At 43.1% G+C, this 121896-nt stretch overlaps 4 protein-coding genes and 1 long non-coding RNA gene across 9 annotated transcripts; 1 reads left to right on the top strand and 4 right to left on the bottom strand.

Moving 5' to 3' along the window:
• Window positions 1-2484: 2484 nt before the first annotated feature.
• LAYN (layilin) lies at window positions 2485-21603 on the bottom strand. Of its 4 annotated transcripts, XM_074400568.1 has the most exons (8): window positions 21367-21519; window positions 20716-20744; window positions 18156-18448; window positions 11901-12058; window positions 7087-7119; window positions 6305-6388; window positions 5415-5517; window positions 2485-2897 (listed from the first exon to the last, which is right to left on the bottom strand). In XM_074400568.1, exons 1-8 carry the CDS (start codon window positions 21449-21451, stop codon window positions 2534-2536), a joined length of 1149 nt encoding a protein of 382 aa, XP_074256669.1. In that variant the 5' UTR covers window positions 21452-21519; the 3' UTR covers window positions 2485-2533. The 4 variants fall into 4 exon arrangements, with proteins under 4 accessions (XP_074256669.1, XP_074256668.1, XP_010332887.1 ...); XM_074400567.1 differs by lacking the exon at window positions 21367-21519 and having other exon boundaries at window positions 20716-21289; XM_010334585.3 differs by lacking the exons at window positions 18156-18448; window positions 20716-20744 and having other exon boundaries at window positions 21367-21603.
• A 3957-nt stretch (window positions 21604-25560) lies between these two features.
• HOATZ (HOATZ cilia and flagella associated protein) lies at window positions 25561-50201 on the bottom strand. Its single transcript, XM_003923729.4, has 6 exons — window positions 49969-50201; window positions 49426-49467; window positions 48880-48950; window positions 28848-28907; window positions 28197-28249; window positions 25561-25826 (listed from the first exon to the last, which is right to left on the bottom strand). Exons 1-6 carry the CDS (start codon window positions 50192-50194, stop codon window positions 25769-25771), a joined length of 510 nt encoding a protein of 169 aa, XP_003923778.1. The 5' UTR covers window positions 50195-50201; the 3' UTR covers window positions 25561-25768.
• A 2359-nt stretch (window positions 50202-52560) lies between these two features.
• On the top strand, window positions 52561-79544 carry BTG4 (BTG anti-proliferation factor 4). Of its 2 annotated transcripts, XM_039470367.1 has the most exons (6): window positions 52561-52768; window positions 64441-64639; window positions 65126-65263; window positions 66081-66279; window positions 68169-68320; window positions 79389-79544. In XM_039470367.1, the coding sequence occupies exons 2-6, from the start codon at window positions 64467-64469 to the stop codon at window positions 79396-79398; spliced, it is 672 nt and encodes a 223-aa protein (XP_039326301.1). In that variant the 5' UTR covers window positions 52561-52768; window positions 64441-64466; the 3' UTR covers window positions 79399-79544. The 2 variants fall into 2 exon arrangements, with proteins under 2 accessions (XP_039326301.1, XP_039326300.1); XM_039470366.1 differs by lacking the exon at window positions 79389-79544 and having other exon boundaries at window positions 68169-68670.
• Window positions 65685-82623, bottom strand: LOC101037121 (uncharacterized). Its single transcript, XR_012518034.1, has 6 exons — window positions 82362-82623; window positions 80177-80328; window positions 79427-79513; window positions 77716-77862; window positions 68265-68402; window positions 65685-66247 (listed from the first exon to the last, which is right to left on the bottom strand). It is a non-coding gene; the product is annotated as an uncharacterized LOC101037121 (long non-coding RNA).
• A 231-nt stretch (window positions 82624-82854) lies between these two features.
• Window positions 82855-95586, bottom strand: LOC141579898 (uncharacterized). Its single transcript, XM_074401917.1, has 12 exons — window positions 95512-95586; window positions 94860-95039; window positions 93499-93673; window positions 92721-92842; window positions 91995-92120; window positions 91461-91798; window positions 91204-91325; window positions 87227-87397; window positions 86651-86808; window positions 84995-85135; window positions 83555-83735; window positions 82855-83332 (listed from the first exon to the last, which is right to left on the bottom strand). Exons 1-12 carry the CDS (start codon window positions 95584-95586, stop codon window positions 83319-83321), a joined length of 1803 nt encoding a protein of 600 aa, XP_074258018.1. The 3' UTR covers window positions 82855-83318.
• Window positions 95587-121896: the final 26310 nt, after the last annotated feature.

The raw sequence follows: 121896 nt of genomic DNA, 5'->3' as shown, positions 1-121896 counted from the left end.
GGCTCACTTCAACCTTGACCTCTGGGCTCAAGTGATCCTTCTACCTCAGCCTCCTGCATAGCTGGGACCATAGGCATGCACTACCATGCCCAGCTAATTTTCTTCTTCTTCTTCTTCTTATTATTTTTTTTTTATAGAGACAGGATCTCCCTAAGTTGCCTGGCTTGGTCTTGAACTCCTGGGCTCAAGCAATCCTCCTGCCTCAGCCTCCCAAAGTGCTAGGATTACAGGCATCAGCCATGCCTGGCCAACCTGAGTTTCGAAGGAGGCAAACATTCAAATCATAGCAATGTTGAAACAAGCCTACTAAATTTCCATGTGATACTAGCTCAATGAATAAGCTCAAGCTCAATGGGAACATGGCAAACCCTTAACATTTAGCAAATGTTTGTTACCTAAGAGAAGTGCAGTTATTAGAGATAGAAGTGGAGTTGGGTAAACTCAAGCTAGTAAACCAGAGGAGAAAAAAGAAAGTGAATAATTAAAATGTGGGGTAAGACTGGCTGTGTGCAAACACAGATGAGATCTGTGAGTCCCAGAAGAGACAATACATTAATGAAAAAGGGGAAGGGAAGATGCTGAGGATCTGCTCTGATGATAACCTTACTCCCTTTGCAGATTGACAGTGGGTCCTCAGTTCAAGCATGAGTGACATAATTAAAGTAAGTTGTTAGCACAATTCACCAGCATCTGTTTACTTGTTACGATGCTTCCTTCTTGGGAGGTGTTCCAATTGCAATGACTCAGTTACCTCCTCCACTCAGGGGGACTGTGAAAAACAAACTTTTAGATCGAAATACTCAAACTATTTGACATTAATCAGAAAAGATGCATTGTTCATCCTTTCAACAGACGTTGATTGCCTACCCTGCAAGGTGCTGCCATGGGTTGCAGGAAGTGCGATGCTGACAGGCAGGTAAGACTCCTACCCTCGTGGAGCTTGCAGCTTAATAAGGGCCAGAGTTTTCGGCACAGTGCAGGACACAGGGCAGATGACAGAGCCAGGCTGTCTGAAGCAAGAATGGGACCTTGGACATTTTAGAGCAGTGTGTCGGTCCTTCAGGACCATGTGCTCAGTTTTTGCTTGAAATGTAACCACAAAACACACTTCCCAAAGCAGGGAGACATGACGCTTTTTTTCTCATTATATTCACTTCCCCAGTAGGGCAGATAATTTGGCAGGGATTACAATCCATGACATTCGATACTGCTTTCACCCAGACTAGTTAACTCTCGGGGTTGGAGCCCCATATGTGAGGCAAAGTTGCTTAACTATTAAAAAATAAGATGTATAAGGAAAAGTTAAAATATGAGATTATAACGCTGATTGAAGGAAGTTACTGGTGAGTTAAATAATGGCTTTCAGATTTCCAACATGTATATGATTAATGTTGGGTCAAGAAGCTTTTTTCTGAATTTGAGACCAAACACAACTGAAGCAGCGAGGTCTGTAAACAAAAGGTAGAATTCTCATCATTATTAGTAATGTTACGTGGATGCTGCCGTAACGAACATGCAAACAGAACAACATGCAGTATAAAGGGATGGGAGTAAAAAGAATCCTAGAAGCTGAGACTTAAATTTCAATTTTAGTTTCTTTAAAAAATCTTTTTGTTTAGAGATAGGGTCTCATTCTGTTGCCCATGCTAGAGAGCAGTGGTATGATCTTAGCTCACTGCAGCCTCAGCCTCCTTGGCTCAAGCAGTCCCCTACCTTAGCCTCCTGAGTAGCTGGGACTACAGACACATACCACCATGTTCTGCTAATGTTAAATTTTTTTGTAGAGTCAGAGTCTTGCTATGTTGTCCAGGCAGGTCTTGAACTCCAGGACTCAAGCTATCCTCCAACCTTGGCCTCCCAAGGTGCTGGGATTATAGGCATCAGCCACCTTGCCTGGCCTCACTTTTAGTTTCGAAAGTAGTCAGATATTTCCAAGTTTGGATGTCAGGAGAAAGAAAAAAGTCCCCTGTGGCCACATGCAGAGGAAGGGCTGTAGACACAGACTAACACTCTGTTTCCTGCTCTTTATTTGATTTTATTCCTTGAAAAAAACAGATATGAGAATTGCTGATGTGCAGGCCAGCCTGTGCTACCTACCATACGTGGGCTTTGAAAAGATTCTGTGTTTTCTGTCTGTGTGATGATATGTGCTGCTGTATAAAGCAAGGAAAACAGAACTTATAGGTGGTTTTCCAAGCTCCACAGCCCATCTTTATCACTGCCAGGTAAAGCACTGTCTCTTAAAAGTTAGATACAACCAATCAAGTGACATTTATTGAGACTCTACTACGTGTCAGACCTGGGCAAGGTACCTTCTCATGAGGTCGAGCTGGATGACTGGCTGGGATAAAGGATACAGCAAAAATGTGGGGGTCCAACAGGAGGTCGTGGGGGCCACATGCTCAACCACAGGACCCAATCTAAGCTTGTCCATAGACTTTCTGCATATTTTCCTCATAGAAAATAAGAGAATTTTGCATATCATTTCTTTTCCATTCTTGTCAGTTTCGTTTTTTTTTTCTTTTAATGTGCCCTAATAACCATATATTTCATTATCCACCCATCCAGACTCCTTGCTCCTCCCCGTTTGGTCTGGGGAGAACTCATAAATGTCATTGGTCACAAATCCACTCTCCACGCTCACCAGAGTCACAAACCCACTTTCTGATGGGTTCACAGCCATGTTGTCATAGTCACAAGACACGGCATCAGGAGTAGCTTCTCCCGAACACACTCGGAATGAAATATTCTTCAGGTCTGGCCGGGTCTCAGCCAAGTCAGCTTCGCTTTGTTTTCTTATGACATTGTAGACCTCTAGATCCGGGCTATTCTCTTGGTGAGGAGAGGGCCAGATGGTGTGTTGCTTCTTTGTGCTGGAGTCTGGCTGCTCTCGTTTTCTAGGAAGAAAGAAACCAAAGGCTGAGTATTTCAGACCAGGTGATTGAGAATACCCCTGTGCTTCCTGTTCAGATTGGAGGCAGCAGCCCTGGGCAGTCACCTGCTGTGTATCTCACGTATGTAACTTACAGGCCAGGGGTTCAAGGTGGGAGGGAACCAACCAGGGAGACGTTATGTTCAAAGTGATTGTGTATCTGTCATTCACTGCTGCCCAAGAGTGGTCAGGGTTATTATCCTGGGATCCCTCGAGTCCCTGGAGGGTCCAGGGATAGAACTGAATAGGAAAAAAAATCACATTACAAAACAAACAAACAAAAACTCAGCTGGACGCCATGGTTCATGCCTGTAATCCTAACACCTGGGGAGGCTGAGGCAGGTGGATCACTTGAGCACAGGAGTTTGAGACCATCCTGGGCAACCTGGTAAAACTCTATCCCTACAAAAGATACAAAAATTAACCAGGCATGGTGGTGCACACCTGTAGTCTCAGCTACGTGGGAGGTAGAGGTGGGAGGATAACCTGGGAGGTCAAGGCTGCAGTGAGCCGTGATGGTACCATTGCACTCCAGCCTGGGAGGTCAAGGCTGCAGTGAGCCGTGATGGTACCATTGCACTCCAGCCTGGGAGGTCAAGGCTGCAGTGAGCCGTGATGGTACCATTGCACTCCAGCCTGGGAGGTCAAGGCTGCAGTGAGCCGTGATGGTACCATTGCACTCCAGTCTGGGAGGTCAAGGCTGCAGTGAGCCGTGATGGTACCATTGCACTCCAGCCTGAGTGACAGAACAATAAAAAACTGTCTGAAAAAAACCAAAGCAATAAAAAACTCAACTCATCCATAAGTGAAATTTAGCATGTCCTTCCATTATGAATGTAAGCAATAAAACAGAGCAGAATTAATAATATCTTTGACTTGATCACTACTAGAAATTATATTTTCGTATCACAGCTATAGATGTCTTGAAATATTTTACCCTTATATCTATTTCACAATGATAATAATTATACCCAGCACTAAATAAAGACAGGTTAATAAAGGAGTACATGTATTACTAGTCACTATTCATTTTTGGAAATATTTTGCTAAACTATGTAACAGTATGATTGCTCCCTTTGTAAACCAATGTATTGTATTTTATGCTTTTAAAATATTGTTCTGGGCCAGGAGTGGTGGCTCTCGCCTGTAATCTTAGCACTTAGTAGGGCTGAGGTGGGCAGATCACCTGAGGTCAGGCCAACATGGTGAAACCCATCTCTACTAAAAATAAAAAATTAGCCAGATGTGGTGGCATGTGCCTGTAATCCCAGCTACTCGAGAAGCTGAGGTACTAGTATCACTTGAACCCAGGAGGTGGAGGTTGCAGTGAGCAGAGATTGTGCCACTGCACTCCACTATATATATATATGTTAGTAAATAAAATAAAATGTTGTTCTGGAGGGAGTCCATAGGCTTCACCAGACTGCTGCAGGGGTCTGGGGCACAAAAACCCTTGGGATAGACAGACACCCCAGCTTTAGAGTCACAATTCCCAAATCCTGGTGAAGTGCAGAATAGATGGTCAGGAAGGGAAATCAAGAACTAATTGCAGAGTAAGCAGTTGGAAAATATACTTGTAATTTTTTGAACTAAATTCTACTTTTAGATTCAAAGGAAATAACTAATAAAATAATCCTAATAATAGCTATCATTTTTAAGTGCTTAGCATATGCCTATTCTGCAAGCATAAACTGCCTTAATCCTTACAATAATCCTATAAGGAAGTTACAGTTAACTGAAGTAGATTTTACATTGGAATCTTACTAATTCATCTCAAATCGGTCTTTAAAAGGAGTCAAATCTTAAATTGGGCCTTATCGAGTTGTAACATGAGAATACTAGACATCTTTGCCATATACCATGATGATGGAGAATAAAAAGGTAACTAAGAAGAGCTTTCACTACCAAAAAAAAAAAAAAAAAGTAGCACATGGTCCTGACCATATACAGATATTGTTGATGCCACCTAATGTAGCTATTTTATAGCACTCTATACTTGTGTACTGAATTAAAAGAAAAGTCAATTAAAAGGAATCCGGCTCTTTCATTTTGAATTAAGTGGTTTAATTTCAGATGTTTAGCAGAATGCTTTGCAACAGTCATTTTTCATGTGGCTCACTAGTCATTTCTTCACTCAGTCCACAAACATTTTCAGAGCAAGGGCATACATTCATGAGAGCATTTTTGCTGGGTGACATGTGGGTGCACAGGAGGTGAATAATGCAATTTTGCTCTTCAAGTAAGTTGCTTTAAAATCTTCCATATACACTCAGGGAAGCATGTAGGATCACTCTCTTAATCACAACTAAGCACAAATGCCCAGTACTTCTGAATGCCCTGGCTTGTTAGAGAATCTACTGTCAAATCTGCAGTGGTGACACTCTTGGTGCTACCATGGCTTTTAATGAAGTAAACAGGGCAATATCCACATCTCAAAGAGGGCAGAAGATGCAAAGGTTTACACAGTGAAGGTTTTACTTGCCTTCTTCTACAGATCCAAACCCAACACACAACTGTGGTGACCAGAAGGAGGAGGAGAAGGGGAATGCCGGGGATTAGGATGGAGGCGAGATTCCAGGCAGCTTCTGAAAAGAAGGAAAACACATGATCAGCACTGGGTGTTTTTCGTTTTGTTTTTCTGTGCTTCAAAACAGGCTTAAAAACCATAACACACAAAAACCACTTGTACTCCTAAATCTATTGAAATTAAAAAATAAAAAACAAAACAAAAAAGCCTAATCAAGAGAGTATTCCAAAGAGCTCGTTCCTAGGTGATTGAGACACATCTAAGCCAATTAGCAGAGTCTTCTGATTTCAACGAATGAGAATTTTCTACCCGTCCTATTACCTTAAGTGATAATGAAAATCAGTTTAAATTTGTGGGTCTCTTGCAAATATCAGAAGGGTACTTTTGTTAATTAAGCCTCTTTTTTTTTTTTTTTTTCAGAGAAAAAGGAGTCCCTCTTTTTTTGCCCTCCCTTAGTAAGGCAGGGGCCATTGAGGCAGTGTTGATAATATTCATCATGGATATTATGCACCACAGCTTGGGTCTTTCTGCTTTTATTTCTCTACATTTTCTCTCTCAGCCCTCACTTCACCTCACCCCGCCTGACCTCTGAGTGGTTCCCAAGTCTCGGTCTTCACGCAAATTTTTTACCTCCTGTCTGATCACCCCAGTCATCTTAGGATAGTTCTACTTGCATATTTCATTGACGAAACCTAGCATTTAGTACAGCTTTTGCAAAGTTACATATGCCCTGTCTATTCTATTAGGTAGCTGTGGGAAAGAACAAAGTAGGGAATTCAACCATGGGTAATTTGTGATCAAGGGAGTCTCATTATTCATCTTTCCCAGGAGAGTTTTGTACAGACCTCTACTTTCTTTAAATGTTTTTTTGGCATCTTCTTCCTGTGCTTCTCCTAGAAGCACAAGTGTTGTCAGCTCTGTTGCCTCACCTGGAGAGAGACACATGGACTTGTGAACTTGGAGAAAGGCATGCTAATTCAAGTATTCTTTGAGGTCCTACCATGCTCAAATTGGGATGCAAAAAGGCAGTAGTGATTTGACCAGCCCCATCGATAAACATAGAAAAGTAAAGGGTTGAATTTGTTGTCCTAGAGGTTTAATTTGTCTTTGTCTTTTTGGTGAGACCTTTGCTGTCAAGAATCTGGTACCAAAACAATCAACAGGCAGCTGACATCAAGGTACATAAAATACCAAAGTGTCAAGGGGAAGGGCCCATGACTCACTTCTAGGACACAAATGATCAGTTTGGCTGATTTTTTTTTGTCTCATTAGATTAAATTATTCCTTTCATATTGTCAATAATGACAAGTAACACCCCAAACAGAAATTGTAACTGTTGCTGAAAGGGAATTTGTAACTGTTGCTAAAACAGAACTTTTGTAACTGTTGCTGAAACGGAACATGTAACTGTTGCTTTTCAGCTGTGAGGGAAACAGACACCACTAGGAAGTGAGATGACTAAATTATCTGTCAAGGCTAGGTGTGCCTATACCTGTCCCAACCGCCTGGGTTAATACCAGCAGTTTTTCTGTTGAATAATCTGGTCCAAAGGACATATGGCTTTAAACCTGTGAAGAGGGGCTATTAAACAGCCCCAGTTAATTCAAATCTCAGATGACAGGCTTACCTTTAGGTTCTGTAGAAGGGACTATTGGTTTCTCTGCAGCAGAAAGAAACAAAAACAAAAATAATAAGTAATTTTTCGGGGCATCTGAATGAAATCAGCCGTAGCATGGTACTCATTTATTTGCTGATTCAGTCCTCCAATAAACTTTATTTGTTGTTATCAGATATCAGGAACTGGGCTAGTAAATCAAAAGAATTGCTTTTGCACAAAGACTAACCTTCCCCAGCTTTATTTCAGTGTCTTTTTTATTTTTCAAAAAGTATTTAGAAACCTTTAAATATGATAATTTCCGAATATACAAAAAAGTAGAGACTAGCGTAATGTACCCTGTGTACACAGCTTCAACTCCTATGGATACATAGCTAACCTAATTTCAACAACAGTCTACTTGAGCTCTCCCCTTGCGCTCCTGGCCTGGATTATTTTAAAGCAGTCTAAGATATTTTATCAGTTTATAGTAGGAATGTTTTAGAGGGCAATAAACAGTGCTCTCCAAGTAGTGGAAGTGGTTTAGGGGCTCAGTAGATGGCTGGCCGGCACCAAGATGGCAGCTGGTGATCTAGAGCTCTGAGTTACTCTAAATCAGTATTTCAAAGTGTCTTGAGAATATCAGCTTGAACAGACAACTGACATAAAATATTTTTGCTTTCGACTGGGAGTATGCCCACCTGTTGTATTGGCAATGAGTCTCTTATGCCAATCAGATGCTGTGGTGTTCCCAGGGACAGGGTCTTTGATGGAAAGACCTTAAAAATCACAATCTTAAGGCCAGGATGTCAAGCCCATTCTGAAGTTTCACTCAGAAAGGACACAGACTTTTAGTCATCTTCCCATAAGTGTGTGTGTATATGCAGGTGATGTAAACCCATTTTTTTAAAAAAAACCCACTTATATAATGCCCACTATGAGAGAAACTGTTCTAAATGTGTGTGTGTGTGTGTGTGTGTGTGTGTGTGTGTGTGTGTGTGTGTGTTTGAGATGGAGTCTTACTCTGTTGCCCAGGCTGGAGTGCAGTGGTATAATCTTGGCTCACTGCAACCACTGTTTGCTCGGTTCACACAATTCTCCTGCCTCAGCCTCCGAAGTAGCTGGAATTACAGGCATGTGCTACAACACCTGGCTAATTTTGCATTTTTTTAAAATAGAGATGGGGTTTCACCAAGTTGGTCAGGCTGGTCTCAAACTCCTGACCTCAAGTGATCCACCTGCCTCAGCTTCCCAAACTGCTGGGATTATAGGCGTGTGCCACTGTGCCTGGTCTCTTCTAAGTGTTTTACAAAAATGAACTCAATTAATCCAAATAACAGCCTTGGGAGGTGGCCTTATTATTATTCTGGTTTTGTACATGAGGAAACCAAGATTCAGGGAGATTAAGTAACCTGCCTAAATCTCACAGCTAATAAGTAGCTGTAAAGGGATTTCAACCAAATAAATTCAAATGAAAATTAAAATAGTAAGGTGACATAACTGTGCTAGGTAGCAGAGATAAAACAGCAAATGAGAAAGAATCTCAGCCCTCTAAGGAGCTTATATTCTACAGGATGGCAATAAAATCTGGAAATACAGGAGAAAATTAACATTGATTTTGTGACATTACACTGGCATATGTAATATGATCTATTCAATACACAATCTTTTCATACTATTGTCCCTCCATACTTCAATCCACAGTGCAAAATTAAACACAGCACATCAATGCAGCATTCCCATCAATCCCTGCATGTGCATCTGTGTTGACTCATGATTTGTTTCTGATTTTCACTGAAGATGCCTGTGCCTTTAGCATACCCCAGAAGTTAGCAAGTGATCAGATATTGCTAGCATGCCATCTACTCTACATGATTATACTCTTAAATCTAGTTTTATATATTATCATTCACCCAGTTTCTTGCATAATGGGATGGTGTGCCCTCCTGCTGGAGCCACAGAAGTGAGCTTCCCTAACCCACCAAGTGGTTAAATAGGTAAGTTTCCAGACTTCATGCCAATCATATAGTGGAGGGGATAGCCTTGGGCAGTTAAAGTACTGTGTGTGTGAGGTGCTATGATCCTTATAGGAGGAACACCAAATCTAGCTTTGAGGGGCCCTTGAAGGCTTTCCAAAGGAAGTTCCTTTTTTAATGTCTTATTCTGAAATATTTTCAGATTTATGAATATTTTCAAAATAGTACAAAGAATTATCCCGTGTCCTTCACCTTATCGTTTTATCACATTTCATTTACTTAATTATTCTCCCTCTCTGTTATCTCTCCTCTCCTTCACCAAAGACTCACAATTAGTCACTGCCCTGGATGCATCATCAAAGAGCTGGTCAACATGAGCCACCTCAGATTTTTTCCGTATTACCCATGTCTCTAACTCTGCTAGCTGTTTCTTGCGCTGCTATACACAATCCATCTTCTCCAGTTCCTCATCGATGAAATGCCGAAGTTCTTCCATAGAGATACCCAGTTCCTCGACCACTGCCTGCTGCAGCTCTTCGATCTCTTCAGACTCCACTGTAGCTGTTGCTGTATCCAAACCAATGCACCCAGGAAGGTAAGACATGCTTTTGTCCTGACTCAGGGGCTGACTCTCTGCCTGTCTTTGTCACATACACATATGTTTATGCATGGGTGTGCACACACACACTAAAGACTTTCATTCATATTTACAAAGGGAGAGGGGCCTTTACATATATAACCGCAGTACAATGATGAAAACCAAGAAATCAACATTAATATAATACTATTTTCTAATCTACGTACCTTATTCAGATTCTACCAATTTTCCTAATAATGCCATTTATATAAAATCATCACATCGTGGTCCAGGATCCAACCCAGGATCACCGGTTGCACTTAGGAGTTGTTAGGAGAGAAGGTGTTGTCTGATTTGAAGCCAAAAGGTGAGAATGAGTTGGCTGGGAAAGGGGTGTTTTAAGCACAGGAAACAGCAATTAAGAGCTCTTGGGGGATTCCATTTGGTACAACGGTGTTGGAAAAGTATGGGGAAGGAGTTACAGTGGTGAGAATTGAACTGGACAGGTTGGCAAGGGTCTGGTCATGCTGATCCTCTTCTGGTATGCTAAAGTGTGTGAACTGTTCTGGGCATGGGTGGTCACATACAGGCAGTGTGTTAGTTTTTCTCCATGTGCCCACCTCCCTCTGTTGGATCCATTCTTTGTTCTCCTCTGTGCCTTGGGAGGTTGAGCTCTATAAACTGTTTCAATGGGGTGTCCTTGTTCCCTTGTCCTTTGGTCTCTAATTGGACTTAGCCAATGAGAGACAAAGGCAGAAGATCAGAGGATAGGAGGAAAGAGAGGTCCCAGTGTTTATTCCCCATGCTCCCATCCCATGCCAGCATGGTTTGATAGTAGCTGCATTTTGTGGTAATGGCTCCTGTTAGGTGGGTCCTCCTTCATGACCCCAAGATTTTCCTGGGTTCTGCTAAAACCATTCCCTCCTTTCACTCCTTTAGGCCTGGGAGTAACAGTTTCCCACTGTAGCTAGTCCCTGGATATTTTGCCATCTCTGTTCTTCACCTACACCTCAGCAAATGTCCTTTTTATTACACTCTCTTCATTAAACCCCTTGTGTGTGCCATCTTTTTCCTGCCAGCACTCAGTGTAACTAATACAGGCAGTAGCAAAAGTAATGAAGAATATGATTTTTTTTTAAAAAAGGCCAAGTCCAAAAATAAAAGGATATTAAAGAAAATTTCAAAATCTCACATTTCAAAAACTGTTAAAGGAAGTGCAAAAATTTAAACCATGGAGCTATTAATAATAGAATATAATTAACAAAAGTGATGGAAAGCCAGTTTGTAATGAGTACTTTGCTTTCACCAGGTTATAAGGGTGACTTGCTAAGTCAGTCTAGGTCTTTGCAATCTCCCTGCCTGAGACAAAGCTGTATGGTGGGGAGGGCTAGGTCACTGGAGAGAATAATTCATCTGAGAGGATAAAAAGAGAGAAAAACATCTTTTAGCAGCAAAAAACTGCCACCAAACCACAGTCCAGTTCAAACAATTTTAAAATAACAGGATTACTTAGTCCTAAACTAGATAAAACTAACAAGTCACTCTACTCCTATCAAGAAAGAATGAAGAACTGGGGTTAAGCTGTTGGCATCAGGGAGGTGAGGAACTTCAGGGGCAGATTAAGAATCAGTTCAAGTTCAAATATGTCAGTTATGATGGAGAAGTCTCGGAAACCCCAGTATAGTGAAACTACAGGCTTGTAGCCAGTTTAAAACTCTAAAAGATCTGAAAGCAAATGTAAGTTGAATTTGCAAGGCATTATATACAGGGTGGTCTGGGAATTTAAATCTGCTCATCAAAGTACCTGCTATCTCTGTCCAATTGAAAGTGCAATTGGTGTACTTTATCATTTACCTGTGTATCCTGCTTCCTTAAAGCTCCAGAAAATAATCTCACAGGGCTGTTGGAAGACTTGTAGGAGCAATGGCCAGCTTATTCTAAGTCCCTACAGCCAACCTCACATGTGGAAAGAGTAATCATTTGTGGCTGCCCCCTTAGAGGGCTTTTTTTTATTTCTTGACATTCTTGTAAGACTTGCTTTATCCCACATAAATTAGATCTTTCCTTTTTCTCGTCCATTCTCTTAACATCTGATAACCTTGCCTTTGCTGGGATTACTCCTCAGTGAGGAATTGTCATTACATTGCCCTTTACAAGAACTCCTAAGGTTTTATGTTGCTGGTATTTGCAATAAGCTTTCTGAGAGACCACATGACAAATTCTTGGTATTAGCAGCTGCTCATGAAATGAGAGGTTGGGAATTCAGCTGCATAGCTTGGGAGAGGATGCGTTACCATCAGAATATTTGCAAATGAAATTGTTCTTCATGTTGCATCGGTCATCATTCCACTGGAACATGTAGGGGCCTCCGATGCCAGCAGGTGCCGATGGTTGATGGTACATGACCACGCAGACCTCGCTGCCACAGGACGGCTCATCCACATACCAGTTCCTGTAGGAAAGGGATCAGCAGTGGAGGCAACTGGAGGATGATCTCCTAAGACTTCAAAGCCTTTGTTTTCCCATCAAGTCCCACTGAGCCATAAACATAAGATTCTGCCTCAGAACACGATACAGAGAGAGGGAGGAATTGAAGTACTGCCAATAAGTAGAATCACACACATTCTCATATGGACATCACAATCAATCATCTGACATTTGCCACAACCTCTTTGCAGGGAGGAACATGTCACTATATATGTCTGCAAAGTAATTATGAGAAAAAGCAGCTAGCAGGGGGAGGCTGGACAACCTTATTTCTTTCTTGCTTTTTGCTAATTGGGTTTGTCTGTCTTTTTTTAGATCTCAGATGCACTAAGAAGAGACATGACTTACCACATCCAGAGCTTGCCCTGCTCTAATCTCTCCATGCTTTTCAATAGCCACCACACTCAGCCTTGGGAAGTAGATAAGAAATTCAAGCACATGAGCAAGACATTCCAAAACATAGAGGCTGTCAAAACAGGTGAAGGGGTGGGGACAAAAGCAAAAGGACCATTTGGTCTTTTTCAGTTTTTAAGTCATTTCCACTTGGTCACACAGATGAGCCCCTCAGCCTCCACCTCCAGCTGTCTTGTCTTTGTCTCCCTAGGCCCCCAGAGGGGCACATTAGCAACCTTACACTACTGTCCAGTGGCACTTGAAATTAAATGGTGCTGCCACCCAGTTGGATGTATGGATGCCAGGTTAAAGTCTTGCATCTTATGGAGAGTTTACACCTGTGAGTATTCACCCCATGTGTTGACTCAGGGCTGGACTTTGTAGTCTGCCTGGTTAGTCACCTGAGCTATTTTCTTTCTGGGGCTCAGATCTTTCCCTGATGCTCAGAGCAGGAGATGCTGCTCTGCCTAGCTCTTGTCAGAGCCCTCTGCAGGAAAGAGACAGCTGAGACAGCTTTCTCTGTCGCACCACAGTAAGACTCTGCTTGAGGCCTGTGTTACTGTCTACTAGAAGGAAGATCCTTTGCTGCACCCACTGGATCGAATTTCCTGGAAAATAGCTTAGCTTACAATAAACACTCCTTAAACACTATGCCTGGACAGCTGGGGGCACCTCATTAGTTATCTCCAGTCCAGATTTCAGCCCTGTTGGGCCTCCTACCCTGACTTGCCTTGTTCTCCCCACTGGCCTTATGGCTTTACATTAGTTTGTCTTATAGGTTGAATATTATGTCTGGCATATAATTTCTGTACTTGAGCCAATTTTCAGACCCAGAACTCACTGATAGAGATGCCAGGTTTCCAGTAAGAAGGACCCTGCAACACCATGGCATGTGCACATGGTAATAACTTCCCATTTTTCCCCTAAAGGGACCCCTGGCTATTTACTCAAGTAACCATACAACGGGGAAGAGGGACTATCCAAATATTACTAGGGCTGTTGGACACAGGGTGCAAGCTGACATTAATACTCAGACCTAAAGTGTCATCAAAGCTGCCTATTAGAGTGGGAGCATACTGGGGGGACAGGTATTAAACAGAGATCTGGCCCAGGACCAGCTCATAGTGGCCCCCAGCCAGTCATCATTCCCAAGTCCCCAAATATATGAATCGAATAGACATATTTGATAGTTGGTACAGTTCGGCATTGGTTACTTGGCCTATGATGGGCAGGTTGAGCTGCATCATCTCTTGGTCTACTTACCTGTGGGGCAAGAGCTATCACAGTGGAGAATGTCAAGTGGGGAAGCCTTTGAACCTGCATTCCTCCCCACCCCTGCCATGACAATAAATCAACAACAATATCTTATCCAGGGAAAGACGGCAGGAAGTAGTGTCATCCTTAAAGACCCAGAGAATGCAAGAGTGGTGTTTCCCGTTATATTTCTAGTTAATTCACTAGTCTCACTCCTGAAAATACCAGGAAGATCCTGAAGGTGATAATAGAGTAGCACAAACTCAGCCATGTGGAAGCCTGATTGTAGCTGCCTGTGCCATATATGGTGTCTTTGCTAGAGCAGGTTAAAATGCCCTTGGGTACCTAGTACACAGATCTGGTGAACACATTAGTTTCCTTCTGTATCAGAAAGATAATCTGAAACTGTTGGAATGGACAATAATATATACTATGGTCCTGACTCAAGGCTGTATTATTTTTTTCCCATCCTCTGTTATAATATGGTGTAAAGAGATCTGGATTTCCTAGACATCTTGCAGAAAATCATGCTGGCCTAATGTATTGCTGACATCATGCTAATTGGAACAGATGAGCGAGAGTGGTTAGTACACTGGATGTTTTAATAAAACTTATGTACTCCAGAGGATTGGAGATAAATCTTATGAAGATTCAGGAGCATACTATTTCAATAAAATGTGTGGGTCTCTAGTGATCTAGGGAATACCAGAACATCCCTTTCAAATTAAAGAACAAACTATTGCATCTTGCAGTAATTTGAAGCCTGAAGCATATAGCACTTGGTAGGTCTCCTTGGGCTCCAGAGGCAGCATATTTCACACCTTGGAATACTGCTCTGGCCCATAAATCAGGTGACATGAAAGATGGCCGTTTTTGAGCAGGATTCACAGCAGAAAAGAACTCTGAATTGGGTCTAGGCTGTGTGCAAGCAGATTTGCCACTTGGGCCGTATGACACAGCAGATCCTATTATTAGAGATGTCAGTGGTGGGAAAAATTTGGCCACATTGAGTTTGTGACAAGCCTCAATGACAGAATAATAATGCGGATGCTTAGGATTTTGAAGCAAGGTCATACCATCTGTAGCTGAAAATCAGTCACCTTTTGAGAAACAGTTCCTGACAAATAATGCCATATAGATAAAGTTTGCAACAAGTTTGAATGAGAGAATCACAATGCAGACCCCTAGGAGTCTGAAGCAAGGCCATACCATCTGTAGCTGAAAATTAGTCACCTTTTGAGAAACAATTCCTGGCTGGCTACTAGGCAAGGAGCACCAGAGACCACATAGTACAACCTGCCCATCATGAGCGAGGTACTGTCAGACACACCTAATTAGAGATTGGGCAAGCCCGGAATCAATCTGGGAGAGGTATATCCCAGACCAAACAGCACTGTATGAGCAGGTAAAGCAGACTTCCATGACATGTGCCATTGCTGGACCAGAGCCTCTTCCTTAGCTCACACCTGTGACTGCATGGAGGAATCCCTTATAACTAGCTGATACAGGCAGCCTGAGCCTGGTTCAAGGATAGGTCAGCTAAGTATGAGTGTAGAGAAATGGACAGCAGCTGCACTGCAGTCCCACTGAGGTGGCCTTGAAAGCAGTAAGGGAACATCCTCCTAGTGGCCAGAGCTTTAGTTGGTACATCTAATTAATTACTTTGTAAGGAAAGGGAAACTATTGGAGACTAGAATATATAAAAACTCAGGGATAAGGTAAACGGCATGCCCAGCTGATCAAGAGTCTAAATGGAAATAGACCAGAAGATTGGGGACTAGGAAGTTTTGGACAGAGGGATGTGAATATACATAGAGAAGTGAACATAAAGTATGCAACTCTTTCCATTAGATGCTAAAGACCACCAGGGAATATCTACTGTAGAAGAGGCACTGACAAAATAACTCGGCTAGGTAATGCCAGCCAGCCTGTTATCAGCCACCCCAGTGCTAGTACAACAGATACTAACAGGTGGTGGCAGAGATGAAAGCTATGCATGGGCTCAACAGATTGACCCTCCCTCATTAGGGCTAATCTAGTGATTGCTACTGCTGAAATGTTCAACTTTCAGCAACAGAAACCAATGCTAAGTCTCTGACACAGCACCAACACTTGAGGACACCAATGTGGCACTTGGTGGCAAGCTGACCACACTGGACTTCTGAAAGGGGCAATAATTCAAGTGCCCTTTGTACAGTCCTCTGTTCCCAAGAATAAGAATACATGGGCCTAGCCGGGCGCGGTGGCTCAAGCCTGTAATCCCAGCACTTTGGGAGGCCGAGGCGGGTGGATCACGAGGTCGAGAGCTCGAGACCATCCTGGTCGACATGGTGAAACCCCGTCTCTACTAAAAATGCAAAAAATCAGCTGGGCATGGTGGCGTGTGCCTGTAATCCCAGCTACTCAGGAGGCTGAGGCAGGAGAATTGCCTGAACCCAGGAGGCGGAGGTTGCGGTGAGCCGAGATCGCGCCATTGCACTCCAGCCTGGGTAACAAGAGCGAAACTCCGTCTCAAAAAAAAAAAAAAAAAAAAAAAAAAAAAAAAAAAAAAAAGAATACATGGGCCTGGGAGCCAAGGGGTGGAAGCAGGGGTAGCCTAGCTTTAGCATCACTGGCAGTGACCCACTTAGGACATTGTGCTTTCTGTCTCTGCCACACCGGCTTCTGGAAGTTTAGAGGTCTTGGTTCCCACAGGGGAAGACTTCTGCCAGAAGATATGAGAATCTTAGTAAATTATGAGCTATCATTGCCACTTGGACACTCCGGGATCCTTGTGTCCAGGGACTAGCAGGCAAAAAGTGATGCCATTGTTCTAGCAGGAGGTATGCGACCTTAACCATCAGGAAGAGATAGGTCTGCTGTCACATATTATGGACAAGGAGTTTTCTATTTGGATACCTCTTGGATTTCACTTGTCCAATTTTGCCAGTCAATGGAAAAGTTCATCAACTCCAGCATGATAAAGGCAAGGTGACTAGGGCCTCAGATTCTTCAAATACAAGGATGTGGATTATGCCCCAAGGTCAACTGTTGAGACCAGCAGAGGGTGAGGGAATATGGACTGGCTAGTAGCATAAGGAGGTCAGTAAGTACCATTTGTGGCCCTGGGACCAGCTGCAGTGATGGCAAGTGTAGTTCATCCTGCTAACCCTCCTTTGTAAAGTTTCTCCCAGGAAGGGAGGCTCATGAGAACCCTGGAGGAGCTACTCCTAGAACTTATATGAAGATGTGCACCTGCTCAGCATAATGGGTGCACTAAGATACATGCTGATGTGCTGCCTTAAATATAATAGGTAAATATATATATAATTTTTAAAATTTTGGGGGGTACATAATAGCTACATACTAAAAAATATATTTTAAAATCATCATTCTTTTGATGAGTTTAGACTGTTCCCCATATGATTGTTTAACATTAGATTTTCTATTTTTTTTTTTTTTTTTTTTTTTTTTGAGACGGAGTTTCGCTCTTGTTACCCAGGCTGGAGTGCAATGGCGCGATCTCGGCTCACCGCAACCTCCGCCTCCTGGGTTCAAGCAATTCTCCTGCCTCAGCTTTTGTATTTTTAGTAGAGACGGGGTTTCACCATGATGACCAGGATGGTCTCGATCTCTCGACCTCGTGATCCACCCGCCTCGGCCTCCCAAAGTGCTGGGATTACAGGCTTGAGCCACCGCGCCCGGCCAGATTTTCTATTTTATAAACTGTCTGCTCAGGTCTTTTGTCTCTTTATGTTTTGGGGTCTTAGTATTTTATCGACACATAAACCCTTTATCTTAGAAAGATGTTAACTCTTTGTTGGATTTGTTACACACATTCTCCCAGTCTCATGCCTGTCTCTTAATTTTGATATTTTTTAGTTGTTTGTCTATGTCACTGCATTTCTTAGAGAGAGAAGAGGGCAATGTCATGCTGCCAGGGTGGGGTATGAGTGAGTCTTGATGCTGTGCGTTTAGCAGGTCCCTACACACTACAGCCTTTCTGAGGTCCCACTCTTGGCCAATCCACAGAGTTACATCTTGGCTCTGATTTCTTGCCCATTATTACAATTCCCTGTGGAATGGAGTCTTACCCTGAGTCATAGCCCCATGGATCTTCGGTCTCTCAATGAGGTTCTGGTCCAAAAGGTCGGAGAGCCAGAACCACTGGCTTCAAGCATTGTATGCTGTTGAAACAAGGCCGCTGGGCTGTACTCCCTGAACAGAGCTCCTTGGACATCAGTTGGGCACAAATCAAGGCTGAGTTCACCACCTGCACTGACTGCTTTTGTCAGCAGTTATTCTGGTGCTACTGCATCTTCAGAGGCCTGCCTGATTGGTCTTCTCTTCCCCACTGATCTGGTACTGTGGATCCAGCCTGCCTCTTTTTTACTTTATGTCAAGTGAGTCAGCCACTATGGGTTCCACACACTTACCTAAATTGTGATGTGCTGCCATCAGTCCAAGCATAAAGGTCCTGGCAGGCTGTGCTATTGCTTTGTTTCTCCGCACGCCTCCTGAGCCCAATCCAGAAGTCACCATCAGATGCCATGAGGTTTTCAATGAACTTTTCTACCAGTTTCTGTTCATTTTCAGACTCGATGCTGACTAGCTGGCCTCCATCCCTCCTGCAGGCTTCTTTGGCTTCCTCAAAGTTCAGTCTTTGAGAAGTATCATGGAAGTAAATGACCTTATAACAAGGCCTCTGTGTCCCTCCCCGGCAGACTTGCTGCCGTAGAGAAAAAAGAAGCCAACCTACTTCAGTGTCTCAAAAACTGTACCGGGGCAAGGAGGCATGGAGGCATCTGAAGGAAGGATCCCTGGGTAGGAATTTTGTTTACTCATCAGTGGACTGTTCTCATGTCAGTTAGGGTTCTCAGAGCAAATTAATACTCCTTCCAGCACGGAGATGTAGTGATTTAAACTCTGATGTCTTTATTGTGTAGGGACATCATGTTTTGTTTGTTCCATTACAGAATCTTAAAAAGAGGATGTTTTATTTTGACTATCCTTTAGAAGGGAAGTAGATGAAGATTTATGGTTTCACAGAAAGGCATGCAAATAACACTTTCATTAGGGAGTCTCAGGGGATAATGTGGCTTAAAATGGGGTGTCTCCGGTGGTTCTTTAAGGTAAGAGAGGCTTTCTGAAGTCAGGAATGGGCTGCCTGTGCAGCAGAACTGAGAGTTTGCCCAGTCTCTGGTGTAAGCAGAAGCTAAAAGCATCAGATCTATGGGGTTTCTGCCACTAATAGTCAGCCCCCTGACCTAAAGACAACAGTTAAGGTTTACTGAACTCTTACTATGTGCACGAACTATGGTAAGGGCTTAACATTTACTTACATACTTTATCTCATGTAACCCTCATCATAGTCCCCTGATGTAGATACTGTTTATGGCTCATTTTACAAATGAGAAAACTGGGACTCAGAGAAGTTATGTAATTTGGCCAAGATCACACAGTGATCAGCAGCATCACTGGTGTTAAGCCCAGATCTAATTACAAAACCATGCTAGACCAGTGAACTACAGTGCTGGCTCCCCACTGCAGCCCAGGCTCACGTTTTACTGGGAGACAATGTAGTATGTCTTACTGGACTGTCCCCTGTCGGGCCGAAGATCATCTCAGACAAACAAATGGGATTTTACTGAGGAGCCAATAACAAATCGCTCACAGTACACACCGCTCTGGCTTGTGTCTGTGTGACTGAAGCCTTGCTGCAACAGAGACATTAGCCTCATCGCTCCTTTTATTCAATCACCATTTTTGAGTGTACACTCTGTGCCTCGCACTGTGCGGGGTGCTGGGAATACAGGGGCAGAAGCTGCTTCCTAGCCCACAGGAAGACACAGCAAATGTTTCTGGATTCAAAAAAGTGAAAACCACATATCAACACGGGGAGTAGTCGCCTGCAATGAGAAAGCCCAATTGTGGGCTGTGGGTGTGAAATGCTGCCACAGTGCCAGGGGTAAAAGATTTTGGTTTTGGAACCTCCTCCCAGAACTCCTGGAATGTTCCCATTTTCCCAACTTGTTTTTCAGCTGCGCGGGGAGCCAGGTAGCATTCATTATTCCCAACACTGGCCAGCATACAGGCCACAGAGAGATAACTACGTCATTAGGAGTAAATGAGAAAGAGCACATATAGGTTACCCAGAAAGCTCCAGTGAGTCTTCATTTTCTCTTTCTTCTCTCATCACTTTCATAAAGAAATTCTCAATGAGCAACGAGTTATAAGGGCTCCACATCTCCCTTTTCCTGTCATTCTTTGGCTATTACTGCTAATAGAGAAAGTCTAACTGGGCTGGCCCAACAGCTCATTAGGACGGCTCAAAAACCAGACCTGCTTACAAGAAGGGGTACAGAGGGGCTGAGGCCGGTTTGCCCATCCAGCTCCCAACTCCCCCGGGAAGGGGGCTGGACCAGGCACTCTTTTGCTATTCCTCAAAGCTGGCTCCAAGTTGGGTAGCAGAAGAAAGGCAAATGAGCCCCCAGAAACATATACGCTGGAGTAGAACTCCCTGACAATCCCCACTTCCACATTGGATTGTCAAGGGCAACAGAACACCTTAAGCGAGCTTCCCGTATGGTTCAGGCTGGCCATACATCCCAAGTCAGCGGGTGAGTGCCAGAGACAGTCAGAGCTGGAAGGAGGCCCGCGGGCCTGTCTGGTTCCCCTGCCTTCAGGAAGTGTCTTTCTCTTCTCATTTGCAGGAAGAGGAAGAGTTGGAGGGCCTTCTGTTCCCCGCGACCAAGGACTGAGCCCACGGAGCCCTAACCCAAGCAGCTCAATTCAGTTTCCCACTTCTTTGGCCGCCCAGCGCCCCTCCCCCATCCTGAAACCAACTTTACATTCTTTAAATTGGGAGGAGGTTCCCTGTCTTTTCTGTCCCATTTGGTCAACCTGTTGGCACCCAGAAAGGGGACTCGAGGAAAAGGCATGGATGTTCTCCCCTCGACATGCAGAACAACTGAAAGAGGCCAGGAGCCAGAGCACTGTACCTCCTCTGAGGTCCAGATCCGAGGCTGCAGTGACACAACAGGAGGAAGGAAGCAGAGAGTCATTCCCCGGAGTCAGGCGGGGCTCGTCCCACCCTAACTGGAGTTCTTTCCCGATCTCTAAGCGCTCTGATTCCAGGCGCTGGACCCAGCAATCCTCCCCACGAGCAGACACGAGGAGTAACGGATCCAGCATCCCTACCCCGCCGTCTCTGCCGTAGCCTCCCCCAGCCCGAGGTAGGCAGCAGCCAGCTGGCAAGCCTCCCCTGCAGGGATGGTCCCCGGGACTACCTCGATGCATGTAAAGAAGCGGGCCGAAGAGGCACCCACTGAGGCAGGTTTGCCCACTGCCCCACCTCTCCTACATCTTCCAACTTAACCCGGTAACTCTGGGCCGGGAACGGGCTTCGAGCGTTTCAGGACTCGCCGGGAACTGGGCGGCCCCGGGAACTGGCGCGGGTCTCCCACGCCGTGCGACTGCTCCCTGGAAGCCGGAGACTCCGGGGGGCTGCGTCTGGGAGTGCGGCATCGGACGTCTCCCTAGTTCCAAGCGTGGCGGCCCAGAAGAGGGTCAGCAACAACTGGTCGAGCCCGCCCAGGCACCAGCCCCCGCCCCGGCACGGACCCCTGCCCCAGTGCGCGCACTCACCGCTCAGCAGGCGACCCGTCGCGGCCCGCAGCCCCACCAGCAGCCCGGCCAGCACCAGGGCCTGCAACGCCGTTCCTGGACGCATGGCCCGACTCGGGTGCGCCCTCCGACACCCCGGCGCTACCGGGTTGGAGCGGGCTGGCGGGCGGCGGCGTGCGCGACAACTGCAACCGCGGCAGCAACATCTCCCGGGGACCCACGGACCGCACGGCAGGAGGGGGGAGCGCGCGGAGTCAGTTGGTCGCCCCTCCGCCCCGTGGGACGTCACTGCGGGGAGGGCAGCCCCATTGGCTGTCCCGCCCCGGACAGCCTTGTTCAGCGAGCTTGGCGCCAGCCCCAGACACTCTGCCAGCCGGAGGGGAGCGAGTCGCAGAAGGGCCAGCTCCCCGCCCCACTCCGAGCTTCCCTGGGAGATCGCGCGTTTGCCTGAGGCGGAGGAATCCTCCAGTCCGGCTCCTCTGCAATCTGTGGAAGAGTAAAGTGTGCCTAAAACTAGCGCCACATCTCACCTCCGGTCCCCGGACCTTAGCCAGGTTCACCAGCTGTGCGGGTGCAGGCCGGAGGGAGAGGCGAGGCGAGGCGTGGATTCCTACCTGGGGCTCAGCAGGCCGCAGTCCCGGCACGAAGGGCGACACCTCAGCAAGGAATGGTCGATTTTAGAGAGCAAATACTCGCGCAGGCAGTGTGTCCACTGGCCAGGAAAGTTGTGGGACACCGCGCGGTTGGCGTCCAAAGAACGCGGCTGAGTTGGAGCCCTCCCGGCTGAACGGAGAGCGGCTTCCACCAGACGCCAAAAGGTGTCCCAGATTCCAGGAAGGAAATGATTCTGGCTTTTGCAAGAAATATGTTGGGAGGTGGGGGTCATAGTTACAGAGTTCAGCCTTGCCGACCCCCGAGGAAAGAATGAAACTATTATCTCAGGAAAAGCTTTCCTAACCCTCAATGTGTGCTTCCTCTTGTAAACTCACAAAGTAGGTGTGTTTCACTTTCGTTTCATAAACAAAATGCTTTTAAGTATAGTCAAGTAATAGAGTGAGCCACCTGTCCAAAGATTAAGGTACTAAGTAGCAGAGGTGGATCTTTCTGCCTTTTCTGCCACACGGTGCTGCTTTGAAGCATACCAGAAGCCTCACCTGGGCCACGACCTCTGGATTTTGGTTCCAGCTTGCTGCTTCTTACCTACTCTTTCTGCTTTTCAAAACAGCCAAGAAAGCAGTGATGCTTCTAAGGCCTCGAGCCACTGCAGTTCTAGACACACAGCCTGAATACAGGCTGGGGGTGAGAGTGGAGTGGGATGTATTTCATTATCAGCTGACAATATGCGGGAGCTCTGCTGTGGCAGGTAATAGCGTCTGTGGCAGGCCAGAGTGGCCTCAACAGGATGAGGCCTGACCTTTATGGCAAGTTCATTTATAGCCCTTCCCTATGTCTCAGAATACGTCAATGTTACGTACAACACATACTCTTTTTCGAAATTCTTGATTATCAAAACAACCACAGAACTGTTATGGTGAAGCTCCTGAGTTGGCATTTGAGGTTCTGTTTCAGATCCTGCTCTTCTTTATTTAATGTCTGTGTGGCCTTTAGCAAGTCCTTTTGCCTAAGTTTCACTTAACTGTTGGTAACATTAACAGTTGCCTTAAGAGTTTTGTGTTTGATAAGGCAAATGTATATATAAATGTTCAGATAGCTAGGCACTTAATGTCAATTGAAAAGGATTCGTTTATAGTATTATAACATCTACAACTTTATTTATTTTATTTGAGATGGCATTTCGCTCTTGTTGCAATGGTGCGATCTTGGCTCACCGCAACCTCTGCCTCTCAGGTTCAAGGGATTCTCCTGCCTCAGCCTCCTGAGTAGCTGGGACTACAGGCGTGTGCCATCATGCCCGGTTAATTTTTTGTATTTTTAGTCGAGAGGAGGTTTCACCATGTTAGCCAGGGTGGTCTCGATCTCCTGACCTCATGATCCGCCAGCCTTGGCCTCTCAAAGTGCTGGGGTTACTGATATGAACACCTGTGCCCGGCCAACTCTTTCAACTTTAAAAAGCTGTTACTTGGGTCCACATAATTAAATCATGTCCCGACTTCTCACTTTGGTACCCTGAACCTTGGTTCAGATGGACTTTGTTAGGGAATATAGTCAACCAAACATGGTGGATTACAATAATGACCCCGATTCTCCACATCTCCCTGTACCTACATCCTTTACAGTATGACTTTGCAGTTTCTCTTACTAAAGAGGCAGAGTATATTTCCCTACCTCTTGTCTTTGTGTTTGAGCATTTGACTGACTTGTTTGGCTAACAGAATGACCTAGTTCTGAACCTAGACCAGAAAAGCCTTCATATTTCTTTTGCTTCTCTGCCACTCTCTGGGACAAACATAACTTAAATATCCTACTAGTCCATGTGTATCCCTAAGAGGATGATAAATGGAGCAGAGCTACCTCAGGCAATTGACAAACTTGTAGTAAGAGGCAGAGCTGCTCTAGGTGCTGTAGCTTGAATCACAGTTGTCTGGCCAAGCCTAGATCAGCCAAACTCCTAGCTGACCTGAAGAGGTGTGAGCAATAATAAATGATGTTGTCAACCCCTTTGTTAGGCAGCATTAGCTAACCATTACACTTGGCAGTGTAGGGGAGGTATCACCAGGGGAAGGCTGGTTGCCAAGAAAGCTCACCAAGGTAGAATTTTTCTTGGGGAAATTACCTTGGTCCGGGGTCCAATTCCTAGTTTAACAAGCTCAAACCCAATCTAAGTGACTAATACATTTACACATTGAGAAATATAATTTTCAGGTAAACTAATGCTTGCATTGGCCTGTGGAACACATACTCTCTCTCTGGGCAAAACAGATTTATCAGCATAGAATTGGAATGAAAGGAATTATTTATATGATTTAAAAGCTTAGGATTTGATAGCCTGCTGTGTCCATCTTCACACAAAGGCGTACCTATTAGACAAGTATATCAACCAGACAGGGTGCCTTTTATTCTTACTGGTGCTGGGATGGGGCTTCCAATTTATAACTTAAAAAATTTTCATTTCCTAGGCCTGACTACCTTCCTTTTGTTCCAAACATTTTTCTTTTCTTCCAAACATTTGTTGTTTGTTCCAAACAAACAAAGTTGTGCCAGAACTTTGTAGTTTTCCCCTAATATCCATTCTTCATTTCTTTTGGTGATAGAATCCCTGAATTTTAACTAGACAGATGACCCCTACCCATTATCTAAAGACCATTTCCAGCCTCCCTCACAGACTGATGTGTCCTTGTGATTAAGTACTGACCAATGGGTCACCCAGTCTTCTGCTGGCACAGTGGATGGGGACTGCATCTTATGGAGTCTGTGTCCAAGAGTTCCAGGTGGAGGCCAGTAGTGAAGGGAATGGGTGTCCTAAATAGAGCTGCAAACACTGGGTATCCCTCTTGCCCTAAGTATATGTTGCTTACCCAAGAGTCAGACTCCTGAGATTTCATCATTGGGAGCTGATTTCCTTGGATTACCCATTGTTCCTTTTATTCAGCTTTCTTTTAAAATGCAAATATTCCTGGGGTGGATAATAAACATGTTGCTACTAAAACTTTACTATGAACACACTTTGTAGTTCTTTCTTTCTAACAGAGGGAGGCCTGGATTATGCTAAGATCTCTTAAAGGAGGGATGGGGAAGAGCATCTAACCCTCAGCAGGACTGCCATTTGGACAACGCAGAAGGGACAAATCCTTAATCTTTTCTTTTCTATTATATAGAAAATAGAATGAAAGTGAGGGAGGTTGGCACTGGGATTATGTACATGCGTAAAACATAGGCATGTGAAGCCAGTTATTCACAGAGGTAGAAGCAACGAATTTTCTGACTTCAGACATGTTCCAGAAATGGAACAAACCAAATTTTGCTAAAAGGTTTTCTTATTAAAGCAAGTAGACTTTCAAAACTGCCTTTTCCTTCCTATTTTCTTAATGTTTTTACTAGTGGTCTGCAAGACACATAAAAACCCCTGTTTCTTGCTTATCTGATATTCATAATATAGATCTAACATAGACATTTTGGAAATACCTTTGAAATGAAAATAAGATAAATAAGAGTTTGAGAATGTGGTAAGATGAAAGAGATGATTATGGTGTGGTGTCAAAGAGTAGTACCCGATAAGTAAAACAAACACAAATATTCAGTAGCTGGCAAAATTCGTAGAAGTCTGCATATTTAACTTTTATTTCTTAGTTTATTTTAACACAAGTATTCAATAACTGGTAAAATTCCTAGAAATCTACATATTTAACTTGTATTTCTTTGTCTTCTATAATGTGGCCAGTGATCTTAATGATCCTGACCTAAGAGAAGGTTATTTCCAAAGTGAAGATGTGAGTGAGCCATCCTCTGCCATGTATCAAGCAAATTAGTCCAAGGCTTTGACTTCTTCTTGGTCCTTTTTATCTGACTCTGATACCACTTTCCTGTTGGTAGTAATATCAGTCAGTTCCAATACACAGAATTCTGTCATTGTGGATATGATGTAGCATGAAAACAACTTTTGAAAATTTCCCCAGTAAAAATTCACTGTTGTAGATTCTGACTGTGTTTTGAGTTTTGCAACCAAGTATAAACTTGCATGTGGGAGAAGTGGTTATGATACTGTGAAGTGTGGATTGGAGGTCCAGGAGCCCTCCTATCCTAAATATATTTTGTTTATTCAAGAGTCAGACTCCTGAGATTTCATCATTGGTAATGATTTCTTTGGATTATCCATTGTTTTATTTATTCAGACTTCTTTTAAAATGCAAACATTCTGGGATGGATAATAAACATATTGCTACTAAAACCTTACCATAAACACACTTTCCAGTTCTTTCTAACAGAAGGTCACCTGGATTATACTAATATCTATTGAAGGAGGAATGGTAAGGGGGCATCTGTGTATGTAGGGGAGTTTTGTGCAGAGAGGAAAGGACAAAAGCATGAAAAAGAAGGCAAAGTTAAAAGTATTTTACAATTGTGTCTACAATATTTAGAATATTTTGTAAAGTTTATAAATTAATGTATAATATGAAAACATCACTTTCTAAATTGGCTAATACTGAATTACATGATATTTTTAAACTAAACTTTTTGTTATAAATATTTTCTGAATGTAATATGTAAACAATCTGCTGGCACTTTGGGTGACCCAATTCCTCATGGAACTAACAATATAGTTACAGACAATACAAAAAATACAGAAAAACTTAAGTAATGCAAGGAATAATATGAGTTAAATAATTATAAAATATGGGCACAGAGTAGTGCATGATTACTTGCCCAAAGAATGTACAAAGAATAACTAGAAGCTGGGCACAGTGCCTCATGTCTGTAATCCCAGCACTTTGGGAGGCGGAGGCAGGTGGATCATGAGGTCAGGAGTTCAAGACCAGCCTGATCAAGATGGTAAAACCCCATCTCTACTAAAACTACAAAAATTAGCTGGGGGCAGTGGCGGGCACCTGTAATCCCAGTTACTTGGGAGACTGAGGCAGGAGAATTACTTGAACCCAGGTGGCAGAGGTTGAAGTGAGCCGAGATTGCACCACTGCACTCCAGCCTGTGTGACAGAGTGAGACTCTGTCTCAAAAAAAAAAAAAAAAAAAAAAGAGTAACTAGAAGAAGTTCATAGTAAGAAGATATCACAGCAAAACAGAATGAAATTCAAGGCTTCAGGATGCAGGACAAAGTTAATTTACAAAAGGAATTAAGCAAGCATTTAAATTATTAAGAGAATTATCTGTCCAAGCTGTAAAATAATGTTTTGTTATTAGGTGGGTCAACATGGGTAGTAGTAGGAATGTTCTGTAAAAATACACGCAGAAATCTAAGGCACCCAGACATATTTTTGATGCTATTTAAGCAGCAGTCTTCATCCACTATTTGTATCAGGTAAGTTACTCTTGATTGGGCTAGTTTTGCTTCATCTTTAGAAGCCAAATCAAATTGTCTGGCTAAAAAGCAAGAGATTTAGTTGCTGAGATTAAGTTGCTAAGTGTAGATGATATAGCTAGGTGATTAAATGATTTTTTTAGATGTTTTAAAAATTAGTGTAGGCATATTCTTTCTTAAGTGTATTACTTTGATAACATTAAAGGGAGTTAATGTTATCAAAGCAATGAGAGAAGAATCAAAATTCTAGCACTTTCTGTTTCTCCCTGAATGTAGTATGAAAATAAATATTTGTCAAATTAATGTTGAGTTAGCCACATTGGTTTTTAGTCATAAAAAAAAACGGAGCAATTTCTTATTAAGGATGCATTAGTTATTAACTGGTGGTAGCTTATTTCCTTTAAACTCTTCTAGACTATTAAACTGTTCCTAGTCCTGTTCTAACATTATTCCAGAGATAAGGCTATTCACTCATCACTGAGAATTTGCTACATGAACATGAGTTTTAGCAATCTTAGCCCAGTCAGAGCTGGTGAGCTGCAAACACCTGCTGATTCACTAAAGAAGCAGGCCAGGTTTGAGTGGATAGGGGATAGTGGAGCCAGGAGGGCATAATGGCAGGTGACTATATAGCCCAGGATGAGAAGGGAGGGACAGAGAATGTGCACAGAGCTTCAAGGCTGAGCTGCTTTCCAGTTTGCACTCACTTATGCTTGCATATTCCACAGACAGAGAAGTGGGTACAGAGGCTTTAATATCTAAGTGGAGGAGAAAGTTTATTCAAGGCAAGAAATCTGTAATACAGTGGGGTGGGTTTCTAGAAAATTTAAGGGTAAGCCGCAAAGTAAGAAAAAAGAAGTGCTTTGCTACACAGTAAGTTGAAAGCTGAGAGAATATTTTTGACGAAGTAAACTTACTTTGCTTTGTGTTCTTTGGCTTTTGGTTTATAAGGAAGGGAAATCAGTTCTTTCTGAAACAAAACAAAATAAAAATCAAAAAGGTAAAATTTTACTTCTTTCACTGACTGCAATTTACTCACTTGAAAAAAAATCTGAGGTAAAATCATCACCAAGTTTACATAAAGACTAGCTTCTTAAATCTGGAAACTAGGGGGTCAGAAATGTTGCACATTAGGTAGTTTTGGGTTTATTCAGGAGTATGTGTTTTGTACATCCACAAGTTTACATGACACTTATTTTTATCAGGTTTGTTTCTCTTCATTTAACATTTATTTTTGTATGATCTAGGCAAGATCAACCACTGTAAACAAATATTAGCACTGAAACAGTTCATATTACTATCTTACAGCTTTATAATATGGGAACAATTAACTCCATGGAGAATAATACGTAATTTCTTATGCCAGGAGGTCTGCAAACTCTGGAGATAGCTTTGATTTATCAAGGATTGCCAAATTGTCTGATGTCTGTACATTGCCCCTCTCTGGTATATAGATGGCACTGGACTATAGCTATCTGGATCTAAGGGTTCAATCTAAAACCTATGCAAATTTGCCACAATTCATCCCTTCAGATAGATTAATCCAAATCCCTCACTATTGGTCTCACCGAGAGCCTTTCTTCTCTTTGTTTTCTTAAGAGTTGGAGAATCTCTTCTCTTGTTTTAGCCTGTTTAAAGAAAGAAAAAAGTGGGTATCTTGACTCAATAATGAAGACTTATGCCTATGGAAGGTAAAATTCTTCCATTTTTGTCTTGTCTTGGCAGAATTTAAAAATATTTTTTCCCAAGATATAGTTATACATTTTTGCTTGTGCCAAAATCCTGTTTTTATTGAAGAAAATGCTGCTTTACAAAATACTTTTGCAAAATATTAAAATGCTGTGAAATTTTATTGTTGCAAAATAATAAAATGCTGCTTTACATAACTGATCCTAAATGGAGGGTTTTTTTCCCACCTCGTAATAACTAACTTTTAAAAAATAACTAATATTTATTAAGACCTTACCAGATGAGATATGCTAAGAGTTTTATAGACATATCATTATTTTCTTATAACAATTCAGAAGTTTGACGCTACTGTTACTCCATTGCACAGGTGAGGAAACTGAAGCTTGGTAAAGTTAAATAACTTACCCTGGCTATTAAGTGGCAGAACTGGATTTGATCCCAGTTCCATTTGGCAACAAAGTTCAAGCTATTGACCATCACATTAAATTGCCACTAATGGTGTCAAGAAGCAGGATTAGCAAGCTCAAACAGCATGCCACCAAGTCCATGGCAAGGAGGGTCTTCTTAGTTGCATGCACAGGGTAACAAAGCCTTATTCTCTCATCTCTCCTATTTCTAGCTTAGCTATTGAGATGTACACATTCTCAGGAAAGTTTTCCTAAGTGCAAGACACTAACTTAGTGCAGGCATGAAGATTTATCAATATATAAACTATAAAATAGGCAAATATAGGTTCAATTTTTTTTCATAGAATTCATCTATATTAAGTTTTGTAGATAGCCAGGCAGACAGTCACATCTGGTGTATTTGAGAACAAAAGAAAAGGCTGAGAATCTAGAATCTAACAAACAAAACTTGTAACTTTGAATGGCCAGATAAAAATCAAAGAAATTCTGTTTAGATCAAGGCTGCAAGAAAGAAATAAGAAGTGAGAATAGACACAGGTTTGTCATAGCCAGGTGTAGATTCTGTCATCTATCTGTGTAAATTTATTGAGTATTTTCCCAGCGCTGCTGTGACAAAGTACCGCACACTGCATGGCTTAAAACAATATTGATCTAGTTCTGGAAACTAGAAGACTGAACTCAAGGTATTGGTAGGGTCCTGCTCCTTCTGAAACCTATAGGGTTTCTTTGCTTCTTTGTAGTGTCTGGTGGTTTGCTGGCAAGCTGTAGCATTCCTCGGCTTGCATAACCCCAATCTCTGCCTTTGTTGTTACAGGGCATTTTCTCTGTGTCTCTGTCTTCACGTGGCAATCGTCTTATGAGGACTCCAATCAGACTGGATTAGGTGCACAGCCTACTCTACTATGGCCTCATCTTAACTAATTTCATCTGCAAAGATATTGTTTCCAAATAAGGTCACATTCTGAGGTACTGCAGGTTAGAACATCAGTGTAATTTTTGCATATGGGGGGGCATGTTTCAATCCATAATAAGCACCTATGATGTAACATTGCTGTGCTAGTGGCTGAACATAACACAGTTCCTGCCTTCCAGGTGACTGCAGACTTAAGTACAAAAGACAAGTAAATAGTTTTGAGTGTGCTATGTGGGGTTAGTACAGGGTACAATGAAAGAACTGAAGATCAAGGACACAGTTAATTAAGACAAAGGTGTGTGTGGAGTAGGGGTGGGGACTCAGAAGATGTGCCAGAAGAGGTGATGTCCACGCTTAGACCTGAAAGTGATAGTCGCTAGATAATGATAGAGACAAGATGGGGAAGAAAGCTTTTAAGGCAGAGGAAACAGCATGTGCAAAACCCCAGAAGCTGCTGCGTGGCTAAGCAGTTCTTCAGCGTGGTTCCTCAGGCCTGATGGCTCAGCTGCAAAAGAAGCTAGAAATCTCAGGTGTGATCCACCAAGACGCATAGAGAAGGAGTCCACACTGGGCAGCTGTAATCAGTGTCTGGGCTGGTGAACTGGGTGCCTTGGCTTTGCATCATTCTGTTTAAGTCGTATGAAGCTTGCTTTTTATAAGACTACAAAGTTTTAATTTTATTTATTTTGAAATAGGTTTTCTACTTTTTACTTGAGTTTTAGGCATCATATATGACAGTTACGGACAGAAAAAAATTCAGAGTATGTTTAAAAACTGTTTCACAATATCTGTCAACTTGCATAGACTGAGCAAAATAATGTCTGTAGATAAAGTCCTGGGATATTTTTAATGCAGGTATTCAATGTTAGTTTCTTTTCCAACTTTTCCATTACACGTGTATTCAATTGGTATTAACTGCTCTCACACTGTGATTACATAGCACTTTATACCTTTATTATGGTATTGATCTTACTTTTCCTGCTTTATCTTTTAGTTGCTACCATGTCTCTTTCAGAATCTTACTCTTTATCCTTCCTTAGTGCTTTGTATGTGAATACTCAATGAATTTTCATTGAATTGAATTGATTGTCATGATCTATGAATGCAATCATTGTACTGTGTAATCCACAATTATTGGCCTAAGCAAAAAACAAAAAATTTTGGAAAGTAAAATTAAACAGTGAGTAAATTTAGTTTTTTAAATCCCCATGAACAAAATTACATGATTATTTTCTGTGTAACTACTGGGAAACCATGGACAAGTTATATTGTCCTGTGCTTCTAATATAAAAAGACAAATATTTAGTTACAAGATTAAAAAATAATAGAATAACAAATAATATTCATTTTTTCCCTTGATTTCAAGTTCTTTTTTAATATAAAGGATTCTGATACCTAATTGGTGTCGAAATGTCACATAATGCACTAGAAACAAATATTTTAAATATGATTTGATTTGTGCCTCCTGGACATGTTTCCTGGAAATAAATAACAAAACTACTGTAAATGTGTCATCTAAATGAAAATATTGAGGAATATTCTAGGAAATCTCTGTCAGTAAAGCTACATACAATTCAGTGGCAAGAGAATATAACTTATTACTAAGGAAGCATAATTTACTTCTTAATTTCATATTGACAAAAATTTTCATTTCTAATTATAATGTTTTGGTTGGGCTTGTTAAAGGAATTTTATATTTATAAGACTTTTTTTTTGAGATGGAGTCTTGCTCTGTTCCCCAAACTGAAGTGCAGTGGCACGATCTCGGCTCACTGAAGCCTCCGCCTCCCAGGTTCAAACGCTTCTCCTATCTCAGACTCCCAAGCAGCTGGGACTACAGGTAAGCATCACTATGCCCAGATAATTTTGTGTTTTTAATAGAGATGGGGTTTCACCATGTTAGCCAGGCTGGTCTGGAACTCCTGACCTTGTGATCCACCTGCCTCAGCCTCCTAAAGTGCTGGGATTACAGGCATGAGCCACCATGCTCAGCAAGACTTTTTAATTGTTTAATTGTTAATACAAGGGGGTCAGAATTTATATTTATAATATTTTACCACTGAATATTAACATGTTGATATATTTTATTTTTTATATTGATACTATTCCTGAAAAAAATAGTGAAATAAAATTGATTCCAGAAAATTAGGATGTGATATAACATATACATTTAATGTCTCATAGGTGGTTAATGAATTTTAGTGTCACTTCAAGAATTAAATTGGTTCTCTCTTTTTGGCTTTTCAGAGCCAAGTGACCTGAGTGGCAAGTACGTATTCGTGGAGTCAAGATACATTCGGTTTGAATCCCAGTTCCGGTGTGTGTTGACTAGCAAGTGCTAGCTTAACTCTCCTGCTTGGTTCCTTCTTTCCTCCCTGCAACTATGCAGCAATCACTGACCTGTAGGTTAGAGGTCTGTGATCTTGGGTAACCAAAGAACCACTCCTCCACTTTGTGGATGTCTAATCTGTGAGGAAGGTTGTTGTGAAAATTGGAGATAAAACAAAAAATTGCTTAATGAAATGCATGATATACATGTGATAAATGGTAGCTATTATAACATTATTATTATTAGAAGAGAAAATTTCTCTTTCAGTGCTTTTAAAATCTTGAAAAGAGTGGCTGGGTACAGTGGCTCACACCTATAATCCCAGCACTTTTGGGAGGCTGAGGCAGGCAGATCATGAGGTCAGATCGAGACCATCCTGGCCAACATGGTAAAATCCCTTTCTACTGAAAATACAAAAATTAGCTGGACCTGGTGGCACATGCCTGTAGTCCCAGCTACTTGGAAGGCTGGGGCAGGAGAATTACTTGAACCTGGGAAGTGGAGGTTGCAGTGAGCCGAGAATGCGCCCTTGCACTCCAGCCTGGCAACAGATCAAGACTCTTGTAGGATTAAGAAAAAAAGAGGATAGATTGTCTGCTTTTTGAGTACAGGCATGAAGGAATTCTTATGATTCAGCCCCTGACCTATGGGTCAGTTAGTGAATACAGTTTGAGGGAGAAAAGGGGAAACAAGGAGAGATAAAAGATATGATTTGTTTTTAAACATGCAGCGCAGATTCCTCTGACCATGAATTTTCTGATGTGTTATCGACTTTCTTTTCAGTTAATCTTTAATTATAAAAAAAAGCTCTTAATAAACACTAGATTTGAGAAGAAAGGCCCTTTCTTCTCAAGGCCTGGTTCCCACATAAAAACTGCCTTTCTTTCTTGGATTATGATTGAAATGTTTAGACTCAAGCATTCATCAAAAATAACATGAGGTAGTATTTATTTCTCTGATTATCTGTCTACTTAGCCAGAAGAAACGTTCTCTTGACTATCATAGTATGAAAGCTGAATTACTGAATATAATTTTTAAAATGTCTTAGAAGAATATTGAATTGATTCTGGAATCAGTTATTTGCTTAGATACTTGGCAATCATCTCAACACATAGAGAATCAAAGAAGACTTGAAATCAGTATTGGGTAGTAGTTAAGCCCCTTGGCTCCACTATCAGGTGGACCTGGGTTCAAACCCTCACACTATAGTTTAGATGTGTGACCTTGAAAAAGTCACATTCCAGCTTCAGTTTCCTCATCTGTAAAATGGGGGCAATCATAGTGCTTTCAACAGTTATTCTCAGGACTAAATAAGAAAGTAAGCCGGGCGCGGTGGCTCAAGCCTGTAATCCCAGCACTTTGGGAGGCCGAGGCGGGTGGATCACGAGGTCGAGAGATCGAGACCATCCTGGTCAACATGGTGAAACCCCGTCTCTACTAAAAATACAAAAAATTAGCTGGGCATGGTGGCACGTGCCTGTAATCCCAGCTACTCAGGAGGCTGAGGCAGGAGAATTGCCTGAACCCAGGAGGCGGAGGTTGCGGTGAGCCGAGATCGTGCCATTGCACTCCAGCCTGGGTAACAAGAGCGAAACTCCGTCTCAAAAAAAACAAAACAAAACAAAACAAAAAAAAAAAAAACGCTTAAAGATCTTAAATGAACTTAAAGATGCTTAAAGATAAGCCTTGCTTGATTGAAGCAAGATGTGTGCTTTGAGGATTAGAGATATGAAGGGTAGGATAGGTAGGATAGGTGAATGGGATATTGAGAAACTTGACATAAAGATACTTCTGTTTAAACTTGATTTAGCAGAAGATAGGCAGTATGTTCTTTTACCTCAATATAATTAAGTTAGAAATAAAAGCAGTTAACATAAAAAGACCTCATACACTGGAAATTAAAAAGTATACTTCTAAATAATTTATAGAACAAATTAGAAATCCAAATAGAAATGTAAAAAACTTAAAATGGAATAATAATGAAAAACTTTATAGCTTATGAGATGTAGCTAAAATAGAACTTTGAGGTATATTTATAGCTTTACATTTGCATATGTGGAAAGTTAAGAAACAAAGTGAAAAGAGAAGGAAGTTAGAAGGAAAATAACCCAAAGTTGAAGGAAGAAGTAATAAAAATCAACTATGGATAACTAGAAAATAAAAACAGAGGACAATAAAGCCAAATGTTGGTTTTTTGAAAAGACTATAAAATAGATAATATTTTGGCATAATTGTCTATGAAAAAAGACACATGATTAGAAATGAAAAGAGGTAATAACTAGAGCTAAGGCAGAGATTAAAAAGATGTTAAAAACACTACGAGTCTTTTGCACCAGTAAATTTTAACATGCAGATGAAATGAACAATTTCCTAGAGTAAAAAAACTTACCAAAAGAATTCAAGAAATAACAAGTAGGCCCATTTATCCACCAAACACAAAAGCAAAGTAAACAAGCAAACCAGACTTATAGGTTTATGTAGAGTAGGACCGTCTTTATCACCTCAACTAATTTCAGTTACCATTTGGTGATCAGTTGGGTCCATCTGGGGTACTGGGTATAGTCACTGTATTATTCCCCAGTATCCAATAGTGCCTTAGGTTCTGTGATTCAGCCTTTTCATAGGCTTCCAACAACTGTTGCAAAGCAAGTATATAGTTGAAAATTCCTTTCCCAGTTTATTTTCGATGGGGTTCTAGTTGAGGCCACTTCCAGACTTTCAGAATCATTATGACGTTCCTCTCTTAATCTACACTTGTAGAGGGAGGCATTATGATAAATTTAATTACTTTTTATCTACCTGCAAAACATTAATTAATTTTGCCCAGACATTTCTGCTCTGTTTGAAATTTCAAACTATAACTTCAGTGGTAATTTTTCTTTTTGCAGGAAATAACTAAATATATGATTAAGAGAAAATAGTATAAGTCTCATTTTAACAGTATGAGCAAGCCAATTTGATTGTATCTTTTAATTAGGATGTGGATACTTGAGTGACCATGGTTTTAGTAATCTATTCATCATCTTTTGAGAGTTACCCTTTTAGTCAAAGCATTTCCATTTAATACTAATGCTTATTTTGAACCTGCTAAAATTTTATTTTTCAATCATGGGTTTTTTTTTTTTTAAAAAAAGAGGAGGAAATAGAGAAGGTAAGAACAAACTTTCATGGAGTAACTACTAAATGTCGGGCCTTGTGTGAGTTTCTTACAGGTTATCTCATTTAATCTTTATAGCATAGTCAGGTGGGCATGATTATTACCTCTTTACAGGTAGAAGAAACTCAACCACATAAAAATGAACAGCTGTTATCAGGGTCACTTAACTAAGTAGTAACTAGCAGAGCCAAGGATTCAAGCTGACAGACTTCAAACACACACACACACACGCGTACATGGAGACAGAATGGTTTCTTCATTCAATCTTTACTCTAAAAATGAGGAGTTAATTAGGAGTAACCATGGTGAAGAAGAAAACTATAGTCTCTGTTGTCACAGAAAATTCTTATTCTCGTAAAAAGATGCATGCTCTCAGAATACAGCAGGTGGAGCCAATCCAGCTTGAGCTCAGCCTTGATCACAGTTAATTTACTTATTTGAAGGTGTCATGTAGCCCTTTGCAAAATGTGGCTAAAGGGTAAAGATAGTTGAATTATAGTGGTATTTATAAACTGAGGAACTTTCTAAGATCTTATTTAGTGTGAATAAAATATTCATGTAAGGATTTTTACATTATAAATTAATTGTAAAATGGGAATTACATTCCAAATTCAGAATATTACCTAAGCAGAGCCAAAGTTCTATGGTTTAACAGAAATTGAGAACATTGTCTGATTTTTATTTTCCTGAGTCCCCAGAATTTATTTATTTATTTATTTTGGAGACAGAGTCTTGCTCTGCCACTCGGGTAGAAATGCAGTGGCATGATCAGGGCTCACTGCCACCTCCACCTCCTACCTCCTGGGCTCAAGCAATCCTTCTACCTCAGCCTCCCGAGTAGCTGGGACTGCAGGCACATGCCACCACACTTACTTAATTAAAAAAAGATTTTTTTTGTTTTTGTTTTTGTAGAGACAAGGTCTTCCTGTGTTGCCTAGGCTGGTCTTGAACCCCTGGGCTCAAGCCATTCTCCCACTTTGGTCAGCCTCCTGAAGTGCTGGGATTACAGGCATGAGCCCCATACCTGGCCTTAATTTTTAATTCTATCCCGATAATTGAAAGTTCATTGTCTGTAGGGGTACTAGGGAATTTCAGTTTGTATTCTGCAAGAATCTCCCTCCTCAGTAAGTTCCATTTCTTTTTTCTTTTCTTTCTTTTTTTTTTTTTTTTTGAGACGATGTCTTGCCCCGTCACCCAGGCTGGAATGCAATAGCACAATCTCGGCTCACTGCAACCTCCACCTCCTGAGTTCGAACAAATCTCCTGCCTTAGCCTTCTGAGTAGCTGGGACTACAGACGCCCACCACCACACCCAGCTTTTTTTTTTTTTTTTTTTTTTTTTTTTGTATTTTTAGTGGAGATGGGATTTCACTTTGTTGGCTAGGCTGGTCTCGAACTCCTGACCTTTTGATCCATGCACCTCAGCCTAATTAAAAAAATAATTTAAAAAACCCCCAGCACTTAACTAATACTTAGTTAAGTGACGGGATTACAGGCGTGAGCCACTGTGCCCCCTCCCCCTTTCATCTTTATGTTACAAATGCAATCATGAGGAAGGTGAGAATTATGATTGACTTAAGGTTTTTATCCCTTTATCATTTAAAAAAAACTCATGTTTGGGCCTGGTTTCAAAAAGCAATAGGCACCTTGGCTTACTGATTTTGATAACAAAATGCTTCAACTATGAATTTACTCTATGAATTTGCTACCATTCCCTGTACCTATTAACTGAAATCTGCTATGTTGATTCTACAACTGCCATAAAAGAAATTTATATCTACTATAATAATAAGATAAAGAACGGTTGGACCTCAAATTATCTACTATGTACTTTAAAAAACAGGCTGAATAATCAGTGAGAAAGCTTTCCCAAGTACTAATCTGATTTTAAAAGTTAGATCTAACTATAGTAATCTATGGGAGTGGATGGAAGATGTTACAGGATTATTAATCAGAGAAAGGAAGAATGCTGACTTGCGGGAAAAAGATGCAGATCTAAGCATCTTTCTACACCTCCTGGAAATTGCCTGATCCTGGCTCAATTCCTAGGTCTGATATATATAATTTTCATTTGAAAAATAACATCTTACTAAAATGAGAAAAAATATCAGTCATTACATAAGAGGGAGTCAATACAATTTTTCTTAAATGCAGATTTCAATCAAGTCTGAATTTACTTATTGTGAGGTAGAAGAAAGTGTGTATTTTCTTGTTTTTATTACATATATTTTCTTAGTTCTGTTACATATATTTTAATGGAAAAACCAATAATAATCGCCTGAAGGACATAGATTTTAAAGCATTCATGCACACACAAAATGCATGCAGAGCAGAAGTGATTTTAAAACTCCTTTAGTACTGCTTTAAAAGGTACTTATTTTTTAAAAAGGGCAATAAGTGGATTTGCATTTTAATGTTGAGAAAATGTGAGCATAAAATGAGCACTGCATTTTAAAGTTGAACCAAGTATATATATATTGATGTTAACTCTACAGGATTGAATTATGTGCTGTTGATGATTGAGTTTACAATAATTATCAAAGCTTTTCCTTAGCAAAGACTACTGAGTCTTGAAGGTTTTCATTGTTGCTGGTTATACAGATATGATGAGTGGGTGAATGAGACTGACTTCATCTTTTGGTTATGTCTTTCCTTTCATGCCCATAAGTACTTAAGAAGGAGAGGTTAGGGATTTCCCACACAGATGACCTCAAACTTCATCTCTGGCTCATACTTCTTTGAGTTTCTAGCCCATATATTCACAGGCCTATCTGACAGCTAACCTGCTTATCTCAAAGGCATCTCAAACTAGGTAAGTCTAAACTAAACTTGTAGCCCCTCTCCCACAAACCCTCAAAACCTGTTCTTCATCTAATGTTCCTTGTTTCAGAATGACATGATTCGTCCTGTTACGCAAGCCAGAAAACTGAGTTATCTTGGATACTTTGCTGCCTCACCTCCCATATCCAGTATATAACCCTAAATACTAGTTATTTTACTTCCTAACTATCCCTTCAGTCTATCTCATCTTTCTCATCTACCTGTGTGATCCTAATTCACATCGAATCACCTCCCACTTGATGTTTTTCCCACTTCTGCACTGCCCACTTTCTATACATCCTCCATATTACAGTCTGCTGATCTTCCTTAAGCAAATCTGATATTCTCATCCCCTAATTTAAACCCTTCAGTAGCTTCTTAACTGTTCTTACTGGCACCTAACCTTCCTCCCATGTGACCACATTAGCCATTCAGCTTTTGATTTGCATGGTGCCTGTTCCCAGCACAGGGTCTTTGCATATGCTGTTTTTGCTGCCTGGAATGATCTTCCAATGTTCCCTTCACCCCCTCCTTCTGACCTGGTTAATGCCCACTCTTCCTTCAAATCTCAGTCTGGTTAATCCGTGTAGAAATCCTCCTCGATTCCTTTGATTAGATCAATACCACCCTATAAATTCTTCTAACATTCTTCTAACATCTCCTATCAATGCAATTCTTTCAGAAATATTTCTCTCCCTGATTAGACTCCAAATTTCAGACAAGGGCAGAGTTTGTATCTTTAACCCATTTCCTATTTGCCCCAAGAACACTGCTGGCAGCGAGCTGCACTTTTTTTTTCTAAATGGGAAATGGGTTAAAACATGTTTTTTTTTTTTTTTTTTTTTTTTTTTTTGGTTGTTGTTCATTTTTGTACTCCAGTGCCTAGCACAGTGCCAGGCACATAGACGTGCTCAATAAATATTTGCTGAATGAATCTTGCACAATTCTTCCAAATAAAATTCTCCCATCTTTTGGGTCCATGATTCATTTTACTGTTTATGGCTTTGCTTGGCCTTTCCTGCTTGAACTTGACATTGGCTTTTCAGCGTTGACCTCTAACTTGCCTAGATTTCTTTTGAAGCCTACAGAGTTTTCAGTTGCTTCTGGCCAACATTCTATAAAGTTCAGTTTGGCTCCATGATTTCAGTGCAGGGCGCCCGCATGTCTGGAGTGAAACTTAATGTCCAATCCAACCTCACACATACAGACTAATATCTATACTTATACTACCATCTATCTTATCTATTGGTAGCATATAAGACCAGAAACTCCAGAGAATGCAAAGAAATATATAAAATGTAACCACAGTTAAGAACTATCTTTTTCTATTTTTAGTTATTCAGTGCTCTAAAAATATGTCTTTTATAATAAAAGTTTCAAAGTTTAGATACCCTATCTTAAATAACTTTCAGTTTTTTTAAAACAAAGTACTAAATTATTGTTACAATGAAAATATCTACATTTTCCTGCCCCATGTGGTGGGTCATGCCTATAATCCCAGCACTTTGAGAGGCAAGGTGGGCGAATAGCTTGAGCTCAGGAGTTCAAGACCAGCCTGGCCAACATGGCAAAATCCTGCCTCTACATAAAATACAAAAAGTTTAGCTGGGTGTGGTGGTATGCACCTGCAGTCCCAGAAACTTGGGAGGCTGGGGTGAGAGATTCACCTAAACCTGGGAAAGTCGAGGCGGCAGTGAGCCATGATGGTGCCACTGTACTCCACTCTGGGTGAAAGAATGAGACCCTGTCTCCAAAAAAAAAGGACATTTTCTTTAAAAAGCTATTTATCAAAGCTTATATCAATAATAGAATCAACTGTTTGTAAATTGATTTTTGAATTTTTTTTTGACTTGGCCAAGAAAGTCAAAATAATCATAGGTCAATTTGTCTCCTATATTGAGGGTTTAAAACTTTCTGGGTTTTCTGGGTATGGCAGTAAGGAATGGCACAAACATTTAGCAATATGATTGGAGTTGGGGGAAGGGTATATGCTTCTAGGACTTTGCTTTCTCTCCCCCACTTTTTTTTGACAGGCCTCTGTTTTGCACCAGAGTTCTGGTACATGGAATATTGTCTTGTGCCCTGTGTCCAACTCCTAGTCTCAATTTCTTGTCTAGCATTTCAGATTCTCAGGGACAGGGGGTTCTGCCCTATTTTCCACTCCCGGCTCTACATTTCAATTCCCATGGCAGGGTTTCTCTTACATGCTGTTAAACCTTGGCATATGTTTTTAAACTTCTATTAATTTTTTTTTGAATCACTTCCTTTGGAGAACGTGCAATGCTCTACTCATCTACTGTGACTTTCTTCTGTGACCTACAGAGAACAATGTACTTCCACTCTTGTCTATTGCTCCCACATCCTTTTGCTCAACTGACTACATGTCTGTTCAGTATCCATGAGTCTGTGAGGCCTCTGGGTCTTGGCTAATATGATTCTTGCCTGTTTTCCTATTAAATGAATACTTCATATGACATCTAACTCAAGGAATTGGGGTATCATACAGAATCCTAGTCCAGACAAGTTATATTATCCATTTATTCATTCATAACATTTATTTGGTAGGTCAGGAGATCACCTATTTGTAAGCCCCTGTGATTATAATGTCAAAAAAGCCATGATCCATCACCTTAAGGAACTTGGAACCTACAGGAGAAACAGATCAACTATACCACAGTACTATATAACGAGGATGATGACAGGCAATGCCCAGGGTCCTAGAGAATTAAAGGAAGAGGCATTTATATCAGACTAAAGAAAGAGGCATTATATCAATAGGTGAGGGTGAGAAAAGGCTTGACTATGACCACTGAACTATTTACAGTTCAATACAAGTAGGTATTAGATAAGTGGGAAGAAATGGGAGAAAGGCATTTTCAGGCAGAAGAAACTGTAGGTTTAATGTCACAGAATACCTTGGTGAGTTCTTGGAAGTACAAGTAGTTCAAAATAGCTTAATATGAATTGCACTTAAGGGAAATGGTGGGTAGATGAGGCTGGGAGGTATGGCAGGAGGCAGATGGTGAAAGTCTTGGTATTTTAAACTATGATTCAACCAGTTTTAGGAGTACAGTTGATTCTCATTGTTTGTCATAGTTATATTCCAGAATGTCACCACAAACACTGAATCAGAGAATACTAAACCCATTGCTCCTAGGGTCCTGCCAGCCGCTGGTCATATCGTTTCATCAATGGAACAATACATAACCTTCTTTCATGTGTCTTTATGTTTAAAGAAATCTTAAAATATACTGTTGATTTATCAATATTGAACTCATGGTAATAGCACTCTAACTCATGCCTGAACAAAGCTTATCTAATGCATATATTTTATCCATAAGGCACATCATAACCTTCTTGCACTTAGGAACTTCAAGCTATTTTAAACAGCAAAGTCACCAAAAAAGAGCAAAAAAAAAAAAGAAAAAAAGTGAAGACTTAGCACTGAATAGCAAAAAGACTCTTGTTTGGAGTTATGGGAGTGAAACACAAAGGCAAAGCCCCACCTTGTTCAGCCTCAGCTGCAAATGTGTGTGCTGAGCAATTCCATTTTTTTAAAAAACCACTTTCCACATGTCTGCAAATGACCATGAAAGTGCCATGAGTATTGATTTTGGGGTTGTAAATAAACTGTAGCTAGTAGGCAAATTTGCAAATAAGGAATCCATGAATAATGAAGATCTATATTGGCAATACAGTGACTTGGGAACTGTTCAATTTCAAGAGTCAACTAGACAAATGACTGTATCATCTCGAGCTGTGAGGCTTTCTTGACCACACTTTATGTGACTAGAATACATTATCACAGAAAATGATAAAGTGAAGTAAATATAGATACATCAATCATTTATTATCTGGCTCTCTTATAATTGTCTAAGAACGTTTTCATCTTGCCTTAGATAGAGGCAAAGTACAATGGTTGATAGTGGCTTTAATTTCAGGTGTGCCATGCTTATTTTCTGAGTTACCCGATCCACAGAATCATTCCAGTTCTTCAATAAACTCACGATTTGATTTGCCCTGCTGCTTATAAAGTGTTTACTAATTTGAACAATAAGGATTCATGTAACTGGAACCAAATTGATAGTTCTGCATTAATTTAAAAAAGGAAAAAGGTACATGATCCTTTTTTGTTTCATTTTGCATTTAGTAGTTTCATTTAATTACCCTTTATAAGCAGATAATGAATGTGGATCATTGCCCAATATTATCTCAGCATTTAAAGTGTTTTCATTTTGTTCTTAAGGTGAAAGACATAGAAGATATAATACACAGATCTCTGGAAAAAGAGGAAGAGATGCATTTGGGACATGTCCCTGTGGAACTCTGAGGGTAGGTCTATATGAGGCAAATTAATTCAGTAATATTTTTTTTACTACTTCTTGCAGAGCAGGGCTACCCCAGAGGCAATGTGCCCAGAGTAGCTGAATTCAGCTATTTGATCCCAAATCACATTCCTCTCCCAATTATGATTTTACACGCTGTAGATGTTACTAAAGAAGATTTAGAGGGGAACCTTATGTGTCAACTGAAAATGTTCCCCAGCATTGAATAACTTTTGAAAACAAAGTGGTACTTATGGATGATATAAAAGCATAAAACATTTGTATATTACTACAATCTTTTAATTATCATTTGCTATCAAAATATTTGCTTGTTACTGTATTGCACAGTCTGTTTTTATGACTCTGCTACTTGAGTGCTTTGCCAAATTAGGAAGAGAACAAGAATTTAAACGACTAAACATCTTTTATTGGTGAAGGGGAAATCCACCACTTCCTATTGGTATTCCTTTTATGGAGGAAAAGGAATTTTTATAAATATTATATTAGGGTGAGAAAGAAAAACTAAAAGCCAGGTAATACTGGGAAATTTTAGGTTTGTCTAAGAAGCCAATCCCTATCATTTTGACACAAAAGAGGATTTTCTTTTATCTGAGCATCTTGGCAATGATGCTGAGGAAATTCCCTACATTTTTGCTTTGGTTCTCTGAAGTTGACTCACAATGATTCAAAGTATCATCTTCACTACTTTGAAAGTGATAATCCAACAGTTGATCATGTTAAAAAGTTTTCCACTTTCATGATCAGTGTCTAAAAATACAACCTTTTGAAGTTCTAAGGTTTTTTTTCTTCTGAGAATACAGATTACAGTGCAATTCAAGTAGGTATTAGCTAAATGGGAAGGAATGGGAGAAAGCCGTTTTGAGGCAGAAGAAACTATAGATTCAATGTTATAGAAGAATGAAACACCTTGGCGGCGGGGGTGGGGGGGCGGTTCTTGGAACTACAAGTGGTTCAAAATGGCTATAGTATGAATTTCATTTAAGGGGCAATGGTGATAGATGAAGTTCCAAGACCCTCAGTGGTTGCCTGCAACTGCGGAGAGTATCGAATCCTATATATACTATGCTTTCCCTTATATATACTACCTATGATAAAGTTTAATTTATACGTTAGATACAGTAAGACTAATAATAAATAGAGCACATAACAATATACTCTAATAAAAGTTATGTGAATGTGATTTCTCTCTCTTGGCTACTAAGTCACTAGCAGGCATGTAGTGTCCACAGCATGGATCCACTGGACAAAAGTATGATTCATATCCCGAGCAGGTTGGTACAAGATTTCACCACACTACTCAGAATGGCGAGCAATTTAAAATTTATGAATTGTTTATTTCAGGAATTTTTCATTTAATATTTTTGAATCATGGTTGACTGCAGGTAACTGAAACTGAGGAAAGTAAAATCATAGGAAGGAGGACTACTGTAATGTTCTCATCATAGCATGACTTGCTTCTGGTTCGAGGAAGTGTCATATAACAAACTTTTGAGGAAGACTTGCACTATGGACATTACTGGTTATATAGAATGTATAATAGAAAAGATTAAAACCCCATTCCCAAATAAGGAACATACCTGGGATGTTGTTCTGCAGATTGCATATTTCCCTGTAAAAACCTTTGGTTTATATTCTTTCATGTTAAAGCTTTGATTACAGATCATTTCCAAATCTGTCATCTACATATATGCCTTCAAATAATGCTCTGACCTCTCCTTCCTTCTCCCAGCAAATGAATTATTTATAATTCTTTTCATAAAGGGATAATCAGCTAAAGAGCTTTCTTAAAGGTGGCGAAACTAAAAAGCAAATTAGTTTTATGATTTCAAAGAATTAGCTGACTGTCCACTTATTATAATGTTTCCAGACTACTTTAGAACTCTCAGAGGAAGAATAATGGCCCAGTATAGTGCTGTGAGTTTTCCTTTATGGACATAGTAAGCCATTTAATCTTGACAGACTCAATTGTTTTTGATTTCCTGCCATGGATATCCATCACAGAAATAATAGTTGTCATTAATAGCATTTTGACCACTAACCAAAAGCATTTGTTATAACGTGTACCTGGAAAATATTTCAAAATGGAGAATAATATTAAAGTGTAAAAAACTAACAACTGAAAAATCAGTTTCTGTTGGGGAGAGAGGGTTATAAAGGCGCTTTCAGGAGAGATGACAATTAACTTCTATATTTTCATTAATTTTAAGGAGAAAGTGGAAGAAACCTTAAAGAGAATTTATGGGTGATGTTTTTCCCAATTTAAGATGAAAGTTATACGTGGAATTTACTTATCAACATGTTAAAAACATATATATTTAACATGTATATGTTCAAAACATGTAGAAGATTCCCTTAAATAAATCATTGTAAATGTTTTCTTAGTTTAGAAGATACCCTCCCCCCATCTATTTTCTAATATCAAGCTTAAAATTCTAGAACGGTGGTGGCAATGTCAGTGGCGGCGGCAATGCAGAGACAGTATTATGGACTTAGAAAAAAAGTGGTATCCAAAACCAATTCTGCTTCAATAATTACAGGAAGTTACGTTTCCTCCCATTATATCCATAACCCATGAGATAAAGCAAAACTAAGAAGAGAGGTGATGTGCTAACAGATTAGATTTTGGGAGTATTCTTGCAAAGATTATCAGCCCAGAAAAATTTGCCAGATGAGTCTATGTGAAAAAGGCTAAACAAAATTGAAATATCGATACATAGGGGATTCATTTGCTCTTTAATTCATTTAATTATGCATTCATTTATTCAATTAACAAAGATTTGTTGAGTTTTATAACCAAAAAGGCACTAGGTTAAGCAAATAAGACATGACCCCTGACCTTATAGAGGTCGTTTGTTGTTGGTAAACTGTGGCCAGGAGCTTCGTATACCTTACTTACATCAACTCTATGAGGTGGATATTTTTTAAAATATCATTTCACCTTTTATACGTGAGGAAGCTGAGCATCCCAGGAGTTAAATCAATTGCTCAAAGTGACACAAATAGTAAGAGGCAGAGTTAGGCTTCCAAACCTATCTTGTGGTCTCCAAAATCTACTACGCTATGGTGCCTATAATCTAGCAGGAAAGAGAGAAACATACACAATTATCTACAATACAGATCAGAAACCACAAATACTATGAAAGAGGATATGTGACTTGCCATGGGAGCACAGAGAAGAGATCTATTCATTCTGCTAGGCTCTGGGTAACCCCTGAGAAGGCTTCACAGAAGCTGGCCTTGAAGGTAAATAGGGAAGAGCATTTCAGGTAGATACATGAAAGTGCACTGCAGAATGAAGAACCAGCTTATAGTTCCAGGGCTGGAAACAGTGTTTCTCACATTTGTATTCATACCATAGCTTTGTGTTTTAGAATATTTGGCAGCATACCTGAACCATGCCATCGTCAGCAATCATTATAATACAATGAGTCTATTATGGGATGAATTTCATGGACTTTGGAGTTAAGATTCCAGGCTTTGAATCTTCTCTGCCACTTACCAGTTGTGGGGACATTGGAAAATCATTTAGGCCTTGTTTGGCCACATGGTGATAATCATAATGGACTATTTTGAGGAGCATATGCATTGATGTATGTCAGTTGCTTAGTTTAGTGTATAGTACCTAATATACATTTAATAATTAGTTGTTATGAATATCACATTATATTATCTCAGGATATCTATGAGAGCATTCGTTATTGCAGGATTCTCTTGGTTGCCCTTTTGTACTTTGGCATTTTTAGAATTGAACTGTATTAGATAGTACTGACAAAATTTCCCTATATACTACGAAGGCACAGTTTCAGTAACTTTCTTCCCCAATGCCTTACAGTTTTGTTAGGCCTCTTTTGTCTTCTACTCTCAACAAATGGAATCATCTTCTATATTGCAATTCATGGCCATTAGGCTTAAGGTACAACCTGGCAGATACTGTGCAAGTTTAGGTGTAACAAAAATATACTTTTCCTGTTCATCACTTTGCAAGCATATATGTAAAGGAGTAAAGAGTGTTCCTTGGGCTACATGCTTGAGATCCAACCATACAGAGTTGGGCTGAGAGCATAGGCAGAAGTGGGGAGAGTCGTGGGAGAGGACAGGTTAGGGTTGTATTGGAAAGGAATTTAAACATGCTAAGGAGTTTGGCCTTGATCTTGTAATAGGAAATGGGCAGCCATGCGGCAAAAAAAGGTAGGAGGGCTAGCATAATCATATTTGTATTTTAGGAAGACAATTAATATGCTGTGAGGGCTTGCTGTGCACATTCTTCAAATCCTTCAAAACCCAGCACCTTTCAGAAAGTTTCTTTATTTGTTACACTTGATTTTGATGTCCCTGAATGTGTCTCATAATATTATATGCATACATCTATGATGATGTTATAATATGCCATAATTATTGACTTTAATTGGGTGTTTCCTCCACTGGATTGTAAACTCCTTGAGATCAGGGACCACATTTTATCTTTAAATCCCCAGCAGCTAGTACAGTACTTGCAGGTTCTCAATAAATATTTGTGGAATTGAGTAATTAATGTAAGTTCACAGAAGGAGCCAAGGCAAGGAAACCAGTTCTAGGATTATTAGCCTAGTATCCATTAGCATAGCCTCTCCACTGCTAATTCACATCATATTGTCTTATTTTTTGACAAAAGCTGATAAAAATGGATAATAGTTTGTCTTTAACCTTTTATTTCTAATCCTTTCCTAAAATGAAATAAAATGAAAATTAAACTCCAAAAGTACTGAAGTTGACTTTTAATGATTTTTAATTCACTGAAAATTAGGCCTTTCCCCTCCCTATAAAGTCTGGATATAAATATACAGTACATAATATTCTAAAGAGAGAAGAAAATGCTGACTGTTTCTAATTACCTAATTTGTTTGAGGGAATCATCAGTATTCCACAAAGTGAATTAATGTGATCAACAAACTCAAATGCATTGTTCTGCAATTTATGTAGAATTCCTGATAACTCAGAGTTTGCCAATATGTCCAATGATTAAAGATATTAGGCCCAAAAGAATTCTCTATCTTTGCTTTTACAGTATAAGAAAAGTTAACAGGAATATAATTTATCCATTAATCAAATAAAATGTTTCTATAAATCACTGTATTAATTGCTGAGTTAAAGGCTATGCTTGTATCATGAAAAGCAAACAAAGGATGTTGCCAAAAAGAGATGTGTGCTCAGCTGATTTGACACACCAATGTGTTTAATTTCGGCCTTTAGTCAAAACAGGTCTAGATGACAGACTCATTCTTCTGATCATTTAATTTTGACCTATTAAGACCATCGATTCTATTTTATTTTTCCTGTTCTTTTTATTTATTTATTTATTTTTAACAGTGTTTCACTCTGCTGCCCAGGCTAGAGTGCAGTGGTGAGATCATAGCTCACTGCAGCTTCAAATTTCTGGACCCAAACGATCTTTCTTCCTCAGTCTCCCAAGTAGCTTCGACTACAGGTATGTACCAGCAGGGCTGGAAAATTAAAAAATTTTTTTGTAGAGATAGAGGTTTTACTATGTAGACCAGGCTCGTCTTGAATTCCTGGCCTCAAAGGGATCCTCCTGCCTTGGCTTCCCAAAGCACTGGAATTGTAGGTGTGAGCCACTGCACCTAGCCTCTTATGCCATTTCTGTTCTTAGAATGCTGTATAAAGTTGGGCATCTTACTGGATGGAAAGTATGTGACTCTACCTATTTCCATTTCTCTCTGGTTCTGTTGTTCCTGTATATTCCTGGACTTTTGCTGAGATTGACACTAGCCAAAGTTGAACAGAACTTCTTAATTTTCAATTAAAATTCTAATTAAGGTTTTCCTTAATTTGCTCAAGCTAATGCATTAGAAGTAGCAGATTTTTTTATATACATGTGTTTAAAAAATCAAGGTTATTTAGAAACAATGACAATCAGATGACCTTCTGAAATATTGGCATACCTTTTGGAGATACTTTACTTTCTCCTCAGATTCCTGAAGCTTTAGGGCTTCGGCAAAGATGTCTCTATTTTCTAGGGAATAAAGTAAAATTCAATCTGAAATGATTTAATCATGAATTTACATTAAAATTGACATAAAATTGGATATGGGTTGAAAGGGAATACATAGAGTAGGAAGGCAAACAAAAATACATGTGGTGTCTTGAAACTTTGTAAATGAGATTTGCAAATAGTTGGAGACTGAATTAGCTATGGCTGCAGGGACATCTAATCCTTTCGATGATGAGTAAGCTCAAGTCCAAAGACAAGAAAAGATCTTGAGAACATATCTGCAGGATCAGAGATTCCAATTTCTACATTCCTGTTCATACTGTTAAAGGAATTTAGGCATTGTTGTCTGGATAAACAGAGTGGTCCCTGAGCAGGGACTTAAGTGTGCCATTCAGAAAGTTATGCCACAGTGTAAAGTAGTACCCTTGTACTTATTGTCTATTTTCTGATGAACCAAGGAGTCAGAATGTTGAAAGGCATAAAACTTGATACTTACTGTTATTCGCAAGGTGAAAAGATTGTGAGGAGTGACTTTTCTCTAAAAAAAAAAAAAGAAAGAAAGTAAAGAAATCATTGGAAAAGACCACAACATTAAAGATTTTTGAATTTTTTATACCTGTGATGATTGCATAACAGTTTCCATAGCCTAGGCCTCACTAAGGGCTCACACGTCCAGAAAGTTTGTTGATAATGTTGACTCCACCTTTATCTTTCTCCAGGGCTTTTCGTGTTTGAATTCAGTTGTGTAAACTATTCTTTCAGCCAACAAATACCATTTCCTCAGATTATTCTATATTGTTTACAAATAGATACCATAATTTAAGGGAAACTTACGTGTCTTTAGATGTAACAAATATACCACTTATCCTTTTCGGGTGGAAGAATTGCTGGGAAGGTTCGGGAACTATTTATAAATGTATTTGTATGTAACTATGACTATTTGTATATACCATTGCAGTTTCTCCTGGAAGGGGCTCTGGTATCCTGCAGGCGGGTTACGGTGGAGGCAGGTAAGACAGGAGGCCGCTGCTGTACTCACCAGACACTCTGCTCCTCCGGGGCCTGGCCACCGGCAGACGCTGACTGCTGTCTCTGCGCAGCATCAGCTGAGATTCGCTAGGGGGATACATCGATGCCGAGATCCAGAACTGCTTAGCCAAGTTGGCATCTTGTTCTGAGGAGCCGGCAAATACCAGTAATCCCGGGGAGCAGATTTCCTGGGACTCCTTTTGGCCGCTAGGTTCTTCACCAGGTCCCGTTTCCATGGCAACTGAGGACGCTTCTCCAAGCGTCCTCGCCCCTCCCCCGCCCCGCCCCTCCCAGAAGCGCCAATTTGACACCGGCCACTGCCCGCAGCCCTCGATTTCCTATAGGCAGGTGTTGGTGTCCGCCACGCGCGTGGGGCCATCAGAAAGCCCACCCCTGCGGTGATCAGGTTTCGGGACCAGTCCAAACCTTGGAGACGGTATGGGAGAGTCAAAACAACTTTGGGATGTGTCCTGTCTTGTCGGAGTCAGTGGGGGAGTACTTTAGCTTCTTATATCCTCAGTCGGCATGCCACATCCTCTCCCCTTCCCCCAGAGATAGGTAAATAAACTTCAGATTCTTCAGCCCCGTCAACCAAATGCCCCTTTCCAAACCAGATTGCCAGGCACAGCACCTGCTAGGTGGAATTTCTGAGAACGTTGCTTGGAGAATTCATGGCGGGCTGAAAGCCTAGCCGTTGGAGCTAGAGGCTTGAACTGGGTAGATACATGCCCATGCGTATAGTTTCTGTGATTTAAAAATTCTGAAACCTTTAAGACAAATCTTAGGAAATAAGCTGGAATTTTAAAAGTGTAACTGCATTGACTAATCACTCCCATTAGAAGTTGCCTAGACTGCGGCAGTCGTAAATGATTAAAGAAGGGATATGTCTTAATGAGTGGACAGTCGCTTCACGGAAAAATAAAGTATGAAAAATTTTGTTAGTGTATTCTTATAAAAGTATTAACAAGTGTGTGTGTGTGAATAGCTTTCCCGGAAGATTTTTTGTTAAGGCAGGAACAACCTAACCACTTCACTGATAAGTTAAAATTGCTGTGGCAGAAACTGAGATGGACAACATAAAGGCAGTTTAGCAAAGCAAACGGACACATGGTGATAACCACAATTGATGTCTTTACGGTATTTTATTCTTTCAAAATAGTCTCAAAAATATAACAATATAGTCTCAGTTAATAATCACATGTTCATATAATTACATCAATCAACTAAGAAAAAAATCCTATTCCCCGTTATGTCTAAAATTTTGGTTAAGAGCCTGAAGGAATATTGACAAAAAACAGAAACAACTCACATACATACACATTACATACATCGTATACTTAGTAGCTAAAATGTTGTGTTTTTTTTTTCCCCTCTTGGCTGAGCAATTGATAATGGATGAAATCAGCATTCTCCAACATCCTTCTTCCCCAAGCACATGGATGATGTACAGGCAGCTCATTTGGATGAATTCCCAAATCTTTTTACCTGGCCGTGTGGTTAGTGATTGGTACTATTAGCAATCAGCTAACTACACTGCCTAGTAACTAGACTCATGAAAAAAAATTGCAGTCGCAAGTTGGTACCCCCACACGTTGTAACAGGCAATTCATTGGTTGAGTTGGAGCTCCACTGAGTTGCTGGCTTGGTAAATACTAGATAATGGCAAACAGACATAGTGAATCACAGCATACAGTATTAACCGTTACATGGGTGGAGGGGCTTCTCCTCCAGGGATTTCACTTTCCTGGCATGAGACTGTTCCATCTTCTGTAACTCCTAGAGAGAGCTAACAGTTTAACTGTATCTGAAGAAACCGCGGGTTTCCTCGCACTTGGAGTGCGCGCTCGCGGAGCAGGCCTGCGCGGGACCCACGCCGACGCCGCGCTTTTCAGGCACCTTCTCTCGAAGGCTGCGGGCGGCCAGAGCCGGCGTCCTCCTCCCCGCGGGCGGCGGTGATGCTGTGCCTTGTTTTGATGGCAGTGGAGTTAGTGATTGTAACCACCACAGTACAATCAGCTAACGACACTGCCTGCAAACCGAGCACCGAGCGCCCGCGGCTGCAGCTCCCGGACGGTCCGCAGCGCCGACGCGGGGTCGCACGGTCGGGGCCCTCCTCGGACCCCATTTCACCCGGGGCGACGCCCGCCAGTGGCTGGGCGCAAGGCCCAGGGAGAGAGGCCCCCAAGGACGCCCCCCGGGCCCATCAGGATCCCCGCTGGCCTCGCCGCTCAAGCACGCGTAGCCCGGCCAGCGGGCGGCGCTGCGGGGGAAGACCCGCGCCCTCCAGGGCCGCGCCCCGACCCGGGTGACTCCCGGGAGTACCGGGTCTCCCCTTCCCGCAGCCTCCCGCACCTCTCTGGGTCCTCCCGCTCAGGTTCCCCTCGCTTTTCCTTTCCCCTTTGCCTCCTCCACCTGCGCTCCCACTTCCCCCACGCCCCGCTTCAGTTCCCAGCCCGAACCCCTAGAGCCGGCTCTCTAGACCCCGTGCGCCCTGCAGCTCCGAGCGGCCGAGTGGCCGTGGCGGGGGCGGCCAACCGCCCTTGGAACCCCGTGGGCCGAGGGCGGGGCGGGCGCGAGACGGGGCGGGGGGAGGGGTGGGGGGGAGGAGGCTGCGAGAAGGGGCTGTGGGCGGTCCCTGAATGGCCTCCAGGAAGACGCCTAGAAGATGGAGGCCCAGATTCTTAAGACGTTTCTCTTTCTGATCTAGCAGGAGGGGCAAAGAGCTCCTTCTCCACTCCCTCATTCCCCAAGAAGCCCATCAGCCCACCCAGTTTCCGTGCCCATTCTGCCCTGGGAAAGCGGCTTCCCAGGTACCTTAAATCATAGGTTGAATTTTCTAAATGAAGGCGGGCTTGGGTAGCCTCTGACATTGTGGGAAGATACCTTTGAAAGTCTTATCTGCAGCCTTGTGCTGTGTTGGGGACTTGCCTTTATACTCTCAGAGGGCCATGCAGTGATGTGAAGGGCCTTCTAGTCAAATAGTGAGCCAGGCAGCTTGTTAGTTACATCAAATCGTGGTCCTCTTGAGATCAAGACCTTACCATTCAAGACAGCATATATATTATAAATTACTAAACTAGATAATGATAGAAATAGAAGAGAGGCCCTCAATGAGAGCTGTAATAGGTCAAAGAAGGTTCCGAGAGAAGGTGAGACTTGAGTAGATCCTTGATGCAAGAGTACATTTGGATATTCAGGGTTAGGGCTGTCAATGCCAGACAATGTTTTGTTTTGTGGCAGTTTGCTAAAAGGGACAGTGACAGAGGACTCCTGGGAGATCTCTGTTAGTAACTTTCCTTTAATTACTCCCTCCCTCTTTGCCTTTAATGAATGAATCGGGAGAGGATAAGGAATGTTCTCTTTATCCTCACCTTGAAATTCAGCTGGAAGCAGCCTCCCCTAGAAATATGGTTTTCATGTATCCAATATAGAGCACTCACTGCTGACACCAAAGGCTTAGTTCTAAATTAGTTTCCACAAAAGAAAACTTCACAGCTATAAATCGATTCCCTAAAACCAGCACATGGACTCTTAGATGCCACTAGTAACATGAACATGGGCAGGTCATCTGGCTCATTCAATACAAACTCCAAACTCACACTATTAAAACAAAGAACTGCCCAAGGATATTTAAATAAGTTATGTCATTTTCTTTGCATATGAAAGACGGCACTTTTCCCCCCAAATGCATACTTTGTGTTGTACACACCAAAGTGAAGAGAAAGAAACCAAAATATAAAATATATAGCACAGAAAATGTTAATTGTAAAAATTAACTTGTAGAACTAAATTGTGAAAGACAAGCCATCTACAATAACTGTATTTTGTACTCATCTTATTTTTGGGAGGGGCACAATATTTTAGCACACATTACATAAATGACTCACATTCACTTAAATATACATATATAAAAGTAGGAGCAAAACAGTCTACATTCCAATAACAATATGCAGACTTAGAAATCTTGGTTAGGAGATAGTTATAAAAACGATCCTGTTCTACCAAATTGTTAGTCACTTTTACCCAATACTATATTGAATATTTCTTCCCAATTGATGTTTTATGATTATTAGTTGCATCTTAAATATCTTACCTGAAATGGATTGCCGCCATCCAAGACAATGGTTGCATTAGATGCCTTGAAAAGTAAGTTTCTACAGACTTTTCTTCAAAAGTAATAAAAAATAAAACATATATAAAAGTCATCAAGATGCATTGGCTACTGAAATAATTTTAAAAATGAGTTTTATTTTCTATGTACTTCAAGTAAAAAATCTAAATAACGACAAAAAATGTGTGTGGCCTAGTTCTGTTGAAAAAAAAAAAAAAAGAGAGAATGCTTGTTCTTAGGGCTGCTGTTGATTTGGCCTGCAGTTACTAGAGAAACTCCAAGGATCTCATTCCCTTCATGGTTCATGTCTAGGCATGCCTGGAGACCAGGGAGACCCATGATTTAATCTAAGTAAGAATGCTTGTGGTGTTTTAAATGCCCACACAGAAGATTGCATTTGTTTTAGACAGTACCAGGAAGGCACCTTTTGGGGAATTGTTTACTGTTTAATTTCTGGGCTTTTGGTGATTAGGGAGATGGAAAAGGAGCTGTAAGGACTGATGAGGCTGATGATTAATCCCAGCACTTAGAGAGGCCACGGCAGGCGGGTCATGAGGTCAAGAGATTGGGGACATCCTGGCGGACATGGTGAAACCCGTCTCTACTAAAAATACAAAAATTAGCTGGGGGTGGTGGTGCGCGCCTGTAGTCGCAGCTACTCGGGAGGCTGAGGCAGGAGAATTGCTTGAACCTGGGAGGCAGAGGTTGCAGAGAGCGGAGATCGTGCCACTGTACTCCAGACTGGGTGACAGAGCAAGACTCTGGAAAAAAAAGAAAAGAAAAGAAAAGAAAAGAAAAGAAAAGGTGGAGACAATGCAGGCAACATATCTCTCCCTTTGGTACACACAAACTCACCATCTCCCACAGCTTTTGAAGGATGTTGTTAGAAGAGGAAAAAAAAAAAAAGAACAATTAGACTAACTAGAAATTACTGGATTTTAGCAGCTGCTTTTTAAACCTGTTTTTTGAGGCGGAGTTTCACTCTTATTCCCAGGCTGGAGTGCAGCGGCACGATCTCATTCACTGCAATCTCAACCTTCCGGGTTCAGGCAATTCTCCTACCTCAGCCTCCTGAGTAGCTGAGATTACAGACACCTACCACCATGCCCAGCTATTTTTTTTTTTTTTTTTTGTATTTTTAATACAGATGGGGTTTCTCTATTAAAAATGGAGAAACCAGGCTGGTCTCAAACTCCTGACCTCAGGTGATTCACCTGCCTTGGCCTCCCAAAGTGCTGGGATTACAGGAGTGAGCCACTGCTCCCGGCCTAAATCTTTTTTTTTTTTTAATGCATATTTTATCTTAGGAAATATAAAACCATATCTTGGTGTATAGACCAATAAATATCAGATTATTATCCTTCATGATAGTATACTTAGAAACTAGTTTATATGTTGAAGCAAGACTAAATTGAAGTCAATTCAGTACCTTTGTAGAACTAAAAATCATTGAATCTATTTATGAGAGGAGATTTTCTTTTGAGCTAAAGTGAACTGACAGAAGTTTTTATAATTCCATATTTCTAGTTCCATTTCATTGTAGTCTCATTAGTAAGAGTGCACCAGATTCTTAATTAGCTTCTTGTTTATATTTATTGATTAATCAATACTGTTGCTTTCAGTATAAAATGTTAATTTATCTTTCAGGTAAATCACAAGCAACCTAGCAAAACAGGCTTTATAATTAAAGTTGCTGGAGCTCTTAGTTATGGCTTCAGCAGTAGGAGCAAACAGTTGTACATTTTCCATCTTTAGAGAACAATCTCTAGGGATTATTTGGTCCAGTTGGTGATATGGACAATGTGTGTATGTATAGATAATATGGTTATGTTAATTATACTAGTATGTAATATGAATATATCTTTATATTAATATCTTTATTAGATTAAATACATATTTATGTTATATTATCCATTCTATTTATATTATATATCATTATTTAGTATCAAGATGGTTCTATGAAACAGTACTTCAGGAATCCTGATGACTCATACAACATTATTGCCAACATTTAGGAAAAAGGAAAAGGAAAATTATCTAAGGTTAGGACACAGAGAAGGCTATATGGAAAGACGAGACTTAGCTGAGCCTAGAAGCAAAAGTACTAGAGATGAAGAGGGGATGTTTTTGGTAGCAGGAGCCATTTGTGGAGGAAAAACACAAGCAAGCTTCTGGAGACTGTAATGTCTGAGACCAATTGGAAGAGCAATGAGTGTGTTCTCATTGGGGAAATAAGATTAAAGAGGACTTTAACATTTAAAGTCCTCCGTGATCCTACTTACCTGCCTGCTCATATGTTGCTATGAAGTTCATCAGAAAAAAAAAAGACAAAAAGCCCAGAGAATTTCAATTTCAATATTCTGCTCGAGGAGTCCCAGATGTATAAAATGTGTTGTTTTATGAGAATTAATATAGTAGCATAGATTAGAAGAGGGAGAGACAGAGGAGACTGAAAGACCATTTAGATTAGTAAATTTCAGTATAAAGTGATGTAGAAAATATGGGATGAAGAGAGACTTTGTGAAGGAAAGTTGCATGACATGGTTGGTAACTGGTTCAAGTGAACAAACAGAACAAGATTAACTTCCAGATTTCGATGACAAGTAGAGGTATTGAGGGGGAAAATCTACTCAGAGAATAATTGTGATTTTAGGTGTAGGAATGTTTAGTTTCAGATCGTGGAAGAATGTTGTGGTGGAGTTAGACATGTGGAGTTGGAACTCTGGCAGGATACCAGAACTGAAAAGAGATGATGAAAAGAGACTGAAACTCTTTTATCCTCTTGCCAGTTGAAGTCACAGGGATAAAGAGTTCTCCAAGAAAGATATGCTGGCTGATTCTTCATTGACCTATCTGCTCCTGCTAGCAAGGATGCCAGAGCAGGTGATGACAGTAATGTATTAATCTCAAATAGAGAATAGAATGAGGAAAATGGCTCAGGATCAAATCTGAGAGGATCCCTTTCCTCTTCAGGGGCTGACAGGAGGAAGTAAATCTTGGGAAGGCTTAGCCCACAGGAAGCAGAAGAGAGGAGTATCACAAAAACCAAGCTGTTTTAAAATTCATATGCTTGTGAATTCAAGAGAATCTGCTGCCTCGGCACCACCACATCATCAAGGTTTGGTCAGTAGAATTAGCAATAGGCAGCAGATGACTACCAGTCTTTTGTCCAGGGCTTTATTCATTGAGTCAGTGAAGGATCAAGGATCTTCTCTAGGTTAGAACTAAACAGATGAACTTTCCTGGCCTTGTCCCACTACGAATTGGCCTCTATCATCTTTCCAAACAAAATAAAACAAAAAACATTCAGGTAGATTTTCAGGTTTATAAAAGTAATTTTAAGGTTTCAATAAGCTAGTTAGCAGTTGATGCACAGTTGAAGAAAGTGTATTCTCTTTCTTAGGAGTTCTATGGTGTATTCTGTAACTCTATTAAGCCAAAAGGAGAAAACAGACTGATTATCTCATTAATTAATTGATTTACAAGAATGAAAATACTTTATGCTATCCTTTTAAACATTATTCTATGTCTACTTATTCTTGTTTTTATTTCCACTGTCATTTGGCACTTAAACTTTTTTTAAAGTGGAGAATTTATATTTTGTTTAAAAAATTTATATAACCCTCATTTGTTATCTTTATTTCCTCTGTATTTATAGAATATATCTCAAGGATTTCATCTTGCTTACTTTTGGTAAAGTTCATATTGTCCTTCCTGCTCTTAGTTCCTTGACAGTTTTTTGAAACTCAAGCTTATTTGCCTAAGCCAATGTCCATAAGGGATTTTCCTAGGTTTTCTTTTAGGATTTTTATAGTTTTAGTTTTATGGTTTTACATTTAGGTCTTTAATCCATCTGTAGGTAATTTTGTATATGTTAAGAGATAGGAATTTAGTTTCAATCTTCGGCCTATGGCTAGCCAGTTTTCCCAGCTTCATTTATTGAATAGGGTGTCTTGTTTCCCATTGCTTATTTTTGTTGACTTTAATTGAAAATCAGTTGGCTGTAGCTTTATTTCTGGGTTAGAGAACCCTATACTGTATCATTAATCTCTGGGTCTGTTTTTGTACCAGGACCTTGTTGTTTTAGTTACTATAGCCTTATAGTATAATTCAAAATCAGGCAGTATAATGTCTCTGACTTTGTTCTTTTTGCTTAGGAGTTCTTTGGCTATTTGGGCTTTTTTTGGGTCCAAAACTTTAGGATTGTTTTTCCTAATTCTGTGAAAAATGAGGCTGGTAAATTAATAAGGATTGCATTGAATTTGTAGATTGCTTGAGCAAGTGGTTATTTTAACCATATTAGTTCTTCCAATCCATGAGCATGAAATATTTTTCCATTTGTTTGTGTCATCTACAGTTTCTTTCATCAGTGTTTTGTAGTTCTCCTTGTAGAGATCTTTCACTTGGTTAAATGTATTCCTAGATAGTTTGCTGTTTTTTTTTGTGGCTATTGTAAATGGGATTGGGTTCTTAATTTGGTTCTTGGCTTGGATATTATTATTTATAGAAATGCTACCGATTTTTGTACATTGATTTTGTATCCTGAGACTTTACTGAAGTTGTTAATCAGGTCGAGGAGTTTTCTAGAGGAGTCTTTAGGGTTTTCTAGGTATACAATCATATTGTCAGTGAACAGAGATAATTTGACTTACTTTTCCAATTTGGATGCCTTTTATTTCTCTTGCCTGATAGCTCTGGCTAGGACTTCCAGTACTACGTTGAATAGTAGTTATCTTAGTTTCTAACTTGAAATGTTATATAAGTGTATATATCTTTTGTGCTCTTTGAAACAATGCCACTTACGTTGTGAATGCTCAGTATGCACATAGAAAATACAAATTAGGAAGAAGGCTTGTGGCACATAAAACACTTGCATAGTATTATCAGTAAAGGAATTTTACTTTGATCAGGCTACGCTAAAATTAACTTCTTCTGGGTTCAAATCAACATTGTACGGCTGTGGAATTTTATTAGGTAATGTTTCGGGATATGCAATTTTGTTTCAACAATTAGTGTAACTTCCTTTTATGTGAGGACCATAATGGAACTAAGTTTATGGGTGGGTAGAATCAGTTCATTGTTTTATAAAATAGTGCTACTTGCTAGCTGTTATTAAAATAATATACTTCTGTCAGAAGTGGAATTTTGCTAAAACATCTATACCTTTCCCTTCTTTGGCAATGGCATGTATTTGCAAATGGATGGGTGAACCTAGGGATATAAGTTGTAGTTTAGGGAGGGAAGCTAAAGATATGAAATGGGGTTATAAGAATGGTTATTATATCATAAGTCCAGCAAACAATATTCAATTCAGAGGATATTTAAAACGTATTTTGCTTATTTCTAAACTTCTATAAGCATAAATATTTTCATTTTATAGGTGGAATTTTGCTAAAACGCAGAAGACAAATGTAGAACCAGATTTTTGACTTTCACCTTCACTGATAAACTTTGGGGCTTGACTATTCCTTAGCCATCAAGTTGAATTTCCTCAGTTCAAAATGAAGAGTGCAATTCTAGAAATTGTTACTTGTACAAGGTCATTTCAGCCATATTCATGTTTTATACCATTTGATTCTCTGTTACAGACATAATGGGAAGTAAAACATGTCTTTGCTCCTTCACCTCCTTTCTGTTCTTTATCCTCATTCCAAATGGCCAGAACCTTCTATTTCTTGTTTTGTGTGGTTCTTTACCCAGAAATAATCCCCTCACCCAAGCAGAAAACCATCCTGTTGCTCTACTACAGATAGCTCATCAGACATTTTCAAAAAGAAATCCTTGAAAGACAAGGTTTTAAGCAAGGGAACAAATGTCTTATAATGAGAATTTTAGACCTTACACAAGGACAGTGGGAGAGTTGTTCAAATTTCAGCAGTCACTTTTACTTCTACTTAGTTGGGGATTGGCTTAGGCCAGCCCAGGTTAAGGGCTAAATTCTAACATCTTGTCAGTGGACATTACTACTTGGGTACTTAATTGCCATTGAAAGCTTAGTATACCTCAATCTGAATGAATCACCGTTTGTTTTATGCTGACTCTTCCACTGAACTTCATTCTTTCAATGATAACATTCATCTCTTGGTCACTAGTATTTTGAAGTAAATTTTGAGTATTTCATTTCCCAAACTTTATATCCAAGTAGTCCCTTGTGTATATATTTGATTTCCTTCTTTAGATGATAAGCCTCTTGAAAGGAAAGTTGAATTTTGTTTTTACCCCCAGCCCCACTAATATTTAGTGTCTGTGTAGTAGATGGTCAGTAAATAGTCACTGAGTGTTAATTAAAACAGAAGGTGTAGTTGTAGTTAATGTAAAGGAAGTGATTTAAATAAGGTGTTTCAAGTCATAAACAAGCAACCGAAGGAAATCTTGCATGATGTTTACTTTTTATTTGATTGTTCTTTCCTGAAATCTAAGTACATTGTTATTCTACTATTCTATTCATAAATTCCAAGGCCTGCCTGGGCCTGTTGCAGAAAATAATGCTAGGAGAGGGTTCAAAACCTCATCAGTTAATGTACTTCACCAACTCAAAGTGCAAGGGAACTGTTTGTCATCGGGAATTTGAAGTAATGAAAGAATTATTAAACACCTGGCACCATTCTATTATTGTAAATGCAAACTAACCATTTGAAAAGAAAAAAATTGTGTTTGCTAATGCATCTGTTGCCTTTAGTTCAGAAGCAAAATTTCAGCAGTATACAGGGAGTTGCCCTAATTTTCAGCTTTGTCCCTTCTAACCTAAATTTTAAAAAATAATCTTTGCAAAAGTTACCCCAGCAAATGGCTAGGAAAATGTGAGAATAAATGATGCAAATTTATCCTAATAATCTGCTAAACTTAAGGCATTATTAAGCAATCAAAAATGTAAAATAAGCTTAAAATCTTCACAACTAAGGTAGTATGTATCTTAATGATTTCCATTTTTGCTTCACATTGGAATCACTTGGGAAACTTAAAAATCCTGATGTGCAGGTTGCACTACATACCAATTAGGTCTTGCCAGGCATGGTGGCTCACACCTTTAATCCTGGCACTTTGAGAGGCCAAGGCAGGAGGGTTTCTTGAGCTCAGGAGTTCAAGACCAGCCTGGGCAACATAGGGAGACCCCGTCTCTATTGAAAAAAAAAAAGAATGTCTGGGGTAAGGGATAGGAGGCAGACATTGGTATTTTAAAAAGATCTTCAGGTGATTCCAAAGTGCAACATTTTGTGTACCCCAGCCACTGAGGAAGAGGAATGAGAACTACGTCATGGACAGTTGAAACAAACAAGAACTATGGAGTTGGAAGATTATTAAGGCCTACTTTCACTTTTGTTGATTTTAATATGTTCTGGGAACATAGAAGACGTTTAAATATTTACTAAATTGAATTAATCTTAATTAAATCTTAAATCATATTCTTAGATATCAAGTTACTCAGCCATCCAATTTCATAGTTCTTTTAAACAATTTAAAGGAATTGATATATAATGCATTTTGGGGTTACATATAATATTTTAATACTTGTAGACAATGTATAATGATCAAGTTAGATAACTGGGATATCCATTACCGCAAATGTTTATCTTTTCTTTGTATTTTAAGAACATTACAATTTTTCTAGCTATTTTGAACTACACAACAATTGTTACCTATAATTTCTCTACTGTGCTAGAATACTAGAACTAATTCCTTCTGTCCATTTTTGTATACTTAACCAACTTTGATAATCCTTATACTTACCATTTCATATACATTTCAAGCATCAAAGACATTACAATAGCCAGCACACTACCTAATATATGTATTTCATCTCAGTTCATCACTGGTGAAAGGTTTAAAATTTTTTTTTTGAGACAGGGTCTTTGCTCTCTTGCCCAGGCTGGAGTGCAGTGACACAATCATAGCTCATAGCTTACTGCAGCCTCGAACTCCTGGTCTTAAGTGATCTTTCTACCTCAGCCTTTCTAGAAGGCTACAGGTACATGCAACACCAAGCTGACTTTAAAAATTTTTATAGAGACAGGGGTCTTACTGAGTTGTCCAGGCTGACCTCAAACTCCTGACCTCAAGTGATCCTTTTGCCTGGGCCCAAAGTGTTTGCATTATAGGCATGAGGCCCTCTGCCCAGCTCAAGAGCAAGTGCTTTAATGTTATCTATTATAATCTTAATAACAACGTAATGAGGTTGCTATTGTACCTCCCATTTCACAGGCAGAAAATTAAGTTGCCCAAGGTTACACAGATGGTGAGCCCTAAAGTTGCAGTTCACACCCAGGTGCATCTGATCTTAATGCCCACATTTTTAACATTTGCATTGCGCAGGAAGGGAAAGATAGGACAACATGGTAGCATTAGTGAAAAAGAGTGCTTGCAAGTTCAATGTGAGTCATGGTATGATGCCACTGCCAACAAGGTAAAAACCACCTGAGGCTGTGTTCTGGAATACAGTATTCAGAGGGAGGGAAGCAACAGTCCCGTGAGAGTCTCTAGGGGTGGAGCACACCTGGAGCATCTTGTGCAAGTCTGAGCCTCACACTGGAAAAAGAGGATTACTCACACACCTGACACTCACTGTGATGTGAGTACTCAGCATGGTAAGCTGAGTCTATAGGAGGAACTATTAAAAAGCTGAGACTATTTAGGCTCCACAAAGAGAAGGCTGAGGGAGGCTGAGTAGCTGTATTTGAAATGTCATCAAATGGTGGAACATTAGATACAGTTGGTGTAGTTCCAGAAGGAAACTAGGCTGTACATGTAGAAAAATCAGAGGTAGATTAGGCTCCACATAGATAGGAAGTGCTGGTTTTTTAGAAATGAAATGGACTTCTTTGTAAGACAGTGAATTCTTTTTCACTAATGAAGAAACTGAATGATCACCAATTATGAGCATTAAAGACTTAGGTTTATCAGGTGTGGTGGTTCTTAACGCTTAGTGGGTATTAGAATCACCTGGGGGAACTTGGTAACTACTGATTGCCAGCCTTTACCTTGAGAAGAGTTGCTTCAGCAGATCTGAAATAAGGTCCAAGAATCTGAATTTGAAAATTAAAAAAAAAATTTTTTTATTGAGACAGAGTCTTACTCTGTCACCCAGTCTGGAGTGCAGTGGTGTGATCTCAGCTCACTGCAACCCCTGCCTCCTGGGTTCAAGCAATTCTCCTGCCTCAGCCTCCTGAGTAGCTGGGATTACAGGCACCCATGACTATGCCTGGCTAATTTTTGTATTTTTGATAGAGATGGGGTTTCGCCATGTTGGCCAGAATGGTCTCAAACTCCTGGCCTCAGGTGATCCGCTCATGTCGGCTTCCCAAAGTGCTGGGATTACAGGCATGAGCCACCATGCCCAGCCAAGAATCTGAATTTTTAACAAGCAATATGATGAATCCAGATCACGTGGTCACAGATCCACCCTTTGAGAACTGGTGAGGTTAGATAAACTCAGATCTCTTCCACTTATCCTACAAATAAACGCTTTAGTAAAAAATGTGTTGTTAATATAACGACTGCTCAAAGTGGTCCTCACAAGTTTTGTAAGAAATCATAGGCAGAATTCTTTAATATGTTAACAGCTAAGTTAGAGATGATATTATTGGAATGTATGATATAAGGATACGGAAGAAGAATGCTTGATTCTCACTCTGTGTTATAAAAGACAAGATTATAACAGCAAAATAGAAAATATAGATCCAGTTGAAATTTTTAAACACTTTAAACAGAGAACCAACTCCACTTATGCCAAGGAGCAATCAGATGGAGACCAGATTGGTATATGAAAAAGCTACATGATTATCTCAATAGGCAGCACCGGTGCAAGGTGAAACACCCATCAGCCTTTAGGGCTCAGGCTTATATAAACTTCAGCCTCAAACTCATAAACAGGTGTGGGTGAGGGTTGGAAACAAAGGGGATCCTGCAGTTGGTCTTCTCTCACTTTTCTCGAGGGCGAAAGAGCTTTTGTTGGCAAGTAATGTGTTTGTTTATTCTTAAAGCATGCAACTTATGAACCACATTTTGGAATTACTCTCTCTTGAAATATTTTGCTCTTTGTTAATATATCTTTAAAAAGTGATGCTTAAGGTAATTACTGTCCCATATCCGGATATTTTTAAGTTGCACAGTGATGTTTCATTTATTACTAAGTGCCTTACAATTTTGAAAAAACTTTTCTTTGAAAACCTTTAAAAATGGGCTGTTTGAGGAATTGCCGTTCTTGGCTGTTATGTTGATTTATAGTGTTCGTGTACTTATCTAGTTTACTCAAGACTTCTTTCTAGCAAATTATCTCTGTTTTAAGGCATGTAAAATTTCTAAATGGCGATTAAATATTGAGAATGAGTTAAACATTTGTTTCTATTTCTTCTTGCTCCCTTTAAATGATTTCAGACTTTCTTATCTATTTTTCTTGAATCATGAGGGATGAAATTGCAACAACAGTTTTCTTTGTCACAAGATTGGTGAAAAAACATGATAAACTAAGTAAAAAGCAAATAGAAGACTTTGCAGAAAAGCTGATGACGATCTTGTTTGAAACATACAGAAGTCACTGGCACTCTGATTGCCCTTCTAAAGGGCAAGCCTTCAGGTGAGAGCTAGCACATGGGACAGCAAAGGGAAATAATCACCAAGCAACAGCCAACTCCTGGGAAAATGGTGTGATCTTGTTTTCTGTATATAATAATGAAAATTTTATAGGCTCGACTTCACATTTGTTTGAATGTGGACTTGAAAGGAGGAGACGTAGTAGATGACAGTGTGAATGGAAACAACAGAATAAACTGCCTTATGTGAGGTAGATTAAGCAATTTCTAGTTGGTGTTTGCCATGAAAGATAAGCTGTGAATATCAGGTAAACTAATTTTGTGACTTGGTGATGCAACATACATTCTGAGCCACTGTATCAAAAGTTGATGATGTCTTACTTGTAAGAGTGGAGGGTGGGGGAGGCTGAGGGGAGGGTGGGGGTGAGGTTGGAGTTATGTGTATTGGAACAGTGTGTGCACAATGTAATTTTCCGGCTAAAGTATCTGTATCACGTCTTCATCTCCTTTCACTTACTATTTTTTTAAAGGTGCATCAGGATAAACAACAATCAGAATAAAGATCCTATTCTAGAAAGGGCGTGTGCGGAGAGTAAGGTGGATTTTTTTCACCTGGGACTTCCAAAGGAGCTGACCATATGGGTAGATCCCTTTGAAGTGTGCTGTAGGTGAGTAATCTCACAGTTTGTGTGCTGTGTGATTCCTGGAAACCTTAGGTTAGACAACTTCATATACCTTCATAAAGGATGATGCCCCAAAGCCTTGAGTTAGCAGCAGGGACACTTCTTGGTTAAGATTTTAGATGCAAACTTCTGTTAGAAAATGCAGACTTTTATTCAAAGTGGGTGAAGTGGAAAGCAAAATGATTTTGCAAAATATTTGAAATCTGGCTTTAATCACTGCACCGTGTTACAAACTATAGATTGGTAACAGTATCTATTACAAACCATAGGTTGATAGCAGATAAGTATTATAGGCAATATCAGAAAGGAAGAAAAGTTATGTACTATGGGACAATTCAGTTCATTAACTGAATCAAAAGAAACTAGTCTGTTTTTTTCTGAACAATTAACCAAAATAGCTCTTTAGAATATCCTCATTTATAACAGTGTAGTAGGTGAAGATCATAATGTCCTTCAATTTTTTAAGGCAATTTCTTTTAAAATAAGTTAGCATATAGGTGGGTGTTGAATAATGAGAACACATGGACACAGGGAGGGGAGCATCATACACTGGGGTCTGTCAGGGGGAGGGAAATAGGGGAGGGACAATAGGCGGGTGGGGAGTTGGGGAGAGATAGCATGGGGGGAAATGCCAGATATAGGTGATGGGGAGGAAGGCAGCAAATCACACTGCCATGTGTGTACTTATGCAACAATCTTGCATGTCCTTCACATGTACCCCAAAACCTAAAATGCAATTAAAAAAAAAAACTTGTAGGAAGTTGAATCCCTAATCAGTACTTAAATTTCTTTTCCTGCTTAGGTATGGTGAGAAAAGCCATCCATTTACAGTTGCTTCTTTTAAAGGCAGATGGGAGGAATGGGAACTATATCAACAGATCAGTTATGCAGTTAGTAGAGCCTCATCAGATGATTCCTCTGGCACTTCCTGCGATGAAGAAAGTTGTAGCAAGGAACCTCACGCCATTCCTAAAGTCAGCAATTCAAAGAGTATTTATCAGGTCAAGTGTGTTCCAGTTCTTTTTATACTTTTTACTCTCTAATTCTAAAAAGAATGTACTTGTTATAAAAACAAAGAAGCAAACAAAACATGGAAAGAACAAAACTATAAAGATTTTAAAGCCCCAATCTTAGTATTTTGGCAAAACTTTTTCTATCTCCTTCACTGCACAGAGTATTCCTACACATGACTGAGCTTTTAGGATCTACCCTAATTTTTTATCGTCCTGTTTCTTCATACAGTATTTGAAGGCACACAGGTTTCCTTTTACTTAAATTCCTGCATAATCAAAGATTAGATTGGTGGGCTGGCTTGCCCTTCCTTCCCTTCCTTCTGTCTTTCCTTCTTTCTTTCGTTAATTGAAAATACCATGGCTTTTAAAGAAAATTTGGACTTAGGAAAGGTCAAATGGCTGTACTGCCATTAGAGCAGGTTTCTCAACTGTTTTCTTTTTAAACCACAACCCATTGAAAGATATGCATATTTATATTTAAAAAGTTTCATGAAACAGTGCTTATCTTTACTAGGAGCAATGTTCCCTCCCAACACTTCCAATTAAATTCATTTGATTTCAAGCATCTAAATTGATTTCATAACCCACAATTTGAAAAACACTGATCTACAGAGAATTTGTTAATATGATATGTATATACTTGTCTGTATATTCTCTTAATCACCTATATATTACATGTTAAGGCAATTAACATTTTAATATTCATTTGTCTCCCTTGTAACTTATTATCATTGGCAGACATTCTAGATTGTTTCCACATGGTTGTAACATTTTTTAAAAAGCTGGTAACTTGTAGAGTGATGCCTGAATTTTAGGTTATTTCTTGAGACTTAATTCTCGAGTACAGAACTACTGGGTCAATGAGTGTGAATATTTTACTGGTCTTTAATATATAGTCGAAACGCCATAGAGAAAATTGTATTTATTTGTAGTCTCACCAGCTCTATGTAAAAGGATCTTTCTCTAGAATTGGCTATTCTCATTTAAAAAACAGATAATTAGATTAACGTGATATGCATATATAATAAAGTGTTAGTGAAATTAAACAATTAAATTTCCATGTGCTCAAATGTTTTAGCACCTACTGTCTTACAAATTTTCCCTTCTTCACCCATTCGTTATTTGAAGTTCTAATGTATTATTATAGGTTCTTTATATGCCAGAACTATTTTAACTCCTTGTCTTATTTCTGGCAAATGTTTTGTCCCTGGTTTTTTAAACTGTGTCATTATAGTTTCTTGGAAACGGTGACTTTTAAGTAAAACGATGTATGACAAAGCCATTTTTTTCCTCAGTGTTATAACCAAACTATGTTATTCAAAGACCTGCTCTACGTCATTTCACTTAAAATTAGTATCCAAGAAATGTTGAATGAGGATTTATAGTATTTGCCCTTAATTCTATTTTTATGCTTAGAAAGGCTTCTTCCATTTGGGGATCAGATCTGTAATCAGCTATATTCTTTTACAGCAATGTCTTTTCAAAGTGTGATCTGTAAAAAAGTATATTAGTCATCTTAGGTGTTAAAAATGAAGATTTCTAGGCCGTGGCCCCAGAGATCATGAACATGCAGTTTTGGATTGGCTGGCAGGGGTGAGGTAGGGATGGAAGTCAACAATTCAAGAATAAACACAAACTTGGATAAGCGTATTAAAACGTTTTTAGTTAAATTAATTAACTTTTTAAAAAGGTACAGTATAAAGTGACTTATGTCCCCACTAAGTGCTAGAGAATTTTTCAAAGATGGTTATGTGCTTTACTCTCTTTACTTTTGCTCCCTGTGCTTTTGAAGGGCCTGACTTTTGAATTATGGGTTCATATTTAGTCCTTACAGCTAGCTTGTTAGAGATCTTTATACCTTTTTTTTTTTTTTCCAGGTTGAAAACTTGAAACAGCCCTTTCAGTCTTGGTTCCAAATCCCTCGCAAAAAGAATGTGGTGGACAGCCGTGTTGGCCTCCTGGGAAACACTTACCACGGCTCGCAGAAGTACCCTAAGTGTTACAGGCCTGCTATGCACCGGGTGGACAGGTACCACTGGGTCAACACACGCCGATGACGCAGCGACTGGGCACGTAGTGGGCGAGGGCTCCAAGGAGCACTTTTATTCTCTCTAAAATAAAAATGAGTTTAAGGTTGAGAGGCCCATGAAACAAAAAATGACCATTTTAGGGACAAGGGTGCACAATGGTAAATCCTCTCATACAGATCATGACTCTGTTCTTAGCTGTACTTTTAATTCTTATTTAATTTTAAATGAAGTTTTATGTAATATTCGTGAATGTACCCAGTAAGGTAATGGAATGAAGATATTGACCTGTAATAAGCCTTGATGAATTATGAAAAGTAATGGTTTAAATAAATGTCCTGTGTTTTTAATACTTCTTAGTTCAGTTTGTTGCAAGAAACAAACTTTTAAAAGTTTTTTATTTTTTTGCAAAGAAGGGATCTCTCTCTGTTGCCCAGGCTGGTCTCAAACTGTTGAGCTCAAGCAATCCTCCTGTCTTGGCCTCCCAAAGTGTTGGGATTACAGACGTGAGCCATGTCGCCCAGCTACCATTCATTCTTACTCCCCTCACCCTGAACCGCTTGATAGAGGGAAAGTTGATGACTCTGCAGTCCAGGTCTCTACAATTTGATAGCAGTGAGAATTCTTTTGGCTGCTACTTTTCAATGTTTATGGTATAAAGAAATGCCCCTTAGGCTGCTGCCGGTGAATTTTATCTTTGCTAGATTTTATAGATTTTAAAATTAGGGAGGGAGATTCTACAATCCAGGTTCACTTTACTCACCCAAAATAGTCTGTCTCTTCTAAATTCTGTGTCTCTAGTTGTTAGAAAATTCCCGAAAACCTGTTGAGTGGATCCATTCCTACTCACGCTGTGTGTTCTCAGCTGGGCCCTTGCTGTTGTTCGGAGTTCCTATTAATCTCCACTTAAGCCATATTGTAGCTGTCTTCTCAATCTGTTTTACTCCATCCTCCCATGCTCTCAGCAGGAGACTTGTTCTTTTTGTTTTCTCCTACTTCAAAACTTTATCCTTATCTTCTCCTCTCTCATCTCCATTTTAAAGCTTTTCTCTTCTCCAGCCACTTGTATCTTCTCTCTACATCTGGGTTTTCTTGCTGAGTTTCCACTGTTAGGTGGTGCTGGATCCAGGAAGCTGGTAGCATTGGAGAAGTCACCGCTCGGTTCTCTTGTGAGTAGACTTGTGCTTTGGGCCAATGGCTCTGAGTGGATACAAAAAGCTGTGACCTTGAGTCCCAACTTGGGTAGGACCTGCCAGCAGTCATGCCAGTGCTGACGGAGCGGGGCTTGATGCTAGCCTCATTACTTTGGGTGAACCTCTTTTTTTTTTTTCTACAAATGATGGGTTCATTAAGGCACATAGCAGCATTTTTCGGGGGGAAAAACTCACCTAACCTTAATGGCTTATAAGGTCAAGTTTCTTTGTGCTGAAAAGTCAGTTTGTCCTCTTTCGAAGAGCTTTCTGTTACAGTGTGGCAGTTGTAGTGAATCTTCCCAGATTTCTCTAAAGCCAACCACAATACTAGTTTATTGACCCCTCAGCAAAGCATCTCCTGGAGGTGGTTGTAATGTTTGCCAGCCTCCATATGTGTGTGGGTGAGTTCTGGTCTCCAGAAAATGGGGCAAAATCAAGACTACCAGCAATGGGTGTATGTATTAGGCTTTAGATGCTGGCATACATGTGAATGTAGTTTAGTTTAATCCTTAACCATCAAGTTAGAATTTCTGGTAACATTTCATTTTCTCTGCCTCCCTACCTTCTACCCTTGTGCAGACAATTGTCATTAGTTACCTGATTATTGCAACAGTCTACTAACAACAATAATTGTTTCTGGCCTTGTTCCTCATCCTAAAATAATCTTTGCTCTCCAGTTTCAAACGTTTCAATCAGGAAAATGTTCAAATTCTGGAATACGGTTTCTGTTCTCAATGACTTGAGTTCCTGCATATCTTTTCAGCCTAACCTCAGCTCTCCTTTCAGACTCTGGGTTTTTTTTTTTTTTTTTTTTTTTCTCCTTTGAGACAGAGTCTCACTTTGTTGCCCAGGCTGGAGTGCAGTAGCGAGATCTTGGCTCACTGCAAGCTTGCTTCCTGGGTTCAAGCGATTCTCATGCCTCAGCCTCCAGAGTAGCTGGACTACAGACCTGTGCCACCACGCCCAGGTCATTTTTGCATTTTCAGTAGAGACAGTGTCTCACCACGTTGGCCAGGCTGGTCTCGAGCTCCTGGCCTCAAGTGATCTGCCCATCTTGGCCTCCCAAAATACTGGGATTACTTGGGACTCTGGTATTTAAGTGTTCTTTATTAGGAGACTTCTCATCTTGGAATCTGAGGTTCCCTAGCCAGTCTGCCTTCTTCTCTACACCTTTCAAAGTCTTCTCATCTTTCTTTTATGTGTACTGCCCAGGGATTTTAGTTGCTCTTAGTGGGAGGAGTAGAGAAAAAACACCTATTCCATCTGACTCAAAGATAAAATTCTATGTATTACTTTTGAAATAATGCATCTTAAGACAATGGAATATATTTTTGGAAAAGGGTTTTTTTGATAATAGTTGGTAAATATGGCTTCTACATTTATTGCAATTTTTTAATCTGTTTTCTAGTCAGTGGGCTGTATGTGTATGTATACAAGCTCTTTCCTTAAAGAAAACTAGAATGTCAATTTAAAAAAAAACTTGCTATTGATTTGATTCAGCAATAAAAATGCATAATGCAGCAGTAAGGAGAACATGATCCCTGTCTTGTAATCTGTGGCATTTCCATTAAGAAGCATGTGCTTACTAAAAGCCTGCAGCTGTTAGTGTATTAATGGAAATAAGATGGAGGGCCCAAGAAGTCAGCCAGGAAATTAATAGGATCATGTCCTGGTAGGTGCCTTGATCAGCCAAGAATGAGGAATATAGAAAAAACGTCTTTAATTTCTGTACTACTTTTTCTTTGCCGCATCTCCCAGAGGCCCTGGACTCTTGGCTTAACTATCCTAAATAGTCTTGTGTGGCTGGCTTAATTAATCTTCACTCTGCTTTCTGGGAAATACATTTCATAATTTATGTGGGTAGCTAAATAAAGTTCTTGAAGACACATACCCAATATTAATCAAGCTAAGACTTGCCTTCTTCTCAAAGTACTAGAGAGTCTTTAATTTTATAAAGTTATGCATTGGTTTAGGGGTGTGCTCTGTTTAAGAATTCCCTGTTAATGGGACAGAAGGGAGGACAGCTACCTCATGCCCACTCTTATGGGCAACTACCATTTTACCATTTTATTAGTATCTGTGCCATGAAAGCACGATTTCAATCAAAATGATAACTAATGAGGTATTTTTAAGGCTGTCAAATTTGGTACTTACTTAACTCGATGACTAATCTAACTATTTAAGCTGAATTAAGATGACTAAGTAGCCAATCCTAACAACAAAGAACTCAAAATAGAGGAGTTAGATGTAGTGAGCTGATTATGAGCAGATGTTCCTGATGGCTTGATGTAAAAATCCTTGTTGCACTTAATTTTAAATCTTCTTTTCATGTTATTTCAGTGTTTTTATTTTATTTTCTTGAAAGTAATTTATCATTCATATTTTTATCAGTTGGATTGACAGCTTAAACCCTCAGCAATGTATGGACATCTCTTAATTATGGCAAAAGACCTACAGAGCTAAAAATGTTGAATACCAGATAGACACTGAATTCATAAATTAGTTATCATTCATTATCTACCCAAATATATTTTTAAAAAGAAAGCTTTAATTCTTCAGTAGTCTATCTTTCTTGCATTGCTTAGGAGACTTACTAACAAATGTTCGTGTGTGTGTGTGTGTGTGTGTGTGTGTGTGTGTCTCACGAGATCTGATGGTTTTATAAATGGGAGTTCCCCTGCACAAGCTCTCTTGCCTGCTGACATGTAAGATGTGACTTTGCACCTTATTCACCTTCAGCCATGGTTGTGAGGTCTCCCCAGCCATGTGAGACTGTGAGTCAATTAAACCTCTTTCCTTTGTAAATTACCCAGTCTCAAGCATGTCTTTATTAGCAGCATGAGAACAGATGAATACAGAGCACAATAAAGAGAATTAGCCATGTGACAAGCAGTTTGAATTTCAAGCATTGGCTTTGTAATCTGAGTAGGCTTTTGAGTTGAAGTTTGTATACGAGTTTTTATTTTTTTATTTTTTTATTTTTTTTTACTTAAATTAATGTGATGGTGCTATGTCTCCTGATCAACACTCCAAAACTTCACTTTCAGATAACTACTTATCTCTTTGTGGTGTTTCAACCAGGGTCTCCAAAGTGAATTTTGTGTGACATGGCCTATATTTTAAGTACATATTCTAGATCACCGACTACTATACACATATATCCATCTGCTTTGTGATTCAGTAATAATCTTAGCCTGGTTAAATGATGGCATATACGAATTTTACATTTCTAGAGTTTTAGTCAATATCGTTAATAGATATTTTAATAATATATGTGATCTAAAGTTTTAGTCGCACTAAAAATTTTGGTCATAGTGAGCAGGAGTCCTCAACTTCTGTGGCAAATACTAGCCTCTATTATATAGACACTGAAAACTATAATATACATTTATGTGATTTACCATGAATATTATAGATTTTTCAATAATTCTTATCAGCTTCATCAGATGTTGTACTTATGTATTTAATACCTTTTGATCACACAGACTGAAATGAGATTAACATTTTCTTTCTAGATCAAAAAATAAAATGGAAAAAGATAATTGTTATCATTTTTATAAAAAGTCCACAAAATGGGGGATATAACTGCAGAATAAATAATTCCTACAAATCAAGAATGGAATAGGTACAGTCTAATGGAAAATGGCCAAAAGACTGGAATAGGTACTTTATAAGAGAAGATATCTAAATGGTATAACAGCATGAAAGATGCTCAGTTTCCTTGGTTGTCAGGGAAATTTAAAACTACACTGAGAATACCACACACCAGAAAAAATAGTAAAAAAAAAAAAGATTTAAGATGCTTAACTGCTGATAGAAATGGAAAGCAACTAGAACCCTCCACTGCTGGCAGCAGTAAATAGTTCGAAACTCTAGCTGGTAGTATCTACTAACACTGAACATATCCATGTTCTAAGACCCAGGATTTTTAGTTCTAAGTATGTACTTGGCAAAATATAGTTACATATCATCACCAGAAAGTGTGCAAGGCTGTTTTGTAATAATCCCAAACTGGGAAATACCCATATATGCATCAGCAATTGAATGAGTAAGTAGTAATGTATCCACACAATGGAATAGTTTGCAGCAAAGAGAATCAACAAACTACAACTGCATGCCACAATGTGGATGACTCTCAGAAAGTGGAGCAAAATAAGCAATAAAGTAACTCATATCTTATGGTTCCATTTATATGAAATTCATGAATAAGCAAAAACGATGATGTTTGAAGTCAGGATGATGGTTACTCTATCTTGAAAGAAGTGACTAGAAGGAGGCATCAGGTGCTTCTGGAGAACCAGTCATATTTTATGTCTTGATCTGGGGCTAGTTATTTGAGAGTATTCATATTGGCCAATTCATTGATGTATAAATTTATTATCTGTTCACTTTTAAAGCTGTTATTTTAATAAAGGTTTAGAAGTTTTTATCCCATACATTGGCAATAACTTTAAAGTGGATTGGGCCCCAGGAGGGGTCAGTGCCTGGTTATTTCTCTAGGTTGCTAGTTTCTGATCTTGATCTTGACATGTTGGGTCCCCACTGCACACGAGGAAGGTGAAGACTTTGGGATTCTCTGTTTGCTAATATTATCCATTGACCTTACAAAATATTAGTGATGATTTGGAACCAAAACATTTGATTATTGAAGATACAACATATTAAATGCTTAGGATTAAAAACAAACTTTCATAAAACAGTGGTTGGTATCATTGTGGTATAGTGGAAGAAACCCTGAATGAGAAGACAGTGGACCCATGTTCTAGCTACTTTTTGTTCTTCTCCAGCTTGATGAATGGGGGCAAGTCTGATTCTCAGTTCCTTCTCTCTAGGATTAATATGTTACCCGCCTGAAGGGAAAGGGATGAACTCTTTTCTCTCTTGGGTCTTTTCTGAAATCTGAGATCTACCCTCTCAGTTGGTATTGAGGAAGCTCTTAAAGGAAGTGATGTCACGTATTCATACCATCACGAATTTAAAACTTTTTGTTCTGTGGACATGTTCAGTTATAAATATGGCCCAAACAAAATAATAAATAGTTGTCACATAGCTAATTCTCATCTTAATGCTGTTGACCATAAGGAGATCTCACCTTATCTTCACTCCCAAATTGATTTCTTGGTTTTCTTAGGATTTGTTGTTCTGCTGCAAGTATGCTTTTTAGGAAATGTTCCATATTGGTGAAGAGCAGAAGATCTTTGTTTTTCTTAATATACTGTAGAGGATGTGGAGGAGTTAATACTCTTGTTACCATTTATTTTAAGTACCCTTGGATCTTCTTAGCCACAATGTGGACCTGAGAGTACGATGTACAATTTTTCTTTTAAAATAAAGTGAGATCTCTTCATAGATGGTGTTTGGTGGAGGACTAACATTCCTGCTCCACAACTATTGCTATATCTTAGGCAAGTTTTTTTTTTAAACACTTCTAGGCCTCAGTTTCCTCATCTATAAATTAGAAATAAGAGTGACTTTCACCTTATAAGAGCATGAGAAGATTAAATGAGAAGATTAAATGCATGTAAAACTCTCAATCATAACATGGCATGTGGCACATGGCAAGCATGTAATGTTTGCTATTATCTTATAGTTAGCTCAGATAGATTGTGACTTCAGTATGTTGCATCAAGGTCCATATAAATCTATTCATTAATACAGTAAATACATCTCAAGGCTACTGTGAACCTGGCACATGGCCTACATCAGGAAATGGAAACAACACCTCTGCCCTCATGGACCTTACATTCTAGCTTAGGGAGGAAAGTAATAACAAGCACAAGTAACTTACATAGTGTGTTGGGAAGGAATATAGGAAAAATAAGAGTAGAGTAAAATAAACCTGCCAAGCAGGGGAAAAAGAGTTGCAAATTAAGATTGGATAGTCAGGGTAGGCCTTATTGTGAATGTGAACAAAGATAAAAAGGAGGTGAGGGAGTTGGGGATAGACCAGGGTTGGCATGAGTAACTCTTTGCTCTGGGAGCTGTCCCGTGCATTGCAAGCTGTTTAGCAGCATCCCTGGCCTCTACCCACTAGCTGTCAGTGGCAACCCCCTTCCCTGAGTCATGACAATCAAAAACATCTCCAGGTATTGCCAAATATCCCATAGGGGCCAAAAATTGCTCCTTGCAGAAAAGCAGTGCCCTAGGAAAAAGAGTATTTCTGGCACAGGGAACTCTTAAGAGAGGAGTGTCCCCAGTGTGCTTGAGCAGTGAGAAGCAAAGTGTGGTTGGAGTTGAGTTAATAGTTAAAATGCTGAAATATTTTTTTAAAAAAGTGCTTTATTGTATTTTTTGAGATAGGATCTCACTGTGCTGCCCAGGCTAGAGTACAGTAGTGTATCATAGCTCACTTCAGCCTCAGCTTCAAACTCCTGGGGTGAAGGGATCCTTCTGCCTCAGCTTCCTGAGTAGCTGGGACTACAGGCATGTGCCACTATGCCCAGCTAATTTATTTTTATTTTGTAGAGATGGGGTGTCATTGTGTTGCCCAGGCTGTTCTTGAACTCCTGGGCTCAAGTGATCTTTCCGTCTCAGCCTCCCAAAGTGCAGGGATTACAGGTGTGAGCCACTGTGCCTGGAAAAAGTGCTTTGACAAGATATTAAGAAGATCATTATCAGCCTGGCACTGTGGCTCACACCTGTAATCCCAGCACTTTGGGAGGTTGAGGTGGGTGGATCACAAGGTCAGGAGTTTAAGACCAGCCTGGCCAAGATAGTGAAACCCTATCTCTACTGAAAACACAAAAATTAGCCAGGCCTGGTGGCGGGTGCCTATAATCCCAGCTACTTGGGAGGCTGAGGCAGGATAATTGCTTGAACCTGGGAGGTGGATGTTGCAGTGAGCTGAGATTGTGCCACTGCACTCCAGTTTGGGCAACAGAGAGAGATGCTATCTCAAAAAAAGAAAAAATCATCATCAGGCTTGCACAGAAGACAGCACACTGTAAGTTTAGGAAAACATGCTGCCACTTGCGCATCTAAACTTGGAATGAGTTTTACAGATGGAATTCTGCTTAATTATTGATACCATGTTAATGACACACTAAGTTAACCCACATTTGTATTCCTTGTGACTCAGTCAGGTAACTACTGTCTGACCTGTAGAATAAGATTTAAAAAATACTGTCATGAGGCCAGGTGCCATGGTTCATGCCTGTAATCCCAGCACTTTGGGATTGCTGAGGTAGGTGGACTGCTTGAGCCTGAGTTTGAGACTACCCTGGGCAACCTAACGAACCCCTGTCCCTACAAAAAAAATATAAGCATTTGCCAGGTATGGTGGCATGCACCTGTTTGGAAGGCTGAGGTGGGAGGATCACTTAAGCCCGGCAGGTCAAGGCTGCAGTGAGTTGTAATGTCACCACTGTACTCCAGCCTGGGCAGCAGAGCGAGACCTTGTCTCAAAAACAAAAAATACTGTCATATGTGACTTGAGAAACAGGCTGAATGTCAAGGCGGTGTACCATGTGGGAGGTCAGAAATATCAGAATACACTGAGGCATTTACTCTGTGAAGCAGTGCATGTTAGTCAAGGCCATGTGATTGATGTCATAAAGTTAGTTACCTCTTCTAATGATTCTGGCTCCAAGGGAGATGCATGCTTCATTTCGATTAGTTTAGACAGAAGATCTCTTTCCCTTTCAGAGATGGGCTGCTCTTCCAGCAGAATAGTGCTTATGCTTTGTTCAAATTTATTGTCCCTGGAAACTGCTGACATTCTCAGTGTGTTAGAGAATGCTTCCCTGAAATAGGCCTTCAGGCCCTTGGTCAAGGGAAGAGAAGGTGTGGGGGACAGATCAGTAGGACTTCTAGACAATTGCTATTAAAGCTTTAAAATAATACATGAAAGAAAAATGGGGCTTGAGATTTCTCATCTTCACTTGCCCTCTCCGTGGGTTATCATTGTCTTTAGCAGTTTTGGTGCAGTTTATGTGTGGACAGTTAAACAGCCACAGAAAGCTGAGTTGCTGTGCTTGTAGGAAAACCACTTCTGTGAAGCAGTGGTACGTGCATTTTGTCATATGCTGCCATGGGAAATCTGATTAGGAAAATCCTCTTCCTGGCCAGGCAGGAGGAACCAAAGGCCACAGTGGAACTCAAGTAGATTTGAAATGTTGCAAAGCCTAAAGCATTTATTGTCCTGGGGAACAGGGTCTGAGTCACAGAGAAAGAGAAGCAAAATGCACTGTATATGTTATAAATACCTTGTAAAATGACCCCAGAAAGGCAGGGTTGGAGTCCTGGTGGGGTTCCCCAGCAGTGATGTGGGCCAGGCAGCGGATCAGCAGCAGAACAAAGCTTCCCACAGAGGCCAGGCACTCTCTCCCAACGAACAATATGTTCTCAGCACTCTGAGAGGAGAAAACACCCAAGCACAGAGATGTCTGCCTCTGGGAACATTTCCACTACCCCTTTCTTTCTCAAGGTTTATGGCACATGGTCTAAAACAAGACTCTCTGAGTGTAATGGAAATTTACTGAAGGAAAGATTCGGATGACCAGGGAAAAATTGGGTTCAACTCTAAGTCATTTGCTCCACTGTCTCCCAATTTTTCCTACTGCCTCCATCTTACAGAAAACAAACTTAGAAATTCAGAGTTTCTTATGTATCTCTTTATCCATATCCTCCAATCACTGTTCCTTAAGCAGTGGTTCTCAAACTTTTGTGTAATGAGAATCACAAGGGGCTGATTCTGTTTTTGAGACCCATCCCCAAAATTCTGGTTCTGTGGATTCTATGCACTTCCATTTTTCCCAGGCTCCCCAGGTGGTTGGTACAGGAGGTCTAAGGACCGCAGTGTGACAATCAATGCCTTAGAGAGCTCTCAGGCTTTCTTCACTTCCATGCCTTTACTGTAATCAAGTTTTCAAGTCACCTCTCTTGCCTATTGATTTAAAATAACTCCCTTTTTCATTCTCTTATGGGAAGGTAGATTGGCATGAAAAACTTTAGGTAGTTTGGAATCAGACAGTCTGAGATCTAGCCTTTGACTCAGCTGTGAGTGGCAGCATAGACTCTTGGTTATAAGAATGAGTTTTTGGTGTCAAATATGCCTGGGCTCGAGTCTTAACTCTTGCTAACTCTGTGAATTTGGGGAAGTGACTTAGCCTCTCTGGGCCTCAATTTCCTAATTCCTAAAACAAAGATAACAAAAGTACCTCATAGTGTGGTGAATTATAAGTAAGACCATGCCTATAAAGCACCTGGCCGGGGTCCTGGCACACGGCACTTGTACCACAACCTGAGTTTGTTTACCCATCTGTGACATAGGATTAAATTCTTGTCTATTTTATAGAGTTGTTTTGAGGATCAAGTGAAATAATGTGTGGAGAGTACCGTATGTGAGTAGTTTCTGGTTTTATTAAATCCCCTGACAACCTACTAGTCAAGTGTAAATCTTTTTCTAATCCTACAGCATCGATGAGCAGTTTCTCCTCTCAGAATTGTTTGGCAATAGACTGTGATTAGTGTTACCAGGTCTATATACGCCTGCTTAGAGCTGCCAGCAAGGCACTTCCAATCTACATATCTGAAGAACTGCCAGGACAGGAACAATTTAGATCCTTTTCTGTAGAAAGATGCTGATTGTGCAGGATTTCCTCAAGCTGCAACCACAACTCTTACAGGAAATACCAGCCTGGAACCCCTGGCTTTGATAATGACAGAGATTTACTAATGGGCACCCAACTATTATGCTTCTCTGGGCACAAGCCAGAACATATTCATTTTACTGATTAGGGAAAGCTCTTACACTGTGACATTTATTATGCCTTAGCTAAATGACTTATTTCCAGGAGGGAATAAAATATGTCAGGATTTTAGGAAAAAATGATGAAATTTGTTCTTTTTGCTTTTGTTTATCTTTACTGGACTCCAGAGTTTTATAACCCACATGTGGGAATGAATTTTCAGCACCTGACAGAAGAAGCCATCTTGGAAGGCACTGCCTTGGGCTTCCATGGCAGGAAGATGAGAAGCAATCTTCAGGGTGATTTCTGGAGCCTGAAAAGAATAGAAAACAAAAAACAAAACTCATCATTTTGCTAAAAAATTCTCATGTATCTCAGCTACATAGCATCAACCAAACTGGTGAGAAGTAAATGCATTGTGGCATTAATTTAAATTGCAACAGGGTAAGTAGGTTCAGTATACAGGAAAACGGAAAGAGTATTTAACTGTACATTTAATATGTATGCTAAATATGACAATTTATTACTTTTCTAAATAGAGATTGACTAGACTAGAGGGCTCTTGAGCCATAATGCCTGGATTTTGACCTTGGCTCTGCCTTTTTGGCTGTGTGATCTTGGGGAAGTTTATTCGACCATGGTGTCTCTTCTGCTCAATTTTAAAATAGAAAAAATAGTATCTGTGTCATAAGGTTTTTGTGAGGATTATATGAATCAGTGTAAATTATTAGAATATTTTCTGGCATGTAGAAAGTGATTAATTCATTCTATCTGTGATTAATATCATTCAAGAGATTAGACTTTAGATTGGTAAAATAACTCCCATCAATCCCTTTAAAGGAGAGACTAGAAAGTTTGCTGTTCCAAATGCTTATTCCTAGGGACTATCTGCCATCTCAAAGGCTTCTTCCTGACTACCCTAGCCTTCCAGGCTCCATGAGTAATTGCTCCACAGAGAGGCAGAAACAAGACTTACATGAAGCTGGGGGATGAGGAGGTGCAGGATGGAGAGGCCGTACTGGTAAACCACAAACTCCCTGGCAGAAAGGCCAATGGGTTGCACAGTTATCAGCTCTTCCTTCTGCACTGTTTGAGGTTTTAGAAGATACTGTAAAGAGCTCTTTGGGTCTACAGAGATCAGGAAAAACCAGTAATAATTTTACTAATTTTTCTGTACAATAGTGATATGTTAACAATACAACCCAATTTAGGAAAAGGTTTTATTACAACCATCCATCCATCCATCCATCCATCCATCCATCCATCCATCCATCCATCACCCTCCTGTGGTATATATGCATCATGCTACAGGCTCTTCTGTCCATCTTTATGGAAAAAATGATAGAGTTTCAGTCATTAGGAACAGAGGGGCCAGGACAGAATGAGGGTCCAGAGAAGATGACAGCAGATTTTCTTCTTCTATTTCCTTGATTTGCTTGGAGTATTAAATGTAATGTACTCAGAATAGTGTCTGGTACATAGTAAGCATTCAGCAAATGTTAACTATATTTAAGAATCTAACTTCCTTACAATATTGTCTGTAATGGGCCTTGGGTATTTAACATTTCTACTGTATTTTTATTGTTCTTGAGAGAATAGTAAATAATGGATTGGTAGCAAGGTTTAGGGAAGACTGCTGAGGCAGCAGTCAGACCCGTGTCCTGGCCCAGGTTCTGCAAGACCCCAAGAAAGTCACTGAATTTCTTTGAGCATCAATTCTCATCTAATCAAAAGTAATTAATAGTCTTCTATCTTCTAGGCTAGAAGATGTAAACAAGACAATGTGTATAAAATTACTCTCAAAATTGTAAGGTCAGTATAATGGCAAGACGAAGAAAATTGAAGTGGGCATGGGAACCTTTAAAGGACAGCCCATCTCTCTGCCATTCCCTTCTTAGTTTCACCCAAAGGAAGGAAGAATTAATAATAAGATTGGTCAAGTTCTGGAGTTAGTAAACTTTTTTTCTGTAAAGGGCCGGATAGTAAATATTTTAGGCTTTGTTAGCCAAGAGCCAAAATTAGGGTTCAAAGTTAGTGTTCCCTAACCTCACAGTAGAAGCATGGCCTCATTCTCCTACAAAGCCTTCTCTTGCTTCTCTGATCCAGAAAAGCAAGTGATCTGCCCTCCTGGGAACTCACCAAAATGTGTTACCTGCATCTTGTTTTGGCACTGCCTTTATAGTGTTGAACAAGTTTTCACTTGAGGAAGCAAGTGCAGAGCGCAGGGTCTGGGGAAAGACTCTTTGGGATTGAACCCCAGCTAAACTACTCACTAGCAGTATGATCTTTGAATACTCACTTAACCTATCCAGGAGCTTCAGTTCCCTCATCTGTAAGATGAGTAATAGTCCCTACTTTACTGGGTTGCAGTAAAAAGTAAATGAGTTAATATATCTAAAGAGTTAGAATAGTATGTGGCATATTATAAAGCAATGCATAAAATTTTTATTCTTTTAACATTTTTTCTCTCGTTTTAAAATATAAAATCTTTCTTAGCTTGTGGGCCATGCAAAAATGGTTAGCAGGCTGGAGATGGCCTGTGGGCCATAGTCTGCACTTCCCTGCTCAAGTTCAGGGGTGCTCATGGCTCTGTGCTTACCTGGAGCCTGCACTGTGGTTTACTGACAGGCACACATTCATTTTCTGTTACTTCTCTTCCATTTGGGAAGGGTGTCAGTTGAAACAGACCTGGCTTTTCAGGTTAGGTAAGCCATGTTCTCTTTTGACTTCCAATTCCAAGGGGTGGCACTGATAAAGTGATTTGGGGTCCCTTTGGGGAGCAAGGTCTCCTCTTTGTTCATTTCCTCTGTTTTTGTCCCTTTTCATTTTCTCCCTTTCCTGCCTTATACCTTTGCATTATCCCCTTCTAACATGTGGCTGGCTGGTATGGGGTGAAGTCCCAAGATTTAGATTCAGTGTTTGGTGGGGAAGGCAGAGGTCTTTGGAAATTCCCTTTTGTAAATTGGCCCAGTTATAATTATAGGATTACTTTGATCGCTATTTGTTATTCCTTATATGGGAAAATCACTTGGGGAACTTAGAAAGAGATGTTTGGCAAGGCAGGATTCTAACATTCCTAGACCCCAGGGGTTACACCATCACATACCTTCAGTGCTCCCATGATAATTCCAAACAGGTCCTGCAAGGGAAAAGGAGGTTACCTCGTTTGTGATACACTTGTTTTTGCAGTTCAGTGTCTTCTTTGTGGGCTTGGGACCAGATGTCTGTTTTCTTCAGGATGGAGAAGAATGGTGAAGCCCAGATGATGTTAGCTTTATCTGTATCTGAACAGAGGGGAATACAATGGTTATTGGGGTGAGGGCCTAGGAATGTGGTCAAAGCCAAAAGAGGCCAGAGGTAGCATCAGGTATGACAGGCAGCCTCTAAGATGGCGCCAGCGACCCCCTAATGTGTATCCATGCCCTTGTGTAATTCCTTCCCCTTGCGTGTGGGTTGGATCTAATGGTTCAGACAAATGGATAGAACACGGCAAAAGTGATAGGTTGTCATTTCTGAGATTAAGAGTCACAAAGATGGTGGGGGTGGGTGTAGTGGCTCACACCTATAATCCCAGCACTTTGGGAGGCCAAGGCAGGCAGATCACTTGAGGTCAGGAGTTTGAGACCAGCCTGGCCAACAAAGTGAAACCCTGTCTCTACTAAAAATACAAAAAAATTAGCTGGGCTTGGTGGCATGCACCTGTAACCCCAGCTACTCGGGGGAGCTGAGACAGGAGAATTGCTTGAACCTGGGAGGCGGAGGTTGCAGTGAGCAGAGATTGCGCCACTGTACTCCAGCCTTGGTGACAGAGAGAGACTCTGTTTCAAAAAAAGACTTTGGCTTCTACTTTGCTTGCCCTCTCTCACTCTCTGGCCTGATTGCTCTGAGAGAAGCCAGCTGCCATGTTGTGAGCTGCCCACGAAGATCTTGTGGCAGGAGTTGTTGTCTCTGGCCAACAGCCAACAAGGACTTGAGTCTACCAATAGCCATAAGAGTGAGCTTGGAAGTGAATCTTCCATCCTCCAGCAGTCAAGCCTTGAGATGACTGCAGTTCTGGCCTACTTGTAGCTTGTGGAGATCCTGGGCCAGACGCATCCCGCTAAGCTGCATCCAGATCTTTAGCCCAAAGAAACTGTGAGAAAATAAATGTCATTTTAAGCCATCAGATTTTGGGGTCATTTCTTACATGGCAATCAATAACTAAGGTATTGGGTTCAGCAAATGTTTTTTCCTAAAGAACCTACTGGGGACACACCCCTATGGTGCTGGGAATTGTAAGTGTAGCTTTAGGACTTATCAAAACATGGCCAGGATTGGCAGCAGAAGGCAACGCTGAAATAGGGACCAGCCTAACCTGTTCCTGGCCTCTGATCCTCCAGCCCTTGAGCTCCGACTAGTGCTGTGGCGAGTTGCTTCAGAAAAGGGATCAACATGGGACAGGCAGCAGTCAGGTCCCTGACAGAAGCTGTGACTGTTCCATAGAATATGTGTCCAGGGTAATTCTCCAAACACACAGGGGTTCCTGAGGCAATCATCTAGGATGAAGTAGTCAGCACTGAGTTTTGTGCTTGGTCCCCACCTGTCCCACGTGGTTGCCTTGGGAGTCTCTGAGGCCCCCCGTCAAAGATGGAAATACAGATTCCTCTGTCAAATCCAGTCCAGGGATCAGTACCTGGGTGTGCAGGAACTGGAGGCGGCTCCATTCCTGTCGGTACTGTAGCTGACCCAGGGCCCTAGCCAGGAAGTTCTGTCTCTCTCTCACTACCCCCTGAAACTCATCAGAGAGACGATGAACCACCTGGAACCCAGAGAACGTAATGACCAAGTTAAGATGGGCCTTCTTTCCCTTTCTTCCTCCTCTCCTCGCAGCACTTCCATGGTTCCTTGAGCCCACCTACCCCTGAATATTACATTGCCCTGGAGAGCCACATCTGATGACATGGGAGGATGTGCTCATCATATGCGGGTCTCCTGTCAGCCTCAGAGCCTCACCTTCCTGGGGCGGTTCCAGACCTGTGGGCTCTGATTCCTGCTTTGCTGCAGACACATCTCCTCCTCCTGGCCCTGCAGCCGGCCAGCTGCTTTCCTGAGCTTTTCTACTGCCTGCCCTAAACTCTGCAGGACTTTCTGCACACCCAGCACCACCTGCACCTCCTGTTCCCACTCCTCTCTGTCTGCTGCAAATGGCAGAGAAAAGGGCCACATGACATCGACCACCACCAGAGGTAGGGAGGAGAGGAAAAGACAATAGATTATCGGAGTAAGGGGAACCTGCCAGGAGAGCCGAGCACATTCAGAGGGCAGGAGGGGCTCCCCACAGGGCAGCTGTCGGTGGTGACGCCAATCCCTGGAGATTTCTGTGGGGATCTGAGCCTAGGAGGTGCTTTCCCCCCTTGGGAGAGCAGACCCCACTCTGGGCTGCTGTGTGTGCTCAGAGCCCTGGCTCTTCTCTCTGTCTCCTGCAGGCAGTGGGACTCTAGGGCCTGGCAGGCCTCCTCGGCAGCCCTTAGCTATGTAGGACAGAAGGGACAAAGGAATGGGCCCTGGAGGGGAAGGCAGGAGGTTTGGGTGGCGCTCTTGGTGGCTCCTCCTCCCCTGTCTCTGTCCTGCTTAGATACTTGGGGGTGACTGAAATCTTGGGCCTGGGGCTGGGGAATCTTGGGACTGTGTCTTCTCTGAGATGGATTTCATTCCCATGGTTGGGGGAGAGAAGGACTCCAAACTTTCAAAGAGAAAACTGCCGTCTTGGCAGATGGGTGGGTGGGGACAGTGAGGTGGTGCCTCTGGGTCTCACCTGCTGCTCCACGCCATTGCCTGCAGTGAAGTGGAGCTCCTGGCTCAGGTGTCCCAGGTGATCCAGTAGCAGCTTCTCCTCCTGTTCCTGGTGGTGCCAGTACTGCTCCCGGGCCCTCAGCTCCTGCTCCAGGGTGTCCAGCTACAAAGTCCAGGCTGTTTAGGGCTTACTGGCCTTTTCTGCTCATGACCCCACATGGTCTGGCTATAGATCCTCAAAGCTTCACAAGATAATGGCCCTCCCCGACCTCGGGCATTTATGACTAAACTTGGTGAGGCTGTCAACTGGTTTTATCTTTATTTTTATGTTTTGAGATGGAGTTTCGCGCTGTTGCCCGGGCTGGAGGGCAATGGCGTGGTCTCGGCTTACTGCAACCTCTGCCTCCCAGGTTCAAGCAATTCTCCTGACTCAGCCTCCCAAGTAGCTGGGATTACAGGTGCCCACCACCACATCGGCTAATTATTTTGTATTTTTAGTAGAGACAGGGTTTCACCATGTTGGCCAGGCTGGTCTCCATCTCCTGATCTCAGGTGATCCTCCCACCTTGGTTTCCCAATGACTTGGTTTTAGCTAGAAAAATGACCGCACATTTTCTTCAAGCTTCCTGGTTCCTCCCTCCCTCCTGGTGACACCTGCTCTCTCCAGAGTCCCCTGTGCCTCCTGCCCCCACCCGTCTCTTGGGAAGTCCAGAGGAGACGGGCAGGTGGCAGCAGGAAATTGTTTTCACCCCCCTCAGTGAAGACACACTGACCTGTGAAACGGTGTCAGGGCTAGAATCGAAATTTCTTGGCTTGTAACAAGAACCTTTTATTTATTGCATACCTTTTACCACAGTTTCTGAAAGTTAACTAGACTGAGAGTGTATGGGGGGCCCTAAATCATTTTCATTTTGGTGGACATCTGCCAGCTGTTGAATTACTGCAATAACCTCCTGACGGGGCTTCCTGCGCTAGTCTGGCCCCACTCCCATCCATCCTCCGCACAGCTGCCAGGGAGAGCTTTCTAGAATGCTGACTGTACATACACATACATAAATATAAAAATAAATGGAGGAGGTGTGCCAACTTGTGAAGTGGCTGGGTTTGGTGGGAGAGACGGGGGGAGAGGCAAGGAGTGCCTGGATGGGATGCCATGGGGGTGTTGACTGTGGGTAGAGGGAGAGGAATGGGCAGGGAAGCTTTTGCTTCTTCATTGACATACTTAAAAAATGTCTGGGTAACTTATTTTTTGTATTGTTTCATATTTTTCCAATTTTAAAGTCTTACATTTATATTTGATTATATCCCATGTCGAGAACCCTACAGCAGCTCCCTGCGGCTTTCATGATGGAAGACACATTTCTCATACTTGCTGTCTTTGCATCTGCTTTCCCCAAGGCTGGAGCGACTTTCTCAGCTGTCTCTCTGCTGCCTGTGTTACTTCATTAGGGAAGCCTTGAGCTCTCCTCTGTTGAGATGCCCTCCCCTGAGCTCTCCTAACACCCTTGTGAACCACCACTGTGGTTGGGACCCACGGCCAGCCAGTTCCCTGGGAGCCCTATCTAGTCGTCCTTGTATCTCAATGCCTAACGCGTCGCCTGGAACACAGCTCTCAGTATGTAGTTGCTGAGTGAATAATGAATGAATAAATTAATTCAATACCTGCCCCCCTACATACCAGACCAGGGTCTCTCACTCCTCGAGGTAAGGACTCCAGCACCTGGACAATGGGCACCACCACTCTGGAAGAGGGATCTCTTTGAGCTCCAATGACGGGACCAGGCTCCCCAGTCAAGGGGTCTATGGCTTGAGCCCCGATTGAAATTGGGATAAGACCTGTGGAAGCCAAGCCCACCACTGGTTTAGAAACTAGAGCTGGGGAAGGAAGGAAGGGCAGTCATAGGAAGAAAGATGCATGGCAAAAAGGAAGCCAGAAGAGCCCTTGATCTCCTTTGACCCTTCAAGGGGCTCTGAGCTGGGTTATAGAGCTCCTGGTGGCCACAGCCTGGGGGTGGGTGGATGGTGAGTTTCTGAAGTGCTGGTCTTTGAAAAGACCCAATTTTCAAGAGGAGACATGCATGATTTATGGTCCTGGGGTTTTGGAATTTCTGGACACCTTTAATTTTGGGTCTCAGCAGCCCTAGCAGAAGATCAGAATGACCCCTTCTCTTGGCACCTGGGTACCCCCTCCTGAGCTTTACGGGGGGTGGGATTTCTTTTCCTGAGCTCTCAGAAGTCCCAAGTCCTCTTTTACCTTTGCCGTGGGCATCTTCCATTGAGCCTGCCAGGGGTGTGGCTTCACCCAAATTCTCATCATGCTCCATGCCCAGGATGGGCACCATGAGCCCCGAGCCCTCAGGATCTGGGATCTCCATTCCATACAGGGCTGGGACCCACAGCTCTGTCCCGGGATAGCGCATCATTCCTAGTACCGGGGGGAGGGGGAGTGAAGAGGAGGAGGTGAGGGTTTAGCATCACCCCTGAAGTCTTTCCAGGTTCAAAGTACTACATCTCTGACCAGAGGGGTTTCCCTGGAAACACTGCATTGGTTTCCTATGGGCCCAACTTAGCATTCTGAATTCAGAAAGGAAGAAAGGACAATGCCCCAGGGGCCTGCTTTGGAAGAAGCAAGTGGAAATTTAGTGGCATCAGACCTTTTGAGAAGCTGAGAACAACTTCTCAAAGAAGGGGGTCTTGTGTTCTTGAGCACCTGCCATTCATCAGAATCTGAACTCAGAACTCCACAGAAGTTGTATTTCACTCAGTCCTACAACTCAAGCTATAAAGTATGCACTTTTTTTTTTTTTTGAGATAGAGTCTCACTGTGTCTCCCAGACTGGAGTATAATGATGTGATCTCAGCTTGCTGCAACCTCCACCTCCCAGGTTCAAGTGATTCTCCTGCCTCAGCCTTCTAAATAGCTGGGATTACAAGCTCCTGCCACCATGCCTGGCTATTTTTTGTATTTATAGTAGATACAGAGTTTCACCATATTGATCAAGCTGGTCTCGAACTCCTGACCTTAAGCAATCCACCTGTCCACCTGCCTCAACCTCCCAAAGTGCTGTGATTACAGTCATGAGCCACCGCACCCAGCCAGGATGCACAATTTTACTCTTCCTTTTAAAAGATGGTAAAACAGTGGCAGGGAGGGGTTAGTATTAATAACTTGCCCAAGGTCAAAGAGTTAATAAATTGTGGGGCAGGTCTTCAAACTCAAGTCAATTCTGACCCTGGTTCTTTTCTTTTCTTTTTTTTTTTTTTGTGGGCAGAGAGTAATTTCTAGAAACAGTGAGATAAACTCCAGGAAGATGCCACTCCTACCTCTCCTTGCCTTTCCATGGGGGTGGGGGGTGGAGTCATGGGATGGGCTTCTTTTTTGCATTTATTTGTGGGAAGTGGAAGATTGCTGCAGAATGAGGTGGGAAGGGATTGAGGACTCAGGAGATTCAGGCTTTTGGCCAGGCTCTGCAGCGAATTAGCTAGAGGACCCCAGCTGGGCAACTCATTTAACGTTCTGACCATCAAGTTCCCGACTCTAAAATGGGTGTCATAGCACCTACGCGGTGGTGTTTCACGAGCCATAAAGTAATGGGAAATGTGCTCTCTATAACATAAACTCAGTGGCACTGGCAAGGAGTCAAGACAGGGATGCAGTCGAGCACTGATGGGGTTGGGGTGTGAGGTCATGGAGTTCCTTCTCTCTTCCCTTGATCATGCATGTGTATGGCCAGTGGGGCTGCAGCCCTGTCCCTGAGCTTACGGGCTGAGGAGCATTGAAGCACCAGGTCATTCTGGGCCTGAGGTTTCGGGGCCTGAGAGCCTCTGGCCCAGATTTGCCCATACCTATCCTGTCGCCACTGGCTTCAATGTCATCCACTGCTGCCAGCTGCCTCTCCAGCCTCCGAGCCTGCTGCAGGATGTGGTGCAGACTCAAGGCCAGTGCCTGTCTCATGTCCTTGATGGCAGCCTCCAGAGGCCCCTGCACCCCCGACTCTGGACTCTCCTGGCACTGCTGGAGCACTGCAATCACTTGTCTCTGGGCCACCAGCACATTGGTGTCCAGCAGGGCCTGTGACCCTCCCATATGGGGCAATGTCTGGCCCTCCCGTCGAGAAGCCCCCTGTAGCCGGACTGTCTTCCCACTCAGTGGCTCTACAAAGCTGTCACCAGGAAGCATGAGGTTCCCCAAAGCATCTCGCAGCCCTCCCAGTAAAAGCAGCTGACCTGGAAGCAAGAACCAAGAGGGCAAGGTGGGAAGGGACGCAGCAGGGATGCACGCAGGTGTGGCATAAGGGGAACTAGGGCACGAGGGTGGAGATGAACTGTGGGAGGGAGGGAGGTGGAAGGGAGGAAGAAAGGAGGGGGTGAGGGAGAGGGCAGGGGGCGGAGCATGGTGGTGACAGGTGGAGCAATGGTCCTTTTTGGTTGAAAAGCATCTATTAACTTTATAGGACTACCTTGCTTCTCTTCTCCTCCCTAGGGGTAGAGACGGGGAAGGGGAGAGAGAAGGTTAGGGGTAAGAGGCAGAGTGAGGAGGAAGGGTGGAAAGGGTGGGGGTGGGTGGAGTTTACAGCTGGGACCAGAACATGGAAGGTATAGGGGGCCGAGAGGAGGGGACTGGGAGGCTAGGCCAGGCATGGAGAAGGGTGTGGGAGGACAGCACTGAGGGCTGCCAGGAGACCTGTGTTTTCATCCAACCTGACTCCTAGGATGGGCGAGATGCCTCCTGTGACTGGGTCCTCCATGGGGCCCCCCATCTCCAGAGGGGCCAAGGTCTTGGTGAGAGGATTACAGTATGTTCCCCCAAGAGTGAGCCACTTTCTTGTTTGGGGGTGCAGAGTCACAGCCAGCATGGGCCCCTCGATGCCTGTGATGGGGTCTGTCATGAGAGCCCCCAACTGGGATGTCCTTTTTGGCTGCATGATGGGCAGATGCGTGGCTGGAGGGGAACCTGTGGCGGGACTGGTTGGGTAGGGCACATAGGGCAGGATGGCAGCTTCTGATGTTTGGACGCCACCTGGACAGGGATACAGGGAGCTGTTGGTACCTTTAACACACCAGCCTCCCTCCTTAGCCCTGCAGAGCAGGGGCAGAGGCACTTTGGCACCTGCCTCCTTTTACCAACCAGCTCTGTCCATTCATGGCACCCTCTGCATCCAGCAAGAATGTCAAGGTGAGGAGGGGAAGGAGTTATTTACTACTCTGCTGGTCACCAAGCCCCGCTGTCCAAAAAGGGAGCCCTGCTTCCTGTAGGGTCCTCCCTGGGAGATCACTCCAGAGAGTCCCAGCAAGCCCTGCCTCATCTCGGAAGCCCAGAGCTGAGTTGGGGATAATCAGTGGGCCAGGGGCTCACCCGCAATGGAGTCCATAGTGGGCACCAGGGTAGCTCTCAGCAGATCATATCCCAGGTGTCCAGCCTCGGGCAGCACCCGCCCAGTGTCGGGGTGAATGAAGTAGCCAGGGGGTATGGAGCCTGCGTGGCCACTGGCTGGAAGCATCAAGCAGTTGGGGCCAGGGACCATCAACTTGGTGATGGGGTTCATACTGATCTCATCAGCACCCCCGGGAGGGCCTGCTGGGGCTGCAGGAAAGCAAGCATTGCCTGCTCAGCCCTGGGCTGGGGGTTGGGGTTTCGGGGAGGGAACATGCAGGGGCTCCCTTGGCTGGTGACTGGAAGGAGCTGGTGAGAACTCCTCCCCAGCCCCCACAGACGTTGTGCTCCTGAGGGGCAGGAGTCTCATCTTTGCTTAGTCCAGGGCAGGATTCCACCTGCCATTGTGATAGCATTGCACAGGCCGGCAGACGCTGGAAGGGCCTTGGGAAATGGTGGTGACAGCTATGGTGGGGGGTCCTACGGGACTCCCAGGACTCAGCAGGTCTGCGAGTCCCCAAGGCAGGTTCATCATTTCCCTAGCTTGGCCGTTTGCCTTCATCTGCCAGGCTTCGATTTTCAGGAAGTGCCACCGGCTCTGTAAAGCTCTGACTTGCCATGGCTTGTTTCTTCCTGGGTTCTTCCCACATTTGTGGCTCCTTCTTCTTTTGGGCAGGACACCCCATCCTGACACAAGCCCTTCCCGACCTTGGGGTGTCAGCTTTGTTTTGCCCTCTTCTACCCTGCCTCCCCTGCTGTGTGTCTGGGGGTGGAACCGGAGTTTCTGCAGGGCTCGTCACCCTGATTCAGGGCCAGGTTTCCTGGGGGACCCTGGCTGAGGTGCAGGCAGAGCTTACCTGGCCGCAGCAGCTCTGCCCCAGTGCCAGTGCTCAGAATGCCCCAGGCTTTCAGGCGGTGGCCCTCCCGCAGCATGACCTGGGACAGGTGGCCCAGCACGGTGTCCAGCTGGGGAACCGCCCTGCAGGGGCACAGGAGCACTCAGGGATGGGAAAAGGACGTTTTGTTTTGGCCAGTTTGGGGATCCTATCAGATGCACTCACGCCTCCCCATTTCCTGTCTCCCTAAGTCTGACCCAGGTTGGCCAGGTCCACACCTTTCTGAGTTCTGCCCAGCTGGAGAGGACTTCTCTGGCCTGGAGCCTGTCCATGCTTTCAGCAGCTGCTGAGCCTCCATCAGTGCTGAGCAGAAAGAGGCCCACTGCTCCTGCCTCTCGTGGAGGTCTTGGCGAAGGAGCTTCAGTTGGTGACGAAGGCTGGCTGCATACTCGCCTGCCAGGTGCCCCCTCCGCCTGGCCTCCTCCTCTGCTGCCCTGGCAGCTGCCTCAGTAGCCTGGGTCAGAGACAACCCTGCCTTCTCACCTGCAGGTGCTACAGTCATCAGGGACAGCAGGCTGGGGAACACCCCGCTCATCCTGGGAACTCCAGAGTTATTCTGGACAGGCATGGCAGCAGCAGCAAAGGGGGTGAGAAATTCCCAGGGATGGTGGGAACTGTAGCTAAAAGCCTTAGTGCTGGGGAGATGGAACAGGTGACGGAGGTGGTAAGGGAGGGATCCTCGACCTCAGTGAGGGGAGGGAGTTGTGTTTGGGTACAGAGACCGGAGAGGAAGGCATGAACCAAGCCCCCACCTGCTGCTGCTCCCTCTGCATGCTCCCCAGAAGCCGACTAGTGGAGGCTGGGAGGCAGCGCCTTGCTCCCCACAGCTGCTGGAGAGAATGGGCTTCGCGCAGAAGTTTAAGGTAGAGGAGTTTGAGCTGCAAAGAGAGGGTGGATTGAGCCTGTGTGAACTCTGTTCCCGGAGCCACCCAGCCTCTCACTGCTGTGATTGCAGTGCCCCCTGCAGCCAACAGCTGGAGAGACTCCGGAAGCCCATCCTCCCTCCACCCCCACCCACCACCACCCCAAGACACTTGGAAAGAATGCATGAAGACGGACACAGGCTAGTCACAGCCAGTCTCAGCATACACGTTCTGCTGTGGAAGCCCTGGCCCAGTTTCGATACTTGGATTTCTAGTGTATTCTTTTGGCTTCTAATGCCTGTCATCTACTGACATAAATTTGCTCACACAGTTGGAGTACTGAGGACTAGGGATGGAGATCTAAGAAGGAACTCCAGCGGTGGCCTTAGAATATTCCTTATCATTGACCTGAAGCCCAGGTTTCATGAGATCAGTCCTAAATTTAATCCGAAATCTTCTATTTTCCCGCACATATACTCTCCTTTATTCTGATTCCTTAAGGAGTTGATAGACTGAGGAGTTCTTTGGCCTTTATGTCGCATAACTGACTCTCCTGAAGAGGAGTCTGTTTCTAGCCCCATGTGTTCCTCCAGTTTGCCTGGAGCTGTCAGTTACCTCTTCCTTGGTCTGGCTGAGTTTGGCTGTCACTGACAGAGACTGCCTGAGCAGGATTCCAAAGAAGGCCTCTGTGTTAAACCATTCCAGGTCCACCTGCTCCTTGGCCTCCCAGCTCCCATCTGTGGGGGTTGGGGGAAAGCAGGATTATCCTCCTGAAATGCAAATATGAGCTTCCCTGCAGATCTTCCACGCATCTTTTTCCTATCGAACCTCAACAATCGAGGCAGTCTTGCTACTGAAAGTGTAGTTCTTGGGTAAGGAGCATCAGTGCTGCTGAGGAACTTGTTAGAAATGCAGAATCTCAGGCCTCATCCCAGACCTACTGAAGAAGAACCACCCCAGGAAATTCATATTAAAGTTCTAGGAGCACAAACAAATCCCAGTGCTGCTGTCTGAGGACCATACTGTGAGTAGCAAGGATAGAAGAGGAACCCCTTAGTGTGACATACAATAAATACCTCTGAAACTTGGTCATCTAGGTAGTGCTAGTACCAAGTACACAGGTCACTGTGTAACTTGTCCACTTTGTACACAGTTATACTATGTTTCTTTTCAAAAGTGTCTTTAGATGTTTCTTTCCTCCTCTATATTGCCTACTCCTGGTGCCCGTAGTGTCTGACATACAGCAACCACTCAGTAAAGATTTTTTGAACAAATCAGCGAATAAATGAACAGGAATTGAGCATTGAGCAATCTTGGAAGACGGGAAAAAGAAGGAGGAGCTGGCCAGTTGGATCTGGGTTACCTCTGGGATTCTAGCCCACCTGTCACTCACCAGGGCCCCCCTCAACCCTGGGGGCATCAGAGTCTTGGTGAGATCGGCCTCTCCTCATTGACATTATTCCAGTTCTTGGGGAGGTGTAGCCGTCGAGGTTGTATTCTTGCTGATGTCTCCTGAAGGTAGGGTGAGGAGCAGTCTTCCGAGCCCAGCTCAGGCTGTGACACTGAATCTGTAGAGTACATAATGTGGGGTGGGAAGGGAAAGGTGAACCGAGGGCGTGGCTTCCTTTCTGAAGACTCTGAAAGGAGGCGGGTCATGCTTGGAGCAGAGCGGTGGTTAGGGAGCACCTCATCCTCTCTTGCTTGCTAATTGTTTGGGTCTCTGTCATTTTTTCCCCTCTCTGATTCATCTCTGTCCTCCACCCTACTGCTAGAGGACAAATAAAAGTCAGACCAGGTTTTCTCATTTGCTAAAAATTCTTATCCCTTGCCTAGGGGATAGGGTCCAAACTTCTCAGCAGGGCCGGGAGAACATTCACAATTTAGTCTCCCTCCCAGTTGCAGCCTTATCCCTGTCCTCACACCTCAGCACCAGTCATGGGAAACCCCATTTGGTTCCCTGAAGGTGCCTGTTTCATGCCTATGTTCTTGCTGTGCTCATGATACTCCTCATCTCTGTCCCTCCTCCCCAGTGCATACTCCCTACTCCTCAACTCACCAACCCTCTTGTAATGCAGGGACCATGTTATATTAAAGACTTCTCCTATTTCAAGCCTCATTCAGGGATCAACTCTTCCTGAGTCTGTCCTGACCCCCCAGGGAGAACAGTCAACTCTTGCCTTTGTGTGGCTGCGGCTCCCTGGACGTGCTTTAGCTAGCTCCATTATATTTGCTGACATGAATTTGTTTCAAGCCCTGGAGGCTTGAAACTGCACCTTTGTCATCTTTGCATCTTAGCAACTATTAGAATGCTTATCATAAATGGGACTAGAAGACCCACTTATAGGGGATTGAGAGCTGGTCTTGTGTAGTGGTTAAGAAGTCGCTTGTACATAAGAGCAGAAAATCAAACACCGCATGTTCTCACTCATAGGCGGGTGTTGAACAATGAGAACACATGGACACGGGGAGGGGAGCACTACACACTGGGGTCCGTTGGGGGGAAATAGGGGAGGATGGGGGGGTGGGGAGGTGGGAAGAGATAGCATGGGGAGAAATGACAGATACAGGTGAGGGGACGGAAGGCGGCAAACCACACTGCCATGTGTGTACCTATGCAACAATCTTGCATGTTCTTCACATGTACCCCAAAACCTAAAATGCAATAAAAAAACAAAACAAACAAACAAACAAAAACCAAAACAACAACAACAACAACAACAACAACAAAGAAGTCGCTTGTCTGGCTTTACTCACCATTAGAAGCAGGCAAAGCCCCAGGAGCAGCACCATCTCCCCTAGGAGTCCTGGCCAGCCAGACCCCTTCAGGGGCCGGGGGATCCTGGCGATGCCAGTCTGGATGAGATACCTTGGAGCTGTGGAGGCAAAGGGCCCTTCCCCAAAGCACTGGCCCCCTGGCGGGAGGGCACGGAGATACTGGGTGGAAAGAAGTCTGTTCAGTCTTTGTCCCGCTGTCTACCGGAAACTGGCCCGGAGACAGAGTGGGACCCATGCCTGCCAACACTGACCAAACAGTTGGATGATTGTGTAAACCTGGGGGCTGGGAGGCAGAATCAGAGTTTTCCTGGGAAACTTATTTACATCAGATGACTCACATCAGTTGACTGTCTGTATGAGGGAGCTGTGTGCATGTTCTGGGACTAAGTCAGTACAATCTCTTGGACGTTGTGCTGACAGGGAGATACTAAATGCTGTGTATGGCACAAACAGCACACCTGGATCAGTGGTGGTACAATGTGCAGGTCACATGGATAAAACCATGCGTAGGTGGGCTTGGGAGATGTGGAGGGGGAGACAAGTGGAGGGTTGGGAGAGACAGCCAGAGGTCCCAGGCCGAGCAATGCCATTGATGTCCCTGAATACACACTTGTGTTCCCATCCTCCCAACCGTCCCCTGCTTACACCACACATGCCCAGCTGCTGTGGAATGAACCTTGGTGTCCCCGGGACCATCTGTTAGCATTGTGGGACCCCGAAACCGACAGGGATATCAGGGCAGCTCCCCCCCTGTAGATCTGTCTGAGGTGGTTATGAGGCAGTAATTTTTAAAGAGAGGGGAAATGATGGAATAATGTCTTAAATGAGGCAAATTATCATAGACAAACCATCTTCCGATGTCGGTTGCTGCTCAGACGAAAGACGTAAACACCTGTCTGCTGGAACTGCTGCGGAAAGAGGCTGAGGCTTTGCTCATAGAGCTGGGACTCCTCAGCCAGGGCCCGGAAGTACCCCCAGTCAAATTGCTCCAGTGTGTTATAGAAGTGGCCCCTGGTAGAGAGAAAGGAGGGAATACATTGCCTTTGGAAGTGGTGGCTGATGCAAGGGCATTTCCTCTCTAGGGACTCCATGATGGTGGGGCTGTGGACCCTGGACACTCACAGGTCATACTCTGGGTAATGCTCATGAGTCACCAGGAAGGCCAGTGCATCATTGGCTCGGAGGCAGACTGTAGGGTTTCGGATGCCTGGCTCCGGGGGCAGCAGATCCCCAAGGTATGTGGAGTTGAGGCTTAATGACCAAGAAGAGGCCAGATGTCCTTCCCTAAACTTTCCTAAGTAAGAGTCAGAGAATGAGGGAGAGCCGCCACTCTTCAGACGGTTTTTTGCTGGGGCCTGGGAAGGGTAGAGGAGGGATAGGGGTGGGAACAGGTGAGCAGTGATGCCCACCTGGATACTGGACTGGATGTCTGGGATCCCTGAGGGGAAGGCCGAGGGAGTGTAGTAGCTCACCACCTGGTCTGGTCAGGCCCAGGAAGCCATGCCCTAGAACAAGACAGGGATCTCCCTGGCCCTGCAGGAACTGGGATAAGAGTTTTCCCAAGTGCATGTATACAGTCAGCAGCTGTTCAGCCTGGTCTGCACGTGGTAGCTTCAACTTTCTGAAAAATTGAGGAGTCAGAATTAGCATGCACTTCTCAGGGAGCCCTCCCTGGGGGAATGGTTGCCCTATCAAACCCCAGCTGCTAGTTGTGGGACAGAGCACACGCCATGGTAAGGACAAGGCTTGCACGTGTGTGGTCTCAGGCCACAGGCTTCCCTGTGGCCTCCATCTGTCCAGCTCTCTTACCATCCATCTTGACTACATAGAGGGGGACAGACTTCTGCCCTAGCTCCAAGTTGCAAGGATGGCCCACATCACGTGGTGGGGAAGGCCGGTCCAGAAGGAAAAAATCCTGGAAAAAAGAGAGCCAGTGTCAGATCTTCCCTCAAGACACAGGGTCACACACTTGCCCAGCAGGAAGGGAGGGTGAACAGAGCCCCTTTCCTGAGCCATGTCTGAGTTTCCTGAAACAGGGGAGGTGGCAGTAGGAATAGTTCCAAGAACTCTGTGGGGCAGGGGCAGCCTGGAGTCATGACCTCTTGTACAGTGTCCCTCCTCTTTAATGAACACCATGACCTCTTCTTCAAGGAGTTTTGTAGGATGAAATAAAATCAACGAAGGGGGCTTGCTCTGGTTCCGAGCCTCTGATGTTAGAGAGGTTGTGTCAGTGATATGAGCCAGGAAGCAGCAGCTCCCGGATCCTGCACACAGGCACGTCCTGCATGCTCCCTCTTTGGAGACAGGAGTCACAGGCCCTGACTCCGCATGAGATTGGACCTCAGAGTGCTGTACCTGGCTCCCCATGCCTTCAGTGACAGAAATCTGTGGGATGCTGTCAGGGCAGCTGAGCTGCAAGATGTGTCTCTGTCTCTCTGGGCACAGAGGGCTGCACATTCCACTCGACTGTTGTCTCCAGCACAGGCAGAGCCCCAGGCCTGAGTCATATCCACGGACGTCTCCTGGTGTGGCACACACCTGCACAAAGACTCAAACTTCTTGGGGACATCTCCCTGGGGCAGGTCCCCTTCATTTTCTCTGGCTGCTTCTAGGAGTTGCCTGAGAGTGCAAAGTACTGACCTCTATATTTCCAGAGAGGGACCAATGGAATGAGCCTAGTGGCTGGGAGGGTCGGCATTTGAATGGGAGGGTAGAGGAGCAGGAAGCTAAGGGCGTAATAGATGGGCATTCTCCTACCTCGTAGGCACAGTGGTCGTTCCACTGACCCTTGGTCAAACATAGCCCCTCCTGGTTCCAGGTGGCTCCGTCCTTGCAGCTTCTGTGTTCCCACCGGACACAGCCCATTGGCTCTCCAACATCTCGGTAGCCAGGGAGGCAAGGGCACCGACTATCACTGGGCTGGGGGGTGGGGAGGGGAGGGAGGAATGCTGGTTCATGTGGGTGGGTTAATACTTGGTTGTGGTGAATCATGCACAGGTTTTTGACTGTGACCCTTTTGGAAATGGGCCAGAAGACAAGGGCAGGGGAGGGGAAATGAGCAATAAACAGGGACGGGGAGGAGTCAGGGAAGGAGACCAGCCTGTGCTGGTACGTGTCTGGCCGGTGCTATCATTCCAATTAAAAAAAAGACTCGAGACATTCTGCAAAGGAAGAATTCACACACACATTTGTTGCTTTGCAGAGAACATTTGAGTTGGAAGGGCTGGGGCAAGGATGTGTTTTGGAAGTGATCGTGGCAAAGAACAACATAAAGTCTGTCCTTTCGTCGGAGAAGGGGAGCCAGATTTAGCAAGTGAAAACACAGGGTGCCCAGTTAAATGTGAATTTTAGATACACAATGATTTTTTTTAGTATAAAGATGTCTCATGCAATAATAAAAAAAAGTTCTTTATTTATCTGAAATTCAAGTTTAACTGGGCACCCTGTATTTTATCTGGCAACCCTACCCGCAAGTTACTTGGAAACCTGAGCCAACCCTGGTCAAGTTACAACCTGAGCCAAGTTTGACTTGAGACCAAAACAGTCCTGGAAATGCAGCCTGTCCTTGGCCCCCCCTGCCAGAGGACATACCTGGAACACTCGCCCAGGCCCCCAGCAGACACACGTGTCCCTGCCCTTCTCCAGCTGGGTGGCCTCTGAGCCACAGGGGAAACAGGCATCCTGGCCAGGCCAGGCGTTGAAGAACCCGGGAGGGCAGAGTTGGCAGAAGGAGGAGTTGTGGGGTCCTGCTCCGGAGAGGAAAGTGCCCGGGGGACAGGGAGCAGGTGGTGAGTTGGGACAGAGACCACCTGTGGGGGACAGCCATGCAGCAATTAGGACTAAGACTTAGCTTAGGAGCTTTGGGTCACTCATGATCCCACAGGGCCCAAGTGGAACCCTGACAATGCTCTTCTCCCATTAGGGGGCTTCTGAGCCTTAGCCCAGCCCAGGTGTCTCATAAAGTCAGCATCTCCCCTCCAAAGCTGTTTTTCTGTTCCCCACTCCTCAACTGTACCTCCAGCCCATACCCTCTCGGCATCCTGGTGGGTCCAGCTCTTCTTTTGCACAGGGTGTCTCATTGCTGCAGTCCTGAGGGTTCTCTGTGCTCAGGCATGTGGCACTCTGGAGGGCACAGCAGAAGACAGCTATGGAAGTCCATGCCACTGGGACACACTCAATGGAGAGCATCCTCACCCTTTGGGTGGGGGTGACAGCGGCAGAGAGAGACGTAGGCATAGAAGTGAGGGGGCGGACAGATGCTGAGAAAGATGGCTGGGGAGACAGATGGAGAATTAGAAGGGAGCAAAGCACAGAGGCCCAGTGCCAGCAACACCATGAGAAAACAAGATGAGGGCAGCGGAACAGGAGAGGCACAGGGACATCTGGACTCAGGATCCCAATGCAGAGAGAAATGTCCAGGAAGGGCAGCCTCTGCCACCCATGGGAACTCTGGGATGCACTCACTGAATCTTTCATGAAGATAAAATCTGAGCTATGGATCCTCTGAGCAGCCTTGGCTCGGCAACTTAAGTGTCTCCACTCTCTTTTTCCTGCCTCCCAGTCCCCCTGGGATCTTTCCTCTCTGGAGGAATGCCTCCATCTGCTGCCTCTGCTTTCCACGGTTCTTTTCTATCTCCTTTCTCCTCCCTTTCCTTCCCAGAGAAGCTGGTGGGGCGTGTGTACATGCGTGTGCATGAGCATGTATAACTGGGCTGAATGAGGGCAAGGGACATCTCAGCTCCCTTATTCTGCAAGGCAAAAGCCAGCCAAACTCTTATAAGTACTCTCTGTGTGTGAAATAGTGCAGGAGAGATGCAAGGGAATTAAAACCCGAGGTTTCTGCCTTTGGTGTATGTACAGCCAAGTTTCAGAGACCCATATGGTTTTAGCTTTAGAAAGAGTGTTGGAGATTATTTAGTTCTCTTCTCCCAATTTATAGAGGAGAAGACTGGGGCCCAGAAAGACTGAAAATTCATGCAAACAATCAACTGCTCTTAAAGAATATGCATACCCAAAAAAACTGGAAACTGTAAAACTGCCAGTGAATTTTGGATAACCACTATGTGATGTGTCGGATAAAGCACTCAGCGGGTGGTGGCGAGAAAGGCTCCTGGCCCTGTCATTAATTACTTTTCAAAATGGAATGATTAGTTGACTTATCATTTGTAAATCAGTGGTAATAAATAACACTATCTAGCTTTCTTTATAGCTCCTGTGAAAATCAATCAAGGAAACAGGCAAGAAACTGCTTGGAAAGCCATTACGTGGTAGCATAAAGAAAGTGCTGATGGGGGAGGTGTGGCCACAAGGAAGAGGCGTGAGGCTCTGAGACTTGCAGGGCCACCCAGCTTATAGGTCAAACTTACAACATGTAAATGGGACTGGTGTGGGAAAACCTTAAGAAAACTTACTGTATTACTTTGTAATCAGGCCTCGATTTTGAAAATAAGAAATGATGTATCTGATTTGATTGGTCCCACGTAACTCATCAACCTTTCTTCTGAGTGACTTATGGCTTGGTTGCTTCTGAAAAGACACCCACCCACCAAGTATGAGGTGTCCTCCCACTGAGGGCTCTTCATTCACTCACTCATTTATTCATTCATCCTGCAGATATTTACCGTGCACTTGCTATGTACCAGGCTCTCTTCTGGAGCTGGCGATACCTGGAAGAGTTGTGCTGCAAGCTTGGCAGGATTGTTGGATGCTATTTGCAAAGGACTGGAAAGAGAGTCCCTGGGCTGTGAAAGTAAAGCTTTCTCATAGAGTTATATTTGAGGGAGAAGAAATGAAGATCCCTGGGAACCCATATTCTGAAAAAACATAGCTTACTTTAGTGCTGTCCAGTTGAAATGTAGTGTGAGCCACACATGTCATTTTAAATGTTCTAGTAGCCAAGTTAAACAAGCAAAAAGAAACAGGTGAAATTAATTTTAATAAAATTTTATTTAACACAATGTGTTTAAATTACTTTAACATATAATCAATATAAAAGCTAATAATGCGATATTCTTTTTTGTACTAAGTCTTTCAAATCCAGAGTGCATTTGGATATGCAGCATGTCTCAACTTGTACTAGTCCCATTTCAAGTGCTCAGTAGCCATAGGTGGCTGGCGGTTACCATAACGCTCGGCACTGGCTGGCGTCCTCCTGCAAAGCCACATCGCCGCCGGGTCTTCTAGGCGCCTGAGTATCCCCCTTCCCTGCACGTCTCACTCATCTGCGTTTCCCTTGTTTGTCCAGAAGGTGGCACTGTGAGCTTGCAGGAAGTGGCGAGCAGGGCGTGGAGGAGTCCAAAGGAAGGAGGAGAGGAAATGCGGTTGCAGGGGAGGATGTGCGCGCGCGGCTGTGTGTGTGTGTGTGTGTGTGTGTGTGTGTGTGCGCGCGCGCGGGGGGGGGGGGTGTGCGCGCGCGGGTGTGTGCGCGGGTGTGTGTGCGCGCGCGCATGAGTGTGTATTGGTATGATCTTAATTATTTTTATAGGAAGATTAGCATCGGTGTAATGTTTTGCAGCAATTCCACAACGTTCCTGGCCCTGCCAATCACCTGAGGATCTTTAAAGACAGAGATTCTGATTCAACAGGGGCCCGAGATTCTGCATTTCTAACAAGCTCTCAGTGAAGCCGACCTCAATGGACCATGCTTTCAGCAGCAAAGTGTTGTGAGGAACTTTGATACACACCGCACTTTTTGGTACTCACAGCTACCTTGGGAGATTGACATTGTAATGAACCCCGTTTATTTTATTTTATTTTATTTTTTTTGAGACGGAGTTTCGCTCTTGTTACCCAGGCTGGAGTGCAATGGCGCGATCTCGGCTCACCGCAACCTCCGCCTCCTGGGTTCAGGCAATTCTCCTGCCTCAGCCTCCTGAGTAGCTGGGATTACAGGCACGCGCCACCATGCCCAGCTAGTTTTTTGTGTTTTTAGTAGAGACGGGGTTTCACCGTGTTGACCAGGATGGTCTCGATCTCTTAACCTCGTGATCCACCCGCCTCGGCCTCCCAAAGTGCTGGGATTACAGGCTTGAGCCACCGCGCCCAACCAATGAACCCCATTTTATCATGTTAAGACATGGAGGAGCAAAGAGATTGAATCACTTGCCTAAGATCGTACCAGTAATAGGAGGCGACGTCAGGGTAGGGCGCAGGTATTCTTGCTCCCAAGCCTGTTCTCTCCATATCCACCGCATACATTTCCCAGCTAGTAGAAAGTAGGTTCATCTTGCCAACCTCCCTTCTGCTGTGAGTAGGTGGGTGGGAAAGCTTCCTACATCTCTGAGGTCTTAAGGTATGTTCTGTAACCTTGTGGTCTCTCCATCCTGTTTCTATTATAATCATGGCCGTTAGCTCTCTGCACTTCCCCTCCCTTCTGTGAAATTGATCTCAGAGGTAACTTCTGACCTGGTTGAGTGGGACAAGGCGGTTGTACTTGGGTGGTGTAAAGGTCCTGGGGTCCTAAATAGGTTCAGATTACTCCAGCTGAGTACTAGAGCTGGCAGTAGTAGAGCTGGAAGGGACACTAGGGGCTATGTCCTTCAGCTTTTCTATTTTGTGGATGAAAAAACTCAGACCCAGAGGGAGGAAGAGTCTTGTCCTGAGTCAACACAAGACAAGATGGAAAATTCCCACAAGGTCAGGTCACTGGACAGGATTTCTAGGAATAGCAAACCGGAAAAGATTAAAATAGAATTCAGGTTGCTCTTCATGTTGAAGTTTAAGTTAAAACTCAGATCCTAATTGTTCTCCGCTTTGAAATGTCTGGCCTCAGAGTCTTTAGCCACTGGGGATATGTTGGGCCTAGAAGGTGGCAAACTATTTAATGAACCTCTTTTCTAGGCTCAGTTCTGTGGAAACACAGAGGAAGCCCAAGCCATGAATGGGCTGCCCTCATAGGGCCACATGTGTAAGAAAGGAGGGCATGATGAAAGATGTGGAACTGAGCGTGTGACAGCCCACACAACTTGAAAGGGCTCAGACGATCCCCGGACCCTGTTGGCTCGATACACCACAGGAGAGGGGGTGTAGATGCTGGATCCTCTGATGTGAAACCAGCCTCAGGCAGGTAGTGAGCTAGTCTTCCTTCCTGTGTGAACTCCCAGATGGCATTAACCGCTGGATTAGGGAAGGGAGCATTTTCGGTTCCAAACTCTCATTTTAAAGATGAGGAAACCGAGGCTCAGAGAGGTTTAGGGATTTTCACAAGGTCACATAACTGGTTGATGGCAGAATGAGGGCAAGTCCCCAATACCCGCTAGTGCCTCCCTCACGGTACTGTACCAGGAGACCTTAACCTCAGCACTGTATTGTGAGGGGAACCACTGTGCTCCCCATCTCTCTTCTTCGTCACTGCTTCTTCTATCCCCTCGCCAATATCTATTGTTGCTGTCCTGTAAGGCTTATGTCCTATTTGTCCTGTTTGGCAGGGAAAGTTACGGCTTTCAAAAACAAACTTTCTTGGTTGACAGTTGCCTTGGAGAGAGCCTGGCCACTCACGTGCCGCTCACGGAGGAATCCCCCACTCCAGCTTTTCACTGCTGCTCTCTTCCCACCATTCCCTTCTCTGTTGCCTTTCATCCAATTCTGAGAAAAATCTCATCTGATTCTCTTACCTCTTCTTCTATTTTTTAATTTTTGTAGGTACATAGTAGGTATTATATTTATGGGGTACATGAAATGTTTTGATATATCTCATGTATCAAAAAAAGTATCCTTTGAGTTACAAAGAGTCCAATAACACTTTTTAAGTTAGTTTAAAATGTGCAATGAAGTTGTTATTGACTATGGTCACTCTCTTGGGCTTTCAAATATAGGTCTTATCTATTTTCTCTAACTGTTTGTTTTGGTACCCATTAACCATCCCCACCTTCCCTCCCAGCCCCCTGCTACCCTTCCCAGCCTCTGGTCACCATCCTCCTGCTCTCTATGTCCATGAATTCAATTGTTTTGATTTTTAGATCCCACAAATAAGTGAGACATTGCCTCTTCTAAGTCTCCTGTTTCTTTTCCCTTTCCCCTCCCCATCCCCTCCCCTCCGCCACCCTTCCCCTCCCTTCCTTTTCCTCTCCCCTCCCTTCCCTTCCCTCTCCTCTCCCTTTCTCCCCCTCCCCTCCTCTTCTTCCCTCTCCCTCTGTCTCTTTCTCAGTCACAAACACAAACTGTCTACACACACACACACACACACACACACACACACACACACACACCCTAAGGGTAGTGGTTTGAATTAATGACACTCAGTTCATGCAACATTGTCATTGCTGGTGTGGTGTGGGCAGGAAAGTTCTATTTTTTCCATTTATTCTTTTTCCATCTCCTCATAGACAATAATTCTGTTAAACCAAATGTGTGTCTGTGAGTTCCTGCAAAGCGGGCATTGCTTAGGCACATGTCCGTTTTAAATGCTTGCAGAGGTGGCTGTGCTGTCTCACTCTGTTTCTTACTCCCCGCTCTGCACTGTTTTAAATACTCACCTGTATTGCCTCCTCCAGCTGGAGGCTTCCAGGTGAGGCGTCCATACCTCAAGATCACGCCTCCAGATTGCTGCTCTACGCTTGTTGCATCCAGGTCCTCATCCTGTTGCCCCCAGCTTTCTGACTCTCACATTCACTATTTCCCCAAACTGCCTTCTCTCAGGACCCTGGCAGTGCCCCTGGGATGTCACTTTCAGTTCTGATTTTACCTGACTTTCCACTGGTCTGACAGGTGGGACGACTTAACTCCCATGATCCCAAAGTCCCCTTGTTTTCTTATTTTTTTTCCCTCTGTTTTTAACAGTTATGTACGTTTTTCCTAGAACATGCTGATATATTTTTTGATAAACTTCATTTTTCAAGAAGAGTTGTAGATTCACAGAAAAATTTCAAAAGTTAGTACGATGTTCTCATATACCTCACATCCAGCTTCTATTATTAACTGCTTACATTAATATGGTACGTTTGTTATAATTAGTGAACCAATACATTATTATTAACTAAAGCCCATTCTTTGTTCTGATTTCCCTATTGTCTTTTTCTGTTCCAGGATCACACAAGACATACAGTCATCATGTCTCCTTTGCCTGCGGTTGAGAGAATTTCTCAAACCTTCCTCATTTCTGATGACGTTGACAGTTTTGAAGAATGTTGGTCAGATATTTTGTAGAATGTTCCTCAGTTAGGATTTATCTGATGCTTGTCTAATGCTTGGACTGGAGGTATGGGTTTTTGAGAGGAAGACCACAGGGGCAAGATGCCACTTCCGTCACGTCATACGAAGGGTGCATGCAGTCAACATGATGTATCACTGTTGGTGTTGACCTTGATCACCTGGCTGAGGTAGCGTTTGCCAGGTGTCCTCCATTCTAGAGGTTACTCGTTTTCCCTTTCCATAGTGTGCTCATTGGAAGAGAATCACTATGTACAGTCCACACTTAAGGAGTAGGCAATTGCATTACCCCTCCCCGAGGGTGGAATTAAGTTATTTGAAATTAAGTTAACTGAATGCAAGTTATTTGAGATTCTTCTGCATGTGAGATTTATCTCTTCGTCATCTTTATTTATTCACTTGAACATTTATTTATATCAATTTGGGCTCATGGGCCAGGCATGGTGGCTCACACCTGTAATCCCAGCACTTTGGGAGGCCGAGGTGGGTGGATCACGAGGTCAGGAGATCGAGACCATCCTGGCTAACACGGTGAAACCCCATATCTGTTAAAAATACAAAAAATTAGCTGGGAGTGGTGGCATGCACCTGCAGTCCCAGCTACTCAGGAAGGTGAGGCAGGAGAATCGCTTGAACCTGGGAGGCAGAGGTTGCAGTGAGCCAAGATAGTGCCATTGTACTCCAGCCTGGGGGACAGAGCAAGATTCTTTCTCAAAAAAAAAAAAATGGGCTTACTGATATTCATTTCATATTTTGATTTAGATAGAAAGTCATTTTTTTTTCTCTGTCTCAAAATGATCCAGTGCTGGTCATTGGGAGCTCTTCCAGTTGGCTACTGCCTTTCGACATACCTCATGTTTGTGGTTTTTTTTTTTTTTTTTTTTTTGAGTACTTCCTTATTTTTTTTGGTACTACAAGATGCCCCAGGCTCATCTTGTGTGTGTGTGTGCGTGTGTGTGTGTGTGTGTGTATTCTTTTTTTTTGAAACAGAATCTTACTCTGATGCCCAGGCTGGAGTGCAGTGACTCAATCTCAGCTCACTGCAACTTCCACCTTCCTGGCTCAAGCGATTCTCTTGCCTCAGCCTCCTGAGTAGCTGGGACTACAGGTGTGCACCACCATGCCTGGCTAATTTTTCTATTTTTAGTAGAGATGAATTTCACCATGTTAGCCAGGCTGGTCTCAAACTCCTGACCTCAAATGATCTGCCTGCGTCAGCCTTCCAAAGTGTTGAGAGTACAGGTGTGAGCCACCGCACCTGGCCCAACTCATTTTTCTTTTTCCTTTCTGTTAATGCTTCTGTCCCCTGCCTGTTAATCATGGGGGTTTCCCAGGAATTAATCACACATTCAAGTCAATAACAAGGAGTTCTTACCCTGTACAAGAACTTCATGGGATCATAGTCATGGAGTTTACGGTCAGGCATGGGGGAGGGATGGATATGAACAGCACAAGAGCAGATAGGGACAGAGATGTCAATCTGTAAGGCATCTCTGAGGAATTCATGACTAGTTTAGACAGTGGGATCTGTGAAGTCTCTGAGCTGAGAGTTGAAAGAAGAAGGGTGGTGCTTTCTCTGTGGTGTGTTTCCAAGCCTATAAAGCCCTCCCCTGACTGCGGTGACCAAGCAGCCGTCTTTCCTCAGAGGAGCCCGGGCTGGGGCTACCGTTTGCTTCCCTCTTCCTCCTCAATGCTCCTTCCTTCCTGTGTGGACATGAGCAGTCCCTGTTCTCTCCTCTACTCCCCGGAGCCCTGAGATATCACATTATGGGATATTTTGTGCTAGTATTTTATAAGTTAGGTGTGGGTGCATGGGAGTTTATCATTGTATTCTTCATTCCTTTGTGTATGGCTTGCATATTTCATAATAACATTTGAAAGGTGTTTATGAAAAAAACAAAACAAAACAAAACAAAAAAAAAAAAGAAAAGAGACCTGTCTGTGGCTCTGGCCTGTGTGACCTTGTGCCCTCACTCTGGGAACCACGGCTCTGCCAGATGACTGCCACTCCCAGCCTGCAGCCAGGGAAAGTGCAGCTGGTTTGGGCCAGATGGGTCTGCAGGCGCCTGTCTGACCAGGTGTTACATGGATGTTGATGTGACTCAGTACCTAAATGGTGTGGCAGGGAGACACTTATCCCCTCCCCACTCTCCTTGTCCCCCTCATCTCCATGACCCACCTCTGACTTCTGTAGAGCCTCAGAGCTGCAACATAGTGACCACCCTTCCCTACAGCAGGTGCTTGTTGCTGGTGCCATCCTGCAAGGGCCAGGCTGGGACAAGTCTGAGGCATTAACCCCCTGTCTTGTGGCAGTATCTCTGCCTCTGTACTGACCTGACTTGAGCTTCCTTATCTCCCATCTAAAGCTATTTGTGAACGAAAACCTGAAAAGGGCAGATCTAGGTCTGGCAGCAATCGAGAAAAACCAAAGGTCCTGCCAGCAGCCAAGGTAGGTAAGAGGCAGGCCAAATGGGGTCAACTGGTGATGCTGCCCGGGGATAAGATATTGGGTTGAGTCTCTGGGGAAAGAATGGGAAGGATGTCAGCCTCTAGTGCATGCAGTCTGGTAACTGTGATGTTATATTTGCAAGGATAGGTTATTCAGCCATTGGGGCCAGGAAGCTCTGTCTCTGAACTAGTTACAGGGGCTGGTGGCTCCTGAAAAGACCTCTTTAGATAGGGTGAGAGATTAAAGATGTCTATGGTTTCTTTTCTTTTGAATTGCTTGGCTGGTAGAACATAGCAGAAGTGAGATTCTGGGATTTCAGAGCCTAGGTTCTATGAAGGCTTGAAGCCTCTACACAGTTCTTTTGGTATACTCTCTCTGGGGGCCTTGATCTGCTCTGTTGGGATTCTCACTAGCCTGAGACTGCCATGCTGGAGAGGCTACATGCAGGCCCTTTGCTCAACAGTCGCAGCTAAGTCAAGCCTTTTAGCCACACCCACTGAGACGCCAGCCATGAAAATGAAACCTTCTTAGATCCCAGATCACAGAGTAACCCCAGCCAATGCCAACAGAGCAGAAGACTTGCTCAGCTGAGCCTACAACACAGTGAAACAAAATAAAGCAACTGCTGTCTTAGGCTGCTAAGTTTCGAGATAGTTTGTTACACAAAAACAGATAACCAAGATGGCCAGGGCACCTCTATTCAGGCCACCAGTTCGATGACCAACTTCCAATCCCTGCATCAATATGAGAGATGGGGGATCACGGCTCATTCTCAAAACTGCCGGACAGAGGGACTGGAGACACCGTGAAAAGTGCTAAGCATGTCTTTGAAAGGGTGTTCCAGAGGCTTTTTTGCTTGGAATGGTTCTATGAGTCCTATAGGTGAAGTGCTTAAGTAAATAGGAAAACTGAGCTAGGAATGGCCTCCAGATGATGAGGCAAAGGCTGCAGAAACTGAGAAGGGGTGTGAGTCTGGGAGGGGAAGTGCGAGGGGGCTGGACAGCGCCTGGGAGAGGAAGGTCCTGAGAAACACATAGGAGAGAGCTCAGTTTTGGGAGGAGGACATGGGGGTGAATGCTGCCTTAAGGGAAGCAGAGGGCAGTGGGAGGCGCGGAAAGTACAGGCAGCCTTGAGCTAGTGTCTGGCCAAGGGTTGTAGCAGTCCTTGGGCTGGCGTCTTCTCCCGTTCCACCCGCGGCTGTGCTGGGCTCTCTTTGAAGAACTCTGCCGGGCATCCAGATGAGCTCACACAAACAGTGCAGGTGCAGGCCTGGCCCGTAAACCACAATAACTGGGGCCTGTGCTGCCACAATGTGCCAGGCAAAGCCTCCAGAGGGAGAGAAAGGGCGATTATTTGTTTAGCATCATCAGCAAGAGTTCCAGAACCTGTCAAAAGCAAAGCAGAAACTTTTGTATTAAGGAGATTAAACTTTAAACTCAGCTGAGAAGGCTCTGCTGTTTGAGTGGCTTTGTTGTGCCTGGCATTGTGTGATTATATGCAAATCACCAGGAGGCCTCCCTGGGGTCTGACCACAGAGGCTTAGCTGCCCGTGGGTGGGTGTGTGGTACAGGGGGCAGCCCATGTGCCAGTCAGGTGGTACCCAGTAACCCCAGGCTGGGGCAGCCTGCTTTCCCTTAAGTTCAAGGAATTGGGGATTTGGAAATATGTATAATGTGTTGGCCAGAGGTTTCTGGTGGAGAGATAGGAGAGTGGGGACAGAGGTGCCACTAGGAAGGTATAAGTGGAAATTAAGGCAGTGTCCAGTTTGGATGGGGAAGTTCTCATATCCAGGGACCCTCTGACCACAGAACGCCTTTTTCAGCATTCTCTTTTGGAGCTTAGGGTAACGTATGCGGCCACCAATGTATGATGGGGGCACATTTTGGTTTTTCTGTGGCCATTCAGAATAAGGACTTGGGGGGATTATCCTGGGTTTATTGATCCAGAAAGTGTTTGATGTTTACTCTTGGCAAGGTGCAGTGCTAGGTGCTGGGGCTAGTGGGTGAGAACAGAGATGAATAAAACGTCTCCGTTGCTGAGGAGTTTACAGATAAGATATTTACTTGGATAACGAAAATACCTGGCAACATTTGGTAAACGCTGTGGGAAATGGCCCGTGAGAGTGCCTGGCTTCGGATAGAGGCTAATTGAAGGGGTCGAGGAAGGTTTCACAGAGGAAGAACAGAGACAGGCCAGGGGCAGAGGCTGCATGAGCCAACGAGTTCCTGTTGAGAAGGGCAGGGTGCAGGCTGGCCGTGTGCCCTGGCTCACATGGTGTCTCAGGGGCTGGGGAAGGCAGATTCTGAATCTTGAAGCCCAAGTTTTAGGCTAGAATTTGGCCCGCACAAATTGGAGTCAGATGTCTAATCCACAAAGTTAGGTCTAGGGACTCCAGAACCCCGTGTCAGCACCCGCAGAACTGCTATCAGGGTGACACCAGACACCTCTGTGTCCTGTCTGCTGATGCTGCTATGGCTGCCCTGGCATCCCCCTTCATCTCTTCCTTCAAGCGGCATCTGCAGCTGCTTCTCAGCCATTAACAAGAGGGTCAGCTTGGACATGGCCAAGGCCCTACTTCCTGGTGGATGTAGAATGTTGTCTAATACAGGCAGAGTCATAGCTGTTAAATTCCCTGTGCTGGGGGGCTATGGGCTTGGCTGGTGTCCTGCAGATCTGAGTCGAGCATGAGAGTGGAATGAGCTTAGTCCGTGGGTTAAGAGACATGTTGCAGATGGAGATCATCACAGATATGACTAGGGCTGAAAAGAAAACCCAGGAAGGCTGAGTAGCTAAGCTATCAACATGAGAAACTGGGCAAGTAAGAGACCCCAGAAGCAAATAAGAGACCCCAGGTTGGAAACTGCGGAACATCACCTGGGAGTGGAGGGAAGAGCCTACTCCTGAGCTGCTGGGTAGTGGTGGGGATGTGATGGGGATGCAGGTGGGGGTCTAGGCACTCAGTGCTGTAGCTCTAGCTTCGGGCAAGGCGGTGAGGATGCTCAGAGGCTCTCTGGCCCCTCAAGCCTGAAGTGTCCGGTTTACTGGCACCGGCCTAGCCTTCTTCCAGAGGGAGAGACACCAGCCCTCAAGTTGAGCACAGCTTTTGGGCCCAGACTGGAGCATGGCGATTTGGAAATGAGAAACAGTAGAAATGGAGAAGCTCCATCCCTTTCCAGACCCTCTACTCCAGTTCCTGGCAGGAGTCCCTGGACTCATCTGGGGCTTTCTCAAGGGTGGTAAAAACTGAGGGTCATTTCTGCTGAGGAGTTCTGAGCACTGGAGGAGGAGAATCATCTACATTCCACAGATCAATACGCTCCTCCTCTTTTGCAGGAATCTTCTGGGAGGAGGGGGTCTCTGGGCGCTGAGGGGGCATAGTGGACGGAAGCCAAAGAAAAAATTGCTCTTTGGAACACTGTGTCCTGTGCTCTGTCAGAGGAGCAGATGTTCTTCTGAGGGTGGGGGCTGCTGGGGGCTGCAGCAGGATGGGAGCCAGGCAGGAAGAGTTCCAGATGATGAGGGAGTTGAAAGAATTTTGTAAAGATATTGTCTGCAACTTGGGTTGGATAAAAGACTCTGCAGACAGGGCTGTTCACCTGCTAGGTTTTTGTTCTGCCCTGCAGCGTCTGCCTGCCACACAGCCCCGGGGCGGGGTGATGGTGGGGCGGGGTGATGGTGGGGAGGGCATGCTGTCTGCCATCTGCCGGAGAAATACAACAAACACCTACACGCGAGCCAACGGAAACTCTCAGCAAAACAAACAGTGCTCGAGGGCACCCTGCCTGGGTGTGTGGACCGGAGGGCGGGCGCGGGAAGGTGAAGGGGCACCTGCTGGGGGAGGGGTTGGGCTGGTCGCCTGCCCCCGGGCCAGCAAGGTCAGGTACGGTCTGCACCCAGGTCTGCACCTACGTCTGCCTGGACCTCTCAGGCCTGTTAGGTGAAAGTCCCTTATTTTTATTTTTTATTTTTTATTTTTTTAGATGGAGTTTTGAAGTTTTGCTCTTGTTTCCCAGGCTGGAGTGCAATGGTGTGATCTCGGCTCACTGCAACCTCCACCTCCAGGGTTCAAGAGATTTTCCTGCCTCAGCCTCTTGAGTAGCTGGGATTACAGGCACTGACCACCACACCTAGCTGATTTTTTGTATTTTTAGTAGAGACAAGGTTTCACCATGTTGGCCAGGCTGGTCTCAAACTCCTGACCTCAGGTTATCCACACGTCTCAGCCTCCAAAAGTGTTGGGATTACAGGCGTGAGCCACTGTGCCCAGCCGAAACCCCTGATTTCTCCAGTTGCCAGGTCTAAAAAGCCAGGAGTTACAAAGCTAGAGGTAGTCATCACTGATTATACTGATCACCAAATTCAGATAATCAGGGTGCTGAGTTTGCAGCTACTGATCGAGGGTGAGATGAAGAGTAAGATGGCTTGGGCTCGAGACCTGATTTTGCCATTTCTGTAGACACTTCTGTGAGCCCCTTGCTTCCTTATGTTTAAAATGGGGTGATAATAATGGCTAACCTAGAAGGTTGTTATGAGGATGGAAATAATATCTTTCAAAAGGACTTTGTAAATTGCAAAAAAAAAAAAAAAAAAAAAAGTTTGGTAGTTATTAACATTTTCTTTGTGGCTGGCCATTTGGATCACAGCAAGGGGTCTGAGTATTTGCTTCTGGCTTTGTGACATGAAGAACACATACATATCCATGGGGCAGGTCCTCAGCCTGGGTGAATAGCATTTGGTAAGTCCTGCAGCTTGTGGGGCTTGTGAGGAAGAAATGCTGGACTCAGCTGGATCAGTGAGGAAAGTGGGAACTGAAATGGCTTAGGGCGGGCAGGGCAAAGTTGTGTCTGATTGCGCGGTAGCACTAAGTTTCTGGCTCTGGCTTCACTTGGGTGGGCTGAAGGCTGTAGATCTTCCACAACATCTCTGCTCCCCTTGGGGATTGACCTTTCCCCCTTCCCCAGCATCCACAGTGAGTGGCAGTGAATGGCAGCAGGCACGAGTGTCCACAAACCTGTTGGGGCAGGACAGGCAGCTTGTTTGCTCTTCCCATGGCCAAGCTTGGTGGGCCGGACCCAGAAGTATTGTGTTACTCAGCCAAAGAATTCCTTTCCTTGCCTGCCTCCACTTATAAAGGGGAAACAAAACCCTGAGCGATATGCTCTCTTGGCGCCAAGCCAGGTCCTCAAGTGTCATCTCTGGGGAGCTGCTTCCTCCCCAGGGCAGGGTGCAGCCTCCTGGGGAAACATGAGCCCTTCTTTCTCCTTCCCACCCGTGGTGGTGGTGATGTCCTCACCTATCCTCAAGAGACCTTGGATTCTCTGTCACTACCCCCGAGTGCTTTCCTTATTCCAGGTCCAAGCCCTTGAGAATGGAGCAGGGCTTGTGCCTTCTCTTGGCCCAGTGGAGAATGGGACAGGGTTGCTGGGTGTCTGTCTCATGCCCGGCTGGTGCTGGTGCACTCTGGCCAACAGAACCACCAAACACGTCTTCTGTTTGCTTTGAGAACTTGAGATGGAGTTTTCAGCTCCTCTAGGGCAGGAACTGCTACACTTTAGAGTTCTGGCGAGAACCAGGCAGCCCTGGGAAAGCCTGTCCCAGTGCTGGGCCAGCCCTTCCTAGTTGTGTCTTGCTGGAGAGTCCTAGGGCCAGTTGAGGTCTGAATTTTAGAGACTTGTCAGGTGAGATCTTATTTGGCAGCCAGCGTTGGGATGGCTGATGGAATAAGGGTAGGGCAGGGTGACAGGTGAGAAGGGTCAGTGAAGGCACTGTTCAGGGCTTGGGCTGGGAAGGATCGCAGAGATTCCTTGCCCTGCTCACTTCTTCCTGGATGGGTGGTCCTGTTTCTATCTATAGGAAGAGGAATTGCCAGGAAACTTGGCTTTGAGTCTGCCAATGCTACTAATTCACTATGGACAAACCATTTCATGCCCCCACACCTCAGCTGCTTCATTTGTAAAATAAGAAAACCAGACTGGAGGATCTTTAAGGTCTCTTCCATCTTTGCTGTACATTTTATGACTGTTGTTTAATATATTTTATATTGTACCCATCACAAACAATAGATGCTGGTTTGCTAGTGAGTTCTAAGACAAGAAGGCCATTATCTCCTTCTTGTCTTACCTCCAAGGCAGAATCTGCCTGGCTCGGCCCAGCTAAGATGACAAGGGCTTCTACAGCTACTTCTAGACAGGTATATTACTTGAGGCCAGGCATGGTGGCTCTTGCCTCTAATATCAGCACTTTGGGAGGCTGAGGTAGAAGGATTGCTTGAGCTCAGGAGTTCAAGACCAGGCTGGGCAACATAGTGAGACCTTGTCTCTACAAAAAAGAAAAAAAAATGATATATTACTTGAGGAGTAGAAGTGGTAAGATCTGGCTTCTGAAGAAGACAAAGGTTTGATTTTTTCACACAGTATACAGCAATTTAAACGATTTTGTTAGCACTCTTCTGTGCCACCAAACATGTTTGTTTCTCTTCTGTCTGGCAGAACAGAACACAACTCTGAATCAAATGTCAAAGGAGTGAATAGTAGAGAATGAACATGAGAGAAATCTGCTAGTTTCTCTCATGTCTGTTATTTTATTTATTTATTTATTTGAGATGGAGTTTTTTTCTGTTGCCCAGGCTGGAGTGGAACGGCATGGTCTCAGCTCACTGCAACCTCTGCCTCCCAGCTTCTAGCAATTTTCCTGCCTCAGCCTCCCAAGTAGCTGGGATTACAGGTGCCTGCCACCATGCCCAGCTATTTGTTGTGTTTTTAGTACATGAGGTTTCACTATGTTTGCCAGGCTGGTCTTGAACTCCTTACCTCAGGTGATCCTCCTGCCTCGACTTCCCAAAGTGCTGAGATTACAGGCATGAGTCGTTGTGCCTGGCCTGTCATTTTCTTTAAATATTACTTAACTATTGGATTGCAATTCAGCTTGCTGTGTGTTTGTTTGGTACCCATAGCCCAGGTTTAAGTGATCTGGGAGGCAGGGACCAGGATCCAACTCCTTCACGTGGCTCCACAATGCAATGCCCTGCTTATCAGCTATCAGCATTCTGCCAGAGTGTCAGCTCCCTGAGGCCAGGGCTCTACCTGTGCTTTCACCTCTCTCTCTAGCTCCGGGAACACACCTTAAGACTCAGTAAATATTTGTTGAAAGAATCGAATGTCAAAGGAATGAACAGTACTCATAAGTGCTTACTGATTTGCACTGATATGCTGGTGTGCTGTATCTTTTTGTAATTCTGCTTCCCACCTTCCTGAGAGTCTCCTTGGCTCTAGCTCCGTTTCCTAATATTTAATTCTCTGGCTTCTATTCTGATCCATGTCTGTATCCTCTGCTAGGAATCCCAACCACGCTTTGTGACAGCATCTACTACTTTCATTTTGGAGGCTGTCAAGTATGTGTCCCCAGCTGTGCGTGTTGCTAGAGTTCAGTTCTTACATCTCTGATTGGGTGTTGGAAGAAAACATAGAGGTCATCTAATGAGATCCCTTACCTAAGATCCCCATGCTTGTCCTCCACTCTGATGATTTCCCACACAGGATAGCCCATTTCACTGTGGCCCAGCCCCCTGGATTGTCCACCATCCCTCCTCTAGTCTACATGCTAAGCCTCTCGACAGCAGGGGCCGTATCTTATGCGAATCAGTTAACTCCCGTTGATTACACAGTGAATATTTGAAAATATGAAAAGCTTGAAAATTGAACTTAGGTGGGAGGTATTATTCCCTAAGTAGGTTTTGGAGGGCCCTTTTGGATGGGATCAGAATGCTCTGTGTTCAAATTCCAATTCTAGCATTTACCAGCTCTGCCCCTTTAGGAAAGTTACTTCTCTGAGTTTCGACTCCCTCACCTATGAAGCAGTGATAATGGCAGTGCCTATATCATAGGCTTGTTATGACGACTCATGAGATACTCTAAATTCAGTGCTTACCACAGTGCCTGACACATCAGGGGCTCCCAAAATGGGAGTTTTTGTTATATTTATTAGACTGACATTAATACTGAGCCTGGGATTCTAGACCCGCCACAAAGCAATGTATTGACCTGAACTCCCCATCCTTCAATTCACCTCTCAATACAATACTGAACAACATAGCCCTCCTTTACTGCCTGGGCCAAGATACGCTAATATGTTCTGCCTTCAGATAAGTCCATTAATTTCTGCTTCTGAATATCAAACCCTTTTGTCAGTAACTTAGGCACTATGGGGGCATAGAAGAGAATAAAACTGATCACTATATGTGAGACTATGCTGAGCTGCTTTTATGCACATGGTGACTACCTTCTTGTAATCTGGTAAAAGGAAAAGGCCGTTATGTCTAAATAAATTAGAAAGCGATATTAGCTCCATATGATGAAGGGCTACATTGTGATGTGGAAACTCTATTGAGAGGCACTTTAATTTGGGGTTAAGAGGTTCTGGCATCAAAACAACCAAGATTCTAACCTTGATTCTGCCACTTAGTGGCTGTGTGACTTTGAGGAAGGTATTCAACCTCTCTGGGTCTCAATTTCCTCATCTGAACTCATCTGGGTTCTTTTGGTGAAGACAAAATGAAGTCATGCACTAAAAATTGTTTGACACAGGAAAATAAATCTTGGGACCCCCCCAAATCACTAAGCCAAGGGGAAAGTCAAGCTGGGAACCATGTCAGGCAAAACTGCCTCCCATTATTCCTAAATAAGATGGCTACAAAGATAAGAAGCCACTTACCTCCCTTACAATTTGCCCACCAGGAAATACCTTATGGATAAAGGAGAGACAGAATTCAGTCATCCTTCTGAGGCTTGCCTGAGACAACTGCATATCTGATTGCTTACTCTGCCCTAGTGTCTATGTAAAAATGCAGATTCACTAGCCAAACTAAATTGTGTTTTCAGTGGAAGGCCAATCCAGGACTCAAAAGAATGCAACCTTTTGTCTTTTATCTGCTTCTAACCAGGTAGCCCCCACTTTGAGTTGTCCCACCTTACTGGACGGAACCGATGTACAGTTTACACATATCGATTGATGTCTCTTGTCTCCCTAAAATGTGTAAAAGCAAGCTGTACCCTGACCACCTTGGGCACACTTCATCAGGACTTCCTGAGGCCATGTCATGGATGTTTCCTTAACTTTGGCAAAACAAACTTTCCGAATTGACTGAGACCTGTCTCAGATATTCTGGGCTAACAACACATGACAAGGGCACCATAAGCGTTTACTATTATGATGTGCTTGCTGTGGCCCACAGAAAGAGCTCATTGAGGCCTGTGCTAATCAGAAGGGATAGGATTTAGGTAAACTAAGGCAAGGGAAAAACAAAACAAAACAGCAACAATAACGCAGACGCAAGAAAGCCTGTGGAGTGTTAAGGAGGTTGGATGTACATCAGGACTTGAAGAAAGCACATAACCTTGGAAGATATGAGAAAGTAGGTGGGATGAGTAGGAGAAGAATTGAGGTTGGAGGGTTGCTCCTTATTGTTCTCCATTGTGTCTAGGAGGGGGCTTTGCTCAATAAGTGCTTAGCAGTTGCTACAGAACTTCTTGGCCTAATTGTGTGGCTGCGTATCTCTTATAGCTAATGAGGTTTTGGGGGTTTACTACTTTTGAATCAGTTTTAGGAAAATCAATGAAGAATTTCCTAAAACTGATTCAAAGCTCCTGAAGTGTCCCTTTTCCTATAAGCTTTAGATCTGGTCAACAAGTCCAGGGACACGTTTTCTGTTTCCCAATTATAAACCCATGTTTATGCCTGAGAAGACGCAAAGCATCTCTCCTCTTGGCCTTTACCTTTACCTTCTAGACACAAATACCTGCCTCATTTTGGAATCAGCCTGATTTCATCAGTTGCTACGGGTTCCATTTCCTCATGTGTCAAATTTGAGTAGCGTGCCAGTTATCCATTTATTGCCTCTCACTTCTGAGTTCATCTTTTGGGACCTGCACTGCAATACTGACTCTCAAGCGGTCTCCTTTCCAACGAGCGTGATGTTAAGCTTTGTCAGTAGGGGGTGCCTCTCTCAAAAGTAGGTTTTTGTGAGTAACTGCTTCATGGCTACTGGGTTTCATTTTTGAGGGTGATAGAAATGTCCTAGAATTAGATAATGGTGATAGTTGCACAGTGTTGGGACTATCTTGGAAACCACTCAAATTGTACACTTTAAAAATGGTTAAAATGGCAAATTTTAAGTTACATAGATTTTACCTCAATTTAAGAAAAGTAGGCCAGTAACGATGGCTCACGCCTGTAATCCTGGCACTTTGGGAAGCTGAGGCGGGTGGATCACTTGAGGTCGGAAGTTCGATACCAGCCTGACCACCATGGAGACATGGAGAAAGTCTGTCTCTACGAAAAATATAAAATTAGCCTAGTGTGGTAGTGCATGCCTGTAATCCTAGCTATTCGGGAGGTTGAGGCTGGAGAAATGCTTGAACCCGGGAGGCAGAGGTTGCAGTGAGCTGAGACTGCGCCATTGCACTCCAGCCTGGGCAACAAGAGCAAAACTCTGTCTCAAAAAAAAAAAAAAAAAAAAAAAAAAAAAAAAAAAAAAGTAAGTTGTGAGGATGGGACAAATTTGTGAATGAGGAGAGCTCAAATTAGTGAATGGGGAGAGCTCAGAATGATTCTTAAAACATAGTGAGTGGTCTGTAAATGTTACTGGTGATTGCATGTTTGCTTAATTATTTAGCGGTCTATCATTGGCCTTCCTCTTCCTTGAGCTAATGAGACCCTCACACTGTATTCCTGCTTACCATGAACCTGAAGCAGCCACGAAGCTGAAGAGCTTTATAGCAATTCCTGCCTCTCACACTGGTGGACTCTGGTAGCCTGCTCCAGGAGTGGGAGTGGAATGAATGCCTGCACTCCCATTTCCCCTGAATGGCTCCAAACAGCAGATAGTCAGAGGCTGAGTAACTCACGTAGAGAAGTTCAGAGAGGACCTAGCATTGGGCTTTGTGTCCTAGGGCTCTGGGCCTCTGGGCCTCTGGGCTAGGATCTAATTTGGATGAGGAAGAGAGAGCCTGTTGATACCTGACTGTTTTTCTCCCCAGGTTTCCTGCCAGTCTGCTGTCCTGGAAGGATGACTGTGTGGCCCAAAGCCACAGTCCCCAGGCAATGGTAGAGGTCCATGATGGGTGGCTGTGCACAACTCTGAAGGCCAGCAGGGGCTGCTGACGCTTGCAGGACAGAGATGCCAGAAAAGCAGCAGACACAATATGGTGGGGTTCGAAGAAATCTGGAGGGACTGAGTTGGGGGACTTTTCTTTGTGATGTCATCATAGATGATGATGGAGAAAGGTGTAGAGGTCTTAAAAGGGAACTCAATTCCTTCATCTTCTTCCTCTTCCCCTTCCATCTTTGTGACAATCCTCGTCACCTCAGACTAGAAGACCAGGGTTTCCATTCTATACTCTATCAAATCCCAGATATTTCAGGACAGGCCTGACTCAGAAATTTTCTGTCCTGACATCTCCACACTTACCTATGCACTTTTGGGACCATTTATCCTAGCTCTTGGTGGGGAAAATACGGCCATTAGTCAAATCCTTCTCCCTTTAACTTTATCATTGCTTTACCACAGCTGCTGGGTGGGGACTTGTCAGCGAGTAGGAGAGGAGAATGCCACCGCCTTGGGGTGCCTCCCTGCAGAGCTGTATGTGTCCTCAGCCTAATGTTCTGGGTGGGGGACAACAAAAACATGTGCTTTGTGATGTGACACCTCTGTCACTCTATTGCCGTATTCTATGAAGTCAACCCAGGAAGGCTCAGGTAGCAAATGCCTGTGCAAAAAGTCAGGGGAGCCAGCTTCCTGCTTTTGAGACCCGCATCTGATTGACCGACTCCTCCCCTTGGGGTAGCTGCAGCTTCTGGGTGGCATTGGTTTTGGGGTCCCCGAGCTGCCAGAGTATCCCTCTGAGGACTCCCCTGAGACCTCCCCTCAGACACAGTTACCAAACATGTTTTTCATCTTTATTAATCTGCTCCTCTTCTCACATTTCTCAGCTCACAGCTGCATTGTTATCTGATGGGCTCACTGCCAGCCTCATGAAGCCTGACAGTTATAAAGGGTGGATTAGCTACAGAAGAATATTTATTAGGAAAAAAAATCTCTTTTCATTCTTCTGTTGTTTTATATGGAGTTGGACACATATTGCCTGGGTGAGATCAGAGCGGTCCTTTGAGAGCTGTGAGCAGAGGTTTCATATCTGGGTGTTCCGCAGTGCTGGGTGAGCGGCCATGATTATTCTTGACCGCCATGGGGTCCTCTCTCTAGGCTTCTCCCAAAGGGTCCTGCTCAATTTCACAGGTCAGAGAGGTCTGTGATATGGTTGCCTTTTTCCAGAAAGAAGAGCATCTTATTGTGAATGGATCACACCTTTCCTCCCGTCTCTACAGTTTAGATGAGTAGAGAACTGATCTTTTCTTAATGATTTCAGTTTAGTAGCTCCACTTGGCTGGGGTATATTTAATGGCATTATGAGAGAAAAGAGATGTTCAATAGAAAGTGGAGGGAGTTAGGGGCTTTTTCTTACCTACGTATGAAAAAACTCTTCATACATGGGTAAGAGTTTTTCATACAGATAGGGTATCACTATGTTACCCAGGCTAATCTCAATCTCCTGAGCTTAATTGGTTTTCCCACCTTGGCCCCCCAAAGATCTGGGATTATAGGTGTGAGCCACTGCGCCCGGCCTCAGGTCCATTTCGATGCCTTTCTTGCCCTTGCTGGTTCCCAGATTGAGTGCAGTCTGCTTGGTTAGTACTGAGATAATTCTAGGTCTCTTCAAGGAAATAATCTCGTTTGTGGGGAGTTGATTTTCATTCTGTCTTTGTGACTTTGGTGGTGGGATTGCAAATCAATTGTGTTTGCCAAGGCTGAGAAGTGTTCTGATGGCATCGGCGAGCTCCCAGTGAAGCCCAGAAACCATGCCCTGTTAAGGCATACACTTTGGTTAAACTCTGGGGTGATGTCAACTTTCCCACACCAGCCTGGGAGCTGGCTGTGTCAAACCTGTCCGGGCCTGCCTGCCTCTGATGCAGTGTGATACAGGGGCATGGTGTGGGGAGTGTAGGTGCAGAGGCCTTGGGTGCTGGCCAAGAGGGTGACTTCTGATTTGGTCTTTCTGATCTAGCGGTGGTCATCATCTGGAATTCAGGCCGGTCTGGGCTCTGGTAGTAATGGGAAAACTGAAGAGTCGGGGTTGCTGGAGCATGGAGGGAGAGTCACTGCGAGAAGAGAACCCAAGATGTATTGGAGCTACAAGGGAACACTGCAGACTGGAATACCCTGTCCACCCACCACCGCTAGAATTCAAACCCCTTTCCCTATCCCTGCCACATTTGCCATGCCTATTTCTACGGTACATTCTCTCTGCTGTGCATTCTCCTGGAGGAGAAGCTGTGGCTTTTGCAAAAGAAAGTGTCTTTCCCAAGAGCTTTGGACACATGGAGAGAGAACAGTGGGTGCTAGGGTCTTCTGCCAGGAGGATCTGTCCAATGTGTAGATACAACCCCTCTCAATCCAGTCCTCCTTTCCATTTTTCTGTTGCATTTCCCCTCCCCCTGTCACTGCTTTCGTGGTTTCTTGGTGATTCTCACCTCTCTGGCTGGACCACCTGCTGCCTTGTTGTGGGAAGACATTAGGCATGCCCTGTGTGACCTCATCACCCCCCTCCTTGTCACTGTGCTCCTCTTGACACCCTGGTTTTTGGATAATGACACCAACATTCTGTAAGTCACCTAGGCACTAGAGTTCACAAGGTCTGGCTCTGTCAGCCAGATTGCAGTGCAGTAGCACGATCTCAGCTCACTGCAGCCTCAAATTCCAGGGATCACATGATCCTCCCACCTCAGCCTCCTGAGTAGCTGGGACTGCGGGTGTGTGCCACCATGCCCAGCTATTTTTAAATTTTTTGTAGATATGGGATATCACTATGTTATCCAGGCTAGTCTCAATCTCCTGAGCTCAAGCAATATTCCCACCTTGGCCTCCCAAAGATCTGGAATTATAGGTGTGAGCCACTGCACCCAGCCTCAGGTCTATTTCGACACTTTTCTTGCCCTTGCTGGTTCCCAGATTGAGTGCAGTCTGCTTGGTTAGTATCTCTTGCATTCATACCCTATTTTTCTTCCTACCTACTGCTCTGATTTTGGTAATTATCTCTCATCTGGGTTAATACCGTAGTTTCCTAACTGAACTTTCAATATTTTTCCTCTTTCTTCTTAAATTTTTCTTATAACATGGGGCCAGATTAATCTTCTAAAAGGCTCTGATCATAACCTTGCAGTATTAAAAACTGTCGCTGACTCTCCATTGCCAACCCCCAAGTCCCCAGGCTACTTAAATGGACAGCACTGGGGGCTCTCCAGTCTTCTTTTTCAATCGCATTCTTAGAGGGACTCTGAGCTCCATGAGGCCAGAGCTCTTGTGCGTTTTGT

This window comes from Saimiri boliviensis, chromosome 6 (assembly GCF_048565385.1).
Source record: "Saimiri boliviensis isolate mSaiBol1 chromosome 6, mSaiBol1.pri, whole genome shotgun sequence".
Lineage (NCBI taxonomy): Eukaryota > Metazoa > Chordata > Mammalia > Primates > Cebidae > Saimiri > Saimiri boliviensis.
This window is presented reverse-complemented; position numbering and strand designations above follow the sequence as displayed.

Bases quoted from the DNA above. Each gene is read 5' to 3' on its own strand.
- LAYN (XM_074400567.1), bottom strand. From the start codon at position 21,018: ATGCATCGAGGTAGTCCCGGGGACCATCCCTGCAGGGGAGGCTTGCCA. The intron at 18,449-20,715 runs GTGCTCTGGCTC...TCTCTACGGCAG, and splicing joins TGGACCTCAGAGGAGGTACA to CAAGTCTGCCGGGGAGGGAC. The intron at 12,059-18,155 runs GTAAGTGTGTGG...CCTTTCCTACAG, and splicing joins GGCAGCACATCACAATTTAG to GAACTGGTATGTGGATGAGC.
- HOATZ (XM_003923729.4), bottom strand. From the start codon at position 50,194: ATGGAAACGGGACCTGGTGAAGAACCTAGCGGCCAAAAGGAGTCCCAG. The intron at 28,250-28,847 runs GTGAGACCAATA...GTTTTGTTTCAG, and splicing joins AAAGAGAAGAAAGGCTCTCG to AAAGAACTGATTTCCCTTCC. The intron at 25,827-28,196 runs GTAAGTTTACTT...TACTACCAACAG, and splicing joins GCCAAAGAACACAAAGCAAA to GAAAGTGGTATCAGAGTCAG.
- BTG4 (XM_039470366.1), top strand. From the start codon at position 64,467: ATGAGGGATGAAATTGCAACAACAGTTTTCTTTGTCACAAGATTGGTG. The intron at 64,640-65,125 runs GTGAGAGCTAGC...ATTTTTTTAAAG, and splicing joins TCTAAAGGGCAAGCCTTCAG to GTGCATCAGGATAAACAACA. The intron at 66,280-68,168 runs GTCAAGTGTGTT...TTTTTTTTCCAG, and splicing joins ATTCAAAGAGTATTTATCAG to GTTGAAAACTTGAAACAGCC.
- LOC141579898 (XM_074401917.1), bottom strand. From the start codon at position 95,586: ATGCTAACAGATGGTCCCGGGGACACCAAGGTTCATTCCACAGCAGCT. The intron at 92,121-92,720 runs GTAACTGACAGC...CTCTCTTTGCAG, and splicing joins TCAGCCAGACCAAGGAAGAG to CTCAAACTCCTCTACCTTAA. The intron at 91,799-91,994 runs GTGGGGGCTTGG...ATGCCTGTCCAG, and splicing joins TGCAGAGGGAGCAGCAGCAG to AATAACTCTGGAGTTCCCAG.